Source organism: Mustela nivalis (genome assembly GCF_964662115.1).
Source record: "Mustela nivalis genome assembly, chromosome: 8".
In the NCBI taxonomy this organism is placed as follows: domain Eukaryota; kingdom Metazoa; phylum Chordata; class Mammalia; order Carnivora; family Mustelidae; genus Mustela; species Mustela nivalis.
This window is the reverse complement of record NC_139027.1, coordinates 85121908-85266086: the sequence shown is the minus strand read 5'-3', so window position 1 is coordinate 85266086 and position 144179 is coordinate 85121908. Positions and strand designations below refer to the sequence as shown.

Here is a 144179-nt window from a genome sequence, read left to right as displayed (position 1 = left end):
TTGCCTTTCTCTGACTGAAGTCAGCCATATTTTTTAATTTCTTTTGACCATTTGTGTTCCTGTGAATGCCCGTTTTCAGCCTTTTCTCATTTTTCTAGAACAAAGTTTGAAAAAGTGTGCTTTGCTGATTTTACACACCATTTTGTAGTTCTTGTCAAGTTAGTTGGCAACGTTTAGAAATTGGAATACTTAACATTTTTTAAATCCATATTTCTAGCCTCTCCTTAATATTTGAAGGCTCTACAACATTGTGCCCCCAATGGCAATAAATGGGCTGGAACAGAAGAAAGGCTCCTTCCTCTAATGGAAGGTGTTTCATGCACCTTGTGTCCCCTTGCAAGAAGTCACTGATCTCTTCCAATGACCTGTCTAATCCCTGTAGGTACTTGGTTTTGTAAACCCTGTTTTGTTTGGTCTTTTACCTTTCTTTTTCTTAGTGATTTGTATGAGCTCTTTACATATGTAGATATATCCATGTGTCTCTTTTATACAATATTTTCTGTTTTATACAATATTTATACAGTTTTATACATATTTTCTGTTATTAATTCCCTTTTCAGAGAGCTTTGTTTATGCTATTTCTTTTTTATTAAATAAATCTTTTTTTAAGATTTTATTTATTTATTTGACAGACAGAGATCACAAGTAGGCAGAGAGGCAGGTAGAGAGGCAGACAGAGAGAGAAGAAGGGAATCAGGGTCCCTGCTGAGCAGAGAGCCCAATGCAGGGCTCTGTCCCAGGAATCTGAGATCATGACCTGATCCAAAGGCAGAGGCTTTAACCCACTGAGCCACCCATGTGCCCCTGTTTATGCTGCTTCTTGATATTCAGAAGTTTTTAGTGAAATCTATCAGTTTATTTCACTTTAGGACCATTGGCTTTTGTAGTTGCTTAGGAAAGTCTTCCTCAATCCAAGTTTATAAAAAATATTACTGTTTATGTTTTCTTAAAATGCTTATAAGTATACCTGCCCAATTTTATTTTTAGAGTATTTCATCATTTCCTCACTTATTTGAAATGCCGCAAAGAGTAGTACACTACTCTTTGCATCTTTTAAAACTAAATAGTGTATCTGGAGGATTGCCTCATGTTGGTCAACATAAATCTACTTGATATTTAATAAATATACAATAATTCCACTATCAACTTATTTTATAATCTATTTAACCAGCCCCTACTTAATAAAAATTGAGATTTGTCTAGTGTTAGTTTACTACAAACAGTGGCACAATAAATATTTGTTTCATTATGCACCTATTTCCTAACTGTCAATAGAATCAATTCCTAGGAGTTGAATTATCAAATTTAAAAGTATGTGTACTTTTGAAAGGTAATGCCTACTTACCATCTAAAGAAAGCGAGGCTTATACTCCCACTAGCAATGTATAGGACTGACTTTTTCCATCCTGTGTCTATTATCTAATTTACTGATCTTGCAAGACCTTCTGATATATCTAATAGATGAATAATAGCGTTTGTTATTTTAACTTCTATTTACTTTATTTTCAATGAAGTCAAGCATTCTTGTTTTTTGTTTGTTTGTTTTTTAATAAATTTCTTATCTAGGTCCTTGGTATGTTTTCTAAGATCCTTTTCTTACTAGTCAGCTGATGATTCATACTGAATGATGAGATCCTTCTTTTGTGCATTACGAGTATTTCTTTCTCCAAGTTGTGGTTTCTAATTTTCCTTTTTAGGCTTTCTGTCATGTAGAAATGTTTTTAACATAGTCTCATGTATTAATGTTTTCTTTTTATGGCTTCCAATTCTAAGTATTATTTAGAAGGGCCTTCCACCTCTCTCTCCCTCTCTCTCTCTCCCTCTCTCTTTAATATGGAACACATCATAAATTTGCCCGTTATCCTTGCTCAGGGGCCATGTTAATCTTCTTTGTATCTTTCTAATTTTAGTATATGTGCTACCCTAGTGAATACCATTCTACCTCTTAATATTTGAGCTAAAAAATCTCCCATGTTAGCAGTCATTTTTACATTTAAATTTCTAAGTCATTGAATAGATTTGGTGTCAGTTATAACTTTTTTTTTAAGTTGTCCCACCCATTTATTAAATAATCTATCTCTTCCCAGCTGCTTTGGAATGATCCTATATTAATTCCCTTTAGTATTTGGGGCTACCTCAGGACCCTTTATAACATTCCAATAATTTGTCTATTGGTTTGCCAAAATCAAACCTTTTTAAGGATTGTGGCTTCATGATACAGTGTTACAAATTAGAGTCTTAGACCCATAATCAATATTTATTGAACAAATACTGTCTTGGTTCTCAAAGAAACACAAAGAAAGTTCAGACTCCATCCCTGCCCTCTTGAAGACAAAAAGAAGATGGCTGCCATGGTAAACTTGTGAGTTTCCTCTACTCTCCAGTTCAGTGACTGGCTCCAAGCTCGCTGTTGGTGGCACTTGGAGGACACAAGATGAAAAGATAAAGTTGTTGCTGGAAGTAGGGAACAAGACCCCATTACTGACCTCAGGGAAATTTCAGGCCATCCCCAGATCCTTTTTTCCTCAGCCTAGAAGACTCTATATAGAATTTTGATACATATATTCATATGCTCTAGGCAAAAGCATTTTGGGACATTCTGAATTCAAGGCCACTATTTGACATGTCTTGCTTTGGATCTGACAAAAGGCATGCTCTAACCTGCTTATTTCATCTCCAAAACCTGTGCAAAGTATCCTAAGCAGCTTAGTCACCACAACACCAGGCTCACATCATTTATACAAATACGAGAAAAAGCTAAACATTTTGCTCACTCTTCTCAAAATAGCAGTGGAGTAACGATCCACTCCCCCAGATAATTGGCTTTAAAATGCCTCAAAGAGACAGCAAGATTAAACATTTAGCTGCTCCCTTGCGGGGGACTCTGGAAAAAAGCCACACACTGAGCAAGATTTAATTTTCTCCCATTTCCCCCCCAAGGTCTGACTTCTATCACACTCCAAACAAGGTGAAAGATCTAAGATAGACGAATAGTTTCTGGGCCATTGTGGGGTGGGAGTGCTGAGCAAGGCCAAAACAAAGGCACTCAAGTTGAGCTCTTTCAAGAAGATCAGCAAGTGACAAATAACATAAAAGATAACAGCCAGCGACTTACCTCCGGCAACCCAGAAAAGATCACACGGATGTCTGGCAGCTTCTCCGTCCCAGTACAGAACTCAAGAAACTTCATGGAGCTGAAAAACCCAGTATAACCAATGCTGAGCATTTCCAGAAGTTTATTGGAATTTTGCTTCCCCATCCTTCCTTTTTGGGAGATCTTTTCCCAAATTCAAAGTGTAAAACATGTTAAAGATTTTATTTATTAATTTATTTGAGAGAGAGAGAGCACAAGCAGGGGGAGCGGCAGGCAGAGGGAGGGGAGAAGTAGGCTCCCTGCTGAGTAGGGAGCCGAACACAGCCTCGAAGGCAGATGCTTGACTGACTAAGCCACCCAGATGCCCCAAAGTGTAAAGCATTTTAGAACTAGTTCTGTCAACTAAAGGGATTTAAGTCAAACTAAAAGTCAACAGAGTAATTCTCATTTCTCATGTTAAAAACAAGACAGCTATTACCAAGCGGAGTCACTTATGCTAAGCCCCATACCATCAAACAGAGACTTAATTACATACCAATGGAATCTTAAACCAGTCGTCAGGAATCACCTGACCAGCACTAACTAGGTAATCTGCCTGATGGACCCCTGCTATCTCCTACAGGAAAGTGACCTTGCCTTAACCAACCCGCATCTTCTCCCCATGTAACCTCCTTATTTCTGCTCCCTTCCATCTATAAAAGTCTTCCATTTTATACAACTCCTCAGGGCTCCTTTCTCTCTGCTGGATGGAATGCTGCCCAGATCATGAATTGCTGAATAAAACCAGTAAGATCTTTAAAATTTACTCATTGGATGTTGTTTTTTAACATTTGATATAAATATACATCTAGGTAGACAGATGATGGATGGATGGAGAGTGAAAGACAGGTAGAGAGATAAAAATAGATAGATAAAAAATAGGATGCAATTTTTTTAGCCACATCATTGGAAGTATGGAAGAGTCATGAAAAGAATTAGAAAGAAGGAGGAAGGAAATAAGAAAATAGCTATAGGTAAATAGCAGGTTCTATGAACTGCTGAACTGCTGTGTGTGTTAAAAAAATAATGAGATGGATTTTAGTCATCAGAGGTTCAATTTTACTCAATATCATGTTTTCCTTTTTACTGTTAAATATTTCCATCCTACAAGATGCATAAACTTTAAAGATAAATAGAATAAATATTCATCAGTGAGCTTAAGACACAAAATGAGGCAAATACAGTGGAAGCCCCCTTTCACCTCTCTTCATTTCCGCTGCCTTTCCCCTGCACTCTCCCTCCAGCCCCTCCCCCACGCTCCCACTCCTAGGGCTCTAGAACTTGGCAGTTATAAGTGCACATATTTACTCCATAAGTACAGTTCTGTGTATCCATATAAATGTATAGTAGTCTTTTGCATGCTTTTAAGCTTTGACATAAATGATATACTTCATGTATTCTTCTGCAAATTTCTCTTGCCAGTTCAACATAAAATTGAAATTGATCATTATTTTCTCTGTCTAGCTCTGGCTGGTTATTCTGGTTGATTTGTAATACGACATTATGTGAATGAACCACATTTAGGTTGTTCCCACATTTCAAGCTTTTCTAAACAATGTTGAAACAGTCTTTGATACAGTTCTTTAAGCCTGAGTGTGAATGGTATTCTAGGATACAAAGATAGGATTGGAATTTCTGGGTCCAATAACATAATTTTTCAATCTTCTTACTATTCACTTGATTTATCTATATATTGACGAAAAAATCATCGCTAGAGAACACATATATAAAATGTTTAACTCAATGGTTTATTGAATTCCTTGTGGAGACTCTCCACCTTGTTTTCATATGAAGAACTATGAAATTAGAAATATTTTGAATTATAAAGGGTACCGGCATGTGAGTGAAATATATTGCTTTTTTTGTGATACAGTGAAAAACATGAAATCCTGCTATCCTTTCTGATGTCTGACACGTGTTACCTAGTCATTCTTCTAGGCCATACTGTCATTCAACTATGAAGATAGCATTCAGGCATTTTGAAATGTGTCGTGGACCATAGCACCCACAAGCCATCCCCAAAAAATCTCTCAGGAACTAAAACCAGCAGCTAAGAGAAGACTAGAGATAGAATGGACAGAAGAAAGACATGCGGTGAGCACTGAACCCACTTAGAAAGATCCAAAATTACAAGGCAGCATGAGCACTGGGTGTTATGTGTAACTAATGAATCATTGAACACTGCATCAAAAACTAATGCTGTTCAGTGGCTTACTGAACATAGTAAAAAAATTACAAAACAGCAGTCATTATGGTTCAAAATGTAATTCTATAATAACGCTGTTCAAGTAATATGAATGCAAAAACCTAAATGTGGAGGAACTCACAGATGTGAATTGCTTTGCTCCTTAGATTCATAGGACTGTATAGACATAAGTAGTGACTCATAAGTAGTGTCTTTCTTCATTCCACATATATTCTTTGAGTATTTACCATGAGTCAGGTGTGGTGCTAAGTACCAAGAATACGTAATAAAATGACAGAGTAAGTATAGCCGTAGGGGAAACAAGCATTGAATGACTTACAAAAAGGGGCACCTGTTGTGCTCAGTTGGTTAAGCATCTGACTCTTGATTTCAGCTCAGGTCACGATCTCAGGGTTATGAGGTGAAGCTCCATGCTGGGAGTGGAGCTTAAGATTCTCTCTCTCCCGGGCGCCTGGGTGGCTCAGTGGGTTAAAGCCTCTGCTTTCGGCTCAGGTCATGGTCTCAGGGTCCTGGGATTGAGCCCCGCATGGGGCTTTCTGCTCAGCAGGGAGCCTGCTTCCTCCCCTCTCTCTCTCTGCCTGCCTCTCTGCCTACTTGTGATCTGTCTGTCAAATAAATAAATAAAATCTTTAAAAAAAAAAAAAAAGATTCTCTCTCTCCCCCCTCCCTTGGCCCCTCTTGTGTAAGAATGACTTACACAAATAAACAAAAAAGTAGGATGATAATCTGATAAACAATATAGAATGAAGGTCCATGGATACACACCAGGGGGAATGTGCATCTAGTCAAGGAAGCCCACTAAGGCTTCTCTGTGTATGCACTCCTTGAGCAGAGACCTACAAGATGAAGTCACAGGGGATAAGACAGAGACAGGGGAGCAGCGGGCACAGCAGGATAGAACCTGTGATGTTCCAACACCAGATCAAAGAAAGCACCAAACCAAGAGAAGCATCAGGGATTGAGAGATAGACAATAAGCAGTAAGACAAGAAGTCATCAAATACACAGAGTTCAGAAAATTATTTGAAGTCATGGATGTATCCACATTTTATCTGTCATCATCCAGTGATTTCTACCAAAAATGACACACTTGACCCAGTTTCTTCAACAAATGACCAGGAAAAATTAAGAACTATATCCACCAAAGATAAGGTGTGGATTTCCTTTGGATCTTGGTTCAAGAAATCTACTTGTAAAATGACACTTATGGGACAATTGGGGAAATCTGGACTGTGAATGGACATTAGAAGACAGGAATCCATTGTTTTTCCATGTGATCGTGGCATTGGGGTTACACCAAAATAAAATAAATGAGTCCTCGTGTGTTAGAGGGACATTCAGAAGCATTTGGAAATGAAATGATAAGATGCCCAGATAGGATTTCCATTGGAATGGTCTAGCGTGAGCGTGGGAAATGGAGCAAAGAGGTCATGATCGCTGAAAAGAGAAGAGCATGACATGCGTGCGAGGGTTAGGAACTACCCGTGCTGCTTTTTACAACAGATCCTTAACTTCCTTTACTCTCTTTTTTGGCTTTTAAGACACTTATAAGGGCCTGGTTAGCCAGAGAGAGCCATTTGGTTGTGAACTTAGATTGATCCTGCCCCTCCCAGAGGAACTTACTTGCAAAGCCCAGATACAAGGGCAGACCAGGCGAGGTGGAGATAGCCCATCAGCAGGGCGCACATATATTTACTATGATAAATAGAAACTCAACTGGCCACCCGTATTGCCGACCTAGCATGTGCATTTTTCCTGTGTATTACAATTTCATTGGCCACCTGTGTGTAAGCCAGGCTCAACCACCTCAGTTAGTCTGTGAGACTGGGAAGGGTCATCGCCTCTTGGAAGAGAGACAGCCCTGACAGGTCAGTTTGATTCTCCATGCTTGGTGCGAAATAAAGCTTTGCTTGACCTTCACTTTGCATCAGTCTCGCTCCTTTGATCATGGACCCATTATTGGGGGGACCCTAACAACACTAGGTTGTGTTTTATTTTGTTTTGTTTTTCTGGGTTGGACTGCAGCTGCTTATTGCAAGTCGATAAGCTTTGTTTTCTTTACTTTTCAAAATTCCATCAGGTGCAGGTATCCAAGGAGGAGGAGCCCCTGATTCCACTACCCCCCCCCCCCGCTCCCACCTCCACCTGGAAGTCATCTCTGCAATAGCTCCGAAATGCCCACACCCAGATGGAATCTAAGCAGGCCAAAGGTGATGAATAGGTGGCAGGGGTCTGGGCCCCCACGTTGCAGACCTGGCGCACACCTACTTCTTTCCACGGTGTGAAACTGAAAAGAGACTTACGGGATTGACCCCATGGAAGTAATAGCAGCCTTGCTGGGTTGTAGGCTAGGGAACTGTCTAGACTGAGACAATAATATCAATTCTCCTGGGTGAGAAAAGCAATCAGGCAAAGTGAGGCACTTGCTGATACTCGCAAAGCTCTTTATCTGCCTGAATTATTAATAACCTAAGGAATCCTTTCCAGGAGGGCCCAGTCTCACCACTGCCCTCTCTGTATCCCAAAGAATTTCCCTCCAACCTCTATACCGTACAACAGTGACATCGGAGTCATCTGAGCATTGGAAAAGGAAATGAGATTGTAAATATGAGATACTGTGGAGAAGAAGTAGGCCTCTGCTCTTGGTGCTTCTTTTTGCACATGAGTTGGAGAATCTGATGTTCATGATCGGTACCATTCACCATGCTTATAATGCCGCCCCTGAGTCCTTATGGCTCTGGCATTCTCTTTACCTCCTCTAAATAAGCATTCAGTTTCAGTTCAGCCAACTTGGAAGTGCCCCTGAGCTTGGCAGTCAAGGTTCTCAACATTCTGCAGTGCATCCTTGTAACTTTCCTTCCATCTGGAGTCCCAGATGGGTCTGACACTTAAGAAAGTGTTCAATCAAAAATAAATAAATAAATAAAGTGTTCGATTCTTTCAAGCTAATAGATGATTGTTCTATTCCAATGTAATGAGAGCTAGCACCTTCTAGATTCCTATATAGGCCAGGCCCCTTCTTGGTCTTGTTAAAACCCACGTCCTCTACTCCTAACAATATTGCAAGGGAGATGAGCCATTAGGAAGACTTGGGAATGTTAAGCAATTTGCCCAGGAACATACAGTGACTCGGCCACAAATTCAGAATTCAAGGCTGGCCATCTTGCCCTAGAGGCCTGAGTTTGGGTCCTGCAGCTCACTGCTGATGACCTTGGAGGTCAACATATGCTAACTTTCAAGTCACTTTGTATGTAAAAGTAAGAAATAATTAAATGCTTAATTCAGCTGACCTGGCAATAAGGTCATGAAAGAGAAGGAAGGCTTGAAGAGGAGAGAAAAAAAAAAGAGGAAAGAATGATATCAAATGATGACTTACTCCTCTAAGTATCTAACCTTCTAGTTTTGAAGGAAACTTCACCCTGACTCTGCCTAAGATCACAGTACTCTCTGCTGATGGAGTGGTAAATTTGTCCATGCCCCTTTCCTGACCAGGTTATGAATATCCATGGTTTCCTGAGGAAGATGATGCTTTCCTCTGACTTTCTTGGCTCATGTAGCTTGTGCTAAGCTTTGCTCCCTTAAGCAGCACTGCAGAGGCCCCTCCAGGACCCGAGGCCCCAGAGCAAGCATCATCTGCCCTAGCCTGACTACAGGGCCCGGGTCTAGGCCTGTGACCTGGCCCTTACTTGTATGAGGCTACAAGGTATTTACTTTGCTGCTATTGTGACCTTCCTAGTTTTGATCAATGCCCCCTTATTCTTTGGAGGCAATCTGCACAGTATCTTTTCTGTCCATATTGAAATCTTTGTAATCGGTGCAGAATCCCACCAAGACAATTGGTGCTTCCCAGACAAAGATATCACTTGCTATAAAATTCCTCCATATGGTAAGTACCTCTCTATTTTCTCCTATCTCCAATCTACATGAACTTTTCTTGTCTTTGTTAAGTTTAACGTGTATTTTGCACCTTATAGTCTGTTTTCATCTCTTCCATTGAACGGAGAGTTTTTAATAAATTCTTAATAACTAATATGCTACAATGAGATTTTGAAGGAGATGTGGCAAGTTCTACTATTCCAAGTATTTTTTTTTAAGATTTTATTTATTTAACCTGCTCCCCACCCCACCCCCGCTGCCCACCTCTCTACCTACTTGTGATCTCTGTCAAATAAATAAATAAAATCTTTTTTAAAAAATCCTGAAAATTGAGTGAAGTGTATATCAAATTGAAAATGTGCTAGGCCTTTCTTGAGGATTAGGCTGTGCTTTTTAAAAATTTGTTTGTCTGTCTTTTCTGCTAGAGCTTCAAAAAGAGGGACCCAGGCAAAACCATCAGGCTGATAATATGAGCTATGTGACAAGCTATCCATATGGAGCTCTATTAGTTACTAATAGCTATTAGCTCAGAAAAAGATGAGGTCATCACAAAGCACTCTGCTCAGCGGGTTCCTCTCTGTTTTATGACAGCACCACGTCTAATGTGAATAATGATATGGCTTCCAGCTCTAAGACCCTTCCTCCAAGGAGCACAAAGTGTTTTGCAAATGTTTTCTTATTGATTTTCATGGCTCTGGTGCGGTGTTCTGAAGGCACCAGAGGAACCCGTATGAACCAGGGTGTTGCAAGTCCTCGGAGAAATCCAGCTCAGTTCCCACCAGGGAGTCCAGATTGGCTGCTCCCTGCAACCCCAGGGCTGGAGACCGCCCTTCACCACTTCCTCCTCCCAAACAAAAGGAGCCTTTGAGAATGAGAAACACAATTTTTTTTTTTAATATGCCTTCAATGTGTTCAGTTCTCAAAAACATTTCCAAATGACTGTTATGCCTGTGGAGGGTTATCATAGGATGAGGATTTCCCTATTTGGAAAAAAAATATATTCCCACCATTCAGCCTGCTTTCTTTGTATCCATGACACAATGGACAATGGCAGACACTGAAGGTCAATGAGCAGTTTGGAGGGGTGGGGGCAGAGGACGAAAAGAAGGAAAGGAAAATTTTTAGAAACCCAAAGGAAATATTTCCTTGACTTCAGTCAACTTAAAATATATATATATTGACCTTTCAGAACAAACAGCAACAAGTTAAAAGAAGAAAAGTCTAAAGCAAGCAGCTTCCTGACCTGATAAACCACTGAGTTTTCCTGAGACTGGAATACAGATCAGTGAGGGACTCCGGGTGTGGCAAGCTCCAGCAGAGAGGCCAAGAGACCAGTGACAGCTTTGTGCAGTGACAGTCTGGCTCCAGACATGTCCTCAGAAGGCTGCCACAGAGCTGATTGGAGAGGACCATGTGGGCCTCACGGAAAACAGAGCGCCATTCGTGGTTTCTCCGTTGCTTGTATCAGGACCAGAAAACTCTCTAGTGGGGGAGCTATTCTGTGCTCTGTAGAATACTCAGCTGCATCTCAGGTGTCTGGTCACATCCTTGCTGCATCCTTGCTGAGTCATGTTTATCGAGAAAAAAAAAAAAAAAAAAGACTCTAGACATTGCCAAATATCTCCCGAGGGTTGAGGGGCTCAGTCAGTTAAAGTCTGCCTTCGGCTCAGGTCATGATCCCAGGGTCCTGGGAGTGAGCCCCGCATTGGCCTTCCTGCTCAGTAGGTAACCTGCCGTTCCCCTGCTTGTGCTCTCTCACTCTCTCTCTGACAAATAAATAAATAAAATCTTTATCACACACACCCCCCCCCCCGCAGTCATCCTTGGTTGAGAACCACTGTGCTTTATCAACCACTCTTGAAGTTTTTAAAAACTAAACTTTCCCCACAAGTTGGAAATTATCAACCATTACCTAGAAGGCTACTGTTCCATGGGGAATAAACCAGAATATCAAAAGAAACTCAAGATACCACCAGATCCAAAGGACTCATACATCCCTTAGCAGAACACCGCACTCCCACTCCAAGAGGCAGCTGCTTGACCATCTTTTCCAAGGAAAACTGGAAAAGGCCTTTCAAACCTAAGTGTTTGAAGATCGCATGGGTCTGGAGTAAGCAAGGCTTTCAGTGCTCTGGAGCTTAGTGACGGAGGGCAGGACCCTGGCAGAGCTGCAGGTTGGCCCTGGATTCCTTTGTGCCACCTCACAGATTGTATAGGACATAGTCTGTGAAATGAGATTGGGTAAAGAAAGAGCAAAACAATTCCCCGCAGGGCAGGGCTGGCCCCGCCCCCTCTACGATGCCCCGCGCCCGCCTTGGAATTTTGCTGTTCTCATCCTATCCACCGTAACAACTGTACTGGTCCAGGTCCCGCTGGAAATGGTTGGGACAGCCAAGGGATTTAACGAAGGAGGGATATTTGCAGAGGTGGGGAGAACTAGGAGAGAGAGTGGGTGGGGGGAATTAGGAAGAGACAGTGGAGCCTCCCCCCCCCCACCCTCCACCCCCCAACCCCCATCTCCCCTGGGGGATAGGAACAATAAGAAGGGGCCAGGGGCCGCTGCCCTTGAGCCTGAAAGGGGCTGTTACTGCAAGGTGAGGAGAGAGAGCTCCCTGTAGGAGTGTCGGGGAACTATGAGGAGGAGCAGCCAGCACCACGGTGAGGCCGGAGGGAGCGGGAGAAACACCCTGTGGTCCTGGGCACCCGCTCAAAGTCAGAGGACCAGGGAGGCCAGAGAGAGCAGTGCGTGGAGACACCGTCCCAGTGGGCAATTCGGGGCAGAGGATCCAGGTATGCAACGGAGAACGGGATCACCAGCGAAAAGGGCTCCGCAGGTAGACAGAAGGCTCTCAGACACCACCTCTGCTGCCCCTGGAGCCCAGAAAAGGCGTTTTTCCAACTTTTCTCCTGTCTTCCCCAATGGGTTTGCTCCTCACCTTGACAAGCCATTCATTAGCTCCAATCAGCCCCAGGTCCCAGGGCTGTGTAATTTTACGGGGACGTGACCTGAACTTGGCATCCCGCGCAAGGAGACGTTCCATTCTCACCTCTGTCTCTAACCCTTGTACTGAATCAGATTTGTTATTGGGATGACGATCCCTTAAAGAAGCCCCTTCGTGAGAATCTTTACCACGCGCCCCTTGGAAATCACCACCAAGGTCAGACTGCTCTATTCCAAAATAGTTCCGGTCTGTAGCATGGCCTTAAATGGCGATATTCTGAAAAGCAGATCAAGACAGGATTGAATGGGCAAGGATTTGGTAGGGAAAGCGCCTGTATGAAAAAGAAATCGGGAGGGGGCGGGAAAGACTGGGAGAGCCATCAGAGAACCTCACAGGGCGGCCCTCGCCTAAAGCAGCGGGAGAGGACATGGAGCCGAAGCGTCCTACACCCCCCCGCAGGACACCTGCAGAAGATCGTCGGGCCATCCTTGAGCAAACGTCACTCAACAAAGGAGCCCCATGTTTCTCAAGACTAGATCTGCTTCAGCATCCTCAAGGCACTCAGTCACCGCGATGAGCCACGGGAGGAGGCGTGGCCTCAAAGGAGACACTGGGGGACGTCAGCCTGGCCTGTGGCCACTTGAGTTCGCTGTAGTCTGGTGTCCACGACAGGCCTTCTCAGGGATGCCACGATTACACAGTAAAACCTTCACTTTGAACAATCATAAATATGTGCATTGAGAGATGGCATTTGTGGGTTAATACTCTAATCAGACTGCGCACTCTGAGGCGGGATGATTCCTGAACGCTTCAAGATTCTAAACAAAGCCCTCCCCCAGAAACTACCGCAAACTGTCAATCTTCTTAATCTTTAACAGGCAGAGTTTACCACATATGTGCTAAATGGGCCACACAGATCCACTCCAAGACCAGATTTTAGTGTGTTTTTACACCTCCTTGACAAATCACTGTTACATCGCCTATTAGTTTTACAGGCATTGTGGGTTGTTCCTACAGTCTTAATCACCTTTTAATGCCCACGCCAACGTGCCCTGTTGCATTGCTGATGTTGGAAATGTGTTTTGTCTGTGCCTCCGCATGGAGGTGAGTCATTTCAAAGCTTATGGCTTCTGCTGTTCTCTCCGTTTTTCTGCTTTGATTCTCATTTTTAGTCTATATCTTTACCAAGTTCTTATTTCTGCTTGTTTGTGGGTTTAACATGCTTTCCCTTTTCTGGGTTCTTGTTGGGGAAGCTTTGATGACCAATTTGTGAGACCTTTCTTCCTCTCGAAGCTAAGCCTTTCCAGCTGTAAATGGCCCATTAGTGCTGTAGCCGCAACATGAAAATGATATATTGACCTTCAATTCAAAACTTTAAAATTTCCTTGGAGACTTCTTGGACTCTCAAGTCCTGTATGAATATGTTATTTAATTTCTAAATGTTTGGGAATTTTAAATGTATTAAGGTTGATTTTAAGGCCCAAAATGTGGCCAATCTTGGTAAACATTCTGTGTGCACTTGAAAAAAATATGTATTCTGCTGTTAGGTTCTATAAATATGAGTGTTTCATAAATGTCAACTAGGTTGAGTTAATTTATAGTATTTGTGTCCTTATTTCTACTGATTATTTTCCTACCAGCTCTCTCAATTACAGAGAGGAGTGTTGCCATCTCCAACCATAATGGTGGATTTGCCTACTTTTCCTTTCCGTTCTGTCAGTTTCTGTTCTATGTATTTGGAAGCTCTCTGGTTCAGTGCCTACACCTTTAAGATCTGTACATATTCTTGGAGACTCAACCCCTTCATCAGGTCTTGCCCCTCCTTACCCCTGACAATATGTCTTATTCCAAAGTCTACTTTGATGTTAACATAGCTGCTCCAGCTTTCTTTAATGTTTGCACCACAAAATCTATCATGTTTCTACTTGTTTGCTATTTGTTCCATTTGTTCTGTTTCTTTTTCCCTTTTTTCTAGGTGTCACAGAGGTTAATTGAAACTTTTAATTATCCATTTTAATTCCACAATTGAGTTATTATTTATACTTGTTTTGGTGTTTTTTTAAGCATCTTCTGGCTTTTAGTGAACCTCCTCCCACGTGCTTTCAAACCACCAGGACAGAGATAATTCCCCCACCCCCCAGCGCGTGCGCGCACGCACACACACACCCCCCCCCCCACACACACACACACCCTTCATCTTCTCTTCAGTTCTTTGGCTGGAGACTTTGACCTTCACCGTGACAGGCTGCCTTGGGAGCTTTCCTTCCCCAGAACTTTGTAGCAGCTTCGGACACACCACATCAGTGATGGGAGCACCACAGTCTTGCTCTTGGCAATGTTCACCCACGTCTGCTCCCTGACCAATGTCGGCAGTTTATCAAGGTTGACAGTCGGGCAGAAGCTCGGATTCTTCTTTAAGTGGTAACAGCTCATACCAGCCGCCCCTTGGGTGATATTTGTCAAAGCCCTGTGGTGGTGCTCTGCCTCCAGCATTACCCAGCCTCCCACATCTGTGGCTGTGGCTCCCATGGCTCAGAAGTTTCCCGGTCTTCCCCTGTCTGCTCAGCATATTGGTACTGCTGTGGCCGTGTATTTTGTTTTTATATATTCTATCAAAACATCATGTATTGCTACTATTTTTGCTCTGCACAGCTAGTTTTCTTTTAGAGCAATTAGAAAGAAGGAAAACATTATTCTTTCCTTTATGTATTTCATTTCCAGTGGTCTTTATTTCTTCGTGTAAATCCACATTTCAGTCTGGTGCCCTATTCCTTCCTGCATGAAGAACTTTCCTTAGCATTTCTTGTAGTGCATTCTCAGTTTCTGTTGACCTGAAAATGGCTTTATTCTCCTTCATTTTCAAACACATTTTCAATATATGTAAAATTTGGGGTTGATAGTTATTTTCTTTGAGCTTGTTAAAGATGTCTCTGGCCCACCTAATTTCTGACAAGATGTCCACTGTAATTCTTTTATTTGTTCTTCTTCTGTAATGTGGTCTTTCCCCCCCCTCTCTGCCTTCAGAATCTTCTCTGCCTCTGTTTGTGTGTGTGTGAAATGTAAATGATATGCTTAGGTGTATAAGCTATTTATTTTGTGTTTGGTTGGTTTTCTGTCTTGCTTTGTATTTACCTTGTTTGGTATTCTTGGAGCCCTTTGGCCACATGATTTGGGATTTTTCATTAACTTTGGAAAATTCACAGCAATTGCTACTTCCAATATTTCTTCTGCCTCCTTCTCTCTGTATACTCTTTTTGGGATTCCAGGAACAGGTACATTAGACCTACCGAATCCATTCCACAGCTCTTGGATTCTCTGTCCTTTTAATTTTTCTTGTTTTTGTGATTCAATTTATATCATTTCTATTTATTTACCTTCGACTCGTCTGATTTTCTTCAAAGGTGTCCTGCTAAGTAGGTCAAGGGGACCAGAGTCTGACTCCTATGTAAGTGTTAGCTCCCTTGGAGAAGGGAAACTGGCCTGCTGGTTGTGGGCTTCATGAGCAGGTGTTGAACCCCTGGCCTTGCCCAGCTCAGGCCCTTGTAGCCCACTGCCCGGGCTGTGTCAGCAAGAGCCCCCCTTAGGGGACCTGGGGCGATGGGAACTTGTGCAAACACGTCTGTGTTTCTGCCATTCACTGGATTGTGGGGAATAAATTGCCTTGTTCTGACCCAACACGTCTGTTGTCTACTTTTGGCACTTACAGGGTAAATTACACGTATGATGAGGAAGGGCTCTTCCTGACAAGTATGTGTTACTTTGTTTACTTGTATACTGTCTGTCTCCTGTCAAAATAGAGGCCCCAAAGCCTTTTTGTAACAGTTCTTCATCGTACTGGGTGGGACAAAAGAAAGGACTGATTAAATGTCTGTCCAAGTGTTGTGATCCTGGGAAAAAGAGGAACTGAGATCTCAAATCACAAAGACCCAAGAAAATGTCCTTCACTCTCATTATTGTGAATTCCTTAAGCTTAATATTATCCTTTCATTGTCCTTAATATTATCTTTGACTTCTACAGAGTGCCTTGTACATAGTACCATATGTGGCAACATACGATGAGGCCGTCCGTAAATGTGTGCGTTTCCTGGACTTCAGTACTAAGATGAATCACACACCACGATTGACATTGGACCATTATAATTCTCAAAAATAGTAGCTAGATAAGGTTCAGCTTAATGCTAAGCTTCTAATAATTATCTTTAAATCCCTTCTTGAAAGCTTCCCAGGCTGAGAGTCAAAATGCGGAATTAAAAAGATGGATTGAGGGGCACCTGGGTGGCTCAGTGGGTTAAAGCCTCTGCCTTTGGCTCAGGGCATGATCCCAGGGCCCTGGGTGGAGCCCCACATCGGGCTCTCTGCTCCGTGGAGAGCCTGCTTCCTCCTCTCTCTCTGCCTGCCTCTCTGCCTACTTGTGATCTCTCTCTGTCAAATAAATAAATAAAATGTTTAAAAAAAAAAAAAGATGGATTCAGTACTAAAGATTGCAAATGATGAGAGCTGGATCTGCATTCTAGATCTAGTTCTCAGCAACTTCTTTGTCACCGCCTCTTTGCACTTCACTGCACATCGGCCCTGAACACTGAAGGGACAGAGTGATACAAAATATGAATCTGAAAAGATTCTAGGAGTCAACAGAAGCAAGGCCGCATCCCCTTATCTTGGCTTTTTACACAAGAGATTAAGGCATTAGTAATCATGATACATTAAAGGGGATAAAAATTGCCACTTTTTGGAGGGCATTTTGCAATAAATGTCCAATCAAATATTAAATGGGAATGTGTTCTGCGGAAGCTGTTTGCACCTCCAGAGGCCATCCTACAGAAATGTGTGCCCCCATGCACACTGAGGGCCTTACAAGAATGTTCACTGCAGTCCTATTACTAGTGGCAAAATACCGGAAACAGCCTCTACATTCATCAATACGGGAATGGTTAGGAAACAAACTGCATTGCAGCCATGTAACAGAATACTCTGGAACTCTTAAAAATACCAAAGGTAATGTCGTTTCATAAAAACACATCCAAGACCTAGTAAAGGAAAAGAGAATATTGCTAAATACATGAAGAGCATTCTAAACACACCTTACTTGTATTAATGTTTTAAAATGTTATATACGTGAGATATTTGTGAAGTCAAACTAACAGAGCCCTTAAGTATGTGTGTGTGTGTGTGTCTGTGTGTGTCTGTGTGTGTTGAGGGGTGGATTTGGAAAGGGAAAGGCAAAGGGATCCGATCTGTTAGGATTTGATGAGGGAAACAGTAGCCATGCCAAGCACAAAGCATTCAAGACAGAATTCGGGCTTCATGGCCATTGGAAGACCTGGAGGAGTGGATCACAGGGAAGCAGCCACCAAAGGTCAGAGTCCACCGTTGATCTCAGCCTAACCCCCCAGCAGGCGAGGGTGGAGAGCTGGTGCCCATCACAAGCACAAGGCAGGGGTCCCAGGAAAGGGCTGCAAAGCTGCTGTGTCCATTGAAGTTGGAGCTTGTGGAAAGGTCTGAGCCTGTCTCGTCTGCCCGTAAGGACTCACCAAGCGATGTCCCTACTGTGTTCCACTTTCCAGATCTCATGAGTCTTTCTCCTGGACCAGTTCTAACTCAGAGCCAAACAAGGCGAGGAAATGCCTCTCAGCCTCAGGCAGGATGGCAGGGCTCATGCTGAGGTGAGGATCAGCCATCCAGCTATGGACCTGTACTTTTTTCATATGGTTAGACTCTCTGAACATTGCACCTTCTGCTGAATCACAACTCCCAGAGTTCATACAGCCTCCCATGTTGAAAATCCACTTGGGAGAAATTTGGTTCTAGCGCAATTACTGAAAATGTGACCACAGCTCCTGTTAATTACCATCTTTTTTATTTTCATTTGAATGGAAATAGATCCCAGAAAATTTATGGGCGTCTATTCAAATGAATCACTAAAAGCCTGCTGACAGCTGCATGCAGAGAATTGTAAATGCCTATCATAGTGATTGATGAGACATCGAAAAGCACAATACCTTGTTTGTTACTTTCAGTCCAAGTGAGAAATCCACATGGGGCTTACCCTCAGGACCGTTTACCTTATGCAGCGACTTGCGATCCATCTCTTGTGGCCAGTCTACATTTCCTGCCATTGAAGCAGATACTCTTATTACCTAGATGGCCACTTCCCTCCTCCATGTTGGCAAAAGCCCCAGTTTTGCCCCGAGACTCAGGTAAATCATGACAGATCCAAAGCAAACCGGGCAGTCCCATATCAGGAACTGGCTCAGCAGTGGCCAAATGAAGCCTGAAGGGAAATCTGCTGGGTGTGGTTTCTTGGAAAGGTTTTCCTCACACGAAGGGCTACAAGGAAGACAGCTCCTCTCTTCACACCAGACCTTATCATGTCTAGACATGATGTTTGGGACAGCTGGGATCATCCTGAAGCCATGCTGGTACAGTCGTGGGACAAAGCCCAAGGTGAGGGCAGCACAGAGAGATGATGGAAACTGGCATCTGATAAGATTTTGGAGTTACTGATGTGTCATGCCCCTTCTTTGGTTTTCCGGGGACTTTTAATTCTCGATGTCTTTTGCTTTAAGTCAACTGATTTGAGATTATTTGCATCCCCAAATTGTCTTACCTATTTTTTTTAGAATTCCTTAATTATGACTATGGGTCATCTTTGTATTTTTTTAATATAAAGATTTTTAATCTATTCATTTGTCGGGGAGAGAAGGAAAGCACAAGCAGGGGGAGTGGCAGGCAGAGACAGAAGCAAGTTCCTCACTGCGCAGGGAGCACGATACTGGACTCACCCCAGGACCCGCGGATCATGACCTGAGCAGAAGGCAGATGCTTAAATAATTGAGCCACTGAGGTGTCCCAATGGGTCATCTTTGTAATAAAATTTAATGATGGTAGGAGTGTTAGGTTTTAAGAAAGACTGGATTTGGCATTACTCCAGCCTCTTAGCTTCCATATTCTATTAGTTGTTCCTTTATTAGATAATGTGACCGCTAATATTTCCACTCTGTCATGTTATTAGTTGCTGACTTCAATCCATTTTCAATGGCTGTGAATGAAACTGGTAACAAAATCAGGTTCAACTCCAAAAGGAGTCACTGGTGGAGAACGAAGGTGGTCTATAAGAAATTGCATTTGTGCTGGTCTAATGCTGCCCCATGGTCACTAGGATCTTACCAAACCAAGCTGAAAAAAATCACTGCTCTTTGAATAATAGAACATGTTTTATGGTTTTTTTACTGGTTTTATTCATTGTTTTTGCTTGTATACTTCCTATTAACAGTCTACTTCAGTAATAAATGAGAACTTTTATTTGGAAAACCAAATAAAAGTTCTCATTTATTACTGAAGTAGACTCAAGGCTCAAGGTAACATCTTTTGGGACATTCCTCTTCTTATCCCTCAGAATACATTTCATAATGATTCGTGGACAGTATGGGCTTAATCAATGTGAGAATGAACAAAGCAAGCACTGAACTGTCTTGGTAATAAGACACAAGGCTATGCTTCTCTACCTCTGTCCCCTGTCAGTGGAGTGAGGGCCCAATCTGGGCTTGTAACCTGGCTTTGATACTTACCAACTGTGAGATTCGGGAACATTACCCAACATCTTCGAGCAACACGAGTGCTCTCATTTACATGATGAGAATGCTTGCAAATATTCTTGCCGAGGGCTGTTGTGGTGACTAAAGAAGCTGATGTCTCCTCCCTGCTCCTGGTACTCACACACACACACACACACGCACACACACACACACACACACACGCATACACACAGAGTAGAAATAATAATATCATTATCTCATGTTCAAGACATCCTGTGTTCCAGGGCACCTGGGTGGCTCAGTGAGTTAAGCGTCTGCCTTCAGCTTAGGTCATGACCTTGGGGTCCTGGGAATAGGCCCCACTTCAGGCTCCCTGCTCAGTGAGAAGCTGCTTCTCCCTCTCGATCTGTGCTCTCTCTTGCTCTCTTTCAAGTAAATAAATAAAATCTTTAAAAAAGAGAGAGGAAAAAAAAAGAAATCCTGTGTTCCAAGAGGCAGACATGCTCAGCCTTTCGGGGTTGCTGTATCTATCCCCGAGAGAGCACAGCGAGAAGGAGAGGGTTCTTTGTAGACGGCAGCACCGGGCATCCCATCTCTCCTGGCTCGTGATCCAACTCCCCTCCTAATCTGCCTCTGTGATTGATGAGGGAATCAGTTACTCCCTGCAAGAAGGACAGAAGGACCATCAGTGGCCAAGCCAGGGACATATTCCAGCAGGGAACACACACTTATGTTTTGGTAGGTTGGCCAACATGAGGCATGGAGGCTAATGAGATACAGTAAGCTGTAACCTGCGAATTCCCACGTCAGCACTTGTCTAATGTAACATTGAAATATTTCCACTCAAGATGCCAACCTGAATAATTTAAAGATTTTAGAGACTGGGGAGTTAATAACCTGCAAATTATTAGCATAATTATTCGGTCAAGTCTAGACATCAAAGGGTCATCCATTTTCTGCTAATCTTTCTTCTATATGAAGTTATAATGCATGTGCTCCAGAGAACCCTACCCTAAATAATCTATAAATGGGACCCTTGATTTGGGAGCGGAGTCCTCACAGGGCAGTGGTTCTCAAAGGAGGGTCCTTGGACCAGGCCATCAGCATCACCAGGGAACCTGTTAGAAATGCAAATTCTCATCCTCACCCCAGACTTACCCAAACAGAAATTCTGCAGAAACCGAGCCATCTGTGCCTTAACAAGCCCTCCAGGGGATCCTGTTGCTCATTCATGTTTCAGAACCTAAGTGAGAGTGGATAGGAGGAAGTTAGCAGGACAAGAAATTGCTAAGACAGATCCTGAAAAAAAACAAATCCATAATTATAACAGCTTAAAAGCGATCTATAAACATCCAAACCCCAGCAAGGTAAAAAGAATAAAAATACCCTTTCTGTCTGTACAAACTCCCTTGAGGGTACATACTTTGGACAGTATTCGGTGATGCCCAAAGCATTCAGGTTAATGTGGAACAAGAGCTGACGTAGAGCACTGACTTTGTGTCAGGCTCTCCACTCAAGCCTCTGTTCTCACAACAGGCTATGCCACAAGTGCTATTATTCCCCCCTCTCAGATGTGTAATATTAAAACTGGGGAGGGGTTTGGCTGTGGCCAAGTAAATCCACACACCCTGGGGACAGAATCGAGCCAGTTTCTGGTCCTCTGTCGTGTGCCGTCAGGATCCAGTTCTCTGAACCACAGCACTCAATTCTGCCAACAGGCACTGAAGTGGCAAAACAGCACTCGGTGAGTGGAGGAGTGAAACCGGAAAGAAGTGCTGCCCCTCCAAACAAAGAATGAACCACCCAGGGAGGAAGGAGATCAGAACGTGCATCTCTGATTTCAGGGGGAAGGAAACCAATACACTAAGGAGCACAAGCGTGGGCCTGTGGAGGCGAGGGCGAGGACAGTTAAATCCAGCTGAGGATTCAGGGAGGGTTTCAATGGGCAACGAGAAGGGAAAGCCAGTCCACAGAGAGAAGAGAGGGTGAGCGAAAGCGTGACGTGATGGTAGATGGCAAGGCACCCAGCCCAGAGGACGCAGCCAGAGTGTGGAGCAGAAAATACAGATGGACAGGAGAAAAGTCCCACCCTAGAGGGCCGGAGGGCCTTGACTCCCACGGTGAACAGCCTGGATCCCTATTAATAGGTCACCATGAGTCATTTAAGAATTCTCGAGCCTGGGTACATGATTTGCCCAGAAGACCTGGAGAGAAAAGAAAAGAAAGGATAGGAGAAAGAGAAGAAAATAAAGCTTAAGAGCTCAGCAAAAGAGAAACCACTGAGATAAAAAAGATAATGTGTTTGAAGGAAACAAGGACTTTCAACTGAAGGAGCCCGTAAGAACGAATGACTTGAATGAATGAAAGCAATTAACAGACAGCATCAAAGGTTACAGAAAGGTCAAGAGCATCTACTTGAAAAGTAGGTTTTTGAATCGTGGGGTGGGAGAGGCCCCACACGCTCGCTAGAACAGGCCTGCATTTCAGTATTTTGGAAACACTAATTACAATTGCTTATGAAATGCAGAAGGATGTTTAGGAAAACAAAATGTATTCCTTTGACATTTCAAACTCAGGAAGGAAATTTCTGAGAAAATATATTGTGACAATCTTTCAGTCCTTTAGGGTAACTTCCCAAAGAAAAAAGCAATTGTCTCATAAACTAGTCTCATATTACTTCTCTGAAATTCATCACTCTTTCAGAAAAACTGGCTCAATTAGAAGAGAGAACAGGTGTGTCTATCATAATAGGTTGCCTTAATTGAGTCTTTTTTAGTTTAAAAAAAAAAAAAGAAAGAAAGTCACCCAAAATAGCTTAGGTAACATGATGTAACATCTAGAAGAAGAGCAAGTGCTAGAATCAGATGGCAGGACAAACAGCCAGGTCTCCTGAAAGAAGAACCAGAAAGTATCCACCGAACCGGGGATGTTATTTCTATCTTCAGAGATAGGTGTGGTCCTATCCTGGCTGTTAGAAGTCGGTTCCATTCCGGATCCCACACAGCTGCTGTCTCTACTTCAGTGTAGACTCGTCCACAGATGAGTCAAGGTTTACGGTTCTTTCCACTCTGGGGACCTCACAGAGAGTAACAAGCATGTCGAGAACTCAATCCTACATCTGGGGGAGGAAACCTGAGTAGGCCAGCTCGAGTCAGAGGATCAGGAAGCATGCCTAGAAAGAGCTGGCTCACATGCTGATTCTGCAAACCCCAGGGTGGCAGGTGGGGCTCTTCTCAGGATCCAAGCTAGGCAGATTCCGCGGAAATCACCCAGGACAGGTTATGTTTCTGAAAAGCCACACGCATAGCACAGTGGGGTAAACTGAGTCCTACTCAAAATGCGCCACAAATAACTAACATTTATATAGCAATGCTGAAGTTAGAAAACTGTTTTCACATTGTTTCCGCCATGCCCACAGCAACACCCTTGAGGGAGCTGGTATATTCCACAGTGCCAAGGAGAAACCCAAGGTCTAGGAGGACAGGCGATCCACGTGTGGTGGCAAGAGTGATTATCTCACCAGCAGCAAGCATCGATGGAGCCCATGGAGGATTTCGAGCACAGAGTGCCCATTGTTCAAGGCACGTGACGCCAACATCAGGGGCTAGCGCCAGCCACACAGAAAAATGAATGGCTAAACCAGATCACACGTGATGGAAACAACGTGAATCGGAAAGGAAATGAGAGCTGCAGCGCTCAGAGGAGGGAGCGCATGCCAGGCGGGGCGGGGCAGTGGAGAGGCTGCCCCGAGGGAGGTGGGACTCCAGTGGAAGGACAAGTGAGACATGGATAAACCGTGAGGCAGAACAGCGTGAGCATTTGAAATTGCATGGAGACTGGCTCAGAAGCAGAATTAGCCTCAGGTGTCTTCTTCGCTGCTACCAACACAGAGAGGGCACAGAAGCCATCAAGATTCGGGTCCTCCTTACCAAATGAGTTTTTCCATGCCAGAGAATTTTTCAGCCAACTGCAGCTTAAAACACCAAAACATTTTCCCGAAAAAAAAATTTTTTTTTGAGAGAGAGAAACAGAGCATGAGCAGAGAGGAAGAAGGAGAGGGAGAAGCACACAACCCGCTGAGTCCAATCGCAGCACACAACCCGCTGAGTCCAATCGCAGGACCCTGAAAGCATGACCTGGACAGAAGACAGACACTTAACCCACTGAGCCCCTCCACCAGGTGCCCCCATACCAAACCACTTTTTTTTTTTTAAGATTTTATTTATTTAGTTGTCATAGACAGAGAAGCGAGAGCAAGCACAGGCAGACAGAGTGGCAGGCAGAGGCAGAGGGAGAAGCAGGCTCCCCGCCAAGCAAGGAGCCCGATGTGGGACTCGATCCCAGGACGCTGGGATCATGACCTGAGCCGAAGGCAGCCGCTTAACCAACTGAGCCACCCAGGCGTCCCCCAAACCACTTTTAATTGAAACCATTTTGGATGGCAGTATTTCTCAAATGAGAAGATCCCTATAAAGCATTTAGCACAGACCCTGGCACATTGTGTTCCATAAATGTTCATTATTATCACTGTTGTTATTCATAAAATGTATTACTTAAGTCCCTGCCTTAGGATCAGAGTAAACAGAGTATTATTGAAAATTTTCTGGATGGCCAAAGATCATCATGAACATTCATGATTTAACTGAGCTGTGAGTATGGGGATGTCTTGAGAGTTAGAGTGGACCATGGGTTTGTTCATCCCATAGCTAATGCTGGATCTGGTGGTCAGGTTGGCTTTCCTTCTTTTGCTGTCATGCTGTCTCTTCTCATAGCTGTCGCTGTGCCTACCCCAGCCAACCCCACCTTTGCCTTTAATTTCCCACAATTAACTATCTGAGAGCTGAGACATTGAACCCTTAGAAGAATATTCTGCCATTGAGGAATGCACTCATGTTTCTGTTTGTCCAGATAATCTTGATGTTTCCAGCTCTAAAAATCTATGAGTCTATTAAATGTTTCATTCAAAGTGAGAGTCAGAGGTCTCCCAACAGTCTTGTGCTTGGGGTTCCATTTTGTGTAGTTCTGAGAGTATTCGGGGGAACTGAACACTTGCCAACTTCTTGAAAATCCAAAAATTAAAATCTCCTTGGATTTTCAAAGCAAAGAGAAACCACAGCAAAGAAAAAGAGATTAATATACCATAGTGATAGCATTGCCTTCAATAGGCTTGCTTAAAATCAAATACTACTTAGGAAGGTTGTTCCTCTCCCATGGGCCTGGACCTTCCCCTTGGGAAGACAGAATGGGAGAGCCCAGAGGAGCTTTCACCTCATGGAGGAGCCAGATCTGATGCTGAAGGAAGGGCCCTGGATCTGGAGCCGGAAGACACAAGTTCTAGTCATCTGCGTGATGGGAAGCTGCTTAGATAACCTGTCTTCACCTTAGTTTCCCAATTTGTAAATCTGGGATCATGTAGCTTGACTCATTGGAGTGTTGTGAGAATATCTGTATTAGTCTGCTAGGGTGGCCATGACAAAGGGCCAGCCTGGGAAGTAACTTTCTCATGGTCCTGAAAACTAAACACTGGTGATCAGAGTGTTGGCAAGTTGGGCTTGCAGGTGGCTGCCTGCTGCCTTCTTGTTATGGCCTCACAGGGTCTTCCCTCTGGTCAGGTCCAGCCCTAGGCTCTGCCTGTCCACACTTCCTCCTCTTCTTTTTTTTTTTTAATTAACATATAATGTATTATTAGCTCCAGGGGTACAGGTCTGTGAATCGTCAGGCTTACACACTTTACAGCACTCATCATAGCATATACCCTCCCCAGTGTCCATAAGCCAGTCACCCTCTCCCTACCTCCCCACCCCCCAGCATCCCTCAGTTTGTTTCCTGAGATTAAGAGTCTCTAATGGTTTGTCTCCCTCCTGATCCAATCTTGTTTCATTTTTTTATTCCCTACCCCCCAAACCTCCCACTTTGCTTCTCAAATTCCTCATATCAGGGAGATCATATGATAATTATCTTTCTCTGATTGACTTATTTTGCTCAGCGTTATACCCTCTAGATCCTTCCACATTGTTGCAAATGGCAAAATTTCGTTTCTTTTGATGGCTGCATAGTATTCCATTGTGTATATATACCACTTCTTTATCCATTCATCTGTTGATGGACATCTAGGTTCCTTCCATAGTTTGGCTATTGTGGACATTGCTGCTATAAACATTCAAGTGCATCTGCCCCTTTGGATCCTACATTTGTACCTTTAGGGTAAATACTCAGTAGTGTGATTGCTGGGTCATAGGGTAGTTCTATTTTCATCTCTTTGAGGAACCTTCATGCTGTTTCCCAGAGTGGCTGCACCAGCTTGCATTCCCACCAACAGTGTAGGCTCCCCCTTTCACCACATCCTTGCTAACAGCTGTTGTTTCCTGACTTGTTAATTTTAGCCATTCTGACTGGTGTGAGGTGGTATCTTATTGTGGTTTTGATTTGTATTTCCCTGATGCCGAGTGATGTGGAGCACTTTTTCATGTGTCTGTTGGCCATCTGGATGTCTTCTTTGCAGAAATGTCTGTTCATGTCCTTTGCCCATTTCTTGAATGGATTATTTGTTCTTTGGGTGTTGAGTTTGCTAAGTTCTTTATAGATTTTGGATACTAGCCCTTTATATGATGGGTCATTTGCAAAAATCTTCTCCCATTCTGTCAGTTGCCTTTTGGTTTTGTTAACTGTTTCCTTTGCTGTGCAAAAGCTTTTGATCTTGATGAAGTCCCAATAGTTCATTTTTGCCCTTGCTTCCCTTGCCTTTGGCAACGTTTCTAAGAAGAAGTTGCTGAGGTTGAGGTCAAAAAGGTTGCTGGCTGTGTTCTTCTCAAGGATTCTGATGGATTCCTGTCTCACATTGAGGTCCTACATTCATTTTGAATCTATTTTTGTGTGTGGTATAAGGAAATGGTCCAGTTTCATTTTTCTGTATGTGGCTGTCCAGTTTTCCCAACACCATTTATTGAAGCATATTTCCTTTTCTTATAGGGACACCAGTCAGGTTGGAGTTGCCTAAAGGCCTCACTTTTTTTTTTTTTTTTTTAGCTTTATTGAGATCTAATTGACATATAATATTGGGCAAATTTAAGGTGGACCATGTGATGATTTGATAAACTTATATGTTGTGAAATTACCATAGTAGGGGTAGCTATCCCCCCATCACCTCACATAATTACCTCCTTGTATGTGTGGTGAGAACATTTAAGAACATTTAATTTTCAAATACAACATACAGTATCATTATCTAGAGTCACGAAAGGCCTCATTTCATCTGATCACCTCTTTAAAGGCCCTGTTTCCAAACACAACCACATTCTGAGGTGCTAAGGGTCAGGGCTTGGACATCTGACTCGGATGGGAACATAATTCAATCCATACAGTTCTGCACTAATGTGTTTTGTGAACTCCTTACAGAGGGGTGGTGTCTCCCGTCCCCAAGAGCAGAGTGAGGTGCTGACGAATGAGGCCGGCTGGGTGTACCATGGCTGGCACAGGATAACCAGAGTGATCTGACCTCCAAAACTGGTAACAGTTCAAGGTGGTCATTTTGCATCCAACAGCTGGTTTTACAGCTGTGTTGTTCAGCACTCATTGCTTGGGTACCTGCCTTGTACGTCAGCACTGTGCTAGGCAGTCTGAAGGTTGGGGCTATGGTGTCTGGTGTGTCTGCTCCACCAGAACTAAGTGGGTCAAAACATGGAATGAAGGGGTGCCTGGATGGCTCAGTGGGTTAAACCCTCTGCCTTGGGCTCAGGTCATGATCTCAGGATCCTGGGATCGAGCCCCACATCAGGCTCTCTGCTCAGTGGGCAGCCTGCTTCCCCCTCTCTCTGCCTACGTCTCTGCCTACTTGTGATCTCTGTCTGTCAAATAAATAAATAAAATCTTTAAAAAAAAAAAAAAACCATGGAATGAAGAGGGGCACTTGGATGGCTCAGTAGGTTAAGTGTCTGAATCTTGGTGTCAGCTCAGGTCATGATCTTGCAGTTGGGGGAGTAAGCCCCATGTCGGACTCTGACTCAGTGTGCAGTCTGCTTCAGATTCTCTCTCCCTCTTCTACTCTGCCCCCTCCCCTAACTCTCTCTGTGTCTAAAACAAATAAATAAAATCTTTAAAATAAAAAATAAATAAATAAATAAATAAATAAAGACCTCTTGATGCTTTTCCCTGTCCGGAGAGCCTCCTGCATTCCATGACCAGGGCACTGGGTGCTTCCGGTTACAAAAGCCTCTTACTCTTCTCAGTAATCCTTTGCAGAGCTGGATACTGAAGCTTGAGAACATGTAAAAAAAGTGCCCAAGGCCGGACCACTCTAAACAGCAAGGCCGGGATTTGAACCCAGGTCTGCTGTGTCAAAATCTAATACTTTTCTCTCTAGAGGCATGGCATTATCAGAGAGAGAGAGTCCCAGCGACAGAACCAAATGTAGCTATGATTCATTTCTCTTGAGAGTTTGGATTGAGGGCATTTGGCCAACCTCACTGAGAGTGAGGGGCCAAGAGGTTGAACCAGCCCACCCAAAGGATCTGTTTCTTTCTTCCTTCCTTGGCCTATGTCCTTTGCTGACCTCCTCTTCCTTACTTAGCAGACCCTGGTTCTCTGGGAGTTCACCCTGGAGTGGGGGCAGGGAGGAGTGACCTACCCACTGTTTTTCTTGGTCCTTGGCAGCTTTGCCTAAGTGGGAAGATCATAGGATGGACTGATTGGAAGTCTGAACTGCTCTGATTTCTCTCCCGTTGGTTGCTAACACAAGTGCAATGCCAAATATACCACAATAAAGCTGAGAACAAGAAAAGAACGGAGGACCACCTTTTCTCTCCAAAACTGTTCATGGATTAATGGTGATTTGCATTTTTTTTTTTTTTTTTTACATAGACTTTCACACTATAAGGCCAATGTAAGTCTGGGCAGTCCCAATAAATTGGGAAAATAAACATGAACAACAACAACAAAAAAAAAGGTAGAAACTTAAAGGGAGCACAGAATCGCTAAATCTTTTCTTATTCTCCAAGTCCCAAGGGATTCAGAATAAGAGATTCTTGAAGAAAAATGTGGATCTCTCCCTAAGGAAAGCATAGTACCTTTCTTTCCTACTGTTAACTATTACCCCTCGCTTCAGATTGAAATTGTCTTTTTGATGTTTCTATATAAAAGAAAGATAACACTCCAAATTTGGAATACCTATAGGAAGGCTGGAATCAATTTATCTTCTTATACTTAGATATATTTGTATCTAAGAAATTTTCACAGCATTAGTTAAAATTGGAGATTTGCAGGAACACATCTTAGTGGAGAGTTTATTGATTTGCAATGTAATCTTGTCCTGACAACGCACACACACCTTAGACACAAGAGGGGACACAGGAAGCCATGGTTGATGTTAATATTCTGTCTAGACATAATTTGATTGTGTCTAATGCAGGAACCAGGCACAATATGGAGGATATGGAAATTTACAAACAAGCTTTTAATATCCAATTGTGACTCATTGTCCAAACAAAGACAAGTTACTACTGAAACTTCAGAAGGCCTTAGCAAATAGTAAGGGTCTAATTTCAATCTATAGGAACTAAACCAATATGTAACTATATTTTCTCCTGAGCTAAATTATCTTATGAGACAATTTAGGTAAGAAATATATTTCTTTTTTTTTTTTTTTTTAGATTTTATTTTTATTTTATTTATTTATTTATTTGACACACACAGAGAGAGAGAGAGCACAAGTAGGCAGAGAGGCAGGCAGAGAGGGAGGGGGGAAGCAGGCTCTCTGCCGAGCAGAGAGTCCCATGTGGACCTTGATCCCAGGACCCTGAGATCATGACCAGAGCTGAAGGCAGAGGCTTAACCCACTGAGCCACCCAGGCGCCCCAAGAAATATATTTATTTAATTCAAAATCACTTAAATTAATACCCCTCGATAAACAGTCTGATGGATTTCCTATATATTTTGGGCAGTTTATCTAATGGAATTCCTAACACAAAATGTGTCAAGTTGAAACAGATGTTGCCTTATGGAATTGCTTTCCTTTATTCTGTATTACGAAGAGGTTGGTTAATTGGTTGGTTGGTTAATTCTAAGCAAATCTTCAGAAGTCAGTGAAAACACTGTGAAGCATCATGCTTTCCTGCAACAGACATTTAATTACAACAATGAATATATACAGTATCTTTCCTTAAGTAGGTTTCAGTTAATTGTGTGAGTGAACCAGAAAAATGCATGTACACAAAGATGAACATGGTGAGTATTCAGAGGGAGGGAGACAGAAGAAGTAGTACTGCTTGGATATATGATGCTAGCAAGAGATTAATGTTAATATTTTAGGTGTACTGGTAATAATGTAGTGATTTCTAAAGATCTTTACCTTTTAGAGATATTCTGAAATGTTCATAAATGAAATGATACCATATCTGAATTTGCTTTTAAGTGTCTCAGGATGGATAGAGTGGGTGGGATACAAGTGAAAAAAAAATCAGCCATGGGATGATAATTGCTGAAGGTGTTGAGGAACATTTTGCATATGTTTGAAATTTCAACAGTAAAGAGCATTTTTTTTTTTTTTTAATTAGGCTCCACACCCAGAGTGTGTGGCACTCTGTGATGGCACACCACTCTGGGTGTGGAGCCCAGCTTGGGGTTTAAACTCACCATCCTGAGATCAACCCTGAGCTGAGATCGAGAGTCAGATGCTTAACCCACTGAGCCACCCTAACAATAAAAAGTTGTTTTGTTTTGTTTTTTAAGTCAAAATGGGTGTCTGGGTGGCTCAGTGGGTTAAGCACCTGCCTTCAGCCCTCATGATCCTAGGGTCCTGGGATTGAGCCCCAGATGGAGCTTCCCGCTCAGTGGGGAGTCTGCTTCTCCCTCTCCCTCTGCCTCTGTCCCTCTCACGCTCTCATTCTCTCTCCCTCTCTTGCTATCTCTTTCAAAAAAAATACGTAAAATCTTCAAAAAACTATTTTTAAAAAGCTTAGGAAAATTCAAAATGAAATTAAGAATACAATTCCATTTATAATAACATAAAAAAGAATAACAACCTTAGCAATAAATTTTTTAAAAGAAGTGCCAAACTTACAGCACCGTGAAAACTAAAACCAATTAAGGAAGATCTGAACAGTTGGGAAACCATTCCCTGTTCATGGATCGAAAGACTTGTTGTTAAGATGGCAATATTCCCCAAACTGATAAGCAGATACATGCAAGGCTCATAAAAATCCCAGCTGACTTGTTTGCAGAAATCAATAAGCTGATTCCAAAATTCCCATGGCATGGCCAGGGATACAGAATAGTCAAAATAATCTTCAAAAAGGAGAATGAAAGGGGAAGATTCACACTCCTCAATTTTAAAACCTACTGCAAAGCAACAGGACTTGAACTAGTATGGTTCTGGTACAAGGAGAGACACATAGATCGATGGAGTAGAATTGAGAGTCCAGGAATCTGTGGTCCATTCATTTTTGACTAGGTACCAAGACCATCATCCAATGGTGGGAAAGAACAGTATTTCAACAAAAGGTGCTGGGACACCTGGATAGCTACATGAGAAAGAATGAACCATATACCAACATTATGTCAAAATGGATCAAAGACCTAAATGTAAGAGCTAACACTACAAAACTCTTTCTAGAGAAAATATGGGCATAAACATTCATTATCATGGATTTAGCGAAAGATTCTTAGATATGACACCCAGAACACAAGAACAAAAGGAAAAAAAGAGATAAATTAGATTTCATCAAAATTTAAACTTTTATGTCTCAAAGGATATCATTAAAAAAGCAAAACATAACTAATGGAATGGAAGAAAAATATTTGAAAATCATGTGTCTGATAAGGAACATATATCCAGAATATATACATTAAAAAACCCTTACAACCCAATAATTTTTAAAAACTCAATTAATAAATGGGCAAAGGATCTGAATTGATATTTTTTCAAGGAAGATGTAGAAATGGCCAATAAGTACATAAAAAAATGCACAACATCATTGGTCATCAGAGAACTGCGCATCTAAACGACAATGAGATACCACTTTGCACCCACTTGGATGGCTAGAATCAAAAAGGGAGTTGATAAATGTTGGCAAGGATGTGAGGAAATTGGAACCCTCATACACTGCTGGTGGACATAAAATGGTATAGCAACTCTGGAAAAGTTTGACATCTCCTCAAAGGATTAAAACATCAAGTTACCATTTGACTCAAAATTCCATTTGTAGGTATATATTCTTAGGTCTGTTCCTTTAAGAAATGCTTGCAGCAGTGTTACAGTAGCCAAAAGGTAGAAACTGCCAAACAGCCATCAACTGACAAATGGATACATAAAACCTGGTATGGCCACATAGTAGAATATTCTCCAACATAACTACAACATGGACAAACCTTGAGAAACATTATGCTAGTCTCAAAAGACTACATAGTGTATTATTTCATTCATATAAAATGTCCGTAACAGGGAAATCTACAGAGACGGAAAGTAGATTAGCGCTTGCCTAGGGCTGGGGGGAGGGAAATTGGGGGATGATAGCAAAAGGGTATGTATGAGGCTTCTTTGGGGGGTGATGAAATGTTCTAAAAATTGACTATGGTGACAGTTGCACGTGTCTATGAATATACTAAAGTCATTGAATGATACACTTTAAGTATATCAATTTATAGTGTACAAATTATAGCTCAATAAAGTTGTTTTTTAAAAGATCATCTGAGGGACGTCTGGGTGGCTCAGTTGGTTAAGCAGCTGCCTTCGGCTCAGGTCATGATCCCAGCCTCCTGGGATCGAGTCCCATATCGGGCTCCTTGCTCCACAGAGCCTGCTTCTCCCTCTGACTCTGCCTGCCACTCTGTCTGCCTGTGCTCGCTCTTGCTCTCTCTCTCTCTGACAAATAAATAAATAAAATCTTTTAAAAAAAATAAAAGATCATCAGAACACACACACACACACACACACACACACATTTGGGACAGAGCTGAGAACAGGGCAATGGCATAGTGGAATAATTTTCAGATCTTCCCAAATTGAAAAATTGAAACAAGAAATCTATAGAAAACAACTGCAACAGAACTATGGGACAAGGTATTTTTATGAGCCCCCAAAATGCAAAGGGGTAGGAACAAACCATCGACAGCCAGAAAACATGCTTGGGAGTGTCAGCCTGTGTGCAGAAGAAAGCAGAGAGAAACCCACTGAGCATGCACTTCAGATTCCTCCAGGGAGGTGATGACTTCCTGACTCCAACTGTTTCAAAGTTTTTGATTAAAAGTCTAAAATTATTTGCCTTTGTCCTTACCCTTTAGAATTGCAGGGTATTTTTTAAACAATGATCCTAGGAAAAATAAAACCAACATAGCCCCCACCTCTGCACAACTTTGTGTCACATTCTAATGGTGACTCCACTTTCTTCCATTTATTCTTTTAGCCAGATCATGTCCTGTCATTTTTAAAATTCCAAATCAAACCTCATCTCCTGAAGAAAGATTTTTAAGATTGATCCTTCCAGAATAACCGCTTTTCCAGGATGACTCAGGATGACCCCCTCCCGTTCTCAAACACCTCATTTCCACTGGATTAATTTCCTCTCATTGAGGTTTTGTGCCTTTTCCAATTGAGCCTGTCCAATAAGATGAGGCATTCCTGTAGAGGAGGCTGTTTTGTCTACATCCCCCACTGTGTCTTGGATATTAAGTAGCAAACAACTGCAAGGCAGTTCTAATACCAGTTCCTGAATGATTGTGGGCAACTGGGGACCCTTCATGCAGCACTTTGAACAGCTCACCAACAAATGCATGATTTCTGCTTGCTCATCAAAGTGCTATACTTTGCTTTAAAATGATGAGCTATCTTAAAGAAAATGGCAGTGACCTTCCTAAATAATCCTGAGGAAAATGTTGAAAATATTGCACTATGCACAGTAAAGCTCCCAACAGCTTTTCTGTTTTCTAAAACAGAGCTTTAACTGTTTTTAATTTAAAAAACAAAGTTGTTTCTAGGTGAACCTCAGTTAAGTGCTGAAACACATTTTTGGTAGCCCAGTCTGAACATAATTTGCATTTGGCTAAAGGAAAGAAGAGAGGGGGGTATTATGCAAAGCCACTCGATGCAGCATATTTTAGAAGGCTGTCCTCCCACATGAAGGGTGATAGATAATACTGATTTGTAATTTATACGCCGATTAAAGCAGCTATGTAAGAGACCATCTTTTCCAAACAGTTATAAAGCCTTCCTTTCCATCTCAAACAGGTTTTGCCTCCCTCCTGGGAAAGGAAGAACCAAAGATGGGCTATTAACACTGTTTTTGCAACCTTTTGCATCTGCATTCTTAAAACGGTCTGGTATCACCATGTAACTGTGTAATTAAAGTGCTTAAAATTAATTGGACTTTTAATAATGGACAGATTCATAGTTGATGAAGGTGACCATTTAAAAGGCAAGGAGTCTGCCATTAAACTTGGTAGCAACCATTTTCAAAAAGCAGATTTTGTGAATCGTGTTATTGTGTATCTGACCGCCGCTTTTTTTTTCTCCACTGATGGGAAGTTAATTACTCAACACACTCCAGAGAAATCATGTTCTTTAATGGCTAATGCAAACTTCACAAAATAACAAACTGAAAACGTAATTTGCCTGTCTAATGCTCTTCCCATGAGTAGGCTGGTCAATAAGCATTCACTGAGCATTCAGGACCACGGGTGGCCACGCCCTTGAACCACCAGAATCTATTGCAGGCTCATCAGAAACCTCACCCTAGCAGAGACACAATGTTACCAGTCAGATATACAAATGACAGTTCAGCCTTCCCCCATGTAAAATGACAAAGGAGGGAAAGCCTGAAGGAATTAGTGGAGGAAGCTGCTTCTTTCTTTCTACTCCATTCCTCACAAAGAGTTCAGCACCTGAGTCTTTGTATTTTCTTGTAGATCTTCCAAGTTCTACAGAAGCTTGGAATTAAGTACTTCAAAAATTACCAGCCATATCAGAATGATCTCCTTCTGAACTTGGACTTAGCCAACTGCCAGTGAAATCCTCTGTTCTGATGCTCCGTGGCATGCCAGTGAGGGGGGACGAAGGAGGTGAAAAGCTCTTGGTTGCCTTGGAGCCTTGAAGGTCCTTGGCTCCTTCCTGGGTCCCACTCTGTCCACATCCTCCAATGACTTTGCTTGCCTCATAGAAGCAAACCTCAAACACTAGCAGAGAATAGATGCAAGCACCCCAGAACTGGACCCTGGACCCTGTAACACACATACTTAAGGGGCTGGCCGTCTTGGATGTGTTACCAGCTTCCCACTTACTCCCTGTGGTTGTGACCATCCCTGGATTCCTTGTGCAGCCTCTGGGTGCCTCAGCTATGCCCGCTCTCTGCCCCACTCAGTCCCTCAGATATTTTGTACGGCCTCATTGCCTTGAGGGAAAGAGACGGCATCACAGCCAACACTGACTCCTGGAAGCTTCATCCCAGCGCCCAGCATGCCCCTTCAGTAAGGGACATGTAGGCATCAGAGGAGAAGTGGAGTGTGACTGTACCCCTTGAATTGTCACCTCTGTTCTCCAAAGATAATGTACTGATTGTTCACTCCTCCAAAGGAGTTATTCTTGAAACCACACTCTCATGCAGTCCTCCTGTTCTTAAAGACCCCATGAGATTTTTTTTTTTCCCTCCAAAATGATCACTTGGTTCAGTCAGGATCTGACTAGAAAAACAACTACTCAAGATATTTTAAAGCCTGTGTTAGACAGGGAATTTATCACGTTGGTGACAGCTGGGATGGTAAAGCACTGCGGCATTCGGCAAGGGGCAAAAAAAAACTCTATCGGTACAGACTTCATGCTTTGAATCCAACCTCTTCTGATGCTTCTTGTCTGACTTAGGTACCAGCCCACGTTGCAGACCACAGTTTCTGCCTTTCTACTCACTTTTCTCTGGGTTTCTGCAATTCTGTTCCCTGCTCTCTCTACTCCTTTCTGTCACTAGCCTTCCTTTTTTTCCCCTGTAGTGTGTCTCCCAGAACAAATTACTGTGGGTCGTTGGTTTTGACATCACTCAGTTAAGTTCTTCTGAGCCCTAGGTATAAATGTTGATCATTTTCCTGGACATCTAGCTGGTACACATCTCAACGTGTTCAAAATAAAATCTGTTCTTTCTTCCCAGCCAAACTGTTTATCCCTCTTTTTCAACTAGTCTTGGTTGTCCATCTATAACCAGAAAACTCTGTATTTGCATGTTAGAAATGTCTTCATTTCACCTCCCCTCTTGAATGAGAGTTTAAATGTGTACAGACATCACAGTTGACATTACTTTTCCCTTTGTACTTTGAACGTGTCCCATTGTCCTTTAGGTTTTATTTTTGGTAGTTGAGATGTTTACTCATAATGTAATTATTATTCTTTTAAAGTTGATACATCTATTCCCTTTGGTAACTTCTAGAAGTTTCTCTCTGCATTTAATGTTTTGTAGTTTCTCTGGTGGGAGTGCCTTGGTATGGATTTGTTCATTTGTTAATACATGAGGGCTCATTATTTCTTTCCATTCAGAAAAGTTTTAAGGCACGATTTCTTCAAGTACTGCTTCTATCCCTTTCTCTCTATTCCCTTGTTTTGGACTCTTAGTCCTATGTTGGATCTCTTATTCATGATTCCATGTGTTTTATCTCCTATCTGGTATTTTCCACACCTCCATGTTATATTCTTCCTGGTGTCAAACTCTAGCTCTCAACAGATCAAAATTCAATGAGCTTTTTAAAAAATTGCAATGTTTAAAATTTTCTTATTTCTAAAATATATGTGTTGGGAAGTGGGCTGTCATGACATCGACACCACTTTCAATGTGGTCCTAGTCTGCTTTTCCATGCCTTTTGAACTTATATACTCCTTTTCAGATCACCCAGTGACAATTTTCCCCAAAGTTTTCTCCTCCTTTTTCATGCCACCCTGTAGTTATACTCAGGTGCTGTGCCCCATCCCTCTGGCTTCAGGGACTGGCCTGTGGTCCAGGCCAATCCACTCATTGATTCTAATCCTGTTGGCCACAGTCATTGGTTCCGGCATAGGATCATGAAGAGAGCTTGGCTAATTCTTCACTTTTCTCAGGGGAATGAGTATTATAAATTACCTATCTTCTTGGGCAAGTGTTGGCAGGCTTCTTTAAAGTACCAGCTAGCAAATATTTTAGACTTTGCAGAACAAGAGGCAAAATAAGGATATGGTGTAGGTACCTCGATGGCAAGAGAGAAAACACATTTCTACAAGAATTTGGTGGACAAAAATTCAAAAAATGATAACTGAGCACTATTTTTCATAATATAAGTCTATTAATAAGAATAAAGAAACTCCTTCTTGTGAGATACCATCTTGCTAATGTGGTGTTCGATGTAGAATTCTTATTAAAATCAATTGCAAATGGGCGCCTAGGTGGCTCAGTGGGTTAAGCCTCTGTTTTCAGCTCAGGTCATGATCTCAGGGTCCTGAGATCAAGCCCCCCCACATCATCTGCTCAGCAGGGAGCCTGCTTTCCCCTCTCTCTCTTCCTGCCTCTCTGCCTACTTATGATCTCTCTTTCTCTGTCAAATAAATAAATAAAATCTCTAAAAAAATAAAATCAATTGCAAATGTTCACATGCTAATGCTGAGACAGCATGTATTTCATTACTGAAAATGTCTTTCCATGCAGAAAAGTGCTGTCAAATACTGATATAAATCTGTGATTTTATTGAGAATATTCATGCCTTGGAAAGCAGTGCTACAATTCTATGATTCTTGTGATACTTGCATTTAGCATGCCATTGCATTTAAAATGAACCCCATTCCAGTGGAAGGTTGGGGAAGCTCAATTGCATAGTTCAATAGATTCTGCAATATGGAAATTTGGTTTTCGCTTGCAACAAGATTTGACAAACACTGCTAGAACTGCGGGTTGAGCTAAATCTATTTCTATATCTATATCTATCTATCATCTATCTATATCTTCTGCAAATTTGTGTGGGAATGGAGATAACATTTCTTAACTTTTGACAGCATGAGAAGTATATAAAGCTGCTTGACACTATGTGTGATTTAAACCTTAGTTGTTGCTGAAATGGTTTTACCACAGTTTAAGTTTTGGCATGTAAGTGTTGTTTTGCCTTCTAGTTTTTGGATGAATTCATTAAGAAACATTATCAAGTCTGTAGCAGAAGTGAAATTCTAAAGCTATTTGGTGTGTGTGAAGGGGGTAAATGCCGTACTTTTTGCTCAGAAATTCCACCTAAGCCCTGGGCTGAAACAAGTGCAGCACAACTTGGCTACTGCCAAGCCCTTGAATGCCGCGTGGCCAGACCATATTCAGCTTCCACCTGACATAACATTCATGAAACTGACACTGGCGAAGCCCATTATCGTGAATAGAGTCCACTGTTGATGCTCTTTATTCAATAGCATATGAGATCTTTAAATATTTTCCACCAAGTACCTACTGATGAATTCTACAAGTAGCTATAGGCTTTAAATTTGTACATTTATAAATTTGTCCAACTACACCCTTCTTCTACTTCACACGTTTTGATTACCATCAGAGTAATACTTCTTAGTAGATTTCACTTCAAGTTGTACTGAAGTAGTGTTTTCTCAGTCTCTTTGGAAATATTCTTACCTACAGCTCTTACCTATGGTCTTTCTACAGGCTATAGGAATCAATTTTTTGGTTACTTCCAGCCATTCATTTCTTAAATAAACAACAGCTGAGCAATATTTGGTCAAGAGCAAAGGAAAGCCACTTGAAATCACTTTTATTTTTTGAGAGAGAGAGAGTGGAGGGAGAAGGAAAGAATCTTAAGCAGGTTCCATGCTCAGTCGACTTGGGGCTCAATCCCATGACCCTGAGATCATGACCTGAGTCAAAAATCAAGAGTCAGACGCTTAACCAACTGAGCCACCGAGGTACCCCCAAATTACTTATCTTTTTTTTTAAAAAGTCTTCAACTCAGCAAGGACCTGTTTCTCACCAAATGGCAATAGATTTAGATAGGTTTATGTTCTCTGAACTCATTTCCTGGCTAGTGCTGTAAAATATGGTTTAATTAAATCACCACTGGGGGCTCCTGTGTGGCTTAGTCATTAAGCATCTGCCTTGGGCTCAGGTCATGATCTCAGGGTCCTGGGTGGGATCTAGCCCCGCATCAGACTGTCTACTTAACAGTGAGTCTGCTTCTCCCTCTCTGTATTTTTTCTCTCTCAAACAAATAAATAAAACCTTAAAAAAAATTAATTCACCATTGGTAAACAGTTGTCCTTGCTTAGTAAATAATGTCCTTGTCCATTAGGAAATTTACTTTGCAGCTTTACTTTCATGTTTCACTTTTGTGCAGGAATTCTGCTTGATGAGACTTTCTTTTTCAAATGTTCTAATTTTTCTGACTGCCACTTTCCTGTGAATTGGGTGCTAAGTCTGGTAATGCCAACCTAGGTCATATTCACTTAGCACACTGCAGTGTTATCACGTGATAAAAAAAAAAATGCTTTGCCATTTAATCTAGTAAAGTCATCTGCATTCTCCCATGCCTTAAAAGGAGACATTCAAAGCCCATTTTTTCTCTTCCTTTTTGTATTTTGGCATCATGAGTATGCACTGGTAATAAAACTTAAGATGCTGGGATCTACTGGGATCCATGGCAATTGAATGCTATCTATTCGCAACCAAGTCACAGTTGTATGTGGCATGTTGGGCAATGTTTTAAGTGACAGGTGTCACAGAAGGTCTCTGTCCTGACTATTCCACTCTGTCCTGGCAGTGCTGGTGCAATCAGTGAGTGTGTTTATGCTCCCACAGAACTTGATAGACAGGGAAATGTACATTTCCTATCATTTTTCAGAAAATAGTATTCTCTTTCTGATCGCTTTTAACCATTTGACTTATAAAACCATTCTTGACCTGTAGGCTATACAGAAGCAGGTCAGCAGGCTGTAGCTCATTGACCCTGTATAGTAATCTTAGGACTCCCTGGGACCATGTTTCCTTTCTTTAGGGGCAATGCTATCCAGTACAAGAGAATCTGAGGGTGTGTGCCTACGTGTGGGTGCCCGTGTGAGTGTGGTAGATAACTATCTACCACATAGCTCCATAACTATCAAGCTCCTAATTCGAGGCCCAAAGGCCCTAGTTTTTCTTGTCCTCCCCTTAATTTTGTAATTATTCCAGGCTTCCTCTTTTGAGGACATACAAGGTTAAATTTTGTCATTTGCAACTGTAACTATTCTAACAGTACTACTCAGTTTATCAATTGCCAGCAACCTTGGACTGGGTGAATACATTTGCTTTTCAAATACTAAGAGAGACACTGCTGTAAGAGTAATAACACCATGCCTGCAGGCTCCCCTATCCTAAGCAGATGAAAAACTGCTTCTGGGATGAGGAGGGTTAGTGGGACCCTTCTCTTGGTGACCGACTCCCTTGTGGCACCTACTGTTAAGTCACGACCTGCATTCTTGCAACATCTGCTATGTGCAATCATCTTTATAAGGTGATATAACACATGTAAAAATAGATATTTCCTTTTTCCTCCCTTAGTGAAGGCAATTGTCAGCATGCCCTCAGGCCACATTTTCCGCATGCCATTTCTGTTCCTGAGAATGTGAAACATAGGAGGAAATGATCAGAAAAGTTGAAAGCGTTAACAAGACCAGATGTGAAGGATTTTATTGAAATCAACCAATAATTCTACTGTTAATTAGTGATGCTCTCCATCTGGCATTAGTATGAAATTCTGGGGAAGCACACTTCTTGCCAATGCATATTTAGTGTTGTAAGGGACAGCTCTTCTCAGCAAACACTCTAAAACAGACAGCACTGAGAGAAGCGAGACTGACTGGTGTTAATGGAGTGTCTTCTCCATGACAGGCACTGTGTGGTCTTACCCATAATATCTCCAACCCTCCCAGCAACCCTGAAATATACATACCGGTCAACACATTTTATAGATGGAAGTGAAGTACCGTGTCCAGAGCCACATCAGCTGTGGGGTCAGAACTGGAATCTTTCATATTTAAAGTCAAATCCTTTTGGATTTGGATTTTGGAATCCTTTTGGAAAAAGGATTTGGATTTGGATCCTTTTGGAAAAATCCTTTTGGATTTTTAAAGTCAAAAGGATTTGACTTTAAATATGAAATACCATACCCTCTTGTATGGGTGTAGAGTGGTGGCTGCCAGAAACTGAGGCAGAGGAGAACGGGGAGTCCTATTTAATGGGTCATTAGGACAGATGAACTGTCCTAAAGTCAAATCAATTTGACTTTATATATGAAATACCATACCCTCTTGTCCTCACCCACGGTGTGTTTGCTAGCCATCCTTTGGGAGGGTTACAGGAAACGTTAGTCGAAATTGTTAAAGAAGACTTACCGCGCATTCTCATGCATTCTCTCTTCTCAGCAGAAGGGGACATAAGAGTATGGGCATCGGAAAAATCCTTCAGGGCTCCAAGCTGTCACCAATGTCTATGACTCATTTTATTTTGGGACAATATGCACAAGTCATATAATAATACAATAATACGACACAATAATACAATAATACATCCTATCCATCTCTCCCCCACCCGTCTCCCCCAAGAAAGGATGTTGCCATGAGGATAAAGAAGGGTCCGATGCTAACTGGTTCACAACAGCACCCACAATGTAATCAGACACACATACTTTAAGTTCTATAAAGCTTCAGGAAGCTTCTCAAGCCAACGAAATGGAACTTCTAAGAAAAAGCTCACACCAATTGTGTATGGAATGTTATAGGCCACTCTACAAGGCCTATGCTTCTCTGGGGTTATGACATGGCTTTAATTTCAGCAAATCACAAAGTAAATAACCACCTCTATTTGACAGAATAATTCAGAAGGATTTCCTTAAGGAGATTTTTATAGACATTTTTGAGAAGGCTCTGATGGGTATTTTAGTGGGTTGTTTTTTTTATTTAATAGTAAGAATACATTTATTGTACCAGGCAAAAATAACCAAACCAGAAAAGCCACATTTTTGTTACATAATCACAAGGTCATGACATCCAGATTCTTATCACCAGTGAGGATAGAAAGTGGAGTGTTCCTTGGGGTGCCTGGGTGGCTCAGTGGGTCAAGCCTCTGTCTTTGGCTCGGATCATGATCTCAGGGTCCTGGGATGGAGTCCCTGCATCGGGCTTTCTGCTCAGTGGGGAGCCTGCTTCCTTCTCTCTCTCTGCTTCCTGGTGATCTCTCTCTCTGTCAAATAAGTTAAAAAAAAAAATAAAGTAGGAGTGATCCTCTTTTTTTGTTGTTATGGTAAAATATACATAACATGAAATTTACCCTTTTAGCCATTTTTAAGCATATAGTTTGGAGTCATTAAGGGGTTTCCTATTGTGTGACCACTGTCAACATCCGTTCTCGGAACTTTTCATCTGTCCTAATGACCCATTAAATAGGACTCCCCATTCTTCTCTGCCTCAGTTTCTGGCAGCCACCACTCTACTTTCTGTCTCTATGACTATGTTGCCTCTAGGTTCCTCGTTCTATTGGAATCACACAGTGTTTGTCCTCCTGTGACTGGCGTATTTCACTTAGCACAATGTCCTCAAACTTCCTCTAAGTTGTAGCCCGTGTCAGGATTTCCTCCCTGGTCAGGGCTGAATAATGTTCCACAGCATGCATACCTTATTTTGTTTATCCATTCATTCACTATGAATATCTGGGTAGTGTCACTTAATTTTTCTTTTATTTAGCAATTCACCTAGGGATATCTCTTTTGAAGTTCTTTTCCAGGGAACATCTCCCTTAACATCTCCCTTAAGCATTTGGGATCGTATATGAAGACAGGAAGGCCTCTTGGCAAGTTCTTGAGCTGCTATGTTATCCCTGCTTAATGCTTCACCTTGAACCGGTATATGAAACAAGGCTTACCTACCTTTTAAACAAAATACATGGACACCTACTTGTACTGAATCTTCTGCCTGCCCTCCCTCCTTGCTCTGGGTTTTATTCTGCCAAAACACTTTCGTTCCATTAACACTGAAAAATTCCCCGTCTCACCCTGGAGCTCTGACACTACCCTATGATGGAGATCTGCTACCCCCACGAGGTCTCTGCCTTTCCTTGCTGTTGGTAACTGAAAAGCAATCCGAAAGCTGCACATGAAGTACGACATAAGGTTAACCGATCTTTTTTTAAACATGTCTCAATGTGTTGTCTTTCAAAATTATCACTTCTTCGAAATGTCTGTAGAACCATCCTCACACCTATGTTATGAGTTCTATTACTTTACCATCACTGGGTGTTATCATGGCCATTTACCTTGTCCCCTACATGACTTAATTCTGTCCCATCCCAACTTCCCGCGCTGCTGTCATTGACTAGGGGGCTAGTCAGTGAAGTACAAGTGGAGAATGTGAAATGCAGACTATTTCATGTACGTTTGTTCATGCATTAGATGATTGCCTGCTTGGAGAGCTTTACTAAGTGATAATTAGTTGTGCACCAGAAAACCCAATCAGAGCAGTCTAACTCCATGGCTTCATATGCTTACAAGGAAGCCATTCTCTTTTTTAAGATTTTATTTATTTATTTGTTTGGGGAGGGGAAGAAGGGAGAGGAGCAGAGGGAGACAAGTGGACTCTGCGCTGAGCATAGAGCCCAACACAGGGCTCAATCCCATGACCTTGACATCATGAGTTGGTCATTCAACCAGCTGAGCCACCCAGGCACCCTGGGAAGTCACCATTTTCTTACTGTCTTCTCCCCTTCTTTCTTGTTGTGTCAGTATATCTCACCCCACTCCTGGCCATATATATCACATACAGTTGTGCAGGTGGTGCACTGATTAAGCTCACAATGTCACAGACAACCCAGATTTATATATTTACTGTGACAACTTCCTGCCAGATAGAAGTCAGGTATTTTGGGAAAGAAAAGCCTTTTCCTGCTCCCTATGAGAATGCCATATTTTGCATTCTCTGCTTCTGAAGATCTCATGCCGGTGCTTCCTTACACACATGCACACATATGTACATACACAAACACAATTTTCTTTCCTGACCATTATTTGTGCCTCAAATTCTCATTTTAATCTTTCTTCCCTAATATATAAAGTATCATAAAGTCTGAAAAGCATGGTTTAGTAGCTGATACCCAATCCACTGAAGTAACTGATTAGTTCATGCTGCCTTATAGGACAGTGCTCTAACCAAAGTCCCAGGTCAGTTTTCAGGAATTCTTTATTACTATGCTATCTTCCAGCTCAGTTATCTGAGTCTGGAATAGAAGACTGCTTTACACCAGACAAGGAAGGATGCTGCCTGCAGAACACTATACGAAGCCTTGGCTCAAAATGATCTCCTCCAGTGGTAGTTTTTATTACTTATAATTTGCAAAAAGTCCCTGAACTAGAAGGAAACTTGCAGATAGAACCAGGACAACCCAAAGAACCCTGCCCCACTCTTCCCCAGCCACACAGGCAGCACTAACATCACAGCACATCTCCCGCAGGAGGGAGGGACGCAGGAGCCCTTCCTACCTCCTGCTTCAGGCAACCCCTACATTGCTCCTGCAGTTGGCATGCATTTGAAACCTTGCAAATTCTGAATTCTAGACCAGCAGTCTCATTAAAATGCAAACACCTACCAGGAAAAATACTTTCAGGCTTCACCCTAGCATATGACATGAGAATCTTATGTGATTAATTTTTCTCCCCCTTGACCTCTACAATCAACTAGAACTTCTACTCTTCTACTTCTGAGACACCTTCCACTTTATCGCCATGCCCTTTCTACCACGAGTCCTAGCGGGTTCTGGCTCCTGTCCACCCGGGCTGTCATGCCCCTCCCGTGACTGTTCCCACTCTGGCCTCTGCTGCCAGGAGACCTGGAGGCCAATGGATGCTGCTGCCCCAGGGTGCGTGTGTATGTGTGTTCACACCCAGTGTCTACTGACTAAAGACCAGCCCCTGAGCCTGATCAGGCTTGGGAAGATATTTTAAGGGTTACACCAGAGTATTTTGTAGAAAGCGAACTTGTATTTGTTTAGAAAGATAGGAAGGGAAAGTCGCTGGGGTATGGGCAAACCAGGGGAAACAAAGTGCACTGCGAAGAGATAAACAGGAATTCCAGGGTTGGGGTGGGATGGGGCAGTCTGGGCATGAGGGGAGGGGAGACAGTATGTGTCTGTGTGTGCGTGTGTAGCAGGGAAGGGACAGAAGACAGCAGAGATGGCCATCCCCAGTGGTGCAGCGGTCAAAGAACTCTTAGTGACCCAGCCATAGTTGAGTGCTATAATCAGATGATGAAGCAAACGGATGTTGGATGGCAGGGGTCAGGTTTCTCGCTGGGAGTAGCAAGGGAAGGAGCTAGAGGGACCCATGTGGCAATGGACCGGAGTTGGAGACATCAGGAGGAATGCATTCTGAAACTGGGGCGGGAAATATACAAGATGAACCTGGAACACTTGCAGCGGCAGAAAGTAAGGATGATGGATTGGATAATTAAATAATTGGATATTTATGAATGGGTTTTGATAAGACAAAACTCCCTTAATGAAGAATTCCTAATAATTTATATAGATACGATCCTTCAGGGAGTTGGTGTGTAACTGTAGGCTGTGCACAATGGCCTTCCTGTAAAGAGGACAGAATGGGAAGGGGACAAAGAGTAGCTGCGCAGTGGAAGAACCTGACAAACACACCTCAGCCAGGCCATCGAGGCCAACATCAGGCAGTCACAAATCACGATGACTGCATGAAGCCCTGACGTGAAGGGACATAAATCCTAGGTGAGTGCAAGATGTCAATGACAGGGGAAAATGCGGGCCTGGGAATGATCTGTGCCATCTTCTCAATTTCTTCTGGAAGTCTAAAGCTGTTATTTTTTTGAAGTGTAAAGCTGTTAAAAAAAAAAAAGTGTATTTTTTTTTTTTTTAAATGGTAAGTCGGATGAGCTCCCATTACAGTATTAAGGCATTTTTTAAAAAGATTTTATTTATGTATTTGACAGACAGAAATCACATGTAGGCAGAGAGGCAGGCAGAGAGAGAGAGAGGGGAGCAGGTTCCCCGTTGAGCAGAAAGCCCGACGCGGGACTCGATCCCAGGACCCTGGGATCATGACCTGAGCCGAAGGCAGAGGCTCAACCCACTGAGCCACCCAGGCGCCCCTATTTTTTTTTTTTTAAAAACTTCAAGGAATGGGAATGTTAGATATGTAATTTCAAATTGTTCATGCATCTGGCATATTAAACCTTCTTGCATCCCCAAGCCTGATGGAAGGTCTAGAGTATACTCACGCTGGTGCGACAGTGGGGTAGAAAACAAAAACCTACCTCTCATCTGTCCCTCTCCTGAGACCTATGGCAGTAGTGTCCTCTACAAAAGGACTCTAGGGCAGGCATCAGGGTCAGCACCCAGGAGGAAACAAGCAGTGACCTGTGGCATAGCTGGTGTGGCATGAAGGAGAGAATCACAACAGGCAGCTTCAGAGTAAAGCTGAGACCCACTCTTCTTTCTCAAATACCTTAGCGGAAGATGTGTTGGCCAAGTCTAGTCTGGAAAATCAGTCTAAGTATTTCAAACAGAAGGAATGTAATACAGGAGACAGGTGACAAAGCTGTTGTAAGAGTTAAAAAAGCAAAGAAGAGGGATTTTGGAGGCATAAGAAAGAATGGAGCGATACCCAGAGATGAGAAGCACGGAATGGCCATGTGCCCCGCCCTGGAATCGCCCTGATTCTCTGATGAAATCCTCTAGACTGCTGGGGTCTGGCATCACCCACCTTTGCTAGCAAATGGCTAATGCTAGCAACTTCCAGCAACCACTAGCAATGGCCACTCTCTGGAGCCAGAAGCAGAAAATATCTCTTCCTGCCAGTCTTCTACCAGGACCTCAGAGGGGTAGATCCTGCCAGAGGTTGGACAATGCAGTGCACACATTCCCAATCCCTGCGGAACAGAGCCAAGACCCCAAGTACAGAGGGAGGCTGAGGCGACCAGTAAGTGGCCCCTGACCAGTGCCTGGCGGATTCTTGGTTTGTACTAACTCTCAAGGCCTTCTAGAACCTTTCCTCTCCAACATTTGTACCTTCTCTTCTCAATCCCTGCCCAGACAACCAAACATCTCCACTGTTCCCTCTGGGATCCCTTCCCTCCCCAGTGCCCCTGCCCTTGCTTCCCCTACCACCCCCCACCCCCCGCCCCAAACTGGTCCACCCAAGGAGACCCGTGCTCAACGTGCACAAGTAAAAATCTTACCTGCACTTTCAAATCCTCACGCTGCTCCTATTCTGCCAAACCTTCCTCTCACTGTTTTCAGTGTTCTCAGTGCAGAGGTGTGCTGGCTAAAAGGGAAAAAAAAAGAAGCCCTGATTTACAGCAACTGCTCATTTCCATGGTTTAAATAAACACTCTAGCTGGAGCTGCTGACACTCAACTTTGGTAAGCATGTACGCACGGACCTGACCCCCCATACTTTCTAAGAGCAGTGTCTCTGGTGAAATTCCTAAGCCATCCGCGGAGCCTGTCCCATAGGACCTGCCACTAGCTACCAGGAATTGTGGTTGTTTCTGCGCATGTCTTCACTCTACTGCCAAAGAGCATCCTGGCGTGGGGGAAAGTCATGGGCTACACCCCATTCCCAGGCTCCCAGCTAGTGCCTAAACTCTCAGGGCTTCTGTTGCTCCTCTATTAAACACTGCAGCAGCAACAGCGCCCCTAACACACGGGGCTGTTAAAAAAATTACAAGAGCCCACGTGTCAAAGCATCTGGGGTTAACAAGTCTCTGGCCTGTGATAGAGGTGGAAGCAGTGTTTTGTGGGCAGCCTGACTGCAGGATGGCGATTCCCATGGCAAAACAGCTCAGCGTGTTGCCTCCCATTCAGGGATTCTCAATGAATTACAGGGGGAGCCAAGGGATAGGGGGGCTTTAGCACTCTAGGACAGGAGCCATATTATGATTGCTTTTAATTACCCCTTGTAACTAGTAACTGCTCAAAAATATTCTTGTTAACATATCCATAGAAAGAATGACGTTGTTGATTGCAAGGGCAAGGTGAGGGTGGGCACAGAAGCCCAGACCTATTCTGGGGAGTGGAGGTGGGCCAACTGGGAAAAGACAAGAGAAAACAGAGAAGAGGGGCAGAAGGAATGACAGAACCAAGCCCACAGTTTCCCTGATGAGTCTGCAAGGCCTCTTTAGCACCTCTTTTCCCTGGTGCCTTCGCATCTCTACTGGACACAATGCATACTGCTGCCTTCTCCGGAATTCTGGCTTTGGTTGAGTGGGTAATCAGGATTCCAGGCCACCAACAGCATTCTTGGTGATGACGGCAGCAGCAGCATTTTACCTACAGACACTGATGACATTTCCAAGTACTTAATCCAGTGGGGCAGGAGAATGTGGCAATAGCACATGGTGGCAGAAAAAAAATGCTCCACAAGAAATGCAGTACAGTTAGGTACAGAAATAGCATATATTTCACAATGTGGCCCTGTTTGAATTGGTAGATACCTATCAACTAAATCCTACCTACTAACCAAATAGGCTTGAAATCTGCTTGCAGCTTCAATCTGATTTTCCCAATAGGTCAAGTGTCAACAAAATCTTTTCTCACATCTCTGCTCCTCAGCTTTAATCTAAAACTCACAGGATCATAGAATCAGAGGACAGCCCAGAGTACTGCTTGCTCTAGACGTTTCAGAGCAACAGTTACAGATCAAACCCAAAATGTTAATGATAGGTAAACTAAGATTCACAGGGAAAAAAGCAAGTTATTCCAGGCTCACAAGTAGGCTCTGGAAACCCTGCCTCTGTGGGAACCTAGGCTTCTGGCTCCCACGGGACGGCTCTCTCTGTCTCCAAAGGAAGTAAAGGAAGTGTCACTCAGGAGCTTCTTTTGATACTTCAGACTGGGATCTGGGCTTCTTGAAAGTAGGCCACTCCATGTGTGGGCAGCCTGACAGCAGGATATTCCCTACCATTCCGTGATTCTCAACCAGTTCCGGGGGAGGGGGGGGAGGACCGGGACACCAGGGATGGGGGGAAGGTTACATTTAAATAATGCAATCCCAGCATTTGCTCTGTGTAGTTTCAAGGTTGTAACATATGACCTCTTTGATTTATTGCTAATTGTTTACTATTCTTGGAGGTTTCTAATAAAGCTAACACAAAGTGTTTGATTTTGGCAAAATGGCCTGGCCTTCCAGGGACACTGCTAGCTCCTCTGATTTCTCCCTGGGGCTGAGGACCAGCACTTCTAGCCAGTAGCTCCCCAACATTTTCTGGGTCTCACTTGACTTGGCATCACAGGTCTGTGCGTATCATCTTTTGTTCTCCGTCGGGACCAGCTTTCTGTGGCTCGGATGACAAGCGTCTGGTAGCTGTGGGCCCTCTGACACACGCTTGTTTGCAGCTGGCATTCAATAAATGCTTATGGAATAAATATATTGAGCCACCACACACGCAATCTGTACACCATCGCAGTTCACCTAACTACTTGAGTACATATACACGCAACAAAAAGCTTGGAACGAAACATGGGCTGACAAGTTCACTGTATTTGTCGAGGCGGAGACAAAGCGCGGTTTCATCTCTTCCTTTTCCTGGTTTGTCCTAATTCTATACCACCAGCACTACGTTTTCATAGCAATAACGAACTATTTTTAGAAGGAAGACATCCCAGTCCAATCATAGTAGAGAGAGAAAAACAACGCATCGGGTTTTGACTTTAGCAGTGTTTGGAAGATTAGTAATTTTCGCGGCCGCTATTCTAACTGAAGCCAACAGAACAGCCCACGGAACTAGACAACTTTCTGAAAGAGGCGTTCAAAGAACTTCAAAGACATGGATAAATTTAGCATAAATATTTTTCATCGCCACATATGACTGCCCACAGCCTGCCACCCTCTGGGCCAGATTCGGAAACCTGGAGACCGCGGTCCCGCCCTCGGGTAGCGGACGTACCTCTTAGGTACCGAACCCGAGCCGCACCTTCGGGGAAAACAGGCCAGCTCGCGCATGCGCCAACCCCGCCCCTCCCCCGGCTCGCAGCCTCATTCTTCGAAAACTGAGGCGCTAGCCATGGCAATTGCGCCTGCGGGGAGAGGGAGCGGGGGGGGGGGGCGGGCGGGGCGTTGGGAGCGCGAAGGAGGAGGCGGGGAGAGGGCGGAGTCGCGCGTGCGCGATGCCGCCGCCAGCAGGAAACCCGGCGCGCGGGGGCGGGACAGCGCGGGCGGGAGGCAGGGGGCGGGGCTCTCCCGGGCCGCCGCCGCCGCTGCCGCTGCCGCTGCCGCCGCCGCCGCTGCCGCCGTCCCCGCCGCCGCGCATTGTGCAGCAGGCGGCCCCCGCGCGGCAGGGCCCTGGACCCGCGCGCCTCCTGGGGATGGTGAGCAAGGCGCTCCTGCGCCTCGTGTCTGCCGTCAACCGAAGGAGGATGAAGCTGCTGCTGGGCATCGCGCTGCTCGCCTACGTAGCCTGTGAGTTCGCTCCCGGGGCCGGCGGGGAGCCCCATTCATTCCCGGGCGCCGTGGCCACGAGCCGGGGGTCGGCGGGCTGCGTGCGGGCCCTCGGCGGCCCCGCTGCCCGATCTCCCGTCCCGCACCGGGCGGGACCTGCTCTCCCTGCTCTCACTCTTCTTCGGAGGCTGCGGACCAGTCTCCCCCTTTCCGCTCCTGTGGCAAAGCAGCTGGCCAACTTGGGCGCAGACCCTCCAGCGCTTAGGCCCCGGCGCGGAGACCGGGCGGCCGGGAGGAGAGGTCCTTGCCCCGGGGCTCTGGGGCAGCCGGGCCCCGCGCGGCGAGACGCCTCCGGCCTCGGCCGGCCTCGCGCGCTCGGCCCCAGCCTGCTGCCTCAGTCCTCCCCGCCCCGACGCGTGGGACTCCTGTCCACGTCGCCCCGGCAGCCGGCGAGGGTCCAACCGGCGATTCCCGAGCGTGCGGCGCGAGGATAGCCTGGGGACAGCCGTGGCCGTGCCGCCGTGTCGGTTAAGTAGGATAAAAATACTGTTGCCGTTGGCAGAGCCCCCGCTTCGACTGTTTGCTCCGCAGGAAAATTACTCAGCATTTAACTATTGGGGAGCCAAGTGTTGCTGGCTCCCGCCGGCCCGTGAGGCTGACCAGCCTCATCACGGTACCTTGTTTTCGTGTCAGTGGGGCTAGATGTCCCCGGGCGCGGGATCCCCGGGATGCAGCGGGTCGGCCCAGAGAGGAGGCGCAGCGCAGGGAGACCCAGGGCGGCGCTTTGCTGTGTACCGTGTGTATGGTTCCCCTGTCAGTCATGACTTCCAGCCTCTGCCTGAGACAGGGCAGGAGGGAGGACACTCCGCAGGCAGGTGGTGGTAGACCCTTGTCTTCTCAGAGGCGGAAACTCTTTCCTTGTGTGCTTGCTTGCTTTTTTAAGAAAGATCTATTCGATGGGAGTATATTTTAATTGTGGCTATTAATACTTTACCAACTACCACGGTGGGACTAGAAATAGCTGCCAGTGTGAGCTCCGTTTGGATCCTAGCCACCAGACAGATCTTGAAACAACCTGCTAACTGGTTGGGTTACCAAGATCTGATTCCAGAGGTGACAGGGGACTTGAGAAAGTGACTTCACTTGAGCTCTAGGAGGACATGTGTTATTCAGACCTAGACTGTCCAGCATAACCCAGCTCTTCCAAGAGGTGGAGTAGAGAAGGCTCAAGCAGGGCTCTCGGATCCTAGACAGTTTCGAGCTGGGGATGGGTGTTAGATGTGAGTGAGTAGATTGAAAAGGAGAAAGCTACCCTTAAGTGTTTGTGGTCAATCTTGAGTAAGCTGAAGCCCACGGGAAAGATCCCTTGAAATTGAGAATTATTGTTATGAAATAATAATACCTAAATTTGTTTGAGTGTTTGTGTGTATGTGCAGGCATGAGTCTCATTGGCTTATTTAATTATCTCAACAATCTTGGGAAATACTTTGGTTATTCCCACTTTAAAGGTGAGGAAATTAAGACCAAGAGAAATTAGGAACATTTGTGGATGATTACACATATGACAAACGATAGAGAACCAAGTTTTGAACCCAAAAAAGGCCAAAGAGCTTGGTGTAGAACCCAGATCTGCAGCAGGCTTAGTGTTGATTTTAGGACTTCTAAAGTTAGACAGAGGTGTTTAGAATTAATAAAAGGGGATCTAGAGAGCCATGGGACGTTTTTCACCATCCATTCCACCGGGAAGTCCTTCCAAGTCCTTACCGTTCGTTGTCTGTGACTGCTTGGTGCCAGGGGAAACTGAGAAGTGCCATCTTGGCACCTAGAGGAGTGGTTCTCAAACTGGAGTGTGCATCGGAATTGCCCCGAGGGTTTTCAGAACACAGATTTTTGCCTCCCACCTCAGGTTTTTGGTTGAGTAGTCTGGGATGTGCATTTCTCATAGCTTCACCTGGGGAGCTGTTGCTATGGTCTGGGGACCACTGATTTAGAAGGTAAAGTGGCCAAGAATGAGATAATCACCCCAATGAGGGTTAATTTACAAACTGGTATGAAGGGGAGCATGTATGAGAGCTTATGATAGGGACTCCTGAATTAGAGTGACCAGGGGCATTTGTTTCCATGAGGAGCTGAGGCTCGAGCTGAGAATTGGAGAATGTATAGCATCAGGAGGGCGAGGAGGGAATGTGTTCCGGAAGGAACAGCATGTGCAGAGGTCCTGTGGCAGCCAAGTACAGGGAGTGCTATAGGAATGCAAAGCAGGATAGTGTTTGTAGGGCACGAAAACAAGGTATCCTAATGAGGCTGGTCAGCAGACAGAGGCCAGTGTGGGCCAGCTTGGGAGAGGCCTTGGGCCAGCTTATAAAATCTGTGATTTTAGTTTTGAGGGGCTTAAGAATAGGGTGGACCAGTGTTACTAATGAGCAGGGAAGGCATATCTGAGACAGTATGGGGGAGGCAAGGGGGAAAGTTATTGGGCTCCCGATTGGTAGTGTTCAAGGACACTGAAAATATAAGTCAACAGGGCGCCCATTGACAATCTTGCCCTCCCTATTAGGAATGGCAAGAGGAGAAATCTCTTTGAAAAAACTGTCCACAGGGGCGCCTGGGTGGCTCAGTGGGTTGAGCCGCTGCCTTCGGCTTGGGTCATGATCTCAGGGTCCTGGGATCGAGTCCCGCATCGGGCTCTCTGCTCAGCAGGGAGCCTGCTTCCTCCTCTCTCTCTGCCTGCCTCTCTGCCTACTTGTGATCTCTCTCTGTCAAATAAATAAATAAAATCTTTAAAAAAAAAAAAAAGAAAAGAAAAAACTGTCCACACTCTCACTTAACACACACACACACACACACACCCTCACAGCTAGCCAGTCCCTGTTCTGGAAGTGCATTGTCTGTTCCTCTCTCAAGTTCTGCTAGTCTTTCTCCTTCTCCTTGGATCTTTCTGAAAGGTGTGGGTTTTTTGTTTTGTTTTGTTTTGTTTTTGTTGTTGTTGTTTGTTTTGCCTACTTGGGCCAGAGTCTCCCTTCCTGCTCTCAGCGAACATTCTGGACCATGCCTAGGGGAGTGAGCTCGTGCCCCCTTGCACTGCACATGCCTGTGTTTTCTTCTCAGTAAAATTCCCAATCTGTGAGGACAGGGATTGTCTCTTAAGTGTTTCAGCCTGTGTAGTACTCAGATCAGTGCTATTAGCTATTTGAAAGAGCTCAGAGGTCTGACTGAAAATCATGCCAATCTTCTAGGCCGAGGCTCCCCAGGTGGACTTATCTTTCCCCATTTTTTTTCCTTTCCCCATTTTTTAACATACGAGTATTTTGAAAAGTTAGTAGCCTCTGCAGGCTTTGTTTGACAAAACAGGGTCCCTGCCTCTCTTTGCCCCCCACCAGAGGCAAGCACTTAACTTCCTTTTGTTGATTTTGCTGTTGTCTTTGTGCCATAGGATGATACACTTCTTGATTTGTCATTTGTAGGTATTACCTAGTGACGTTCTTCTTTGGAAGATAGTTGTTTATTCTCTTAACCTGCCCTCCTCTCCTGTGTTCACCATCACCTGTGTAGACGTGGTATAATTTTTTTTTTTAAAGATTTTATTTCTTTATTTGACAGGCAGAGATCACAAGTAGGGAGAGAGGCTGGCAGAGAGGAGGAAGCAGGCTCCCCGCGGAGCAGAGAGCCCAATGCAGGGCTCAATCCCAAGACTCTGGGATCATGACCTGAGCCGAAGGCCGAGGCTTTAACCCACTGAGCCGCCCGAATGTGGTGTAATTTTGAGATCAACACTTGGTATATATGTGTATGACGAAATGTTGTTCTGATTGTTAGTGAGCCATGCTGTCAGTGACTTTTTGTTTTCCCTGGAGCTAATCAGTGACTTTTCTTTTCTTTTCTTTTTTTGTTCTCTATGGACTATTTCTGATTCAACACCAAAGACTTTTGTTGGTTGTTTGCTGTGTCTTACCCCCAAGATGTTCAGGAGCAGCGGACCTCTTGATGGGGTGCCTTCCTGAAGAAGGGCCCCCAGAGCCTTTGGACCTGCCCTGCCCATCATAGACGTCCTGTCTCCCTACTTACCCTTACGTATTTCACACTTCTTTCACTTGGACATGCATTGTGGAGGTGAATCTTGAGACCGTCATAAGTGCCTTTCCTCGCCTTTACCCCATAGATTGTTGATGTCGAATTCTAGAAAAAGATTCCCTTCAGAACTTTTCAGGAATTGTTTCATTACTTTCTGGCTTCTAGACAAGTTGTTTCAGGTACATCCCTTTCCACGGGACTCGTGTTTTCCTTTGGGAAGATTGCGGGATCTTCTTTTGGCCCATGATAGTCATCATTGACCACCCATTTCCAGCTTTCAGCCCCTGGCCTTTTCCTCATTTCCAGGGCCACTGCAGTCCCCATGCCCAGGAGCAGAGCTGCAGAACCCTGATGCACTTCTGGGCCCAGTGAGTAGTCAAGAACGTGTTTCCAACCCCTCTGGTTTGATAGCTGGCATCATTCAAGGTGATGGTACTCAGTGCGCAGCCCTCCCTCCACCCACCCTTGGAGTGACTTAAACTTGAAGAATGCATCTTTGTTTTTAAGCCTCTTAGGGTTTGGGCCTACTTCCTCTTTTGCTGCAGCTCAGCAGAGCCTGCCCTGACCAACCTGTCTTGTGTGGTACTAGGTGTGCCTGGCCCACCTTGCCTGCCTCCATGCCCCACATACTGGGTACTGCAGAATCCCCTGGCAACCCAGAAATTCTTGTGGTTTAGTTCCTGGGATTTTCTTAAATTATTCCTTGTTTGTTTCCTCTCCTCCATTCTGTGTTTTCTCTTTCTGGAATATTATTACACTGATGGAGTATTGCCTGCTCTAGTCCTTTTATTTCCTTTATTATTTAAAAGGTCTGCTCTATTTTTTGGAAACTTACGCTTTGTATTTTAAGGCAAATTTAATTTTGCTATCATTTTCCATTTATAAGAGCTCTTTTCCCTCTGGATTAAAAAAAAAAAAAGAAACTAAAAAAATGTGTCTTCATTTCATGGTTGTATTCTCTTCTTGGAAGTTTTGTTTGTGCTTTGTCACACTGAAGAGTCTCTTCCCTCCGGGTCCCTTCCCATTTTTCTTGTTTGAGGATTTCCTTGGCTTTCTGGTGGCCCTAGGTTGTCTGCTCCTGTTTGGGAGGAATATGGTAGGTCTGTCCTCCGGGCTCTGAGCTCTGATGACAAGGCTCTGCCGGGCTTCTGCTGGATGGGGAGGCCCAGCTGCCTGCATCCTGGGGGCCAGGTGGGGACCGGGCTTCGGGTGTGAGCCGTACTTTGATCATTGTCCTAGGTGGACCTGGGGCTCCCCAGTTGGAGAACCCCTTCCCGGAGGTGGGGCTGCTCATCTGCCAGGGCAGGGAGTGGAGCTGCCCCTCGTCCTGTTGTTCAGGCAGATTTGAAATCAGACCTTCTGTCTCAGTGGCCTGTCACTCCACTTCCAGATGCACCAAGCATAAGCATTCCTGACCCCCCTGGGGTGTGGCCTGGCTTTTCCCGCTGACTGCCTCATCTTTCTTTCACCTTCTAGACTTGTTCTAATCCCCTTTACCTGTCCACCTAGGCTCAGACCTTTAGAAAGAATGGAAAAGAAGTCTACCTGCTGATGTAATGAGTTTAGGAGCCATTGTTTTCACCTTCAGCTATTGGAAACTAGAGTTGTGAAGTCCGGTAACATTCACTTAATTTTTGGTGTATAGTGGATCTTGTGGTTAGGACACTGCATTCCTGGCACCTTTCTATCCTGTTGCTCTTACTCCACTGCAGAGGAAAGCCACCAGATGAAACGCTGAAAACCATATAAAGGCATGGTATTTGCATTTATTGGAACAGACTTCCACCTTGTCCGAGTTGGGCTTCCCTTAGAATACTTTTGCCCTTAAGCTAATCAGCCCCACGTGGCTAAGGGACTGTTCTGGTGAATTCCCTCAGTAAAATATCCACTGGCCTGCTGCCAGGGAGACACAGGGAGCTGGCATTGTGATGCCAGTAGACTCTAGGGAGTAAAGGTAGGGGAGACACAAGCAAACAGTCCAGGAGCTGGTTCCAGACACACCCGAGCATGAAGATCAGCTTTTTCTTGTTAAATGCAGGTTCTCAGGATCCTCTGAGACCCACCAAGCAGGGGCCTGGGACTCTTCCTCCTGTCCCTCCTTGGAGGTTGGAGAGGGGCGCCTTGAAATTGCTTTGAGTCCTCAACATTTTATTTTAAAATTTCCACACATGTTCTATTCAGCAAACACCCAAGTACAACTCTGCCCAGATTTACCAGCTGTTCTTTTTGTTCCACATTTGTTCTTTCTGTTTTAATGTATACATTTTTTTGTTGTTGAAATAGTTGGAAGTTGCAGACATAATATTGCTTCATCTTCAAATACTTTAATGTAGATCTCCTAAGACTAAAAGCATCCCCTGTGTAATCTCATACCATAAAAATTAACATAAATAATATTGTCTAACATATAGTCCATGTTTGAATTTCCCCACCATCCACATCTGTTTCTTTTGTTTTGTTTTGTTTTGTTTTGTTTTTTTGTTTTTTAATTCTAGGATCAGTCAAGGTTTATGCTGCATTTGGCTGTTAGGTCTCTAACTTTCTTTTTTTTTCCATAACACTTACCTTTTTTTTTTTTTTTTAAGATTTTATTTATTTATTTGACAGACGGAGATCACAAGTAGGCAGAGAAGCAGGCAGAGGAGGAAGCAGCCTCCCTGCTGAGCAGAGAGCCGATGTGGGGCTCGATCCCAGGACCCTGGGATCATGACCTGAGCCGAAGGGAGAGGCTTTAACCCACTGAGCCACCCAGGCGCCCCTCATAACACTTACTTAAAAAAAAGCCCTGGCCAGTTGTCCTGTAAACCGTCTCGCATTCTGGATTTATCCGATTTTTCCTTACAGTTAAATTCAGCTGGAAATTTTTTATAATAGTGCTTGTTAATTTGCATTCCATCAGGCTCATAGCACCGTTGCTCATACATTGGACACCTGGAAGGGCTGGCCGTTACCACATTTCATTTTAAAGGTGCCTTTTCCCTGTGCACAGTCCTGGGGGTGATTCTTGGAGACTCTGAGTATCTTCTTGTCCAGCCACTGCATTCAGCGTCCGTTGGTGGTCCTCTCCTGGATCAGTTTTACACTGGGGAATCCCAAGTGGTGCTTTTTTGATTCTGTAAGCCCTTCTGTGTTTATAAACTTGTGTTCTTCTGGAAAGAACTTGCCTCCCTCGTTCATCTCTCACTTTCTGTGGTAGTTTCCTGTGCCTGCTGTAAAAAATCACCACAAACTAGGTGGCTTTCACACGGGAGAGGTTTATCATTTCACAGGAGGCCAGAAGTCTGAAATCAAGGTCCTTAAGGCTGCTCTCCTTCCGAAGGCTCCTTCAAGGCTGTAGATGCTTTGGGCTCTGGCTGCATCCTGCCATCTGCCTCCGTGGGTGGCTACATTGCCTCCTGTCTGTCACATCTCCTCTGTATCCCCTTTGAAGACACTTGGCACTGGATTTAGGGCCCAACTGGATAATCTAGAGTGATCTTTTGGTCTCAAGATCCTTAATGATACCTGCAAGGGCTCCCTTTTCCAAGTAAGATCACATTCGAGGTTCTGGGGATTAGGATGTGGACATATTTTGGGGGGAGGTCACCAATCAATTCACCCCTCCCCACCTTTTAAAAAACTCTGTGTGAACTTCTAGATTCTTTGAGTCTTGGAGCACTTCCTTGATCTCCAGATGTTTCAGGCTCATCTTGTTCTTTCCCTGCCCCAGTCCTGGAATTAGCTATTTCTTGAAGGAGTCCTGCTTCCTTTCATTGGGGAACATTCAGGATTCAGAGCTTGGACCCTAGTTGTATGCATTGTCATCAAGGTGACATTGCTCCCTTTTCTTTCAGGGGACAGAACCAGGAAACATACACACTTTTTCCAATCCTGAGTTTATGCCCATATGCCCAATTTAAATCTTACCAGGTTTCTTCCTTACGTTCCGCAATTCCATATTACAGTGTCCTTTTTTCCTCCACTGTGAAAATCTCATTTCTAACATCAATAAAAAGTTATTGCCCCTCTGCTATCATACAGACAGAATGGTTTCAGAATTACTACGTTGATATCGTACCAACAACAAACTTACTGTACCAACAACAAACTTAACCAAAAAGCAGGATTTCTGTGAAGTTCTTTTGGTCCTCACAATGTGTCCCACTGAGGATGTGCAGTTAGAGTATTGTGTTCCAAAGCTACTTGCGATAAATTTTTTGATACCTGATGCAAATCAGTTTCATTTCTTGGTTTGTGTTCAGTTTTCTTCTTTCTGATAAAGTATTCATGTATATGGTCCAGAAGTCAAAGTGACTAAAAAATTGGCTGCCTCTTGGGGAAATCGCAAACCTTCAGCACCGTCTCTCTTTTAATCCATCTTACGGCACATGTCGGCATGAGTCTGTGTGGATGCGTGCCCCTGCTCTGGGCGTCTACCCAGCAGGTAGCATTCTGTGCAGACTCTCTGCCTCCCTTTCCTGGAGAGCGAGCGCTCCATGTAGATGCCTGTGGTTTGCCTCCACCCCCCACCCCGTACTGTTCTACAGCTGTGTAATACTCTGGCATGCGTGTGCACCTGTCCCCTGTGGAAGGCATTTCAGTGATGTCAGATGCGTTGGTGTCAAAGACTGCTGCCGCAAAGGAACCTGCGCACACGCTCCCACCAAGGCTGCCAGCAGCTGCTTCTCTCAGCCTCCCCAGCAGAGGCTGTCAGCAGATGTTTGCATTTTCACTGGTCTGAAAAATGGTATTTCGTTTTAATTTGCTTTTCTCTTATTGTGAGTGTCATGAAGCATCTCTTTGGAGATGTTTAAGGGCTATTAATATATCTGCCTCTGAGAACTTGTTTTTGGGTTTGCTCATTTCTCTGTTGAGATGTTGGTTCTTTTTTCCACTCATTTCTTTTTTAAGGAGGCTCCACACCCAACTTGGGGCTTGAACTCACAACCCCGAGATCAAGAGTCACATCTTCCTCCCACTGAGCCAGCTAGGTGCCCCTCTTTTCCACTGACTTTTAAGGATTCTTTATATATGTGTTAACTGTTGTCTTTGAAGTGGATGGCGATTATTTTCTCATGCCTGGTGTGGTGTGGAGAAAAATATATTTGGTCTTTGTGCCCTGTTGGCATAAAGGTCCTAACTGAGTGATAGGAGTGTCTTTTGTTGCTTATGAGAACCCCGCCCTCTCCCCCCCCCTTTTTTTTTCTTGCTTTATGTTCAGGAATGTTTGGATCTTAGGGGCTCCTGCAGGATACATGTGGGAGGAATGATTCCGGGTTGACCCTTTTTGGAGAAGGGCAGTTTCAGTTGCCCCCGTTCAGCTCCTTCTGTGGCTTAGGGGCAGTCATCTAACTGTGCTGTTTCATTTTGATGCATTTACAACATGGAGGTACTGTGTTCTCTTGTACCTTGCAGGTAATAGTACTTTTTAGAAAACACCATGAGGAATTGACAGAATTTCTTTACAGAGATGACAGCTTCGCCTGATGAGCCACTTGGGAGAAAAGAGGTTTCCAGGTGCAGGTGTGAGAAAATTGCACGTGGGGAGGGCCTGTCCTCATGTAGGTAGGGCAGTAACAGTGGGCAAGTAGGTGCTCCCCAAAGGGTGGGCCAAGGTGGTCTTCCTCTCCCTTTTATTCAGAAGGGCAGGAAGTGAAATTCAAGTTAATCCATGAGCTTCTTTGAGTTTTTGGTTAAACTTTCCGTTTTTCTAACCAAAATAACTAAGTGCCATAAAGCAGCAGCAACAAACACTTGAATTCCCCTTCTTGTTGTCTTTTTCAGAAAGAGTCTGAACATCTTGGAAAATGAAAACAATTTTTTTAGGGAGGTGAGACCTTGGAATTTTATTCTTAGTATCTTTGAACATTTTTATCCTCTTTCTGAAAACAAGCTGTTTCTAAGTTAGAATTCAGTTGACATATGTAATGCAAGTAATCTGAGTTTAGTTTATTTATCTATTTTTAAAGAGTTTATTTATTTCGCTTAGAGGGGGAGTGACTGCCCCACAGAGGGGCAGAGGGAGAGGGGGAGAGAGAGAATCCTGAGTAGACTCCCCACTGAGTGGGGAGCCTGACATGGGTCTAAGATCATGACCTGAGGCAAAACCAAGAGTCAGATGCTTAACCAGCTGAGCCACCCAGGCACTGCTATTTATTTATTTATTTTTAAAGGTGTGAGCAGACAGCTGTGTTATACCAGCAACAGAAGACTGAAGGGTTAGGATGGCTGTGTTGGAATCAAGGGAAAGAATCACATTAATCTGACGCTTTCAGTGGCTAATGACAGTCCTTGTGGAAATCCGTCACTAGTGAATGGTAAGGGGCCATAAATGGTGGTTCTCCTTGAAACTTGCATATAGCCAAATCAGAATCTTAGTTCTGTTCTTTCTTTTAGTTGTTTTTTTCTTTTATTTTTACAGAATTTCATTCTGATTCATTGCTCTCCTTATTCCCAATGCATCTTATTTAAAAGACAAAATTTCTATCTTTGGCTCTCAAAGCAATGAAGGCTCCCCCAACCTCCGGCTTCTGCCACTGATGCAGGTGTGGAACTCTAGCATGAGGAGTGACTTACTTTGATAATGCTACTATCTTGAGGCATGGGGGAGGATAATCTCCCCTATTTTATAGATGGGGAAACTGAGGCAGAGGGCAGTTACATGACCTGCTCCAGCTTTTAGTCTGGTACTCCATGCTAATGTGGAGGGACCTGGAGGAACTCCAAGGCTGCACCTACCCCATTTCTTAGCTTCAGTGTAGATTCTAGTGACACTTCTCCTGAAAGAATGTTTCACTTTGAAGCAGCCTTGTTGGGGTGCCTACAAGGTGGAGGGGGCAGGAGGCATTTTAGAGGATCCCTGAGCATTACCTTTGTCTTGTTGGTAGGTGGTCAGCTGGCTTCTGGTTCTCTTGTTTGGCCCTGCCATAGGAGTCCCCCTCTTCTTTCTGACTCTGGCTGATGAGCGTGCTTGGCCCAGGTGGCTGCTGGGTAGCTTGTCTCCAGTGAAGCACCTACAGCCCCCATGCCCCAGCTTGGGTGACTGGACAGCCTGTCCCTCTGTTCCAACAGCAGTGTCCTGTCTAGGCTGGGGTGCTGAGTTTGCAAGGCCCGAAGCCCTGCTGAGCCAGAGGAGCCAGCCTTGTACTTGCATCAGTGTGGCTCACCCACCTGGTCCCCCACCACTGAGCACCTGGGACCTTCCAGAGGTCTCCAAGGCACCTGCCACCCACTCTTACCCTTCCTCCTTCCACATTCCAAGCTCCACCTTCTCATACACCCACCTCACCTAGTCCCTGGTACTCCCCCAACTGTCCGCTCACTTCCCCCTTCCTCTCTCCCTCTCCCCCTCAATCTCACCCTTTCCTCTAAGGAACACCTTACTCCCTACCTGTCCCCTTATCCTGCTGTCCTCCCCACACCGTCACTGAGTCTATACTTGCATCCCTTTCCCTCCCTCCCTACTCCCTGCTCTCACCGCACCCCCCAGCCACCAAACTCGCCTCCTCATCTGGCTTCTCCCATATGCTGCTTTCCTCATATTCTGATGAACCGTGCCATCCCTGACAGGGGCTATAGGCAGAAGGCTGGCATTTTCCAGATCTTTCAGGAGGACCTACAGACCCAGCCATTCCATGTAATTCTGACGCTGTGGATGGCCATGCCCCTAGTGGGAAATCAACGCACTGGTCCCAAAGGCACACTGGTCCCAGAGGCGTGGTGTCTTTGGACTCGGTCTAGGTGACACCAGTGCGTATCGTGGTTTGGGATGTCCCTCCTCAGTCCCTCCCGCACCTTTGTTCCCTCTCCACCTTCAAATACAAAATGAAAAGGCTGACTTAAAAGCCTTATCAAGATTTTTTAAGTTCCCATTTAAAAGTAAATAATTTGTCAACAGAAAATAGTGTACTCTATGTAGAAAAACTAGAGAATGAAGTACAAAGATAAAATCTCAATCCTCACAATTTTAGCATATTAAAATGTCTTTCCATACAGATATAGTGATGTCTCTTTGCTTTTAATGAAGTCTTTCTTTTTGACCCTCAGTAAAGTTCTATAATTTTTCATGTAGATTTTATACATTTTTCTGTGGAGTTTATCAAGTTTCTCTTTAGCGTTCTCAGTAAAGATCCAATAACAAATATGTTATTAATACAAAGCAACTTTTAACATCAGACTGCAAAATTACCCCCCCAGTTGTATTCGATTTTTAAAATATTTCTCTTTTGTGCTTTGTACTAATCCTCATATACACATACTCTCTTTGTTTCTTGTTCTTAATCATAGTGTTGTTCTTTCTAAAAAAGGTCACTGCTCGTAGACATGTTACATCATACCTTCACATTCTGGGTTTGGTCACATGATGGCTCCTTTCACTGTTTAGAAATTGAGGTGGAGGTGTAAATGTTCCTTTTCTTCTTACCTACTGTAAAAAAATTTTTTTTTCTGATGTTCTTTGCCTTCAGTATTCTAAAAATAGATTCATCAGGATTTACGATCAGACTTATTCTGTGGTGTTCATTAGAGGCTAGTTGAAAAGGAAGTGTTTGTGCGGAGAGCTCTAGCTTCGTCACTCTTCAGCAGATTCACCATCCACTTGGCAGCAAATGTTGATTGAGTGGCGGGCTCTCTGCTGGGATCTGGAAGTGCATGCCTTCTCTTGACTTCTGTTTCCACCAGGAAGTGGGAAGTGATTGGTCCGGAGGGAAGAGCACTGGGTCAGTTTCAGAGTGAATCCTTGGGAAGGGAGGTCTGTGATTGTGACTTAAGCTTTATGGGCTGTACCAGGGATGGTAGGGGCCATGCCTTCATCTCTCCCGTTTGCAGCCCCAAGGCTGGGCTGGGGAGGATTCGCCCTTTGTTGCTCTCCTTTTATTTCAGTGAATCTGCTTCTTTTTGTCAGAGAACGAATGGGATGCCTTTATTTGCTAGCCTCAGGGGACGTCTATTTCGTTTTCTGTTGTTGAAGAGAAGGTATTGCCACACTTCCTTAGGCTAAGCCTACCATCTGTTTAAGTGGAATAAAGCAAAAGAAATGATGTGGCAAGTTTGTATCATGAGATCTGTTGGTATCTGTGAAGCTATAGGAGAGAAGGGAGAGTCCACTTCTTGTTATTTTATATCTGTCCCCTTGATTTGAAGAATCAAAGTGCTTGTTTGCTTTCTGAGGTGGTCTGGCATTTTTCTATCTTTTTTGTGCCCGTTTCTCTAAACTTGATATTACTGTCTGCTAGTTTAGATTAAACATTCAAGCAGCTTTTGAATGTTTAATTAAATAGTACTCTGGGGGCACCTGGGTAACTCAGGCAGTTAACCTTCTGTCTTTGGTTCAAGTCATGATTCCAGGGTCCTGGGATCAAGCCCCATGCCAGGCTCTCTGCTCAGTGGAGAGGCTGCTTCTGTCTCTTCCTCTGTAGCTCCCCCTTCTTGTGTGCGCGCGCTCTCTCTCTCAAATAAATAAAATCTTAAAAGAAATAGTAGCACTGTGTAGAACCTTGAGAATACGAGTGGAATGTGTTTACAAATTTATTAGTGTCCTGTTGTGAAGAGGTAGAAGTGATCTTCTCAGGTGAAGATTTGGGGACAGAATGCATCTTAATTCCAGCTGCAAGAAATAGACACATAGTTGTGATAACATAGGGTAAACATGGTAGCTTTCTGATGATAGACTGTTGCCTAAATAATGACTTGAAGAACCTGGAAGAAACCAAGATATTTTATGGTGCTTAAGAGTAAGTTACAGTTTGGATAGTAAGGTGCAAAGGGCATTGGTATCATATATGTCTTTGGGGCTCAGTTTTAATTCACAGTTTTAACATTCTAACAATGTGGAAACATTTGGAAGATCCCCTTCCCTCTTCTTCCCCCTTCCAGCTAACTCTGTCAACCTTCCTGTCAGTTCCTGGGTGACATTTAGTATGTATGTATGAATCATCTAGATAGTTTCCTCTGCATTATGTGTTCCTAAAATATATTTAGGTACTTTAAAAAAGTGAATGGTTTTATACCATGGATTTTTCTGTGATTTGCTTTTGTACTTAACATATGGAGAAAATCTTTTGATGCAGAGATCTCATTTGCTAAATGGTTGCTTGTGCTTTGTAAACCATGATGCTGCCCTGCTTGGAGTGGACAGAAGCAACATAGTGTCTTCTCTAGACGTAAAAAATGTATTTCACACTTTATTCCTGCAAGCTGTAGAAATTAAAACAATACAGAAGTATATAAAAAGGTCTTACCCCATGTCTCTCAGACTTCTATGAAGACACCTGAATGTAGTTTTAAACATCACTTAATATTGATCTTTTTACATGTAATAAAGACTTTTAAGAGGACCATATGCCCTTTGCAAAGCCTATGGTTTCTTGCCTTTTTAACCATTTTGGGGGGGGGGAGGAACATCTTGGGGCAAAATGCTTTCCCATGGGAATGTCTGTACAATTTTATTAGATAAGCCTATGAGACTGTATGAGTCACTTAAAATGTTTTATAGTCTAAGGTCAGGACCTGCCAGTTGGGACTTAAGGGATCGCCATTCAGGGAGTGCAGGGCAGGGCCTAAGAAGGTGCTGCTGTTCTGTCTGCTTCTAGCACTTGCCTACTCCTGCAGCCTGGGCCCAGCAGGGGAAGCCTGAGGGAGGCCCCAGGGCGGGGTTGGTGTCACAGGGAGGACACAGAAGCAAGTGCCTTCCCTGAGACTTATGAAGCTCACCAGTTACTGGAGGCCGCTCAGCTACCCCAAGTGGCCTTTTTCTTTGGGATAGTTTTCCTCCTGTCTTAACTGCTCAGGACAGTCAGAGGCCTTGCTGATTGCGCGGGGTTCTGGGTTTGGGGCTTGGCTCCCTCAGGGTAGGCAGGAGGTAAAGATCGCCATTCAGTGACTGCCACTTTTTGAGGTATGATGCTGCCTGACCCTGAACCTCTAATTCTGTTAGTGGGAACTAAAGATAGTGAATTTCCCCCCTTCTGCACAACTGACTCATGGTTTCGGCTCAGGTTGTGATCTTGGTGGTTAAGGGATCGAGCCCCGCATTAGTCTTGGGATTCTCTCTCCCTCTCCTTCTGCCTCTCCTGCTCCTACTCTTGTGTTCTGTCTCTCTCAAATAAATAAATAAGTCTTAAAGAAAAAAAAAGTAGGGGCGCCTGGGTGGCTCAGTCAGTTGAGCGTCTGCCTTCAGCCCAGGTTATGATCTCAGAGTCCTGGGGTTGAGCTCTGCATTGGGCTCTCTGCTCAGCGGCGAGCCTGCTTCCCCCTCTCTCTCTGCCTGCCTCTCTGCCTACTTGTGATCTCTCTTTCTCTCTGTCAAATTAAAAAAAAAAAAAGTAATGTATATTCTTACCTTCTTTGAAAAACATTTCAATTGTGCTCCTTCAGCATTTACCTGAGGGGAGTCCAATATTTGTTGTGTTCTGGTAGGAGAATTGTTGAGGTTCATCAGTGGTGGACAAGGGCGCAGCTTTCCTTGGCCTGTGCTGGTTCTGTTCAGGTGGAGGCAGGCAGCCTGGGTGGCTGGGGAGGGAGGGTTTCCCCAGGACGGCAGCAGCAACCCATGCTTTTTTACCTAGGCGATGAGTTTGTGCCAAGCTATGCTTGGGCATGGGGAAGGGTGCACATGCGCTTGGTAGGGAATGCATCAGGTGGGAAGGAATTAAGCCTCGTATCCCTGGTTGACTTCAGGGCCACCTCATCGCTAGATTAAAGGACTGTTTTGATTCTGCTTATGTTTTTGCTGTTTTTCCAACTACTTCAAAACTTAGGGGTGTAAAATAGCAACCATTTTATCAGGTCAGGAATTTGAAATGGGGATGACTCTTCTGTGTCATGATGTCGTGGACTTGAGTTGGGATGGCTCAAGACAGCAGGGGCTGGAGAACGTACTTCCTGGGGGCTTCTTCGCAGGCACGTCTGGCCTCTGAGGACAGGATCAGTGAGGACTGGCTTTTGGCACCTGCACTGCACCTGGCTGTGACCCGGCTAGCCGAGGAGTGGTCAGACCTTGTCCACAGTGGCCTAGGGACCCCAGAGACAGTGTGCCAGCCGACTCAAGGGACGAGCATTCAGTTTATGACCAGCTCCCAAAGCTGCAAAGTGTCACTTCTGGCCATTTCTCCCCTATAGGGGGAAATGGTCCCAAGTCCACCAGATTCAAGGGGTGGATACACCTACCCCACCTCCTGCAGGGAGGCTGTCAGAGATTTTTGGACCGGTTTATAGTGCCACCTGGAAGGCCCTGTGTGTAAAACACAATGACACCACACAGCTCGGCAGTGAGCGCTTGGCACAAAGTGAGTCATAGCTGAGACGAGGCGTTCTGTTGTAGTTAACACACTCGGAAAACCTGGAGAGGAACAGTAAACAGAGTCACAGCAGAACGCGTGCGGCCGGGTGCATGTGTTTGAGCAATGCTGCAACTTCCTCCGCCAGTAATACTCATTTCAGATGAGCTCAGGGTTCCCAGTGTTTGTACGGGGTTGCTGATTTGCATGCTTCTCCAAATTAAAGTGTTTTTGACCTGAGCAAACGGATCTGAATTGCTGTTTGCTCTCTCGAGATACGGGCCTGGTCAGCATGCACAAAGGCTTTGCAGTCCCTGGAAGCATTTCATGACCTCAGGGTTTCTCAGTTTTAGCTGGAGCACCTGCCGCTGGCTCGCTGGCTCGCAGGGCTCAGAGGGGAGGGGATTAGCTCCGAGGGCAAGTTTAGAAAAAAACAAACTCAAGATGACTTATCACTGGAGATGGTGACTCTGGGGCCTTGAATGAGGCCTCCTACTTGAAAGTGCTGGCAGAGTGTGAGTGGCGACCAGCCGTGTGACCTTGAATAAGTCGCACAAGGCTCCTCTTGGTTCTGGTCTGTGGCTGTGAAGTGGAGGTGACAATATGACCTCGTGACTAGAAACAGGGAGTGGGAAAGGCCAGTGTGGGGTAACTGGCAGCAGTGACATTGGCCTCATTGTGCTTGCTGTTCTCCTGCTTTGGCCTTGACGTGAGACTCCCCAGGGCTGTGGTCATCGCCTGGCTGGATGCACACTCAGGGCCACGTTCTGTTGAGCCTTTGACACGTTGTCCTCAAGCAGGTGCCTTACCTGTACCTCTAGTGGGTGCTGGCCTTCCTGGCTCCGGGCCTCTGTGTCTCCTTGCCTGGTAGACATCTTTAGCCTGGATCTACAGGATGCTTCCAGCAGGAGCGCATGCTAATCCCAGGCTGGTATCCTCTCCCCCAGCCTCCTTCCTCCACCATTGTTGTTCCTGCCTCCTGATTACAGCCATTCACCGCCCTCTTCTGTCCTTGGCATTCTCTACCCATCTGTCTCTCACACCCCTGCTTCCTGTTTGGTCAGAGCATGGCCGCACACTGTGAGTGATTGCTGGTCGCCCTCTCACCAGAGGCCTGCTGTCTTGGAATGCTGGGAAGGGGGTCCAGAGGTGTGCATATTTGTTTCATCAACAGAAGGCCCATGGGGGGTTGGCCCATCTGAGTCTTCACCTTCATCTTTCCCTCCCAGGGTACTTCTGCTAGCACTGCCCTCCCCACCCTTCACCCCCGAGGCCATCGTCTTCACAGGGCAGTAGACGTCCCCACCGTGTGCTGCCTGTACCCCCATCTCCACAGGTCAGTGACCTGTTGCTTCCTTTCTGCTCCCCAGGAGTGGGCCAGTGGCAGCCTGGACTTCCCTGATGTGGTCCCGTAGAGGTGTTCTCCCTGTAAGGAGAAGACCTCCTGCACTGGGGAAGTACTAGTCATTCTGGGATCCCTTAGAGTGGGGTTTGGTGAGCAGCTATGGCCCATGAGCCACAACCAGCCCACTACTGAGCTACGAAGGTCTTAGCAGTTTTTTCCTGGTTGAAACAAAGTAAAAAAAGGAGTGCTAATTCATAACACATGAAATACAGATTTCTGTGTCCTTGAATAAAGTTGTGCAGGAGCAAGATCATGCTTTTATGAATTGTCTTGGACTTTGTCACACTTCAATGGTGATGTTGAGTTGTGACCTCAGAGATCATAGAGCCCACAGAGCTTAAAATATTTACTCTCTGCCCCTTTACAGAAAAAGTTTTCTGACTCCTGCCTTAGAGCAGTGATTCCCAGTCCTTTGGGAGAGCTTTTCACTCATGCATTCATTCTTTCAGCAAATACTGAGTGAGCACTGAATGTTACATGGAATTATCTCGGTGTCATAGGGAACAACAGTGAATGAAAGAGTCTTGGCGGTCTTGAGGCTTCCATTTTCTTGGCTGGAAACATACAAACACAGAACTTTATAGATAGGTACATGGGTATATTACCTGGTAGTAAGTACTGTGAAGAAAAAGGAAGTGTGGGTAGGGAGGTGGAGTGTGGGTAGGGAGGATGTGAAGAAGGGGTGTGGGGGTGTGAGCTGATACCTAGATGAACAGAGGGAGGCAGATAAAGAGGCATTTGCAAGAAGAGTTAGCACAAAGACTCTGAGGCAAGTTGGAGAACTTATCAGGGTCCAGAGTGGCTTGAGCCTGAACTGTCTGAGCAGATAGGTGGGCAACAGGTGAGGTGTGGCTGTGGCAGGCCACCAGATCCCTTAGCGTGCAGGCTTTCCACCTCCTATCTCCACTGCCTCTCTCTCTAGGTGACTCTGCCCACCTGGGGCATTTGAAAAAAATGCAACTCCCAGGCTCCTCTGCAGAGATCCTGATTCAGGAGGTCTGAAGTGTAGATCGTGTAGGGCTCCCAGGCTCTGGGAAGCCCAATGTTTATCTCTTGAGGCTGGAGAAGGTAGATCCTCACTCCACTCTCCCCCTGCCCCCTGCCAGTTCCTAGTCATTGTGAGGTTCTGGAGAAACTTTTTTCAGTCTGAAGGACACCATGGGTTAGGAGCTTTTTGCTGCAAGACCTCATGAAGTGCTTGGCTCCTAGCAGGGGCTCAATATCTAAAAGTTTGAGCTTTTAAAAAGAGGCTTACATTCATGTTGGTGACAGTCCTCTCCCACTACCCTGTCTTTGAAGGACTGTTTATGAGCTGGGTCAGTTCCCCATTGTCTTATGGGTGGGTGGCGCGCCCCACCTTTTCCTGCATGAGCAGGATCAAGCTGTTTCCCCTACCATGTCTTGTCAGCTGATCCTCATCTCCTCCCCTGGCGCACCTTGCTTGGGGTCCTCCCTGACCATCATGTGTATGTCGCCCACCATACAGTTGAAGTCATGCTCAGGGTCTTCGCTCTCTCCTCATCCTCAGGCCCCAGTTTTGTTGGACGGCTGGCTGGTGGCTGAGCGAAAAAAGGATTTTTTGTGAATACTGAAGACAAAGCAAATCCTGCATGGTTCTCCAAACGTGGTCACACTGTCTAATGTCACCAAGCTGAATCGGTGAGCCCCGGTGTGCTGGTTTCTAAGATGTCTGGTTGTCTGGGCTTGCCTGAGGCATGCTGGGCATATAATGTCTACTAGAGGTGTGTGCCCGTTAGCTGGGCTGGCGAGTCATTTCCCTAACTCACACTCCTTCCTCTGACTTAGGATAAAAGTCCATGTACTTTTCTAGGTGAGAATGGTCATCAGAATGCCCAACAAAAACACGCTAAAGCATATGGCAGCCACTTAAAAGGTACAGGTGTGAAGTGGAAATGGTTCTGTTTGATCCAGTGTTGTGACAGTACTTAAAATAGGGTCACAGATTCCTGGTGAAGAACCCTCGCCTTCTGTGCGGCCTGACATTCAAGGACTCAGAATCTGTCCCCATTCGAAAGCATTCTAAAACCAATGTGCCTTTAAAATTTCAAGCTTTTGTGGGGGATTTTTGAGAGCTCTGTATGCGTGGTTTTGCCTGGACTTCCAAGGATTTTCCACCTGGGCTTCCTGAAATTCATTCAGGAATGTGGTGGAGACCATAGGTTTCAGATTGAGAATGTTCTAAAAGGATTTGTCTTGAGTGCTATCTGGTTAATATTTAAGAAACCATGTTAGGCAAATAGGGACTATGAAAGCATTGAATGAGCATTTTAATTTTTTCTTTGTTGGAAAAGGATACTCCCTTTTTTTTTTTTTTTTTTTTTTTGGCCCTAAATGAAAATTTCTATGTGAAGGGTTTTCGTGAACTGGGTTTCCCTGCATAGCATGAAGTCTGGATGCAGACAGAGATTTGGGAAACCAGTGTGCCTCAGATTGCGGGCAAAGTATATTTTTAAAATAAAAATCAGAATAAATTAAAATAGCTTGAAAGCTGTGTAAGGTAATTTGGTTTTAAGCCCTTTGTCGATGATGGTGAATGACTATCTTTTTTCAAATACTTTTCTTAGTCCTTGTATGTTATGTAATTGACTTAAGTTAGTTTCATTTAGTACAGGTATCTTTAGGGTATAGCTCTTAGTAATTCCCAGCGATCCCTTTGCGACACTGTAAGGGGTCAGATTCACTTAAGCAGATTGCATAATTCTAAAAGCAGCATTAATTTTTAATACTGTGTATCTTTTAAACTCCGTGCCCTGCAAGATTCCAGGCCAGTCTCTGCAGAACACAGGGAGCAAGGCTCGGTAATTGTTGGGAATTGCTTGTGTTTTCCTCCTTGGAATGAGTCTGCGGCAATTTGGCCACTTGGCCGTTGGGAACTTTTCCTGCCTGCTGTTTGTCTTTGGTCTGTTCTGGGTGCTGAGTTCTTTTTGTTCTCTAAAACAAAGCAGGCAGAGCTTTTGAGAGTTTAGAAGGAGGCCAGCAACACTTGCCATAAAAACATCATAAAGATTAATTGTTAATAACAGTTCCAAAGAGAAAAAGTACTAAGCAGGGGATTAATGTAATAAAGTGAAGACATTTTTTCACCTCCTCCTTTCAACTAATTTTGGTGGTTGGCCTGCTTGTGTTTGCTCTTGCAAATGTGAATCAGAAACCCCTCAACTTACAGGGACAACCATCTGTAAACTGCCAGTTAAGAAGTGTGTTGTGGGTGCTGTGATACCTTAGAGGGCTCCTGATGTCCCCTGGAGCAGGCAGGGAGGTTGGGGAGGTTTTCCCAAGAACATCACGCTCAGGTGAGGTGTGTGCACTTCTGGCCAAGGAGAGCCCTGAAGATGAAGCTGCTTTAGGGAGGGTGGAGGCTACGAGTGGACAGGGGTCCTGGGGGAGAAGCCTTACATGGAGGTCTGATTAGTGAGGAGGGGAGAATGAGGTTCATGAAGCTCTTGGTGGCAGGGGGAGGTGAACTGGAAAGAACAGGGTGAGTTTCTGAGTGCAGGGAGCCAATCCAAAAAGTCTGAGCAACATGAATAGGGTTGGTCGTTAGCCACGTATGGCCATTATTACCTCTTTCATAAAGGGCAGCAAAGATGTGGCCATGAGCAGCGCTCCCTGGGGTGTATCCCAAGGCTCTTACCTGCTTCCCAGGGGAGGGATGCTTGCGCAAAACCAGGAAGAAAGGGAAGAGCGCTCAGAGCTCTGGGGTCTCTACGTCAAGGAGGGAGAAGACCGGAAGAAGGACAGCCTTACTTGGTCTTAGGTGCTGTAAGGGATGACAGAAGGATCGAGAAACATCTTTGAGATAGCCCTTTTAAACTGACTCACGAAAAGGCTAAAAAGAAAATGAGAAACTAGTAACCATGGAATGATTGGAAAAGGTTGTCAGAAGGCATAATCCACTGTAAGGCATCTTGAGGAGTGGTTAATTCCCCTCCTGAGGGTCCACAGACCGAGAGGGATCGCTTCCTGGTGTATTTTGACAAGCGACAGAATCCTAAAGCTAAAATGTGGCGATGTTTGTTTGAGGAACACAGTGAAGATCAGGGCCCGTGAGGTTGGGCAGCTGTGGGTTTGTCCACAACAGCAGCTGTCTGAGCTGACTGCTGACCTGCGGGTTCCCAGGTCTTCTGTGGGGAGGGGCATGGCACTCACAAGGGTTTGGAAATCTTTTCCCTCCTTTTTAAAAGGCAAGATAAGACACGTATAGGTACAAGGAAAGATAAACAATTACATCACCATTTAAACGGTATTTTGGCATCTTCAGACTATCTTATTCTAGGTGATTTTTAATAATGGAAATCATACTGCATATATATTTTCTCATCTGGAAAATATAACTATATTACCATTTACAGTGTATTTTCATAGCCATATTTTTTTAACCAAGATATAATTGACATGGAACATTTATATAGTATTATGTTAGTAACATATGTAATATTATATATTAGTTTATGTTATATAATAGTTATTATCTACTTATATTTTATTATATCTACTTATACATTATTATACATATTCATATACACAGTGTATATTATGTAAGTAGTTACCATCATCACCACACATAGTTACACGTGTGTGTGTGTGTGTGTGTGTGTGATGAGACCTTTTAAGATTTACTCTTAGCAACTTTCCAGTAAGCAATACAATATTAATAACTAGTCACTGTGCTGTACATTACATCCCAGGACTTAACTTCTTTTGACCACTTTCACCTGTTTCACCTACACACCCCCTGCTCACTTCTGGCAATCACTAATCTGTTCTCTGTATCTATGAACTTGGGTTATTGTTTCTTTCTGTTTTTGACATTCCACATTTAAGTGAAATCATATAGTATTTGTCTTTTCTCTGTCTGGCTTATCTCATGTAGTATAATGCCCTTGAGGTCCATCTATGTTACCTCAAGTGGCAGGATTTCCTTCTTTTTACGGCTGAATAATCCATTCATCCATGGATGGAAACTTGGGTTGTTTCTGTGTCTTGGCTGTTGTCAATAAGGCTGCAGTGAACATGGGGGTGCAGATATCTTTTCAAGTTAGTGTTTTTATTTCCTTCAGGTAAATACTCAGAAATGGAACTGCTGGATCATATGGTGTTTCTATTTTTAATTTTTGAGTAGCTTTCTACTGTTTTACATAGCGGCTGCCCCAGTGTACATTTCTGCCAGTGGTGCATGACTTTTTTCTCTTCTCTGCATCCTTGCCAATGCTTGTTATTTCTTGCCTGTTTGATAATAGTCATAGTGGTATTTAATGGCTTTCCAATTTCATTGAATGGTAGTATCATAATTTATATAGCAGTTCCCCAGTTGTAGGATTTTAGGTTTATTCCCTCCTTCTTTTTTTTTTTTAATTTTTTATTTTTTATAAACATATATTTTTAACCCCAGGGGTACAGGTCTGTGAATCACCAGGTTTACACACTTCACAGCACTCACCAAAGCACATACCCGCCCCAATGTCCATAATCACACCCCCTTCTCCCAACCCCCCTCCCCCCAGCAACCCTCAGTTTGTTTTGTGAGATTAAGAGTCACTTATGGTTTGTCTCCCTCCCAATTCCATCTTGTTTCATTGATTCTTCTTCTACCCACTTAAGCCCCCATGTTGCATCACCACTTCCTCATATGAGGGAGATCATATGATAGTTGTCTTTCTCTGCTTGACTTATTTCGCTAAGCATGATACGCTCTAGTTCCATCCATGTTGTCGCAAATGGCAAGATTTCATTTCTTTTGATGCTGCATAGTATTCCATTGTGTATATATACCACATCTTCTTGATCCATTCATCTGGTGATGGACATCTAGGTTCTTTCCATAGTTTGGCTATTGTGGACATTGCTGCTATAAACATTCGGGTGCACGTGCCCCTTTGGATCACTACGTTTGTATCTTTAGAGTAAATACCCAATAGTGCAATTGCTGGGTCATAGGGAAGTTCTGTTTTCAACATTTTGAGGAACCTCCATACTGTTTTCCAGAGTGGCTGCACCAGCTTGCATTCCCACCAACAGTGTAGGAGGGTTCCCCTTTCTCCGCATCCTTGCCAGCATCTGTCATTTCCTGACTTGTTGATTTTAGCCATTCTGGCTGGTGTGAGGTGATATCTCATTGTGGTTTTGATTTGTATTTCTCTGATGCCGAGTGATACGGAGCACTTTTTCATGTGTCTGTTGGCCATCTGAATGTCTTCTTTGCAGAAATGTCTGTTCATGTCCTCTGCCCATTTCTTGATTGGATTGTTTGTTCTTTGGGTGTTGAGTTTGCTAAGTTCTTTATAGATTTTGGACGCTAGTTCTTTTTTTTTTTTAAAGGTAAGTAAATCCATGATTTGTGAAAGTGACTTTCCTGTGTATATGTATATCCTGAGGTTAATACTCAAAAGTAAGCTCACATGGTCCAAAGGTATAAACATTATTTTTTTAATGAATAAGGAATATGGTATGGGTTTATTTTAATTTTCCCATTTCTTGCTTATTTGCCACTTTTATTTAGTTATTTATTGCTCTCTTTTGTATCTGTTCCTTACTACTCTGTTTGGAGAGGAATGTGATTGTATAGAATCAGCAACATGTGATTTTGGAAACTGAATCCTAGTTGGTAAACATTTATTAAACCCCTACTGTATACCAAGCAATGACAATAAGAGGATGGCTGGGAATAGATCCGAACCTGAAGGCATTCCTGAGCTCACAGAATCACTGTCTTCAAGGGCTGGGGGGGGGGGGGGGATGTTTGCGTTTGATCACTGTCTTTCTCTAATACCTAAGAGCATCTTGCCTTTAAGAGTTATTCAGTATTTGGGAATGACTACAGGGGGGCTAAAGAGGAATGAGTACAAATATTAGAGACATTCGTGGGAAAGGTTTCTTTATTAAATAATTCTCTGTTCAGTAATTTCACGTGGTGGCTCATAGTCTATGTTTTTAAAGTCATCCATGGCAAAACTTCACTGGGGCAGCTGGGCTGGTTTATTTACATTTATTGAGCACCAGCTGTGTACACATGAAACCCACCCTCCAGGTATCTGTAATCAAGGAAGCAGGCCAGCAGATGAGAAACTAGACTCCAAGAGAGATGTAGGAAGTGTGAGAGAAAGGATGGGCTTCCAGGTGACATTAAGCCACAGAGTCAGGCCAGGCGATTATCTAACCTGTCTTGGTTTTGGTTTCATGGACATTTAAAGGAAAAGGCTAGACTGAGCGCTAGGATCTTGTTTTCAGGCATGCAGTTCTTTGATGCTTGTGACTGGCTCTTCCTCAGACAAAGGTTGGGGGCATACTGTTTATCAAAACACAAATATCGTTGAACTTCAGACCCCAAAAGAGATATTCCAAAATTAAAGAGATGTATTAGGTCCTTTTTTCACTTATTTAGTAGGACTTAATACTTCAAAAGTGTTCATTTTGTTGTCTTCCTGAGCTATAATTTAGATTCCTTAGTGTATTTGAAAATATTGGTTAAACATTAAAATTGTTCTAGTTGGAATCCTTGAATATCACGAAGTTAAATATTGACCTATTTTATTCTTCTTTCCCTTCCAGCTGTGTGGGGCAACTTCGTTAATATGAGGTAACTTTTTAAAATAATTTGGATGTTGTGGTTTGGGTTTATAGACACATTTCAGTTATTACAGATAGACTGTAGGTGGCATGGGCTAATTGAAGAGTTTAAAAATGAAACTTCTTTTTTGCTATTCACACCTGAGCTTTGTCTTTTTTTCTTATGGATATTCTCCAGGAATACATCGGATTTTACTATTTACTCAGGGAAAGCCCGCCCCTTTTTACTGGCTGGCTCCTCTGCATTGCCCACCTCAGGGTCCCTTCCCTCCTTTTATACACCAGAAAGGGTTGACCCTAGCTTCTGCCCTGCTAAAATGTGATTGTGTTCCTGGGTGGCTTGAACAAAGCATATGGTGGGGGTGTGCCTTTTCAAAGCCTTTTGAGGAGGGGGCATCTTTAGGAAACCACGGGCTCTGGAAGCAGACCAGTGGATTCTGAGGCCACCTGTTTATCTCAGGACTCAGCCCTAAGGAGCCTTCCGGCCCCAGGGCGAGCTATTTGTGCTTTGTGATAAACAAAGGAGGGATACTTGGAAGAGTAAAATCCTGTGTTGAGATTCTTAAAAAAAAAAAAAAATTAATAAGTACTCATTGTAAAAGCAAGTCTGCTGCTGTTAGTACAGATTTACATTTAAAGAAAAATTTGTTCCACTTTGTATTCCTTGGTAGTAAAAATAAAAGAGCAGCGATCACAATTGCTGCGGTGCTGGCGGTGGGCTTGGCAGTCAGATGCCCCTGCACTGGGCTACTAAGGTAAAGCGTAGCTGTGCCCCCACCAGGCCTTTTGTATTGAGTAGATTTTGCAAAGGTCAGTGAGGTGGTGTGGATCTGATTCCTACCACCCGGGCATGAGTATCCCCTGACAAAGACTTTCTGTGTGCGGCTAGGAGGGGTGCTTAGATCTCATTTAAAGGAACTCTTGTTTTTTGACTTGGCAAAGCTCCATTTTGCCTCAAATCCCCAGAAAAGCCCAGCAGAGACTTGGACTCCTATAGACACACTTCCTGCCTCCAGTTTAAAAATCCCGTGTTGAGCATAACATGAAAGTGAGATGATGTTAGTGGATTAGAAATAACCCTTACAAGGTAGAAGTGAGCGGGTGAGATGTATTTGAGATTTCCTCTCCTCCATTGTCTTCCATTCCTCGGGTGCACCCCCTTCTGGAAGGAATCTGGAACCGGAGACTGATGTTTTTGGGAAGGGGAGTGGCAAGATGGTCTGCAGCCTTTGGTTTGTGTTGTCATTTGTTCAGAATTAAGTGTTGAGGTCATCAAGCCGCTCAGTGGATCTCAGTTTCGCAGCTTTCTACTCAACAGGTCTATCCAGGAAAATGGCGAACTCAAAATCGAGAGCAAGATCGAAGAGGTTGGTTCCCTTTCCTGTATTTTGCTCCTGTTTTTTTGTTATGTTTGTCAATTTCAGTTCCTTCTCTTGTCCTTGTACCTTTCTTGGGGAAGCCTGATGCTAACCTGTGATTTTGAAAACATCTCCTCAAGAATTACTCCCTTATTTAGAGGAACCTTTCCTCTGGGTCAGCATTTGTCCATTTGATCAAGGCGTGACATACTGTAAATTCTACCTCAGAGGCAAAATGGATTTACGAGTTTGTCTGACTTTTCAAGTGACCTTCCCAGAATTTCTTAGAGAAAGAGAAGTGAGTACCTTCACCAGGAATGGAGGCCAGTGCCAGCATCCACTCACCCCAGCAGGTCCTGTAAGGAGAACCGGCCCAACTCAGATGCTGGGACTCGGGGAGCATAGGGAGTCTCCATGTACACAGATGGGGAAGCCCACACCTGCTCACGGAAAGCTAGCTCCTCTGGTTGATTTTCTACCTTCTACTTAAAAATAATTGCTTGTGTTTTTAGTCAGTTAATTGTAGACATAGGTATGCAGCTGTAACGTGGGCTGCAGGAGGAGAAGGGGAGTCTGTCATTTTGATCTGAAGCCAAATGTCACAGTGGCGGGGACGCTCTTGGATTGCTCTTGTCCTTCTGCCCCAGCTCGCAGTGCTAACACACAGGGATGTGGGTCTGCTCACAGCCTGCCCTCCAGGCGCGTGCTGAGCAGATGACGGGGAGATAATGTACAGATACAAGAGATTAAGCTTTGAGGGCAGCATTGAGGGGATTCTTTCTCCTGAAAAGAAGAGGGCGGTGTTGAACTGCCTGAGGTGAGCCTCAACCACCTTCCTTTTTGTAAGGAGATTGAAAAGTTTATTTTCCCAGAGACTTACCTGTCGGTAGAGTAAGAGTACCAGCGTAGAGTAAGAGTACCAGCGTGCAGTGTATCACCTTGCTTCTTGACTTGTGATTCAAGTGATATAACGTCATTTCAAAGTGGAAGTGGATAGAAGAGGAAGTTAAAATCTGTTTTGCCTGATGTCGTGCCCATGTGGAACATCAGAGATGGGGGAAGTGGTGGAGAACTGTCTTTGCTTCAAAACTGATCTTGGTTATTTTTGTTTTAGATCGTTGAACCACTGAGAGAGAAAATCAGAGATTTGGAAAAAAGGTATGTGCACTTTTGGAGGTTTTTTGGAAAATATTTTTTTCTTAGTGACTTTAAGTCAGTATCTGATACAAATTCATCTCAATTGTATAATTCTTTTTTTTAATCTGTGTTATTCCATAATATGAAAGATACCAAGCACTTTCAACACAAGAACTTTTCTGTGAGAAGGTAGATGTTTATTGTAAAATTTGGATGCAATGTTTTTAAATCTATTTTTTCTTTTTTTTTTTGCTTTTGTCATTATGAACTATTTCTTATGAAAGCTGTGGAAGCTTTTTTGTCTCTAGAAAAAATTATTTATTTTAATAAAGTTATTTTTTCAGGAGTCTTCCTGAAGCCCAGCTACACAGATCCTGCATTAAAAGTCCTTCCTCTGTTACCCTCTGTCAGTTTGATTTCTACAAACTACGATGATGTTAAACTAAAGGCCACAAAAAAAATTTTTTTTTTTTTTAATTTATTTGACAGACAGGGATTACAAGTAGGCAGAGGGGCAGGCAGAGAGAGAAGGAGAAGCAGGCACCCCGCTGAGCAGAGAGCCTGATGCAGGGCTTGATCCCAGGACCCTGAGACTATGACCTGAGCTGAAGGCAGGCGCTTAACCCTCTGAGCCACCAGTTGCCCCTTGTTGGGTTTTTTAACCCTGATTTGAATGATACTCAGATAGTCCAAACATTAGAAGAAGAGAGGCTCTAAGGTGTTGTAATCTTCCTTTTCCAAATTCAGTGACTTTGTCAGTTCCTGTAAATTCTTGGCATACAAGTTGAAGCTAAGCCTTACCTTCTTTTAAGTTACACCGGACATTCGTGTGGTTTCTCTCATATATTGATTAATTTGGGAGAATTCCAGAATAAGAAAATAAAGCTGGAGAACCTAAAACCTAGTACTGGGTGTAAGTAAGTACTATAAGAAATTAGGGTCAGTTATTTGCTTGTCACCATATATTAGGAAGGTTCCAGAACTGAGTCCAGATAAAGTGGATGGAAGGGAGGAATCATATAATACAGTGGGAATATATTTGAATCAGATGCTAGAGGAAGTTATGCCTCCCTTTTTGTTGTGGTCTTCCACACCCCCCAACTCCCAACCCTCTGCCTGCCATGTGTGTCTCTGCTGCACCCACATTCTGTCTCTAAAACAATTGAGCTCCAGGTGCTAGAACTTTTTCCCTTGAGTTTATTGGGGAAACTGTGTGTCCAGAGTTGGTCTAAAAAAGAAAAGTAAAAACACTCACCCAGCATTTATGTAATGTTTTGTTTCTTTTCTTCGGATGAGTTGGGATGATCTGCATTGTAGGAACCTTTTGTCAAGGCCAGATTAAAAAGGAGGAAATGGAAAGCTAGTTTTTCTTTGGGTTCAGTATTTTCAATAAATCATCAAAGAGAACTAAGGATGGAGAAGAGTCATCAAACAAAATGTGTTCATTTGTTTTCTTCTTGTCTTCAACTGGTAGTTTATATGTGGTCAGGAAACTTAATTTCAGCTCTTAGAGGACAAAAAGTTATAACAGATCATATTAAGTAATACAAATTTGTTATTTGTCCTTTAAATTTTCTTGCCATTATTTGGGCTGAAATTAAAATGTTTTATAACATTGCATTGGGTGGGAGCCAGAAATCCTGCCTTCAGTAAGACTGGAATAATTTGAGAGATTTTAATTAGGAACTAAAAATTGTGTATGGTAAGAATAACCCACTAGGTTTTATGTTGCCCCCCCCAAAAAATCGCTCACTACTGATATCTTTTTTAGAGAGTAATATTTGTGAAAAGTGAATTAATTGGATAACTTCCCTAGGGCAATGGTTTACACACATGATCTTTTGAGAATTTTATGATTCCTTTTGATACTTACGTGATGTTCTTTGCTTTTGTCGAATTCGGGGAAGTAAAGCACAAGTATAAATACAATCTTGAAGAATATACCAGTAACTCATTCTTATCAAACTGAGAGTTACCTTTAAGATAGGTACAGAGGTTAAGTGTTTTCTACTTATTTCTGCTTTACTAGTTACTCATCCTAAAATGGTTCTGGTCTCTGGGTTGGTGAGCAAGTCAGGTGTTAGCTAGAAAGTCAAGTCATGGACATGCCTTTATGGTAGAAATCAATGGAGCTCTGTCTGGTTTTATTTTTCCTGGGTGATTTGTATGATAAGAATGATCAAACACCCACCTTGACACGAGCAAGATAAGAATGTAACTGGACTATGTTGTCTTGATGTGCTTATCATTTGGGGGCAAAGTGACCCCCAGGAAATAAGAATATTTTTGAAAGGTAGGGATTATATGTATGCAGGAAGAGAAATGGGAACAATGCCATTCTAGAAGTCTGAATAAGTGGGTTATGTGAGTTTTTTCTCTTCTGTACTCTATCCCCCATTTCTTAACAGTTTGATTGCCTGCCATTTAATTTCATCTCAATATCTTTAAGTGTTCTGTGAATTAATAGCAAGTAATGATGAGAAGTTACTTCTAAGTAAAAATGCTTCTTGTTGGCTACCTTCATAAACAGGAAGGTTAGAGTCTGGAATGGCATTAAATAATTGCTAAAAGATTAATATCGGGTGGAAAGAAGAGATCCATTATTCAATTCCTGCTTCATTTACCTCCCTTGCTTATCTCTCTCACACTCAGAAATGCAGAATGCAGGCTTCACGTGGGCAGGGCCTTGCCTCTCTGTGTTGTTTGCTTCTGTGTCCTCAGTGTATGGCACAGAATAGGAGCCTGTAAAGAAAATTCTTGAATAAATGAATGGATGGATGAGCCAGTACACCACTGCATAGGGTTTTAACCTACTTCAAGTCTTTAAAGAAGCATGTGCCTTTCCCTTGGCCATTTTGCCCAGTGCTGGTAAGTGCAGGAGGGGAAGTCTCAGTGGCGTGCTAAAGGTGTGGCCCAGCTAGCACCACAGCAGAGTCACCTCATACAGTCCCCTCACGCAGTCTCCTCAGGGTCACCTCATACAGTCCCCTCATGCTGTCACCTCAGAGTTACCTCATGCAGTCACCTCACACAGTCCCTTCACACAATCACCTCAGAGTTATCATACAGTCCCCTCACACATTCCCCCCATGCAGTCCCCTCATATAGTCACTTCACACAGTCCCCTTACCCAGTCCCCACATGCAGTCACCTGAGAGTCACTTCACACAGTCCCCTCGAGTCACCTCACTCAGTCCCCTCACGTGAGAGTCACCTCTCACAGTCCCTTCACGCAGTCCCCTTAGGCTGTCCCCTCAGAGTCACCTCACACAGCCCCCTTACAGAGTCACCTCAGAGTCACCTCACACAGTCCCCTCACACACTCTCCCAGCTCTGTCATCCGTGACTGCAGAAAGGCAAACAGTATAAGTGCAGACTGAGGAGGACCCTGGTGGAGCTTACCCCTGCTTTTATTTCTGGCTTTGTGTGCCTGACTTCTCTAAGACAGAAATGACGGTTGTAAGAGAGTTCTTCCAACAGTTTAATAACTTGATCATACGTATGAAATCTGAAACTTGGTTGCTACATGTTGAAGAAGAACAAAGCAAGGAGCCCAGCCAGTGTTTTTGTTTATTTTAAAGGTTTTTAGCACACAGTGTTTGAAGTAGGTTTATCAGTCTGTACTCCACATGTCACTGTGTGTCAGGCACTTACATATTTCCTTCAGTTTTGCTGAGCTGCATTTCCTATAAGAAAACTGTTGGCTATTTTCTCTCCGGAATAAATGGGCGACAGTGTGCAGGTGGGGAGAGGGTCGGCCTGGAAGGAGAGAGACACCGTAGGTGCACCACATGGCTGGCTGTGGAATTTGGGATTGAGGCCGGATGGTGGATGTGAAGCGCTCAGAGAAGAGAATGGATGTCGGGGCCATGTGATGGGGGCACACAGCCAGTGCTGTGGTTTTCTTGGCCACCCTCCAGCTGACTGATGGAGAAAGTATTTGGAGTGACAAGGAGTGTCACCTCACAAACAAGGCATCTGTCAGGCTCCCAGAAGGCTTCCACTGTTCGAGCAAGAAGAATGTGCCCTGCCCCACAGCCGCTGTGAGAACATTCACTTGGCCATTACCCTGCTGCCTGTGGTGAGGACAGCTCCTGCAGGGCAGCCCTCTGGGGAAGGTGCTGTGATTACCCCTTGACAGCAGGAAGCCCTGAGGTGCACAGAGTTCTTGGGGGTCTGGGTCACAGAACTAGTAAGGGGGGTGGCCAAGGTTCTCACTCACTCCTTCAGATTCGCCCACCTGCCTGCCTGGCTTTGTCGTCTGCAAGGGGAACTTGACCTTTGGAGAATCTGGAAGCTCTTAATAAGGGAATTCATCTGCATCGTAAAAGAAAGCCCTCCTGCCCCAAGCTCCAATTTAACCATGTTTCCACTCGTCCAAGAGATGAGAAACACTTGCTTCAAGGTCTTCTGTCTAATGACCTGTCATAGTCTGTTCACTTCAGCGACCATTAAGCAAATGCCTTCTGTATCCCAGCTGGGATGTAGAGGGGATGAGACAGTGCCCCTGGCACCTCTCCAATTAAAATAATGACTGTAAAGTTGGTTTCTCTGAATTTACTAAAAGCACTTTTGTGCCTAACTGAACCACTTAACCACTTTAAGAATGGATATTTCAAATCTGCATTTATCAACCCCCATTTGATCTTTAATCTGTCGCTTGTACTGCCCTGCTCCCAAAACATCAGTAGGGGTTGGGGACCCATGGGACCTTTCCTGGGGGGAAGAGGCATTATAAGGTGAGATTTAAGGTGAGTTCAGAGCAGACCATGGGAGATGGAAAGTGCCGCTTGCCCCGCCCTCTTGTCCGGGGGCACCGGTGCAGAAGGAGATCCTGCAGTTGTGAGGTTGCCCAGAATGAGGAAACAGGCCTAGTTAGTTTTTTCTTTTCTTCCCCTTGCAAGGCACGGTGTCCTGCTTTGGGTCTGTAACTTCATGCAGCTGCTTTCTTCCTTCCAGACTTCTCCATACAGCATTGTAAGGAGGCCACCACCTCCCTTATTTTGTGTTAGCTCTGGCTGTTCATAGCCTGTACCTTGGTAAATTTTCCCTTCTCAGAGATGGAATCTCTATCCTCAGCTTAATTCCACACAAGAAGCAGTTGCATATTTCTTGAATTCAAATGAGCCAATAACCATTATTCCTACAGCCCTCACTTGGAGTGGATAGAAGTAGCGGACAATAATAATGCCACAATCTGCCTTTGTTTTGATGGTCGTAGAGAAAATCCTCACAGGAGAGGTTTGACTTTTCTTTTTTTCATCTCTTCTTTTTCTACAGCTTCACCCAGAAATACCCGCCAGTAAAATTTTTATCAGAAAAGGACCGTAAAAGAATTTTGGTAAGTTTGTACACCTGATTAATATTTATAATATCAAAAATCTGGCTTTTTAAATAGAGGTATAATTCACATACCATAATTCACCCATACAGAATATACAGTTTACTGGTTTATAGTGTGTTCACAAAGTCCTCCGACAGCACTCCATTCTAATTCCAGAATATTTTCATCACTCCAGGGAGAACCCCCATCCCTGTTGTCAGCCATCCTCCTCCCAGCTCCTGGCAATCACTGAAACTACTTTCTGTCTCAATGTATTTGCCCATTTTGGACATTTCCGATGAATGGATGAATGAAAGGATATAATATGTGGTCTTTAGGATCTGATTTCTTAAACTTGTAGTAATGTTTCTAAAGTTTATCCATTCTGTAGCATAAATCAGTACTTTATTCCTATCTGTGGCTGGATAATATTCCATATTATGGAGGTACCACATTTTGTTTATCCATTTCATCATTTGATGGACACTTGGGTTGTTTCTACTTGGAGACCATCGTGCATAATGGGGCTATGAAACATAGGTGTACAAGTGTTTTGCAGACATAGTTTTTCAGTTCTCTTGGGTATGTATCTAGTGCCACCAGCTGTCGAGATGAATCATGACCCTTTGAATTGTCTTGGCACACTTGTCAAAAATCAGCTGATCATACATGAAAGTATTTTTTTTTCTATACATGTAGTTCTGTTCCATTGACCCTGTCTGTCCTTAGGCCAGTACCACTGTCTTGGTTTCTGTAACTTTATAGTAAGTTTTGAAATTGGGAAGTGTGAATCCTCCCACTTTGTCTTCCTTTTCAAGATAGTTTTGACTATTCTGGATCCCTTAGAGTTCCTGGTAAATTTTAGGGTTAGCTCATCTGTTTGTTCAAAGAAGCCACTTGAGTTTTTGATACAGACCACATTGAATCTGTGGATGAATTTGGGCGGTATTTTCATCTTAATATTGTCTTCTGATCCTTGAACACAGGGTGTCTTTCTATTTATTTAGGTTTTCATTAATTTTAACATTCCTTTTGTAGTTTTCAGAGTATAAGTTTTACACTTTTGTTAGATTTATTCTAAAGTGTTTATCCTTTCCGATGTTAGCATAACTGGAATTGTTTTTTAGTTTCATTCTTATATTTTGTATTGCAAGGAAATAGAAATACAATAGATTTTTGTATTTTCTTATACCCTGCAACTTTGCTGAAATCATTGGGTTCTAATAGTTTTGAGTAGATTCCTGAGGATTTTTTATGTACTGTTCAAGATTATGTCATCTGAGGTTATGGGAAGTTTAACTTTTAGCTTATCAGGAAGCATGCTTTCTAGTTTACTTCCTTGCCTAATTGTCCTGGCTAGAACCCTAGTGCAGTGTTGGATAAAAGTGGGAAGAGCAGACATCCTTATCCTGTTCCCCGTCTTAGGATCCAGGGTCTCATGCTCCATCACCTGAGCCAGCCAGGCTCCCCTCATGTACTCTTAAAAGGATTGTGTATTGTGCTGTTGTTGAGTGTTCTGTAGACATCTGTTAGGTCTAGCTGGATTGGATGTTTTTCAAGTCCTTCTTTTTCTTGCTAATCTTATAGTTCTGTCCATTATTAGGAGTGAGGTGTTGATGCCTCCAACTATTGTCAAAATCTCTAGTTCTTCCTTCAATTCTCAACTTTTGCTTTGTGTATATCTTGGGTCTCTTATTAGGTGCCTAAATGTTTAAAACCCTTATATCTGCTTGATGGATTGACTCTTTTATCATTATAAAATGATAACATTTTACATCTCTTAACATTTTTTTGTTTTAAAATTTATTTTGTCTGATATCATCATAGCCACTCCAGCTTTCTCACTGTTTCCAAAAAAGTGTATGTTCTACTTTTTTACATTCAGCACATTGTACCTTCCAGTCTTGTGTGTTCCCTTAAGATTTAGTATAGCTGAACCTTGTTTTGTTTTGTTATTTTCCAATTTGGGTGCCTTTTGGGTGGTTGGCTTAATCCATTCACATTTAATCCATTCACATCCACATAGTTGGATTTATAACTGCCATTTTATTTTGTGTTTTTTATGTATTTTATGTTTTTATGTATTTTGAAAATTCATTTTGTTGCTATTTATTCTAGTGCTTACCATCTATATTTTATCTCAGGACACTCTACTTTAGCTTTATACTGAGTTCTAGTGAGATAGAGAAATGCCACTCCCACATAGTTCTGTTACCCAACCCTTCTTGTGATATCAATTCTCTGCATTCTATGTATCACTTTAGTCCAAGTTACAAACGCCACAGTGCATTATTATAATTAATTTATATTTTATTATTTTTAAATTTTATATCTTGTAAATAATCTGAGAGAATAAAGGAGAGGAAAGATGTATTTACAGAACTTGTTACATCATCCTTTTCATTTCCCTGTCTAGTTTCCTTCATTGTTCCTGTGGGTTTGAGTAAACTTCTGATGTCATTGCCTTACGGCAATATAACTTTGCTCCTACCTACCCTCTTCATGCTGTTGTTGGCAAATGTATTTTTTTTTTAATTTTACAGGGCAAATAGTATAGTAATATGCACATTATTTTATACAGTTGTTTTTGCTGTTGTGGCAATGGTGGAATATACATAACACGGTTTATCATTGTGTCATTTAAGTATATGGATCTGTGGGCTTTAAGTATGTTCACATTGTGCTATACAATTTGGTCTTCAAATCGATCAAGAGTGGAAAGGAGAGTGTGCCATTATATATTGTCTTTTATAATTACCTAATTCCTTTATTTGTTCTTGCCCCTTTTGTTTCCTCTGTGGGAAATGCTGCCTGGGATCATTTGGCTGCAGCCTGAAGAGCATTGTTTAGTTTTTCTTACTTGTCAGCTATTGGCAATACATCCTCTCATTTTTTGTGTATCTGTTTTTGTTTTTCAGTTTTAGAAGTTTGAGTTCTATATAAAATTCTTGGCTGACAGTTTTCTTTCTTTTCTTTGAATGTGTTACCCCACTGCTTCCTCCGCTAGTTGAGATAGACAGTAGGCTTTTGGTCATGCTGAGGGTCCCTTGTGCGTGAGGAGTCCTTTTCCTTGTCTCCTGTCTACTTTCCGTGGGCCACTGCCACAGTCATGAGTTATAGCTTAAAACAACAGAAACTGAAATTCTCCCACTACTGGAAGCTAAAATTCTGATGTCAGGGTGTTGGCAGGGCCGTGCTCTCCCTGAAGTTTCTATAAGGAAGTCTGTTTCACGCCTTTCTCTTAGCTTCTGGTTGTTGCCACTGGTTCCTGGATTCCTTGTCTTGTTGTAGCGACACATCCATCCAGTCTTTGTGCCATCATCACATGGTGTTCTCTCCTGTGTCTCATACTGGATCCACAGTTTACCCTACTCCGGCATGACCGGATCTCAACTGATTACATCTGCGGCCACCCTATTTCCAGATAAGGTCATGTTCTGAGATTCTAAGAAGGATATAACTCTTGTAGGGCAGTATTTAACCCAGTCCAAATGCTTACAGAATTTCCTCTTTGTCTCTGATTTTCAGCATTTTTAGGATGATCTGACTCCATGCATCTGTGTTTGCATTTATCCTGCTTACACGGAGTTTGTGAAGCTTCTCGAATGTGTACATTCATATGTCTGGGGAACTCTTCAGCCATTATTTCTTTGTTTTTTCTGTTCCTCCCTTTCTTCCTTTCTGGTGCTCCCATTACATGCGTCTTGGTGTGTTTGTTGGTGTCTCGTACTGGTCTGAGGCAATCCACTTCCCTTTCTTTTTTCCCTCTGCTCTTCAGGTTGCACAAACACTCGATTTATCCTCAGCTTTGCTTTCTTCCTTCTGCCACATCCAATCAGTTGTTGACTCTCTGTCATGAGTTTTTCTATACTTACCAACCCCCAAATTCCCATTTGTTTCTATTTTGTATTTTTTTCTCTTTTTAGTCTCTGTGTACTTCTGGTTTCCTCCCATTCTCCCGAACTTGTTTATGCTGGCTGACTGGAGGACTGGTGAAGGTGAGAGCTGGGCCCTGGCATAGGCAGTTTTTGTCGCTTGGTGGTTTTCCTGGGTCCAGATCCCTGGGTACTCTTCTCCCCTTTCACCAAGCCTTGTTTTATTTTTTCTTGTTTATGTACTTGTTTAGTGACTGGGCTGTTCTCCTTCAGTGATGTCTGCTCCCCTGGAGTATGGGACTCTGATGGTCGCTGCCCAGAGGCCACAGCCTTAGTGATGGACACTCTCACCCTGGGATCCAGTGGTTCTAACAGGCTCTTGTTGACCATCTCGTAGCCTGATTGCTCTGTTAAGCTGTCTGCCTGTGTGGTATCACACACTAACCAGTAGGCCCCAGTAATTGCTAGTTGAGCAAGCTGTGCTGTAACCAATGCTTTGCATAAATTGCTTCTCAGTTTGATCCCGTTAAATTCTGGCCCCTTTGCAGCGGTAGATTTTTAGGCCAGTCTTTGAGGTTTGCCCTGACCCCAAGAGGACTCTTGGGCCTGTGTTTCCCTGGCTCTCACTACTAAACTGGCTGGCCTGGGGCTAAGCTTGTCCTCCTAGAACTTCCAGGCTCCTTTCTGTTGCTTACCACTTAAATCTCCAGGGTTTTTGAGATAACCTTTAGGCTTGAACTTCTCCACTTTCTCTTTCAAATTAAGTCTCTTTTTCTGGGGAGAACTTTGGAGCTCCTGTGTTTTTATTCACTGCCTCATCCCCCAAGGGGAAACCTCTGAGCCAAGACTTTGGAGAGGAGGGAGTGACTTTCCTGCTCACTAGCAGGGGACTGGCAGAAGCAGTACCCCTGGTCTTCTTGCCTTGCCTTTCTGGGCATGGAATCCACTCCGTGAGTGAGCCCGGGCAAGGGTGACCACGAGCCCATTACTTCAGTCACAGTGTGCCATACCTGGAATAGAGCTTCTGCCATGGAAGCAGGAGCTGGAGGAGGAAGGTCTCTCTTAATCACTTGGCTCAGGCCTCACTAATTGAGCCTGTGTGGTTCAGAGGGGTGGGGGTGGCGGATGAGAAGTGTGGGTGGCCTGCCCCTATCTGGTGAGATACCATTATCTTTTGACCAGGAGCACCATTGTTTTGGCCCTAGCTAACAGCACCCACTCTGAACTATGAGGGTGAAGGGTAGAAGGTGGGAGTGGGCCATGGCTCCAGTGTCACTGATTCTATTCTTAATGAATTTCAGTAGATTTTCTTGCGTAAATGTTTCTTCATTTGCTGTGTACCCTTAGGACAATATAAAAAATGTGTAGGCACTTAAGCGTAAATTGAGAAATACACCTGTGTCTTCAGCAGCAGAGAAAAGTTAATTTTTCCAGACTTTCTGCTGCCACATGTCAGAATGATCAGAATATTTGATGTCCCCCATTAACATACGAACCCTGCACAGCCTTGCAAGCGTTATTATTATATCCCTGTCTGATCATCTTCCCATCAATGCCGAGTATTACTGAATTTATTTCTCTTTTCACACCAGCACAATAAATGGGCTGAGCATCCTTCACTCCCCGGCCATCTCCTAGGTTAAGCCACATTTCAGAGTCATCTGGTGCCAGGCTGTTGCTAAAACCCAAAGCCTTTTCAGTGGTTGTGGGTGCCTTGGCACAAAGAAGGGGTTTGTTACAAAGGCATTCTTTTTGCTGACTTTACAGAACAGCCTGAGTTTGATTGTCGCCCTTGAACTGGACTAGGTTCTCGGCCTGTGAGCTCCCATAAGAGCGGGAAGTACAGGCAGTTGAGATGAGCTCATAACTGCAGAGCCATGCGAAGCTGCCTAGAGCCCATTCAGTTCCTCTGGAAGAGGTGTCTCCCGTCCTTTCTTCCTACTATCTTTTTGGGGGGTTAGCTCCTTGTTATTCAAAGGGTATTGCCTGGTTTTGGCAATTCGTTTTTCAAGGGGGTGCTTGTAAGTGATGAGATTCTATCAATTTCGTTTCTGTTTGAACTGCTTGCCTATTGGGCTGAAATTGATTAGTGAGAGGCATTGTATAACCACCCAGCTATGTTCCATAAATCTTTAAGTGTTTTCGATAGAAAGCACTTGCTCAAGAAAAACAGTTCAAATGCATTTCAAGCAAGGCTGAGGTGCTTCCAGCACGTTTATGTTACCACTAAAGCTAGCGAAATGTTGGAAGCAATCGTGTATAATTTAGTGTACTGCATTTCTGATGGCTGTGAGTAGTTGCTCGGTTATTTTAGGTGTGGAGATAAAGTTAGCATGCAACAGAACATCCCAGTTTAAGAAATATTTGCATATAGATATAGAGTTACATTAAAGAAGGTCAAATTTCTTTGAAAAGAGATGTAATTTTTCTGATTTATGAACTGTGGAAGGTTTGGGAAAATGCAAGGAAATGAAGGCCAAATAAAATGAATGTTCACCCCTCAAGTTAAGCAGTCATAGAGTTAGATTTGGAATTCCTGTGTTTTTCCTGAAAGTTCTGTCGTCAGGTCATCATTCAGGTATACAGGTGAGATGTAGGCAGGCTGAGGGTAAAGCATGAACCAGACAAATCTACAGGTAGTGGAGAGAATATGAGATTAGGAAGTCTCTGAGCTTATTTTGTCCTCACTAATCTGGGGATCGTGGTCAGAAACTCATCCCCTGGTGTCTCGTTTCCTATTTGCGAAGCAGAGGATCTGGGAAATGGGGCTCTCCGTAAACAATAAAAACAGCTGACGGAACTCTGGAGCATCAGGACCTTCCAGCCATCCGCATTCTCAACCGTGATACGGCTGACCCTTGAACAACTTGGGGGCTAGAGGCACTGGCCCTCCGTCCCCCACTCTCATGTGCTGTCGAGAATCCGCCTGTACCTTGAGTCTTCGCCGGCTCTTGACTGGCCTACTTACCATAACACGGATAGGCAGTTCACACGTGTTCTGTGTGTTACGTGCATTATATAGTTTGTTCTCACATGAAAATAAACTGGGGAAAGGAAAATGTTACAAAGAACATCGTAAGGAAGAGGAACTGCAGTCACAGTCGTGTCCTGTGTGTTTCAGCACACAAATCGGCCTAAGAGTGGAGCCATGCAGTCCACACCCACGATGTTCATGGCCCAGCTGTGTTTGTATTGTTGTCAGAGCATATGCAAATGTCCGATTGGTGTGGATGGGTTTTTTTGTGGCTGGCGTGACCCCTCCCTGTTCCCCAGATGGTCCTCCTTTGCCCCGGGCTGTTTTGCTCTCACCTGTGGTAAACATTTGACTTACTCAAATTTTATCTGCCCTTCATGGCAAACTAAATGTTTTAAAACCATACACCTAGGGTTTTATGTGTTTTGTTTGGTTTTTGGTTTTTGGTTTTTCTTTTTCGGTAAGAGCATTGGAAGAATTGGCTTTTTTTTTTCCCCTGGCATTCTTTCAGTTTGGAACAGGAGGGTGAGGTGAACGCAAGTTTTGATGGCAGAGAAGGTGGCACAGAGGCACAGAGTGCCACAGAGGTGGCACAGAGAACAGAACAAGACAGAGAGGTGGTTTCCCATGGCTGCTCCGCTTTCTGGCTTCGTTCTTCTCACTGCTTCCTCCCTAAAACGCAGTCTGCTTTTTCTGTCCCCCTCCAATTATACCCTGTAATTTGAATAAAACCTTTCTATTAGTTTAAACAGTATCTTTCCGTCGTGATTGCCTCTTCATGTTGGTTGTGGCTCAGGTTTGGGAAGCACAGATTGCCGGCCCCCTGCCCCCTGAAGCGGCATCCTGTCCCCATGGGGCCCGCCAGCGGACCTTAATCACTTAGAGCTCCGGCTTGCAAACAGTATTTCTTATTCATTTGTTCCCACAAACAGTTGGAAGGAAAATCATTTTTTTATGACGTTTTGTGTCCATTTTTTAAAAAACCACCTGTATGATTTGGTACTTCACCGAATCTCTGCATGTTGCTAGTCACTTTTTAAAAGAAAGTCATTCTGCAACCTTGCAGGAGTGGTGCTAGAATTAGACAAGTGATGTTCAGTGTCTCTCCGTTGTAAAATAAGAACTTTTTGATGTAAAATTCTCTGTCAGAGGAGACATTTGGAAACTTGAAACTATTTTTCTGCACTGTTGACTGGGTGGTAGCTTCAGTGTTTAGGTTGCTTAGAAGTTGGTGGTAGTATGACGACTTATTCTGGAGGAAGAGCAAAGACGCTGTCTGTAAACTCTTGGTGTCTTCCTTCCTTGCTGTCCTCCCATGTTTTAAATTGTGGCTGCTCCAAAGTCACCCTGTCCTCTTGTGCTTTCTCTGGGGACGTGGGGCATGTGCAGATAACCGGAGGAGCGGGCTTCGTGGGCTCCCACCTCACCGACAAGCTCATGATGGACGGCCACGAGGTGACTGTGGTGGACAACTTCTTCACAGGCAGGAAGAGGAACGTAGAACACTGGATCGGCCATGAGAACTTCGAGCTCATTAACCACGACGTGGTGGAGCCGCTCTACATTGAAGGTGAGAGAAAGCAGCCACTGACTGCACGTTGAGCCAGGTACGTGGGCTCCCCAGAGCTGCTGGCCCCCAGCCGGAGCTTTTTGCCCTGACCACGGTGAGTGTGAGCTGTGGCTCATTTCTGAAATGGTCTTACTGGGTATCAGGCACTATCGTAGTTTCCATGATAAAGAGCAGTGACGGCAGTGTGGGTGTTTGACTGCACTGTCCCCAGCACTCCTGGCTCTGGGCATCATGGGCTATTCCAGAAGGGCTTGTGCAGTGCACAACCCTCCCCACTGCATAACACATCTGGTGCCTGCCCCACTTGTGTGAAAATACTTACTTCGAGCTTCCTACCGGGTGCTGGCTGGCATGGAATGCTACTTACCAGTGAAATTCCACATCAGGAATTTAAAGCCTCAATAACTTTGCAACTCTCAAGGAGTCAGGGATTGGGGGCTGTAGTGGGTTGGACAGTGTTCCCCAAAAAGATATTTCCGCGTCTTAATCCCCGGAATCTGCTAATGTGAGCTTATATGGGGGGAAACGTCTTTGTGGATGTGACGAAATTAAGGATCTTAAGACGAGATCAGCCTGGATGCCCCAGGTGAGCCATATTTCCAGTTGCAAGTGTCTCTATAAGGGACAGAATGGAGAAGCCACAGATGCCTGGGGAGAAGTGCAGGTCTCACGAACACCAGGGCCGAGATTGAGGCCATGCAGTCCCAGGTCAAGGACTGCCTACAAGGCAAGGAGGGATTCTCCCCTAGAGCCTTTGAGGGAAGTTGTGGCCTTGCCAACACCTTGTTTTCTAGAACTGTGAGAAAAGAAGTTTCTGGTGTTGTAGTTCACCTAGTGTGTGGCCCTCAGCTACAACAGCCTCAGGAGGCTGGGGGGTTGTCTGAGGTCTGAGGTGTGCTGATGAGGACCTCTACCAGGTGCTTGCTCAGCAGGCCTCTTGGGGTCACCAGCCTTCTCGTTCATTCTCACTGAAATCTGACCGGAGTCCCAAGAGGTAAATGGTATCATCCTCCCTTGCGTATTTACAGAAAACTGGTATTGGGTTGTGGTCTTCCCAAAGCCGTAGGGCTCTTAAGTGGTCAGGCCAGAACTCAGCCTCAGGTTTCAGGCTCCAGAATGATCACCTGGCCCTCCCGCTCCTGCATGGATGGTGTGGTGTTCTGCTTCTCTGCGTGGCCCGGTCATGGACATTTTCCCATGTCAGTACAAGGAGGTTGTACTTGGAGGTTCCGTTTTCCCACCACCTACATCAATGCGGAAAACTTTTTTTACCCATAGATTCAGACTGACACCTTAGAGTTGCTGAGCAGTGTTTATCGTATGGGTATGCTGTGCTTTATTTACTCCTATCCTTAAATGTTCTCCAGTTTTTTATTATAACTTGTCTTCCTTTGAATTTTATTTCCTTAATAAAAGACTTTGAATGTGAATTTTGCCAAATGCCATGTCCTCATTGTTCCGTGTTGTCTGTTTCACAAACACAGGAGTAGCACTGAGCATTATCTCCAAAAACTAACAAAATAGTTTGCTAATTTGATAGAAAACACATGGTTCTTTGACTAAAAAAGTTAGATTTTTTTCCCTAACATTAAAATTCGCTAAAGAAATCTAGTTCTTTTACCTTTTTAAAAATATTTGCTTTTCGTGGGAGTTCTTAGTAAGAGGGATATTAATTACTTGGTATATATTTAACAAATGTTAAAGGCTTTAGCCTTCTAATTCTATTGACATTTTTTTATTATAGTCTCACCTGTATATTTTCCCCATTTGTCCAATTTCTTTTATGCTCTCAGTGTCCCAAGAATAGAGAAATATTGAGCCACGGTGTTTTTGTTAATGTGATTTTTTAAAAACATGTGATTAATCTATCAGGGATTTATTTCAGGGTTAGGCTATCGTTTGTGAGGTGACCCAGATGATCTTGGTAGTAGATATATTGGTTCATGTTCCCCCAGACTTGATCCTTGATTGTGGGTTTGCTGTGAGGGTAAATTGAGGTAACACACATGATAGGGCACCCACAGGCAGAATTGCATAGTGTGGGAGTCTACGTGCTGCAGTGAAAGTCCTCTCTAGTGGAATTAAGGTCATGAATCAGCCGGCAGCCATAGGATACCGAGATTACCTGGGATTATGTGGGTGGGCCCACATAATCACAAGTATTGAGAAGTGGCAGCATTGAAAAGTGGCAGCGGCAGCGGGTGGAGGAGCTACTGGGAGAGATCTGGTAGCAGGGATGCCTTCAAGGCCACAGGCGCTAGGGAGGACAGGGGGATTCAAAGTGTGAGGAGGACTTGACCCATGGCCTTTGGCTCTGAAGGTGACCTTGAGCCAGAGCCTCTGGGCAGCCTCTGGGAGCTCCCAGCCCACAGCCAGCAGCAGGGAGGTGGGGACCTCCATGCTGCAGCCTCATGGACCTCCATTTTGCCAACAGCTTGACTCACTCACCAATGGCAGGAATGCAGCCCTGCTGACACCTGATTTCAGCCTGTGAGGGCAGAGAGAGAACCAGCTGGGCCACACCGCGCTGGCTTCTGATCTGCAGACCTGCTAGATTGTAAATGGGCCCCCCCTTTTTTTTTTAGACTCTAAGTTTGTTAGGGCATCAGTAGATGAATTAGCATACAGTAAAATCCTAGCCTAGAGATATTCCTATTTATACATGTTCTTTCCCCACAGTCCAGACCAGAGCCCTGGCATAAACACTGGACAAGATGTCCCTCTGTGCCACGTGGAATGTGCAGCCCGAGTTCTTGTCAAGGACTTAACACAGGGGCTGGGACCTCCCAAGTGCTCCCCAGACCACCCTTCTGCTTTTCGTTTCAGTACAGTACTCGAAGAGTACATGGGATATTCAGCACCGTATCACAAAGTAAGCTTTGTATTAGAGAATTTTTGCACAACTGGAGGCTAATGGAATGCATTAGCCTTGTTCTAAGCACATGTAACACATGTGCACATGTAACACATGTAATACATGTTCTGAGCACATGTAACACAGGCTAGGCTAAGCTATATGTTCAGGAGGTTATTTTATTAGCACTTGACCCTATGAATATAGTATAGTTTTATACTGGGGAGTTTGCACGTATGGGCCATAATGACCCCTCCTTGAGAAAGCTGCCCCAAAATACATATCAAAGTCATTTTTGTTGTTGGCTTTGACTCATGTCCAGTCTCCTGGTGTAGACAGCCTGGGCCCCTCCCATCTGCCTTAGCAGGAATCTTGAAACCAGCATTTCTATAGAGGACAGAAAAAGACAGAGCACCCCTCACATCATGGGGAGTCCATTCCTGGAACATGCAGTACCTGTGAGTACGAGGTGTCCAGGGCAATGAAAGCAGAAAATGACAATCGTAAACAAACACTTCATGAATACTCACCGTGTTCCAGGCACAGTTCTAATCACTGCGTATAATTAAGAGTTTGAATTCTTTCAGCGTCCGTAAGGTAGGCAGTTATTATCTTCGCATCACAGGTGAGGGAACTCGTGCGTGGAGTCCTGTAGCCCACCTTTTCTCAGGCACAGGGATCCTGTGCAAGGCCAGGAGGGGTAGGCCCCAAGTCAGGGAAGACAGGAGAGCCTGGACTATCACACCCAGATGCCCCGGAGTTGACCGTGAATGGTGGCTAGTAACTGTGTTTGCCAAGAGCATTGGGTCCATGTTGATGTAGGTATTTGAGGAGTGCTATTCTGATTCAGAGGTTTTTGTTGGATTATAATTTAGAATTCTTTTCCTCCTGTTCAGTTTTTTTTTTTTTTTGCAAATGTAAACATAAAATGCAGAGGCTGCAGATCTGATGTTCCCACCCACCTCCCCATTGAACTTGGAGCCATGGGGAACCCCTGCAATGAGGCTCTGGCCCATAGGTACTTTCTCACCATGGTGTTATCATGGTGACCCCTGAGCACTTGGAGGGGGTTCGAGGCAGATGAGGGTGGCTGCCAGCTGCAGGAAATTGACCGGCAGCTGTGCTGACCAGAACTTTTGGTCCTGGGGCTGAGCCAGACCTCTGGCATGTAGTCTTCCCTTTGCATTAAGTCAGTATTATTTGATATGAAATCAAGGCAAAAATCCCACTCTTTTAGTTCTTCATACTAAGAGAAATTGGGTCTTTACACTGAGAAGTCCTCTATCTTCTTAGATATTGTTTTGCATCATAAATACCGGTATTGGGGGACAAGGGCTCGGGCTGCACATTCCATGTGGCACAGAGGGACATCTTGTCCAGTGTTTATTCCAGGGCTCTGGTCTGGACTGTGGGGAAAGAACGTGTATAAATAGGAGTATCATTAGGCTAGGATTTTACTGTATGCTAAATAATCACACATACTCACAGCAAGAACCAGCCTTTTATTTTATGTATTTTCAAAGCTTCAGGGTACACTCCTTGATGGGTATCTTATCAGTTTAGCAATGTGTGGCTCTGGCACAGGGAAGCAATCAGACCAGGCTATACTAGGAACTTATATTTAAAAAGAAGAAAGAAAGAAAAATCACAGGGAGATGCGAAGATTCAGTTGGCTTTTATGTGGATTTCCCCTTTGATAGAGATTGTACTTGATTTCTTAAAATTTTTTATTTATATCTTTTTTAAGATGTCCTTTATGGGGTGGGGTGGAGCATGAGCAGGGGGAGCGGCAGGCAAAGGGAGAAGCAGACTGCCCTCGATCCCAGGACCCCGAGATCATGACCCAAGCCAAAGGCAGACGTTTAACCCTCTGACCCATCTAGGCACCCCTACACTTGACTTTTTTGATGGAGTCTGAACAAGGATTTTGAGTGATCTCAAGTTGTCCAATTTTGACACCTTTGTCCTTCTGTATTTAGGTATCATCGGTATATTTTCCAGGCACAGTGAAATTCCTCCTGAACACCTGTGGGAATTTGGTGTGTGGTTAGTGTAGCTGCAGGATCGATGTTTTCAAGATTCACAGTGGGGCTGAGCACGCCTCAGTTGTACCCCACCCCTTGCCCATCCTCTTCCCAGCATAAAAATAACGTCCTGTGTTCTGGCAGGAAGGCTGTTTTGGACCTACTTAAGGAAATTCTGTGTAAAAGGAAAACACTAGTTTGCTTTACTGCTTCCCTTCCTTTATCATTAATTTGAGCTCTTTTAGGGCTCATTGCTTAGGTTCTGTTTTTCTGGCAATGATTACGGCATATGGGCCTTGTAAATCTTTCGGGGTCCTAGGAGGGTCACCTGGTGGACACAGCAGCAAATGAACAGCTCTGCCTTTCTTTCTCCTGTTTTCAACCTCTCCCTCCCTTCAATTTAGATTTTTGGATGTCATGCTCATTTTTGGTGTATGTTTCTTATGATGAAATTGACATCTTTTGAGGGCTTTATTCCCCCTCCACTGTGAGGGTTAGCTTTGCTGCTATATTATTATTAATATCGTTCAGTATTTTTGTAGCACTTGTCATTCTGATTATTTACACTCCTCCTAAATCTCTCTACCACCCCCCCCCACTCTCCTCTTTACAATTACTAACCCAAATAATTACTCAACAGCCTCTGTTGTTTGGTCCTTTTTAGGACAGGAACTGGAGTTAGAGGCATTAATTCTCCTGGCAAAACACATTCTTGTGGGAAAGAGGAGCTGTTCGAAATACTAATTTTCATAAGACTTCAGATTCTTCCTTTTTTGTTTTTAAGATTTTATTTGTTGGAGCGAGAGAGAGAGAGAGAGAGAGAGAGAGGGCACAACAGGGAGAGCAGCAGGCAGAGGGAGAAGCAGGCTCCCTGCTGATCACGCACTCGATTCCAGGATCCTGGGGTCGTGACCTGAGCCGAAGGTGGACACTTAACAGACTGAGCCACCCAGGCGTCCCAGACTTCAGGTTCTTCTTAAACACAATGCATCAGTGTTGCTACTTAGACCGTGTGACATAGTTTTTACGGTACACCTTAGCCTTTCCGGGTGGGATGACCAGGAAGCTGCAGTCAGGCTGAACCACAGATGGGAAAACAACAACAAACCAGATGCAATAGCCTTTTGGATGAACAAGCCCAGTCTCTGGGTCGCCTCTTCATCCAGCTCACTTTCAGTGAGCACAGTTCCAAAACCGGCCGTGGCTGCAGCGGGGTATTGGTTTTCCATCACAGACCCCCAACCCTGTCTAGCCCTTCTGATGCATGAGATCTGCCCAGGAGTCAGCATTTATGTGTGTGCATGGGTGACAAGGTGGGGGCACCCTCCTGCAGAGAGCAAAGCTATGTGGAGAGCCTAAGGAAGAAGGATCGCTTGTTCTCAGTGACTATCATCTGGTGAGGAGGGCATGCCGGCAGCTCTAGCGGGACAAGGCAGAATGTGGGAATTAGCCAGCAGTGGGGCAGCGAATGGGGAGGGTGATTATCCAGATCAGGGCATATAAGAGCCCTCCCCCCCCACAGGCCGACTTCTGAATTGAGCCTTGAGGGAGAAAGTGTGGACTCCGGTATAGGCAAAAGAGACAGTGAGGAGGTTGGAAATGTTCGTGCCTTTTGCTTGGTGTTGGACTTGTGAGGGACGAGCTCTTTGGTCCCCTTTTTCTCTAGTCTCTGAGGCACTGACTTTCTTCGCTGCAGGTCTTATCACCTCCAAAGTAAAAACAGTGCTAAGTGATTTGTGCTGTGAGATCACAACCCATACCCTGATTTAAATGGTCTTTGGGAAGGAGGGAGCCAGCTCCAGGGGCCAGGCACACCGGCCATGTGCTCTTCAGGGTGGCGCTCAGCTCTAAAGGCCTGGCCAGGTTTAGTCCGTGGTGGGTCTGGCCCCCTCCTGCTTCGGAGCAGCACTGGGGTGCAATGAGGGGTTTTCCAGAGAGAAGTTGCAACATGTGCGCATGGAGTTGGTTGGCTGCTGCCTACACCTGTTGTCCTTGAACTCAGAAGTAGGTGAGCAGGGACAGACCCATGCTCTTACCGGTCCTGTCTGTAAGCTGCACAGAGGGTAACACAGCCTAAGAAGGGTGGCTTTCTGTGACACCTGGCTTGTTAACTCACAGCTCACACAATAAATTTTTTGTTTGCTTTTTATTTTTAGCAGTGGTTCAATTCAGAATGACTTGGGCAGAGGGTGGTCAGAAAGCATTCACAGGATTTTCCTCTCATTAAGATAGAGACTCTTAATGAATTTCCATGCTAAAGACTATAAATGATGTCAAAAGGTTTGAGGTTTTCTTAGTTTTCTTGAAGAAAGATTAGCCTTTCAAAAGTATGGGTTCTGTTTTTAGATTAGTAGTTTTCAAATGTGGCTTTAAAATGTGTGTGTGTGTGTGTGTGTGTGTGTGTGTGTACATACACACAAATCTATATAGAGTCTCCCCACCGGGAGTGTCTGCATCTGGATGCCAGGGGTCCAGGTAACCCCCCTTCGGAAGCCTCGTGGTGTAACTGCTATATAACAGGGTCTGACTGAGGACCTTGAATGACTGGCTCAGGAGCCTGATGTTAGCTCTTAGATTCCCTGGGTAGAGAAAGGGAGGAGAACAGATACATAAACCCAGACCATTCATTTTGACTTCAGCCTTAGTAAAAGTCACACCCTTTTTCCACTAATACTCTTTTCATCTGCTTTTACTGCTCATGAGTATCTTATTTTGTGTTTTGCTGTCCTAACCATTTTCAGTTGTACTAGCCAGTCCTGTTAAACATGCTGTGTTAGAACCGATATCCAGAACTTTCTCACCTACAAAACTGAAACTCTGTACCCATTGAACAATAATGCTCTTCCCCCAGACCCTGGGACCAGTGATCTATCGTCTGTCTCTGAGTTTGATGACTCTAGGTAGCTCATACAAGTGGAATCCTACAGGATTTGTCTTTTTGTAACTGGCTTATTTCACTTAGTGTCATGTAATCAAAGTACATCCTTGTTGTAGTATGTGACAGAATTTTTTTCATTTTAAGGTTGAATAACATTTCACTCTGTGTGTGTGTGTACACACACATTGTATTTTGTTTATCTGTTAATCTGTCTGTCCATGGACACCTGGGTTGCTTCCACCAGGTGGCTATTGTGGATAGTGCTGCTATGAACATGGCTATGCCAATATCTCTTAGAGACCCTGCTTTCAGTTCTTGGGGATTATGTATCCACAAGTGGGATTCCTGCTCTTATGTTAATTCTATTTTTAGTATTTTGGGGAATCATTATACTGTTTTCCATAGTGACTGCACCATTTTATGTCACCACCAAAGTGCACCAAAGTTCCACTTTCTCCATTTCCTCAACAGCACCTGCTATTTTGGGTTTTCTTTTCTTTTCTTTTCTTTCTTTTTTCTTTTTTTCTTGGTAGTAGCCATCCCAGTGGGTGTGAAGTGATACCTCGTTATAGTTTTGGTTTGCCTTTCTCTGATGATTAGTGATGTTGAGCTTCTTTTCATGTGCTTGTTGGCTATTTGTATTTCATCTTTGGAGAAATTACTCCTTCGAGTGCTGTGCCATTTTTTGAGTTCTTTGATTATGTTGTTGATTTGTAGGAGCTCTTTATATATTCTGGATATTAACACCTTCTCATATATATGACTTGTAAATATTTTCTCCCATTGTGTACTTTGCCTTCTTACTGTTGATTATATCCTTTGATACTGTCAGAAAAGTTTTAAAACTTGACAGAGTTCCATTTTTCTATTTTTACTTTTGTTGTCTTTGCTCTCGGTGTCACATCCAAGAAAACTTTGCCAAATCCAATGTCCTGCAGCTTTTTCCCTGTTTCCTTCTTAGAGTTTTATTGTTTTGGGTGTTACATTTAGGTCTTTTGTTTATTTTAAGTTAATTTTTGTATGTAGTGTAAGATAAGGATGTAACTTTTTTTCTTTTGCAAATAGTCAGTTTTTCCAGCACTGTTTGTTAGACTGTTACTTTTCTTCACTGAGTGGCTTGGTATCCTTGTAGAAGATCATTGACCCGTGTACACAGAATCTATTTCTAGACTCCGTATCCTTTCCATTGGTCTTTGTGTCTGTCTTTATGCCAGTAACACTGCTTTGATTACTGTAGCTTTGTACTGTTTTGAAATCAGGAAATATAAGTCTTCCTACTTTGTTCTTTTTCAAAATTGTTTTGACTAGTCAGGGTCCCTTGAAATTCCATATAGATTTCAGGATGATTTCTTTTTTTTTCTGTTTCTGCAAAAATCACTGTTGAGGATTTGGTAGAAGAAGACTTTTTAAAACAATCACTTCAGGAGTTGGCCTGAATAGTCTTAGCCAAAAATCCTCATAAATATCTAGAAGATGAGACCTACAGTCTTTTACAGATTGTTCTTGCCTCCCTTGAGGAATGGTCACCGTATAGGAAAAACCATTACTGGGTTGTTCCATGAGCCTGTTGCACTACCTAGAATCTCTTCCCAAAGATGCTATCTGCTAGATAGAACCATCTGGCTTGCCCCTTGTCCTCATCTTTGTGACTTGTGTGTACTGAGCCTCCCAGTTGTGTTGGGCTTGAAAGACTGAAATAATTAGGATGAATTAAGTGCAGCCCAAGCTCACAGCCCAGAATATCGTGCTCCTGTGTTGAGTGACCACTTCTGTCCCTCATCTGAGGATAAGAACCTTCCATCCAGCCCTCACCCCTGGGTGGGAGAGTGTGTCCAGAAGCCACTCCACCACCCCAGAAGGTACTGCGGTGATTACCATGCCATCCTGGGCATGACAGGAGATTTTCAGTGGGGGAGATGTGGTGAGTGGATGTGGTTGGGGAGGTTAGGCATTTTTGGAAGGGAGGGGATGTTCTGAGAAAGTTCTGTTGGAGAATTCACCATGGGGACTGTTTTTCCCCGTTGGCCTATTTTGCCTGTTGTTTCTGAAACCCAACCCCTAACATGCCATTACCTAAAAGCAGTGGTGCCTGGCTGGGAAGATGGTGGGAGGCCAGGGAGATCCCTGTGGGCCCTCTTGCATGGGGGCTGAGGCCGTGTACAGGAGGGTTCATTTTGGCAGCAGCGTCTCTCTCGGATCCCCCATCCTTTGGCTCGCTGTGATGGTGATGATGTTTTTGCTCACCCAGAGCTGAAGTGGAATGTTGTGTACGGCACAGAATCATTTGTCTGCAGGGATGGCCTTCTGATAAGTGCTTCTTCATCCCTGCTATTTCAGAGGGAGACGTTGCTTCCCAGGAGCCTCTCTCATCTGTGGCCAGTGCTGTCTGACCCTGGAGAACAAGGGTTAGGGATGGCTCACAGTGAACTCCTGTGCAGGAGGAGAGACTCGAGAACCCATTCCTTTTGCCATCCACACCCTTAAAAACCACTCTCCTGATCTAGCTCTACTGATGGCAGTACCGTATAATGCTCGAAAAGCTCTGGGTTTGGATGCCTGTTGAACTGGGTTCAAATCCAGGCATCGTCATTATACAGCTACTGTACCTGCAAGCTTCTTAATCTCTTGTGTAGAACAGGAATAATGGCACTTTACCCTCAAAGTCATGATAATAATTATGATGCATTATCTGCTGCTTGGTGTTGGTTGTCAAAACCTGTGTCTTCGAAATGTCTCCTGCTTGGAACTCCGCAGTCTCATTATCGGCGCAAGTCCGTACTCTACCCTGGTACTTAAAGTCTCATACGCAATTGCCATACCAAACTTGTCACTTAGACCTTTCAGAGCCTCTGCAGAAATTCTTGTCCTTTCCCATCCCTGGTGCACAGCACCCTCATTCCCAAGTCGCTTGAGCGTGAATGAGCTCCTTGCTCATCTCTCCCCACAGCTGGGTCCACCTAAAGGCCAGACCCCTCGCCCAGGCACCTTCATCAGACCAGGATCCTCCAGAGCTGGCAGTTTGTCATTGTATCTCCGCCTGTGTCCTTCCTGAGATAGGCGTTTGGTGCCTGAAGTCTTGTTCTCAGCCTTGGTCTTCAGGGTGTCTCTTTGCTCATGAGCCACTGAGCAGATCCTCGATAAATAATGTCAGTGGAAACAAACAAAAACAACCCTCCAACTGTCATCTCAGGGTCCGGTTTTATGTGAGAACCAAGCAACTAAAGCATATTTATGTCAGATTGGCTTCACATTAAAAACCGTGTTTCCTTTAGATAGTGCTTCATTCAGTGTCTAGAAAATCGGTCTTCCTTCCTATTTTCATGCTGTGCCTGGGTCAGATCTCAGAAACAGTCAACTCTGTAATCAGATCGCCTCTGATCAGAAGAGAATAGGCCCAGACAGACTTTCTGTCTTTGTTTAAAATTCTTCTAATTACAAACGCAGATTCGTTTTTATGAAGAATGAAAGAGTAACAATGACAACTTAAGTGAAAAATATAGAAATGCCTCTGTTGTATAGCCCGATTCTTCAGAGTCAGAATGTTTTTAGTGTTTTCCTTGGAAATCACAGACTTCCGGTCTTGTCTCCTTTAGTTGACCAGATATACCACCTGGCCTCTCCAGCTTCCCCTCCAAACTACATGTATAACCCCATCAAGACCCTGAAGACCAATACCATCGGGACACTAAACATGCTAGGTAAGTTGTCCTTTCCTCATTTTGCAGCGCTTGCTAGGGATGTTCTAGACAATTCCACGCATAGGACATTGACATTCATTCTGTCAGTTTGATCTTGGTCTGTAGACCCCTTCCTCATCCCCTGTCCATGCTCTTTCAGAGTGCCTTATGAGCCAGGGGACACAGTCATCCTAGTAGCTGGTCAGCATGGCCTCAGTTAAATCCCCTGGGAGTGACCACCGGTCACTGTGACCACACATCCTTCTTCTCTTTCCCCTGTGACATGGTATGTGGGCCTCTGGGCTGGAAGAGGCACTGGCGACTCTGACCCAGGGTTGGGCCACTGTGGACTGCACACACCGGGGTGTCAGGAGCGCTCCTGGAGGAGCAGAAGACGAGGCGACGTGATGGGGCTGGCCAAGCTGAGTCCCCGCGTCTAGACTGAACTGTGGGGTTCACTTTGAAGGCGAAAGGTGACCGCATGAACACCGTAAAGGTGGCCGCCCGTGCGCACTCACAAACAACACACCTCAGATTTATAGCTGTGGTGACCCATACCTATTAATGCTTAAATCAGAGACATCTGAAGTTTGACACGGGTCTCAAAAGCTAGGGGTCTGATGAGTTGCAAAGGAGAAAAAAGGAACCACTTTTTAAAATGTCAAGTGGAGATGGATTTAATTATGGGAACATTTAAAAGAGCTTCTATAAATGGATTTTGGAAAATACAGCACTAAATTTTAAGCCTGGAGACAAGGGATTGTAAGGGCAGTCGGAGATTGGTTTTTTGATCTCTCAGACTAAACTTTCTGGGGGGTCAAGCTCTGCATGAAGTAAAATGATTCATTCCCCTAGTCTAGAAAGGGCATTTGTTCTCCTCTTTGTTGCGACCTGCCCTGGCCACCAGAGGAAACAGAGTCCCACTTCTGCTCAGAGCTAAGATGTTGGGAAAGCTGCTTGCTGCCCATTCTTGCCTCCGCCAGCTCCTGCCCTTGCCCACATTCTCTGGCTCCCCCAACTGCCTCCTTCTTACCTGAACTAGATGCCACGGGGGAGAGGCCATGAAGCCCTGGCTGTTTAAGAAGATGGTATTCATGGAACAATCCCTGTGCCTGAGGCACTGTCCTGTCTTCAGATAAGGATCATCCTCAGGCTCTTCTGCCAGGAATCTTGGCCTTGGCGTTTCCTGGAGGAGGTGGTATAGGGTCCAGGCACCAGTGGCATGGAGGAGGAAGGGACTTTCCAGGGAACGCTGTTAGAGTTCCAGGCAGAAGAGCCCCTTGAGCCATGGCCGAGATTGGACTCGGAAGTCTGGAAGGAAGGGTAAACTCCTTTCAGGAACAACAGGGACAAAAGCCGAGGTCCGCGGAGGCGGTTGCTAGGCCACAGAGACCCAAGCAGAACTTCATATCCTGAATGGGGAGAGACGCTGTCATTAATCATTTCGCACTTGAGACAAGATGTAGTGAACTCCACTCGGCACCTTCCTGGTGAGCCCCTTCCCCTTCTGCAGCTCCCTAGGCCTTCCCTGGGCCTATGCTCAGCTTCTTCAGGGTGAGACTTCTTTGGTCTCCGCATAAACATCTGGGCACTCCAGCAGCGCACATGGGCTCCCCTGACTCCCCCACCAAGGCGTCCTCGTGGTGATGGAGATGTCTCTGTCCTGAGTGTATCTGCGTCACTGTCATGCTTGTGATACCATACGCTAGTTCTGCAGGTTTTTACTGTTGGGGGAGCGGTTCACAGTAAAGGGTATGCGGTAAAGGGTCCTCGGTATTGCTTTGTATGACTGCATATGAATCTGTAGTTATCTAAGAAGTTTATTACTGAAAAAAAAAAAAAACCCAGCTCGGGCCCCTTCCTTTTGAAATTCCTGTCATCATGGTATAAATTATAAAGCCTATAAATTGCATATTGTTCTCCATTCCTCTAACATTTTTTATTCCACTGCACTGTGGCATTTGCACAGATGATCTCCAGATCCTTACTGCTCGGCAGCCCAATTCTCTTGTTCCTGTTGCTGGTCTTCTGTCTTCACAGCTCCTTACTTCCCTCACCCGGTGCTCCCACACCCACCACCCTGGGCCCTGCACCGTGGGGCCTTTCTAGGTCGCCGGCCACCCCTCGCAGTGTCTGCAGGGGGCGCGTGCATGCCCAGCTTTACACGAGCAGCTCCGTGTGCAGCGCAGCTGGCCCCTCGGTCTGGTGATGTCTGTGCACACAGGCTCCCTGGGGGAGTACATTCGAGAGGCCCCGGGTTAAACAAAGGGCAGTGAGTGGGTTTCTTTGACTCAGGGCGGCTGTGAGCCTCTGAGGAACTGCTTAACATTGGGAGTTTGTGTCTGGAGGACTTTCCATACTTACAAGACCACCATAGAGCACAATGTTCTAGCCTATTCTCCCTGCAGGGGTCTCATACAGGACACAGTTCAAAGCTGGACACGGGAACATGGAGACTTGCTTTGGAGAAGGAGCCACTGACGCTGAGCCTCGAAGGAGGCAGGAAGACAGGCTAGAGGGCCAGGGAGTGAGGAGACTGGCTCGGGCACCCTCGGGTGCCCGGTGACCTGTGGAGGAAGTGGCAGGTAGACCAACTTGCAGGGGGGCAGTAGAAGTGAGGGTGCAAAAGGCCTTGCCTTCTGCCTATCAGTGGTAACCCTGAATCCACACCTTCCCAAGCTAACAGACTGATTTTTGGCCCTGCCTCCACTTAACGCTATCCGACTAAATACTGTGCTTCTCAGGGTTCATTTGTGTTTTTCTTACTGTTTTTGTTTTTATTTTGGTGCCAACGTAGGTGCAATACGAGGGGATGGTTCACAGTGCCCAAATGATTAGATACGATTCCTACTAAAAAATTGCATAAATTGGCTACAAAAATGAGCAGGCCCGTGTCATCCCCTCGTTTCCACGAAGCTGACAGCCTCTCTGACTGTATCTTTGCTTTCTGTAGGACTGGCCAAACGAGTCGGTGCTCGTCTGCTGCTGGCCTCTACCTCGGAGGTGTATGGAGGTGAGTCGGGGGGCCCTACAGGGGCACTGGCTCTGGGTGAAGAAGGAAGCAAAAAGGAGTCCAGGCTTCCACTGTAAGAAGGCCCTGTCTGCTCTCCCTGTATGTGCACAAGGCAGTGGAGAGACTTCCGAGCTCAGCCATCCATGTCTGCTCTCAGTGGACTGAACCCCTTTTCCTCCTGCGGAAGAACACTCTCAGAGGATCCCATCCTGTCCCCCGGCCATTAAGGCCCCACCATGGATGAACCCACCGAAGTATTTTTCCCAGTCTGCTCTGAAAGGACCCCAGAGATCATTGGTCAGGGATTTCTTTTGCCAGTTGGTGTAGCTGATCCCTGTTCTTTGATGTGAGGAGTGGGTGTGGTGAGCCTGACCCACCGAGATCTTCGAGGTTGGCCTTCGCTCACTTGGCACACAGAGAGGTGCTGATTGCCTGACCTGTTGTATAGTGATTTCTGGAACAGTCTTAAGTAGGTAGTGCCAGAAAACGCCTGAGTGTGTTTTGCCAACCTGTAGCCCCTCCCCAGCCGTGAGGCCTGTGAAGGTGGCCAGCATTTGGACCGGGCGAGGGCTGCGGTGCAGTTCACGTTGATTTCTATTCGGCCCCAGACCAGCTACTGCAGCATCGTGGAGATCTGCTCAGTTGACGCAGGGAAAGCTGGACTCTGACGTGGTGTAATTCGTCTGCTACGCATCATTATTCTGAGTGGAGAAGTGAGGAAGTCGGGACAAAATAGCAAGAGATGTGTGTTGTTGTTTTTTTAAATAAGGAAATCAAGTGAAAAAAAAATTATAGAAACAGAAATTCTGCTAAGTGCAGGTCTAGTCTTTGTAATCCCCGTGAAAAGCGGCAGCATCATCCACTTTGAAATCTGGGCAGTTAAAAGCAGCCGCCGCCAACCTGTTCGCCCTGTTGCTTTTGGAACAGGCATTGAGTGGACTTGCATTCCCCCTTCCTGTCCTTCCCAGAGCCAGCCTTCCCAAGGGATTGGTGTGTTTCCCTTTATAGAGCATGGGAGGGTTCCCCTTTGCTTCCTGTGTCACAAGAGGAGTGGTGTTGATAGAGTTCAAAGGACTGAAGCTTTTTAAATGTCTGAAATATGAAGGTACTCCTCTTATTGGTCCAAGAGGACACAGTCACGTGTTTTTCCATGTCCAGCTTTCTTCCTTATTTATTATCTGCGTATTTGATGACACTTTGTGTTCCTTAAGGTTCTTAAATGACCCCAGGGTGTAACTGGCCGGCTCTGGGGTTTGATCAGTGCAGTAAACGGACGCATCGTGGAATGGGGGCTTGGTGGGTTAGCCTCACAGCATGCTGAGAAATTGGAAGTCAATTTTGACTCCAGATCTTTTATAATGACAATGTAGGGACTTTATAAAACCATCTCTTGAACTTGAGCATCTGGACACCTCAGCCCATTGAGGGGCAGAGGCAGGGGTGTGGCTGATCTTCTGTTTCTTGCCATTTGCTAAATTTAGGATGGTCTCTTTGGAGTCTAGAAGGCCCAGTTCTTGTCAGAAATCCCCAGAAAAGGTCTGCTCTCCATCATCTGTTACATCTGTGTGAAATTAAGTCACTGGTTTTCTTCTCTTGGGAAATATTCCCCATGGATCCTCCCCCTGATCCTGCAGGAAAACTATGCCTCCTTCTTAAGAGAATTCTAAACCATAGCAGCCGCTCAAGAGGTCAGAATCTGTGCCTTGATGCTGTCACACTGCAGAGGGCTGCCAGCCTCCTGAAGGGGGCCGGCTGGCTCAGGCACCTGTGTGTTCACTTCTCTGTCCTGCGTGGGTCCTGTTGTCCCCATGAGCTGTAGTCAGATTTTGGCTTTAAGATAAGTAAGAACTGAATGTATCATATAGAGTCCCTGTACATTGTCCAGATTTCTTGGCAAAGATTTATACATTTTAAGTGTGGCCGTATGTACCATATATGTTAGGTTTTAATTCACATTCCAAAAATATACTTCCGTTACAAAAGAATTTGTTACTCGGTTTCTTTAAATAGTCTGTTTTCTTGGCACATTGTAAAATGGGATTGATTTACACACCCGAAAGACAGGAATTGGGAAATATAAAATGTATGCTAAAGAAACAAGCAGCCCTTACGGCACTCTGTCCTTCTACCTACATTGACCAAGACACTAATTGTCTCACTGAGGTTCTTAGTGAGCCCCTCAAGTTTGTTCTTGGGTTGTTGGCACATGGAAAAGTTCTTGTGTTCTGCAGAGATGCTCGTAAAATCATTTCAGTAAGTACAATGCTTTACTATAATTATGTATTTTATAAATATAAAGTGGAACCATATATCCCTTCACATATATTACATTTAATTATAGTCTTGTTAAGTGTTAAGAACGATTTATGGGAGAGGAGAAGCTGGAATTTGAGAAACCTTGGTCTTTTAAATTTTTTTTTTTAATTTTATTTATTTATTTGACCAGAGGGAGATAGAGATTACAAGCAGACAGAGAGGCAGGCAGAGAGAGAGGAGGAAGCAGGCTCCCCACTGAGCAGAGAGCCCGATGCGGGGCTCGATCCCAGGACCCTGGGATCATGACCTGAGCCGAAGGCAGAGGATTAACCCACTGAGCCACCCAGGCGCCCCGAGACCTTGGTCTTTTAATTTATTTTTTTTTTCCATGTAAAACACCATCCTTAGTGAATATGAGAGGTAAGAGCAGCGTGTCACTCTGGAACTTGGGAGAATGGACTGTCCCACACTGATAGATATCTCCCCATGTGTAAATGTTTACCTTGGTCTTTCTGGAACAATCTTGAGCATCATAAGTATTCATCGTTGAGAATGCATATGAACCTGATGAACACAGACTTTTCCATACTCCTAGATCCTGAAGTCCACCCTCAGAGTGAAGATTACTGGGGCCACGTGAATCCAATAGGACCCCGAGCCTGCTACGATGAAGGGAAGCGCGTTGCTGAGACCATGTGCTATGCCTACATGAAGCAGGTATTGAACTGGGTTCTGGGGGTTTGGGGTGTAGATGCGCGGAACGCCTGTTCCATCAAACTCAGAGCGGCCATATGGCAATGAAATGCCGTGATTAAGTCCGCCTGACACTGGTGACTGGGGAAGCTTAGTTTCCCACTTTTGTAAATGAGTAGTGTTGTCAACAGCTTTTCCTGTGTATGTCCTTTTTAAAAAACAATCTCCCAGTGGAGATAAATGTTTCAGTTAGGAGTACTGTTGCATGGCTCTGAAGGTACATTTCTCTATTGCCTGCTTGCCCACCAGCAGTAAATGCTTCTGTTTTCCTGAAGCCTCCAAATCAGTGAACTTTATTATTGTTATTATTATTTTTACTTTTTTTGGACTTATTTAATAGATATAAAAATGAATTTGTGATTTCTTTAATTTGAATCTTTCTTTAATTTGAATCTTTCTAGGGATTATTTATAGTTATTTACTACTGTTTCCTGATTTCTTAATTGTATATTGCCACACCGGGGGGGCTTCTTTCATGGATGATGTCATGTTGCGGATCTGCTCACCCACATGCTGTAGCAGAAGGAGCCCACAAGACTGAGAGGTGGAGTGTCAGGCACCCTGGCTCTGCCTCCGTGTGCCTTGGACCTGTGACCCCTCTGTCACAGCACTGTGACTGCAGGCGAGGGCCCAGACTAGCCTGTCTTTTTTTTTCGGTCACCGTCCCTGAGCTTGGACCAGCTTTTGGATACCCTCATGGACGTGCCCTCTGGTTGGGGGAAGGAGGGGCATGGGGTCAAATCATTGCAGACTGGAGTCAGCTGGTGTGGCCTGTGCTCCTAGAACCTGGAGATTTGGATGTCTGTCCCTGGGAGCAGCATTCTGAGGCCGAGGGTCCCGCGTGCAGGCGAGCTCAGATTCAGACAGCCCTGTGTTTTGCATGACGGAAGAGGCATGTCAATGTGTCTGCCACTGAGAGTCCCTGAGCGTCTTTTTTTTTTTTTCTCAGAAGAGAGTTGTTGGGAGCTTTTTTCCTCATATTTTTAATGAAATACCAACATTAGAGACACAGGATACTGTGCCAGTGGAGGTGTTTATTTATTCTGTCTTCTCTCTTAGCCAGAGGAAACACTAATTGCTTTCTAAGCTACTTTGGGCCACCGGCTTGTTATTATCTATTTATTTTAAGAGGCATAAATGAGCTCTGGAAAGGACATTGCTTTATCAGTCTTGAGCCCAGAATACTTGATGCCACAGTTGGGGAAGGTCTCTGAGATGTGGAGATCAGCCTTTGGATATGTTGGTGCTTGAGAAAACTAACCTGAAGGCTTGAAGGGGGCACGTGTTGCATTTTACTACAGAATAGGTTTGAAGACTGTTGTGCTTCTCAACTGTGTACTTGTGCTTTCAGTCTTGTGGTATTTCTTAGTTTTTATATAGGGTAAAGCTGGTGGGCAAATAGGACATTTTAATTGATCTCTTAGGGGGTTTTTTTGGTTTGTTTTTTGTTTTTTTAAGATTTTATTTATTTATTTGACAGAGAGAGATCACAAGTAGACAGAGAGGCAGGCAGAGAGAGAGAAAGGGAAGCAGGCTCCCTGCTGAGCATAGAGCCCAATGCGGGACTCAATCCCAGGACTCTGAGATCAGCAGCTTAACCCACTGAGCCACCCAGGTGCCCGATCTCTTAGTTTTTATTTAAAGAGTCTAGTGAGTCTCTGGAGAACACCTCCTTCCTCAGGGTAGGTGCTCACGGTAATCATAGTATTTAGTAATAGTAGAGCCAACATTTATTGAGCACTGACTGTATGCCAAGAACTGTGCTACACACCCGGGCACTAGCCAGGGTGCTTTTTTCAAACACAGACCAGCGCTGCATCTGCACACGTCAGCTGGCTCATTAGCTCAGGAATATAGCATCTCGAAAAATCTGGATCTGTCGGCATTTACCTTTCTGCCCACAGAGGTCTTGGGAGGTTAATGGCAGAGGCAGCATTGGCCGGAAAACTATAAAGTCATGTTCCCATTAGAAGCTCCTGTGTATACAGTTGGTGTGTGCCTATGTGTCCCTGATAAGAGTGCCGACACAAGGGTGTCCCTGCATAGCAGGGGCTGTCCTTGGGAAGGACAGTCACTCCCCGGACTACTGCCTCTGCTGTGGAATGTCTGGCATGTGCTTCACATACAGGAGGCCCGAACAGACGACTGTTGCGTGGATGGGAGAGTCAGAGGGTGGTCAAGTCAGTATTGGGTTCTTCCTGGGACACTGAGGGCTCTGAATGTGGGAGAAGTGCATGGATGGTCCTAGGTCTGAGAAAGCCTTGGGGAAGCAGGGCTCTGTGCTTTTTGAGGAGCTTGGGGTCTAGGCTGATAGCACCTGGTATCTGTAGATCCATCCAGTCTCATCACACTGCTCAGCACACCTGCCCAGGGACTCGTGTCTGCCTGGGGGAGTGTTCTGGTCACTGCTGTCCGGAAATATCACCTGTCCCTCATGTTGAGTTGGTACTTCTGACCTGATGTGATGCAGTAGCACTGTTCCTGCTCCTTCGACATGGCCATTAGGTCAGGGAGGGACCAGATCATTTCTAGTTCTGGTGGTGGCCCAGCAGACAGGTGGAGGTTATGTCTCTGTGGGGACAACATGGTCAAGGGTGGTGGGCTGGGACAGAGGTCACTGGGACCTTGCCTGAATCACAGCTCTAAAGAGGTCTGTGAGGAAGGCGCAGCACGGGCTTCCCACTGTCCCTCCCCTAGTATTTGTGTTACAAATACTATGCTCCCTTATAGGGAAAGCCCTGGGTCCAAGACCAGGCCCCTTTGGGATCCTCTCTCTGTCTTAGGCTGGATCCTTGGTGAGGAGGTGGAAAGAAACATGGCTGCATTTCCTGTGGTTGAGAGGTGTTTGCGTTCCTGCTCTGTGGCAGGAACAGACAGTAAGAAAACACACATGCGTAGGAAGGAAGAGAAGTTGTTACCCATAATCCTATCTGGAGATGAAAATAAGGACAAAACAAAGGAAAATAAACACCACCCTGTGAAGATTGTGAGAATGTAAACATTTACATCATTAAAACAAATCTTTTACTCAGGATTTTGTCTTAGCTGTCAGAAAGAGTGGGTCGAGCACCTCCTGCCCACATGGGGTTGGCCCTCTGGGAGTGACCTAGCCTTAGGGTGATAAGGGTTGGCCTTCTGGGTGTGGCCTGGTCTTGGGGGGTCAGGGTTGGCCCTTTGGGTGTGGCTTGGTCTTGGGGAGTCTGTGTCGGCCCTTTGAGTGTGGCTTGGTGTTGGGGAGTCAATGTCGGCCCTTTGGGTGTGGCCTGGTTAGGGGGTGGTCAGGGTTGGCCTCTTTGGGAATGGCCTGGTCTGTGGCAAATCAGACCCTCTTTGGGGTTCCCACCGGAAAGTGCCTGATTTTCAGAACTCTAACCTTGCTTCTCTCATTTTAGTGGATGTAGCTCTTCTGGACTCTGAGCGCTCAGCAGGGTGCCCTGCAGTCTGGAGGCTGTGCCGTGCTGGGCTGCAGTGGGTGCTGCAGAGGACCCGGACCCTGTGGGCGAGGAGTGCCCATGGGGTACTGGCCTCTGTTAGGGCTCAGCCTATAGGGCAAATCTGTTGAACCTCACCTCATTCTCATGACCCCTTTAAGGTGGTGGGTGGGTCGCCCATTTTATAGATGGGAAAGTAGCTGCAAAACTTGTGTTGAGCTCCTCGGCTAGTAAGTGCAGTTTGAACCCCCACCTGGCTACCTAGCTGCCAGTGGCCCTGGTGGGGCATTGCAGGTGAGGAAGCTTGGTTCAGCTAGAGAAGATGCAGCTGCAAGTCCAAGGACATTGGTGCTCCTCTGAAGGACTGTGGGCAGTGAGGACACCCAGAGCCAGTGTCCACACAGGTTTACTCAGAAATTGCCAGCTGCTTCTTAGAACAGTGTGGGTAGCTAGCGGGGAGCGGTGTTGTGACGTGCTCTGTTCATAATTAGAATATTCAGCCTTTAGGGATAGCAGGATAGATTCAAGGCTTTGGGTGTACAATTTAGGCTGTGTGTCTGGAAACAAATGAAAAAAAAAAAAAAAAAAAAAAAAAGAATGACCAGCGAGAATGGGAAACCATCAACCTTTGCATATTTTTAATTAGTTATTTTAATAACTTTAGCTCTTTTTTATACATGACACATCTTTCGTAAGTGTAAGTTGTCACTTCATTGTGAAGACTGCATATGGTATGCGGTTTTTATCTTACTCTGAATAAATGCAGTGTATAAGGTTTGAGAATGTAGTCAAGAAAAGAGGTATGAACGATCTTTTTCTAAAGATTTTAAAGATCTGTTTCTAAAGAACTTTTCTGAAGATCTAAAGGAAGATTTTCCCTTTTCCAAAGGATTCTCGGAATTCTGAGTTCATTTTCATGTATGGAAATACCCTAATGTATTTGAAAACTGGATTTCCCAGAAAAATCTGTCCCAAATACACGTTTCCAAACACGTCCTTCACAGAAAGAGAAGGTCCCGTGAGTCTTCCAGGGAATGGAATGAGACGGAACCAAAGAGGATTGTCACCTTTACAAAAATACGTGAAAAGCGAAGCTAGTGTTCAAAGTTTGTTTTGCAGTGAGCTGTTACCAAGGTGGTGACACCCTGTGCCGCATCCCCGGGAGCCCCACTCAGCATCGTGCCCGGTGTCAGAGCTCTGATCTGCGTGTCTGTGAGCATCTGAGCATAATCTGGACTGATGCTGTTCATGTTAGCAAGATGTGTCTGTAGTATCAGAAAAGCCCTAAGAGAGGCTATTCTGGGGGTCTGGGAAAGCTCAAAATTTTTTCCATAGAAGCTGATGGTGATTGCTTCTTTATATATCATTTCTGCTTCTGAAGGGTTTCATAGGAACGTGTGACTTTCGGATACCAAGAGAAACCTGTCCTTTGAACTTGTCAGGGAGCAATTAAAGTGCACTTTCTCTGTGCCCTTGGGTGCAGCACTTGTATAAATGTGGGGACTTGTCTGCCTGCTGTGTTCGGTGGTTGGTGTGCATGTGAGCTCCTGGCCCTGCATGAGTAGGACTGTCTGGGATCTGTGGCCCACCCACGGGGATGGGTCTGCAAAACAAGCCACCCTTCATAAAACTGTAGACTAGCAGAGCAGAAAGCCAGAAAACTCAGAAATCATCTACTTTGGGGGTCTCAAGGGTTTTGTTTTATCTTCCAGCATCAGAATACTTTTTAAAAAAATTTTTATTTATTTGACAGAGTGAGAGCACAAGTGGGCAGAGAGGCAGGCAGAGAGAGAGAGGGGGAAGCAGGCTCCCTACTGAGCCCAATGCGGGGCTCGATCCCAGGACCTTGAGATCATGACCTGAGCTGAAGGCAGTAATTTAACCTACTGAGATACCCAGGTGCTCCTGGCATCAGAATACTTTGAAAAAATTAAATAATTGGTATGTTTATTTTAGTTCAAAAAATAGATATTCAACAAGCAGCTCTCCAGTCAAATGTTTGAAGGTGGTAGTCACCTGTTGGGGTGACGTTCCAGAGTCTCCTTGTTTGCCAGTTCTGCCGCTTGCTCACTGAGCACCTGCCCTCCACGCCTAGAAACTGGTAGAGTAGTACTTGACCTCTCTTGGCCCTGGTGTGAGTGTTGGCCTAGCCTGCCATGTGGCGAACACTCTGGACTGATTGTTAAGACCCAACCAGGGTTGTTGAGGGAGATTGCCAGATGGACACATAACTGCTGTCCCCTGACCTGGTATGGCCTTGTCCCTGTGCCACCACCGAGAGTGAATTACAGCTTTTTAGCACCTTGGAGAATCATGCTCAGCAAGATTGCTCTGTGTTCTGTAGTGGCCTCTGTCCTTTCCCCAGGGAGGGAGCAGATCCCATTAGGATGCATTTAGGAGAGGCCATGTGGGAATTACATGGTTCGGTGTTCACGGTCTCATTTGCGATGTGTGCCTTTGTCCCAGTGCTTGGGGAAGATTATGGAAGCATCACCAAGTTAGTCCTGTTGGACCTGGGAGTGCTTTTGGTTATTTCTCTGACCCCATCCCTGCCTTAGGTATCCCCTTCAGGGCAGGCTGCCCACACCACAGAGGGGGTGACAGTACTTGCTCCCTCCCGACGCGAGGCCCCTGCGTTCCATTTTCCTGCACCTGCCATAGTGAAGACAGGGACTGGGATCATTCTGTGTGGCCCAGTGGCTTGAGACAGTGCTGGCCAAGGAGTGAAAGCGAGCTTTTGAGGGTAGCCCATTGGATCCTTGCTGGCGACATTTCTGTCCTCTGGAGAGGTCTGTGGAGGGAGGAGTCTTTGTTCCAAACATCACTGTGTCTCTTGGGTTACTGTCGGCTGATCAGTCAGGCCTGCCTACCGAACCCCTCCCCGTTTCTGGGCACTAGAAATAGGGAAGGAGACCTTCCGATGGCAGCTCACCCAGCTTCAGTTGTATAATATTGTAGCCTATAATATTGTAGCCTCTCAGGAGCATTATAATGCAGTGCTGGGAGGCATCAGCAAAAATATAGCCGTCTGGTTTCTAGAAGTGAGCTAACTGTATGCTAGATCCATGCTTCCCGACCGTTTCAGATCTCGGTGCCCGTAAAAACTGCTCGTGTTTGTCTAGTAACTGGGGCAGAGATGAGGCTTCTGGGGGCAGAGGTGGCCAGCGGGTGCCTCCAACCACACGGAGGCCGCATGGGTCCTTGAGACACGTACCTTGTCACCTCTCACTCATTACACCGGTGGAAGAGTCTGTGCTTAGTCAGCCCTGTTCATTGAGGGTCCTTTAGACCCCAGCCTGTGCCAGACCTGAAGCGATAGAATTAGAAAACTTTCTGGATGAGTAGAGACAACAGTAGCAACCACTGCTTCTCACTACAAGGCCCGTGCCAAGGGTTAGGCAGGGACTGGCTTTTTGTGAGCCCCTGTGATGGGAGTACCACTCCTTTCCCAAGTGCAGTACGGTGGAGCTAGGGGAAGTGGGGCTGGAGAGCACACGAGCCCCTGGGCCTCACCCTGCCATCCTGCCTGCCCTCGACACCTGGAAAATGCACATCCGTAGTCTGATGGGTGAAACAGATCAGACACATGGATGCTGTGAAAGTCCACCAGTTTGGAGTGTGATAAAAACTTGAGTGTGTAAACTTTTGGTTCATAAAGAAGCAGACTGAAATTAACAATTGCATGAGAGAATTTCAAGAAGGCTTTGGGGGTTTAAAAAGCCTACTTTTTTTATTACATATTTTGAAATATACTTTTCCTGATACGAAAGTAATGCATATTTATTGTAACAAAAAAAGATATAAAAAACACGTAGAAGAAAATAGATACCTATAATCCAACCACGTAGAGACAGCTGCTCTCAATGTTGGCACCCATCTCTCCGGGCCTCGTAGCCAGTAGCCTGTAGGGGGCGCTGCATTGTCTTTAGTTTTTCACTAAAACAAGTCTGTTTCCCATTGGAACAGATTGGGGGTGTAGGGCAGTGTTCCTCTTTAAGAATGCGTGCATGTCCCTCCTTTTCCAGGACGAAGACCTTGCTTGTTTTTCATTGCCATTTAAAATCACTGTTGACTGGTAAACTTGGGCAAAATACCACATGAAGAAGATTATAAAAGAGTATGCAAGGCATGGTCCTATTTGGGAAATAGATATTTATTTACTGGGGAAAAAGTGTTCAGCAAACATTTCTTTCCCTTGTACTGTTTGCTGCCTCTCAGGTTCTCTGCTGGTGGCTGGATGGGCGTGGAATCGGGGACACATTCGAGTTTGGTATAACTCTGTGCCGTACTCAGATTTGTTAGTGAACGTGTTGTATAGACACAGCCAGAAAGCCTCTCTCATCTGGGAGTGAAAAGCAGGGCATTTTCAGACTTATTTACGGTCCAGGTGCTGGAAACACGAGGTGAAATGAATGCATCCCACACCCTCCTCTCCTGTTCCAGGAAGGCGTTGAAGTGCGCGTGGCCAGGATCTTCAACACCTTTGGGCCACGCATGCACATGAACGATGGCCGGGTCGTCAGCAACTTCATCCTGCAGGCGCTGCAGGGAGAGCCGCTTACGGTAGGTGCCAGCCTCAGAGTACGGGTAGAGGGGTGTGGGGTCGGTGGGGTAGAGAAAGAGTTGGCCGTCTGCCAGCAAGCGACAAAGGAGCAGTGCCTCTTGGTTTGGGCAGTTACTTTCCTGAGGTTGCCCATTTGCCTTGGGTCCATCCCACTTCCCTTAGTGACAAGGAGGAAGGCACAGGGCTGGAATCCAGAAGAGGAGCAACGGAGCCCTGGTGGCCTTGCTAGTGTGTGGGCTGCAGCCTGGCACATGCAGACCAGGCCTCATCGTGCGTCTGCTCACACCAGCCTGCTGGCAAAGACCTTTCCAGATGTTCCCCTGGCCCATGAGCTGCAGCCAGGGCCAGGTGTATCCTCAGTAACCCCTCAGGTTGCTGAGAAGTGAGGTGTCAGGGGCAGGGTTTGGTGGTTTTCTTGGTGATGCCCAGAAGCATGCCCTCTGCTGGTCACAGTCAACCTCGGAGCCTTCTGGAGCCCAGGTTCTGGACCTTGATAGTCTAGGGTCAGTGGTTCAGGTACATTGGGGTGGGCAGCCCATTCCACACACGTCCCCACCATCCCCTGTCCCCTCCTCGGGGAGGAGTGGCCCCCTCCTGCTCTACGAAGGGTTTGCTGATTCAGTTTGGTTGGTTTTCTGTGGTTTTGCGCATTCTGGGTGCTCTCTTCCTCTCCACCTCCAGCTCCTCTGTTCTCTCGCTTTTCTCGTTCCTCCTCCTCCCGTCTGCCTCCGCGTCCTCTTGCAGCCCTCTGGGCTCTGTGTCCTCTTGGGCTTAGTGTTGGGCTGGCATCCATATACTTGTTCCCATCTTGTTACTCTAAAAACCGCAGGAGGGTTTGCTCATCAGCTGAGGGGATTCCAAAGGCGAAAGTTAGAGCTCTGCGTCCATATGCATCCGCCTGTCTGTCTCTCTGTAGAGTAAGTTTACTCTTTTCTGTTCAGTGATGTTCACGTCCATTAATTCACTTTGATTAGTGCTCACAGCAGATGTGTGGGGCCCGGGTTCTGTTATTAGCCCATTGTTTAGATGGGGAGACTGGAGCACAGAGGCTGGAGGAGTCACCCAAGCTCATGTGGCCAGACGGTGGCCGCCGGTGGCCGCTTTTGATCACAGTTCTCCGTGGTGCTCCTTTCTTCTTGGGTGGGTTAGCTACCCCGAGGCCAATTCACAACAAAAAGCTTAGCCTGTTACAATATGGTCTGCCCCCTGCCACACCCCAAGGTTAAGACACACGCTCTAGGTGACCTTTGCCAAACACGTTGCAGGAGAGAGGTGAATCCGAACCCCACCTCACTGTGCCAGTGCCGTGCCCCTCTCTCCACTCCCCCTACCAGCTGCTAGCCTCAGGGCCTGCAGATGGCCATGCCATGATCACCCTTCTCACACCACATACTGCTGCAGTGGTATATAGCCTGGTGGTCTTGCCCTAAGAAGATCCAGGATCCGGCCCTGTCCACCTCTTCTCCCGTTTCCTCCAGGCCTCACTGCCATGAGCCCCCAGTTTATTGCCCCAGCCTCCTAGCCCCTCATTCCCCCTGTCGGGGGCTCTCCACCCAGCAGCCAGGGGAGCCTCTGAAGAAAAGTACCAGCTCTGGGGGGCTTTCCCCTTTGCTGGGAGCATGATTCACGGGCCTCCCTGTGCACCCCAGACTTGCCCCTGCTGCTCTGTAAGCTCAGCACCCTGCTCCCACTGTCCCAGGAGCATGCGTTTTCCAGGCATCCCCCTGTTCAGTCATCCTCTCATTAGGGGAGCACTGGCCATTCTGTACGTGATGATGTCCAGTCACCACTCTACTCCTCCTAACCATGCCTTCTGTTGTTTTCCACTTCTCAGCGCCTGAAATACTATTTTCCCAGCCCCCAATCCCTCTCTTTGAAATCACGAACTGGTTTCATTCATGGCTGTGTCCCCAGCTGCCAGGAGGGTCCCTGGCACCCAGGCAGCAGTGATAAATGCTGGTCAAGCTGAGGATTGGGTCTATAGTGGCCGCTGGCCTTTTTGAGGAGCACAAGTGCTCTGGGGCTTCTTCTGGAAGCAGTGGTCGTAGTGTGACTGCAAGGCGAAGCTGCCCCCCTCATCCATGTCCCCTTCTGCCTGCTGTTTGGGTCCCAAGCGTTTCTGCAGCCCAGCTGCTTGGTGGAGAATTCCTCACCCTCAGGGACGCTCCCGGAGCTTTCTTAGCCACTGCCCTCACTAACTCTCCTCAACCAGAGCTGCTTTGTTTGCAGGGCAAACTGGTAAAAGCCTTCTGAGGCTTCTTGACTGCCTGCCTCCTGGGCAGCAGCCAGGGCCCCGGGGTCAGGTGGGCCCGCCCAAGAAAGCACCCATTGTGGGCAGCAGGTGATAACTCATGTGTTGTCGCCTCGTTGCCGGGGACCAAGGAGCCGGGTGGCTGGTACTGTGCAGGGCCGCAGCTAGTCCAAAACATGCCGCATTTCATCTTCTCTAGGCGCCTCTGGTGGCAGGAGTCCTCAGGGAGGCCTTTCAGAAATGTGTGGTCCCTCTTGTCACACAGAATTCCGTGTCCCCTCAGTGTTTTGATGAAGCCGCTCACCCTTCATCCTTTGCTGTCCCATTGAGATGGCATCACTTTCTGTCAGACGGCTCTGTGGAGAAGTTCTGAAGGAGGGGGCCATGTGTCGTGACTCTCAGTCCAGCCCCACTTCGGGAACACTTGGTTTAATTTAGCAAGGGAGGAGAATAGGGAGGTCCATCCATCCTTTCCTGCTCTGTTTCCAGCATGTTCTTTCCAAGCCTAAAGACCTCTATCATGGCCCCTCAGTGTCGCACCTTTCCTTTTCCAAGGGGGGTTACTGTCATCACTTGCCTTCCAGCTGCTTTTTCCTGAAGCCCTTTGTTATTTTACCTCAGGGCAGATTTCATTCTTTGGGCCTGTCCCCGCATCTTGAGTCACAGAGGTCTGTCAGGGTCACTCCGGAAGGATTTTGCTGAGTCCTGCAAGTCACACACAGAAGCTATATACTTGAGCTTGAGCACACAGAAGCTCAGAAAATACTGTGTTCTCATTTACAAGGTCTAGAAAATAGATGGTACGGTTCAGGGCGAACTAGCTCATTAAGTATATTTTGAAGAGACGGGAGTTCACCATTCAGTCAAAGCCCTCGTGCATGGGTACCCGTGTGAGCATTATGGTTTAATTCTGTCTCATCACCTTATCGTGACTTATTCCAGTTTGCAGATGAGAGAGAACAACTTGATTGAGGTGAATTTTTCCAGATGTGATAGAATTGGGGTTTGAGTCATGGTCTGTATCTTTTAAAAAAGCCTTGCTGTATTTTCTAGAGGGAGATTTTGGAGAAACCATACTTTTTAGACCAAAGTCTACATCTTATTTACCCTTTGTATCTGCATTGTGGTATTGGAAGTGATCCCTAACTTTGGGCCGTCATTCATGGAGGCACTTGAGGCCCAGCTGTGGGGATGGGGTTGGCATAGTGCTCCCCATGCTGACCTACAGTACTCCCCATGCCTCCCCGCCCCTTCCTCCCTCCATGTTCCCTATGCTCCCGGGGAAGCTCCCTGTGATGCTCTCTGTGCTCCCCTGTGGTGCTCCCCTGCAGTTCTCCTTGTGCCGCCTCCTGTGCAGGATATCTGCAAAAGGTGCTCCTAAGGGCCTTTAGTCCCTGGACCTGAAGGGAGCAGCCTGAGCTTCCCCTGTCGACGGCTGCCTGCAGTTCAGCTCTAGGTCCCTCAAGCCTTGTGACGATGTTGTCAGGTAGTGAGGGGTGCCTGAACACAGCCTGGCCCTCTGGACATCACTCCCCACCCACCCCGCCGCCTCCCACCCAGAAGGACGCTTGGAACAAGGCAGCTGTGTGAAACCCTCCACAAACGCCAATTAATTCAGTCTTCTGGAGTTTTTTGGGGCTTCCCAGTATAAGACTAACCCTCTGGGTCTCTGACAGTTTGTGACATTCAAGCCACTGAATGTCACCAGCATGATTCTCTTGTTCCTTTCATTGAGAAGGTGATTCTTCAGAGTCCTAACCCTGGCAGCCCTCTCACTTCCCCCTGGCTGTGGGCTCAGCCAGCACACAGCACTGAGTCATGTTCCTTCTGACACATCCGATGGGACGGAGCGCTGCCCCTGCATGTTTGTGGGCTCAGCTCCCGGGCATCATAGCTTGGAGGCCTGATGGGAGCTAACACCAAGCCTTCATTGTTGCTCTGCAAGGGCAGTGGGCTCTCTGTGAATGCTGGCAGCCCACAGCCGCAGACCCCCTGGCCAGGCATGGTGGGAAGGTGCAAAGAAAGGAGACAGAGGAGTCTGTCTTAGGAGTCCTCAGGGACCCTAAGCACACCCAGGAACGGCAGGTCCATGCCAGAAGCATAGCTCTACACCCAGACACCTGTGGGTTAAGGATGATGTACACCAGGCTGCTGATGGGTATCGCCCAGATCTGATGCTTTATAATGAGACGGAAGAATGGCTCAGTGCCAGCTTGCCATGGGCCACAGTTGACAGCTGGAGCTACAGGCGGTTCTGAAGTTATTGATGCAGGGGGTGAGGAAGAGATTCCTGAACTTGGAGTCACGGTAGGTTTTCTCTCCTGGACGCTGGGTGCTGCAGTGCTCAGAGCTCTCGTGACCTTATCTGTAACAAAGTTGTACAGAAAATAACACAGGTATCCCACCTGCAGGGCTCCTCAGGTGCAGGTGGATTTCCAGGATGATGCAGTGGTGGGCAGACCTCCCCCACCCCAATCCTCCTTCCTACTTACTGGGTCTGTGGTTTCCTTTCTGACTTACCCAAAGGTATCAGAAGGGTTAGCAAGACCAGGCAGTGGGCTTCCGGCAGAACTGCCAAGGAAGGATGAGTGTGCTTCTGAGAGGCTTGTTCACCTTTCTTCAGTGTTCCTGTGCGGAGTTTGGCTGTTGCACTTGTGTCTTGCAGACAGAAGCCTCTGTAAGTCAGTTCTTCAGCCTCTTCTTGCGGGGGGGCCTCTGCCTAAGTAGGTAAAGCCGATGCCCCTATGACATTGGTGTATATGTGAACGCTTATTAAGATAACAAAAGCAGCCTGGACTCCTGGGTGGCTCAGTCGGTTGGGCATCTCTCTTTGGTTTAGGTCATGATCCCAGGGTCCTGGGATCAAGTCCGGCATTGGGCTCCTGCTCAGTGGGGAGCCTGCTTCTCCCTCTGCTTGTGCTTGCTCTCAACCCCCCAACCCCTGTGTCAAATAAATAAAATCTTAAAAAAAAAAAAAAAATAACAAAAGTAGCCTTCCAAACCTGCTTTTAAAAAAATGAAAAAGGCAGCGGGTGCCTATGAGGCATTTTTTTCTTCCCTTTCCTGTTCCTTCCCATTTGCTTCTCCGGTCTGGTGACCTGAGCTCCTAGGGAGCCTTCTTGGAGAGCAAGGCCACTGGGGGCTGGTATGTGCTTTAGAGCTGTTGGCATCTGGCTCCTCTTTGGCATCAGGTGGCCAGTGACAGGAGGCACCAGTGTTGTTCTGTTCTAGGCATGGATTTCAGGATATTCTAGAAGGCAGTCCTTCCTCCCTGCTGCTCCCTTTCCACCAGTGCAAGCCAGCAAACAAAAATCCCCTGGCTCCTTCCTTCTCTGTAAGGGTGAAGGAGCGCCTCAAAGACCCTCTGCCTCAGTCTCTCCATTCTAAGCAAGTGGCATACACTGCAGACCCCACAAAATTGTTGTTCAGTACGTGTTTGTGGAGCGTTGGTGGTATGTGGGGTGCCTGGGGTGCAGATGAATCGGACACCGTGCCTGTCCCCAGAGTTCACCGTGGGAAGCGAGTATGAGTGACAGAGTCTGGAGGAGGGGAGGATGGCTGAGCACAGAGAACAGGGCCCTTCATTCTGGCTGGCGGAATGAGCCAGAGAAGTGCCACCAGGAGAGAACATTTAGACAAGAGGTCTGTGGAGGAAAGGACCTGAGTTCAGGCGTGGAGACGTGGCAACATACAGGGGACATAAGTGGAGCACAAGGGCCTTCCTTCCTTCCCTCACCTCGTCTCCTGTCCAGTTTCCTGGTCGTCTCAGACTCGGCTGCATGTTAGACTCATCCAGGGCTGTCCAAGTACCAAGATGCCCACCGCCTCCTCCCTAGAGATTCTGGGCTAGTCTGAGAGCCCAACTGTTCTGATGGGCAGTCAGGGTATAGGACTCAGGTTCTAGGTATTGCCTCCTGCTTGCATGTGCGTCTGTCACCCTTCTGGGCTAACATGATCCCCGCCACGTCCTAAGACCGTAACAGATGCCAACTCCTTCCACTACTGACTTGGAAGACAGACCGGAACGTGGATGCACGCACTGTCCCACTCTCGGGGCATAACTCAGAAGTATCGAGTGAATTGTGGCATCACTGGCCCTTAGGCCTCAGTTCTGAGGTCAGTCTGTGCCCCTGGAGTTTTAAGGAACCTCGTTTTCCCATGACGGTGTGGCTTTCTCTGGAGGCTTAACTGTTGCTCTCCTCCTAGGTGTATGGGTCCGGGTCGCAGACGAGGGCGTTCCAGTACGTCAGGTAAGGCAGCTGGCCTCCACACGGCTTCCGGCAGGTGGCGCAGACCAGACGGCCCACATCTGTTGGATATGTGCATTATTTTCGCATCTCTACCATGGCATGGTTAAAAGTCCATTTTAATTTTCAGGTGGGAAAGCCCTTAGGGTTCTCTGTTTAAAAGGTAAAATTTTAGGGGCTCCTGCCTGACTCAGCTGCTGGAGCATGCAGTTCTGGGTTGTGAGTCCAAGCCCCAGGTTGGGTGTAGAGATTACCTAAAATCTTTAAAAAAAAAAAAAAAAAAAAAAAATAAGGTGTACATGTAAGTCTGTGCCATTTATGACTCATGTGCTGATCTTTTACTGCCCCCTAGTGTTTCTTAGGGAAACTTGCCCAGTTTCTGAGGGCGACTTGATTCCAGATCACACCAGTTGGATAGCTGTCCTTAATATAAGCCCAGCAAACCTACAGGTGCTGAAGTCAGACCCACTTTAAAAGTGGCTTTCTGGGGCGGGGGAGATTGTCCTCATTAAGGGAAAGATAATGTAGACCGTTCTCATGTCAGATTTTATGTGGATGAGATTTTACGCGGATAAAAATAGAGTTGAGAACCTCTTCTCATAGTCACGGTGATAATTATTATCCTTTTCTCATTAACCCTCCTAAATCTCGTGTGCTTGTTGGTCAGTTCAGTTGGTGACATTTAAATTTTTTTTTAAAGATTTTATTTATTTATTTGACAGAGAGAGATCACAAGTAGGCAAAAGACAGACAGAGAGAGAGAGGAGGAAGCAGGCTCCCTGCTGAGCAGAGAGCCCGATTCGGGACTCGATCCCAGGACCCTGAGATCATGACCTGAGCCGAAGGCAGCGGCTTAACCCACTGAGCCACCCAGGCGCCCCAGTTGGTGACATTTTAAAATGCAGTTTGAGTTCTGGGAAAAGAGTTTATATAAACTATATCACTATAATCACTTGCATAGAACAAAATATTTCCCCCCATGACACTGTTACTATGAATTCTGTACAGGTTTCTGATAACCTGAATCATTGTAAAATCCAGTTCTGTGTTTTCACCTTGTAACATAAATACCCAGGAATGCCTGTCAGTTGGAAAATGCTGCTCCTGCTGTGTCCTGAGGCCACCCCAGGGTCCTGTAACCGTGAAGTGGTGCAGTGGCGGTGCACCTCTGGGCCACCTCAGCCACAGCGACCACGTAGACTTCTGTCGGATTATGCGAGAATCCAGGGGAGAAGTCTCTTTGAGAAAAAGAACTGCTAGCAAATAATAATAATAATAATTAATTAATTAAAATTTAAAGCAGCCACTGTGGATTTTTCCCCCCCAAAGTGTCATTCGTCACATTTAGTCTGAAAGAAAGCTATGAATAAACATATATCACAGTCAGTGTTTTTTCCTCCCCAGCCGTGAGTGTCTTGCCAAGCAGGACGCAAAACCCCAGGGGTAAAATAAAACTGGCACACTTTGGTGTCTGAATATCTCAAGAAGAGACTTAACCAGAAAATACCAGGATCCCTCTAGGGCTGTTTTCATTTCAAGGCACTTACCCCGGGAACCATGTGCTCCAAGACAAGGCATCAAGTCACGTTTCTGTACAGCCCCGCTCAGGGGCAAACATGCCTGCAGTGCACGCCCTGCCGTCGGGTGCTTCTAGGACGGACCAGGCTCGCACAGCTTTCCCGACTTCCTGGTTTTGTTATTCAGGACTCCACTGAGATAATGTACAGTTTTGCTAGTTTTAAGAAGCTGGGGTTTTTTAAGAAACAATTAATTTTGTAGTTAAAAGTGCACAATGTCTGAGTCTCCAGTTCCCTCACTAAGTTAACTGCTTCCAGAATCCACAGTTGCCTTGAAGTGGCATTTCCCGGCTCCTGAGGTCCTGGTGACCATACCATACGCATTCACATCTCGGCATGACTGTGTCTGATGTTTTCCTGGGCAGGTTACAGCCTCATCCCCATAACAAAGGCATGCTGTCCTTTTTTTTTTTTTTTTTTAAAGTCACTTTGTCAAAATGACACTTTTAAAGAGCTTCAGGTTAAATGGGTGTGATCTATGCAATTTTGACCTTAAAAGTTGCCATTTAGATTATATAAAAGCTGTGCCCGCCCCACCCCCATTTCCATATTAAAATGGATTGTGGATGCTGGTGAATGGCAGCTTTTAATGTCTTCTGACGAATATGCAGAGACTTGTGCTATGTGAGACATGTTGTACTAATTACTAATTACTAATACTAATTACTGCCATCGTGATGAAGTGACTTTTTTTGCCGGTTTCTAGAAAAGTCCTCTGGAGTCAGCAGTTACTCGAATCTGTGCTTGACCTATGAGACTGGAACGGACTTTAGGGATGTTCACTTAAAACACCCAATCATCAGAAACAAAAATTCAGAAAACAATTTGTTTGCCAAATATCCCATCCCACCCCACCCCCAAATTTTTTTTCTCGGACAAAAAGGAAAGCAAAAACAGGTTCTGTTTTGAAGTTGACTGTAGCAACCTGCTCCTTGCTGGTAATGGAGGAGGAGGGGAAGGTTTCAGCACAGACTGCGTTTGGATCAGCAGAACAGAGCTTTCAGAGCCTTCTGAGAAGTACGGCTGACGGAAAGCAGACGTAGAGAACAAGCTCGTGAGCAGCAGTGAGGTGTCATTTTTACGAAGTAACTTTTTTTTGACAGAGCCACACTTTAAAAGCCTCTGAAAATAAGAACCAAACCTTGGTAAGCGAACGTTTGCTTACTTCTCTTCACCTCCATGGCCCCGTCGGTCACGATTCATCTGAAACACCCAGATCGCCGTCCGTCCCGTGGCGAGGAGTCTCGGGGGGCGGCAGGGGGCTCAGGGGGGAATCGAAGGTGAGGGCGTAGGGAGCAGCGGTCCGGTTGATTTCAACACTGTGTTGTTTGGCTTTATCTGTGATTTACCAGTATGAGAATTACATACTGGAGTGCACTCATTTCAGTGGGTCAGAACTGTTGTTGTTTTTTTTTTAATCATTGCTTTTTCATATGGACCAGCTACGTGGGCTCACGTTTAAACATCAGAAGCTGTATTAACACCATCTTTTGGGGGCGTTTGTCTCTTTTATTTCTATTCTTCGGTCGTTAAAGGGTTTCAGAAATAGACGGAAGTAAAGAACTTGCCCATTTCGCTTCCATTCCCGTTTCCCGTTTAGCCATCTACACCCCACACGCTGCGAGCGAATCCCAGACCTCATATCATCACCCATGAATACCTGAGCATTCCCAACCCCGCTTATTTGCAGGATTTTGTTTTGGCATCGGCTTTCCATGTGGGGTTTGGTTCTCTTCCGGGAGGTGGCGCGGGTCTGCGGCGGGCGGTGCCTGACCCAGCCTTCCGTTCTCTTCCAGCGATCTGGTGAACGGCCTCGTGGCTCTCATGAACAGCAACGTCAGCAGCCCGGTCAACCTGGTGAGTATGGCCGCGCCTCCCACCACGACCCCCCGCCGGAACAGGGCGGAGTTTCGTGCTTTTATGAAACCATGAAGAGCCGCAGCCTTTGCTTTATTTGCATGCGTGTGTTTGCTTGCTGAATGGTAGAGGGGGAGAAACCCCAGATCCGTGTGTGCCAAAGAGTAGCACGTCTGCACAGCATGCGTGAGTGTTTATCACCATCATCCTGAAGGGCCTGGGTCTAAGCATTTGTGAAAAACCTTTGATGACAGTCTATAGACGGTTTTTGTGTGCATTCCTTTCTCTGTTGTTCAGTGTCATCTGATCTCCCTGAGAATTAAGTGAGCTTTAGATCGAGGAGGTTAAGAACGTTTCCCAGGTTCTGATCATGTCTGTAGTTCAGCCGCCTGTTCGGGGCTCCTTTGTTGCTTCTTCCTTCATGGCTTCCTAGGGCCCCAGAGTCTCCCTGTTGGAGGGATCGTAAGGTTCTTTTGCTCCATGTTTCTATGCGCTTGTATTGCTTGGTGAACGTGTGTCTCTTCAAAGGACTTTATTCTATCTCTGGCCAGTTCTCACCGGCAGGAAGCATTTCCTTACATTTAGAACTAAAATCTCGTTCTCTGTGAGCTACCCACTGGCCTTACTTCTCAGGGTGGGGGCCATTCAAGCTAGTCCAGTGCAGCCACAGTTGGGTAACTTCCCAAGGATTGGGAAGGCAGGGTCATGCCCTCTGAGTCTCCTCCTCCCCAGCTCTCGGCCAGAGTTAGTGTTCTTGTCTGGAGTCCTCTTACCCTCTCACTCCCTGTCCTCTGAAGAGCTTCACTCCATCTGATTGAGAACGTGAAGTGTCCAGTGCAGACTGCCCATCATTCTAGATGTTCTGCTCCTGCCAGTGGCCCTGACATTAGCGTATCAGGAGCCATCCCCTCCCTTTGGCAAACCTGGGAGTCAGCTTCAGGTTCTCCCAAAAACCACATCTCCGGCTTCCTACAAGGTTTTAAGGTCCACAGGGGTGGCCATGCCTGCTGATTCCTCAAAACCACTTTACTCAAAAACCTCTCTCTGTAACCAGCAATTGGAAACATGTTCTGTTGCATCCGTTTTCACTGAGTTGGGAGGGAGTTCTTAAGAAATAGGAAAGTGGAGGTGTAACTCCCTTGTCGGGCTGTTGACCGCTTCTTTGTGCACTTCTCCAGAAACATGAAATTAGAAATAGAATGAGACATGTCTTGGGCTCAGTTTCTTCCGAGCATTTACCTGGCTGTCACTGTCAAGGCCATGCCACCTTCACGTGGCTGTTGCTCCAGGCCCTTTAAAATGTGGGTGTTATCAGTGATGTCCCCCACTCCCCAAGGAGCCACAGTCTTTTCTTTAGATACTGGGTTCCTTCTTTCTTTCCAAGGGGGCCTTGACACAGGGCCCTACCAGGAAGTTGGAAGTGCAGCGTATGTGGGACACCTGTTTGTCACACTTGATGGTGGTCTCTTACGAGGGGGGAGGGGGTGGCCAGTAAGAGTAGCAGGATTGGGAAGGGAAGAGGGCAAGTGGCTGCTGTCTTGTGTGATGCAAGAAAGGAGAAAAATGGCTTTTTTTGATGTCCCCTAAGGGCATGCTCACACTATAAACCACATGGAGGCTTTCTCTCTGGCTATCAGGAGCCCTCATCTGCCGAGTGCATTTCAGTTCCTTTACTGCTCCCACGTGCAAGTTTGCAAGTCTGTTACTGCTTAAGTTGTTGACACAGTGCACCTTGAGGGAATTATATTGTCTTAGGAGGGCTCATGTTGCAGACCTAAACTTGTATGCAGAGTAACAATGCAGTTACAGTAACGTTAGATCCGGAAATTGACCTGCCTCTTGGTACACACATGTACCGTACATGTACCGTGTGTCCATATTAGAAGCTCCTGACCTAGCCGAGGGGCATTCTTGTCAACAGACACTTCGTCTAGAGGGCAAAAGCAGGACCAGACACAGTTTAGCCCTTCACTGGGTGGATCAGTCATCATCCCGATCAGGAAGTGCCCAAGGAAACGAAGAGGCAGGAGCCTCCCGATTTTCCAAGATGCCGGAGTCAGCCCGTGGGTGCTTGGAATACATGCATGTGGTTTGCGTGGCGGTCTCTGCTGTTGTGATTACACTTATAACCAGCAACCATTTCTTCCTTAGGGGAACCCGGAAGAACACACAATCCTAGAGTTTGCTCAGTTAATTAAAAGCCTTGTTGGTAAGTAAGACCAAATGAATGAAATTGGCTGCACTCACCCTATCAGCTAATAACAACCTGATTAGAAAATTTGTAATTAATACGAGCTAATTGAATTGGATAAAAAGCAGAACTTTATCAGGAATACTTAATTGTCTTCTGATTCTTTAATTAAGTAATGGAAAGATAACAATGCAGGGGTTGGGTTGTGTTCACAAGCACCTCAGCAGGTGGGGGTGGAGTGGGAGTAGATTTGTTCTAGGTGTTTGAGGTGGGACTGTGTAGATCGCACCACACAGGTGACAAGTGTTTGATTTCCAAACATCGGCAGTGATGACAATGAGATTTCGAAGAGCTAAGCGGGAGTGGTACCCAGTACCAGCTTGTGTGTTTCTGATGGAATCTGTTGGCAGTTCTTGGCAGTGCCAGCCAACATGGCCGTGACATGTTGGCAGCAGTGTAGACACTGGAGTAACCCCAGGGGCGGGCTCTGAAAGTCGTAAGAAGTTTGTGTGTTTCAGACAGCCCTCGTGTTGCACATACACGCGGGGTGAGCCCTTCGTCACGTCAGCAGGCTTACTAGAGCTCTGGGAAGTCTGGCTCTTGGGGAGGGTGCTTTGTTTTCCATGGTTGATCAAGACGTTTGATATAGGACACAACCAGATTGGAGTGTGGCTCCCTAGACTAGACTGGGGTAAGCCTGATGGAGGACGTTCTGCTTGCCCACACCCCTGCTCAGCTGAGTTGATTCTTCGGGGCTGTCCTTCCTGACTCGGAGCTGTCATCTACCAGCATGTTCTTATCAGCTCTGGACACTTGGACAGGAAGGGGGCTGGTCTTCCTCAGTCATAAATTGTGTCACCCCAGCAGCCTCCCCAAGACACTCCCTTTCCCACTCTGGGTCTACCTGTCTCATCCCAGGTAAGGCAGGGATGTGCTCAGATAACAGTTTGTCCAGGAACTAGGCTATCCAAAACCTCTACCCCTAGTGGGGAGCCGGGGCTAGCATCTTTGGCGTCACCTAGACGCTTGTTAGAAATGCAGAATCACACACCCCACCTGTGTCTTCCGGATCAGAATCTGCATCTTGATAAGATCCTCAGGCATTAATAATCACTGTGCTTCTATGAAAGGCTGAGTAGCATGCCACCCTGAACTGCAGAGGCTTACAATAGCAACTGCTGTGTTTTCTGTGGTTCTGTGCTCAGGGCTGGCCTCGCTGGGGGGTTTCTCCTTCAGGTCTTTGCTGGTGGTCCCTCACGTGGCTTCCTTCTGCTGGCCAGCAGGGTCTGGGCCCCGCTAGGATGCTGGACAAGCCAGGCTCTGTGTCCTGCTGCACGTGGTCTCTGCAGCAGGGTAGCTGGACACCTTACATGTTGGCTCAGAGCTCCCACCTGCAGGTGCAGAAAGGGTTAAGTCTTCCATAAGGCATAAGCCAGGAACTGGCCCACGGTCATTTCCTCCTGCTCTCTACTTGGTTAAACAAGATGACAAGCCACTTCCAGACCAGGGGCTCCTGCAGTGCATGACTGCCTCAGGTGTGGCTCCCTCGGGCCATCGTCATCACAGGTGACTGCACATGACATTTGCCACTTTTACTGACTTGGAGTCTGGCTCTGTGCGCATGCCTGCTGTGTTAGTTGATGATGGGTGGTCCGCCCGGGAGCCGGCAGCTAGGGAGCCCTGCCCTTTTCCTCGGGAGTGACTGCCTCTTACCCAGTTCTCTTGGGGCCAGAGGTCCAGTCCCCCATGTGACTCAGTGGCTACGTGGGAAATGCATTCTGTCCCCTCCAGGCAGTGAACAAGGCAGCCTTGTTCACTGCCTGAGGGGGTTTCACTTTGAGGATTACAGTGAAAGTCCCCACCTGGAGTGGTTTGTGCTTCACTTACCTTTCTTTTCTCTTAATGCAGGTAGTGGAAGTGAGATTCAGTTTCTCTCAGAAGCCCAGGATGACCCACAGAAAAGAAAACCAGACATCAGAAAAGCGAAGATGATGCTGGCGTGGGAGCCGGTGGTGAGTGCAGGGCCCCGTGCTGTCCCATCGACAAAGGCCCACGACAGGTCCTTGCAGACACTAGCGTGCTTGGGCAGACAGGATGCAGGGCTTTCTCCAGCCTGTTCTGTGGCTTCTCATTTTGTGTGAGGAGACACACATTCACTCATTCTGTGATGGAGACATGGGAGCCCACTGTGGAGTCTGCTTTTGTAAACTTGCACACGCACATGGCTTACTCCGTGAAAGAAGTGTCCCAGGCAATGGCCGTGTGCTCTCTGGGTCACCTTGACTGACCTGCCAGTCTCCACTTGGCCCAGGATGTCCTTGGACATGCAGGGCTGGGCGAGGTTGCTGTGGGAACCGGGGCAAGCAGGGTCACCCCAGTTCCCAGGAAGGCGGAACTCCAGGTTGGAAGGGTGAGACACCATAGGCCAGGGAGCAGTGACCCTCCATACCTTTCTGTTGCTCCTAGACTAAGTTAGACTCCTTGTGGCCTGCGGGGAAATGCACCAAGAGTAGTGTGCATCCCGCAGGTAGATAACAGGAGATACCCAGGGAAGCATAAGTTACTCAAGAGGTGGCATAAGAATTAGGCTTAAATACCATCTTAATAGGGATGAGGGGTATGTAGTCCTTTTAAAGGAGAGTAGATGATTTTTAAGAATGGTGAATGGGCCCTTAGAAGAACAGATGGGAGATGAGAGAGCCAGTGACGGTGTACCTGGTGTCCGTGTCTAGTGCCCTCCCCTGCTATGAGAGTCAGTGCTCCCTGGTCGTTGACCCCTCTGGGAGGGGACTCAGGACAGCTGAGTTTCTGTTGGGATAGCCTGTCTCTGGACTTGACAGGTCAGAGGAGTGCAGAGAGAGCCTCACCCTGCACTTGTTCAAGACCCTGACCCCAGCGTGGTCCGTATACCAAAAAGCTCCCACAGTCGTGTTTTGAGATGTTCTCTTCTGCTGCCCTCCAGAGAGCTAAATGAATGGACTCCCACAGTGTTGGGTCTTAAAGGGACTCGAGAGTTCCATTCCGATCTTTTTTTAACCTGGAACTACAGCTCTGAGGGATCTGAGGGCTACAGGATCTGTCAAATGCACTAAAAATATGGTCACGCCCAGACCATACCCAAGAACTCCCGCCACACAAAGCAGCAGCAAGTGCACGTGTTCATTTTGAGAAGGCATTTGCCATGGGTCCTTTTATAAGTAGAGGCCCCGTGTTTCAAACAACATATTTTTTGAAAAGCTAAATGCACACTCGCTATGTAGTAACTGTTGCTTTTGTCTTAGTGAAGTATGTAGGTTTTTTATTGTTCTGGAGTTTCAATGTGGAACATTCTAACACATTTAGAAGATGAGGCCTCTACCACTAGTTCTCTTCCTGCTAGTTCCAGCTCATTAGTAATTTCTGAGGGATCTTGTCCAAAGAAGCACTTAGTCATATATCCATCCTGATTCTTCTATTTGTGTCTTTTTGATGGTGCTGTTGAGGCCAATTCATATAGCAAACTGCCTGTAATTAAAATGTACAACTTGGGTAAATTTTGATGTATTTCTCTACCCATGAAACCATCACCACCATCAAGGTAACAGATAGAGCCTTCTCCCCCATCAGTTTCCGGGTGGCCCTTGGCAGTGCTCCGCTCCCGACTTTTCCCCTTGTTCTCATGGGCAGCTGTTGGGATTTCCTGTGGGCTTCCATGGTGTCGTCATAGCTTCTTCTCAGACTTGGTCTGTTAGGTCCCGTGGGAGAGTGAGGTGTGTGGGTCACACAGGTGCTTCCGAAGGCACCCTCCCTCCATCATACACTTCCTTCCGAAAGAAAAGCACACACTCGCAGGCATTCTTTTCAGGCGTTCTTTGTGGTTGATTCAAACTGGATAGACCCCAAATCAGCAAGAGGTAGTTCATGGTCTTTGGGAATGAGAGCCTGTCTTCTGTCCGTCAGGGGTGTCATTTGTCAAATCGCCCAGTGCGTTCTGAAAGCAGCTTTGGCAGGACCTTCTCCTGGCGAGCCGCGATGCCGTGTGAGCCTCCCGCGTTGCTGTGAGTGCCTCTGCTGAGGGCAGAGCACTCGTCAGCACTTCTTCCTGCGAAGCCCCGGGGATGTCTGGCGTTTCCTGCATCAGTGACCTTGTCTCCCCTTCCCCCCCTTCTCTTTAAACAGGTCCCACTGGAAGAAGGTTTAAACAAAGCCATCCACTACTTCCGTAAAGAACTCGAGTACCAGGCAAATAATCAATACATCCCCAAACCAAAGCCCGCAAGGATAAAAAAAGGACGGACACGCCATAACTGAAAACCTCACTTATCGGGACGGGAGATCCCGTTTCACACTTGATGGGATGTACTTTTTTTCTTTTTTCTTTTCCTTTTTTTTTTTTTTTTTTTTTTTTTTGTTAAAGAAAGACTTAAACAGGTGTCATGAAGAACAAACTGGAATTTCATTCAGAAGCTTGCTTTAAAGAAATGGATGTGCCTAAAAACTCCCCTCAGAAAACTGCAAATTTTGCCTTGCACTTTTTAAAATCTGTCTTTTTATGTAAAATAGGGTAGATGCATCTTTGCGTATTTTCACGTTTTTTATCTTGCTATGAGAGCATATGTCGTGACTGTCATTGACAGTTTTATTTACTGGTTTCTTTGTGAAGCTGAAAAGGAACATTAAATGGGGTGAAAAATGCCAATTTTATTTATAAAAGTGGGTACTTATAAATGAGACATTATACTATGCATAAAGACAAAAACAAACAAACAAACAAAAAATTTAGCAGGATTGTCAGGTGGGTGACACACCGGCATTTATTCTTCAGGCAGATTAAAGAATTCTGTTTGAGAGCTTTATGTTTCCTTTAATTCAGAATTTTTCCAAGATCTAGGTTTTAGTTGCAAACTTGACTTTGAAATACTTCCGTTGGTTATCACAATCAAGGATATTTGAAATCACTACTGTTGTGCTGCGTATTTGGGGCGGGGGTGGGGGGACAAAGTTAACGTATTCTTGGTTAAAAGTGGTTAAATATGCTATTTTAATAAAATATTGGAACACACTGGTAGTTTTAAAGGTTGGCTCTCTGCTTTGCTCAGTGTATTGTTGGATTGCTGAAAAAAATACTGTAGAATTTAAAGGAAAACTCCGAAAACATCCAGGCTGGTATAGGTAACTTGATGAGTGGGTGTTAAAAGCACTGCTCTGCTCCTGAGGCTGAATCTGCGTATCATCTTCACTGCTGCGTGGAGAGACTTTTCCAGTCCCACCCAGGGTTTGAATCGCTGCATGTCCTTCCCTGGCAGCACAGAGCAGATGGAGAAAAAGAAGGGCCATTTGTTATAAAATCTGTAAACGAGGCACATTGAGAGAAAACTTTGAGAGCTTTTGCTTTCATTAAGAATTCTTTCAAGCTCTTGCATTAGGATTTTCATACTCATTTTGGAATAAATGGGAGAACAATGCAGGGAGTTCAAGCCACTGCATTTTCCAAGCCAGCTGGCTCTGCACGGCAGCAACAGAGCCTGACCTGGCACCAGGAGAACCTGAGCAGTTAAACAGAATGCCTGTTTGCATAACCAGCCAGGGTAAGCCAGACTCGCCTGCCCTTCGTAATCACTTGGGGATTATTTTTTTTTTTTTTAATTGGACATGTTTTTCCTGTCAGAATTGCTGAGTCCAGGCCAAGGAAGCTGTGGTTTTGTTTTATTTGTCATGCTAAATTCCCCAGAAGATTCTGGAGCTTGGGATTGTTGCTCGATCAGACATTGTGTGAAAGAGGATTCACAGAAGGTTTCTTATTTTAATTGTCATTATTGTGTCCCCAACTGTGCGATACACCATTTACTGGGCAGAGGAGAACAGAGCTGAGAAGTTTGGGAGCGTCCAGACATCGCAGAATGAGCAGAGACCTGGAGGGAACTTTTCTAATCTTAACCTGGGCGGAGCAGTTTGGGGGTACCCAAAAGCCCTGGGGTTCGGAATTCTCTTATCTTGTTATTTGCTCATGTCTAGAATGCTGGAGTCCTTTTGACTTTCGTCCCCATGATTTTCATAAAAGTTTTCAGGGAACAAGGAAGAAGGGGAAGGGGGGTGCGTAGGGTGTAATTCCCCCTAAGGAAAAGGGCAATACATCCAGGGAAATAACATGAGCTTTGGATTGAGTGCATGACTGTCCCAGGGAGAGAGGAGAGTGGTACTGAGGGAGCCTGGGGAGGGACAGGTGGCTGGTTAGATGACGGTGCCCCCTGCATTTCAGGACTGGCTCCTGACCTGAGCGTCACCGCTGGGGTACATCACCTCTTCTTTCAGTGACAGTGAGTGAGCTCAAGCAAGGTGCACATCACAGAGTCAGAACCTGCTGGATTTCACCTGCCTGCTCTTCAGCAGTGAGCCTGGCTCTAAGGCTGCTCCATGAGCCGTGGTGTGTCTTCGGTCCTGGCGCTGGCACTGGGTGGGCTGTCCCTCTGATAATTCTGAGTAGGATTGGGGGCTTGACTTTGTTCTCAGTTTTGAAGTTGTATTAAGTGAAAGGCTGGTCTGAGCGCGACAATGAGTTACAATTTGGCCTCATAAGAGACTGTGGGAAATCTGGGAAGTCTTCTGTGATTTCCTGGGACAGAGGAACTGGGAGTTTTAATGTTTCAATTTGCATATGAAAGTGATCTGTGTGTATTACCTAGACTTTCTCTGTGGTCGATTGTTATATTTGATAGGGAATTGAAGAGTTGCATTGCCTTGAGAACGATTTACTACATATGGTATCTGGAGGTGGGGATAAACACTGCTTCAAAGACTCCGGAAGGGCTTTGTCCTAATTACCAAGATGAACCCACCTGTTCTCTCTGTATTAAAAACTCTTGACTGTGTCCTTTTTGTACCCTAGGCATATTGGGGAACAAGGGTCATTGTCATCTACAGCTGTGCTGTGGGAAGGAAAAGTAGGGATTTTATTATCAAAACTCTCAAAATTTTTTTTCTTCTTTGAAGTGGGACAGCGTCTAGCAGAGCTGGCATGATTTCCCTCCTTTCCTCAGGCCAGGCTCTGATATAACCCCAGCAGGCTAGACTGAGGAACTAGGGCCTCCCAAGGGTAGGTGTTGTTAGGGAGAAAAGAGCCCTCTGCTGTCCTTCAAAACAGTTCCTTTTCGCCTCCTGAGCACGAAATTCTACTCTTTACCTGTGAACACCAGGTTGAGATCCTAGAGATAATACTCACCAAATTGCAGCGTCCCCCTATGATAGGCTCCACCTGTTTTTTTTTTTTTTTTAACTCATACTTGTCCACATCTTGCCTCCAGCATTTTGTCAGTTAAAGTTCAGATGGTTCTGCCCTCATTCACTCAGAACCTGCTCTTCCGGTAAGTCGCAATTCTTTACGTTTGCCAGTTAGTCTTCAGTTTGGGGGACAGCAAGTTGCCCTGGGACCTCACTACCCTATTGCCTCTAAGAAGGGATGTTGGGGTTTTTGCAGTTCTGGTTTTTAGCAGTTAGGGCAGAAAGATGACTTGTAAGCTCCTTCCATGTTGGTAAAAAGGTTTGTTTAAGAACTTTAATGCTTGTCAAAAGTCTTGCTATTTGGGTACATTTTGAATTTTGTGTTTCTATATTGTTTACACATTTTATTTGAAGTGAAACTAATGTGACGTGGTATAAAGACCCAGGATGCAGCGTCAGAACAGCTGACCCTACCACTTACCAACCGTGGAAGGCCAGTTCTTAAAGAAGCAAACATAAAGAAAAATGTAAGGAGGAGACTTCTGTTTCCAAGAAGATGGAGTAGGCAGACTTTGCCTTTTCTTCCTGCTAAAGTACAACTTAAAATTGTGGACACGATGTATAAGACATATAGGAGGATTTTGTTAATGCATAGAATAAAGCAGACAACTAGGTCTCAGGACCTGAGGAGGGATACGGTAGTGTCAGAATGGGTGGGCTTGTGTCCCACCTAAAATCCACATGTTGAATTCCTAATCCCCCAGACTTCAAAATGCAGGCTATATTGGGAGATAAGGTCTTTAAAGAGGTTATTAAGTTAAAGGGGGGTCTTTAGGATGGACCCAAATCCTTCCTGACTGACATCTTTATAAGGAGGAAATCCAGATAATGTATGTGCGCATGTGCACAGGAAAGACCGCGTGAGGGCAGGCAAGCAGGCAGTCCTCTGAAAACCGAGAGAGACCTCATGAGAAACCAGATCTGCTGACACTTTGAACTTGGACTTTCAGCCTCTGAGACTGAGAAAATAAGTTTTTGTTGTTTAAGCCTCCCAGTCTCCAGTATTTTGTTAGGGTAGCCGAGGAAATACAAGTGGTGAGTTCCCTAGATTTTCTTTTTGCATCCTGTATCCCAGATTTGAGAAGCCAGCAATCTAGAATGCCAGTTCACACAGTCAAACCTCCTGAAACCTGTTCACTGTAGCAAACGTGCCAGAAAAAAGGAAGCCTGGTAAGGCAGAACTTTCAAACCATAATGGTTCTACTCCAGCCAAATACTATGTGAGAAAATTGCAGCCCATCCCCTGTTCCTGCCAGCAAAGGCCAAGTGGGACCTGAAGTTCCCCTTGCCTGGCTGGAACAAGATGCCTCGAACTCCTCCCCACCCCTCTTCCCGGTAGTTTCAGGGAAGGCCTCCTGGGAAGTAGGAACTAGATGGCCAGATCCAGGACTTGCCTCTCCAATGAATGGTAATGACCCCATCTCCCTTTCCCTTCCTGAGGCAGGTGGTGTCCAAGGAGCCCTAGCAGAGAGTCAGAACTTTCAGCCCTTTGATCAGTTGTTACAAAGCAACGCCAGCGGGGGCCACTTGGGCTGCAGTAATGGGGTGCCTCTTTCCCTTACAGCCTGATTGTCACCTGTGAAGAGCCTGTACTCCTACCCCCACCAGACAATAAAGAGCAGTGCTCCCTCTCACTCATAGGAGTGGGGTCAGAGAAGGCCTGCCACGGCCCAGAGTTTTTATCTTAGAACATTCAACCAGGTTCATGTCACTTCAAGTCATGAAAAATCACATCACACCAAGAACCAAGAAGATTTCAAACAATTAAGAGACAATAACGGGTGTTAGAATTATCGGACAAATACTTAGTTATTTTTAATTTTTTGTATTGGATTGTAGTTGAAACACAGTGTTAACATTGTTTGAGGTATAGAGCACAATGATCTGGCAATTCTGTACATTACACTGTGTTCACAAGTGTAACTACCATCTGTCACCATTCATTAGATGCTACTTCAATATCATTGACTATTACTGATGCTGTACATTTCTCAATTTCTCATCCCCACCTGACAAATATTTTTAAGCATTTTATTAAAGTATTTTAAAGAAATACTTCAGTGAGCAATTATAAATGTGCTTGAAACATGAAAAATAGAACATATCAGAAAAGAAGTATAAAGACTTAAATGGAATTTTTAGAAGTGAAACATAATGAGAATAAGGAGCTCTGTGGGTGAATTCAACAGCACAGTGGGGAGGCTAAAGGGAAGACTCCATGAACTAAAAGATGGAACAGTAGAAATTCCCCAGGCTGAACAAGTAGACTAAAAAAGAGATGTGTGGAACTATAATGAAAAAATCAGTCATGCCATTGGAATACCAGGAGAGGAGAGAGAGTGGGACTGAAAAATAATATTCCAAGAAAAAGAATGGACTAATTCCTCAAGTTGCCAAAGTGACATAAACCAACAGATTCAAAATGCAAAGTGAACCCCAAATAAGATAGAGCCAAAGTAATCCATGCCAAGATCCATAATAATAAAACCAAAAACTAAAGCCAAGGTAAGCAGTCTCAAAGGCAATGAAAGGGAAATGACACATTGCATCCAGGGGCAAAACAATTAGAATGGCCATGAGTTTCTCATCAAAAACCTTGGAGTCCACAAATAAGTGGCACATTTTCCAAGTGCTGGAAGAAAAGAACTGTTAACCTAGAATTCTATACCCAGTGAAAATATTCTTCAGAAATGGAGGGGAAAACCTTCCTTCCCCTAATATGAAGGAAAACTATAAGAAGTTTTCAAAGCAGACCCATCCTAAAAGCATGACTAAAGTAAAATTAAACAAGGAAATGATAAAAGATGGAACCTGGAGATATCAGGAAGGAAGAAAGGACATGAAAAGAGCAAAAACATGGATAAATGTAATAGGTTATCTAGAACAATCACTGAAAGACTTATACAGAGAGACATATCCCAGTGAGCCAACAGGAGTGTAAAAATGAAAAGTGTGACCCATAGGAAGGTGGGCAAAGAAAACAAACACACAATAAACAGAAAACAAAAAGTAAAAAGGCAGATTCAAGTCCTAACATGATAATTACATTAAATATAAGTAGCCAATGACCTCAATTTGGAGACATCAAGAGAATATAAGGGAATAGGAGGTACAACTTTGTACATAAATTTGACAACTTACTTAGATGAAATAGACCAATTTCTGGAAAAACACAAACAACACAACTTTCCCAATATGAAATGCATAATTTGAATAGTCTTATAAGATAGAATTCCTGGTAGCCTCCTGAAAAGCCTCCAGGCCCAGAAGGATTCCTTGGAGAATTCTACCAAATATTTAAAGAGGATTGCACATCAATTCTATAATCTCTTCCAGAAACTAGAAGAGGAAAGAACACTTCCTAATTTATTTTATGAAGCAGTATTACCCTAACATCAGAACTAGGCAAACACATACAAAAAAAGAAATATAGAATAATATACCTCATGAATAATATACCTCATGAATTTTTTATTTTATTTAATTGTTAGGTGCAAAATTTTTAAAGAAAATATTAGAAAATTGAATTTAACAATATATAAAAAGAGCTCTGTACCATGACCAAGTGGAACTTATTCAGGGATACCAGTCTGATACAGTATTTGAAAACCCTGATCAATATATTCCACCATAAAAGGAAAAAAAAAATCACATGATGCTAAAAATCCAATCATGTAAGTATTATATCTATATCACGGTTGTGCTTGCTACCCTGTGCTATCTTTCTGACAAAACTTGAATTTAAAAGATTACTTTTAAATCAAGAAAAGTTTGGTAGGCATTGAAAAGGATCAAATAAGAATCAGGAGCTAAAAATTGAATTTCATTAATCAAGTACTAATGAAATAAGACTTGTTAAAGATACACAAAAAAGATACAGGTGCCTGTGATAACACCTGATTTTTCCTACTTTAAAGGTGCTAATGAGGTTGCAGTGATACAATACACAGATGTGAAGAAAAAAATAACGATAATTGTGTTTCAACGTCCGGCAACAGAACTGTGTCTGAGTCAGCTGGGCAGCTGGAAAGATCATGGGTGGACAATGAATCAAAATCACCATTCCCAGTTTCACAGATCAAATGGCAGGAGGTGAAATTCATCTGTTGTCAGTGCAATAAGGACCCTCTGTCAGCGTTCCTACCAGTATTGGGCTTCTTTGATATTGGATGCTTATTTACCATGTTCTCATTCCCATTTCCTGGTTTATTTTCACAAAATTTGTTTCTCAGCAAAAAGAGAAAAGGAACTGGAAAACAGAAAATAATAGGATGACAGAGCTCAATTAAAAACAACAAACAACCAGACGTGAATTACATCCAACGCACATACCTCCTTTGTTAATGGAGTCTAGTCCACACATTTTGCTCAGAACTACTGCATCTGCCTTTTCTGCTGCTTCTCAGAGTCCTTTTATGCTGATGGTCACAGCTGTAGCGCCTCTTGGTGTTTTTCTCTGCTCTCTTCCCAAGCTGTTTTATGTCAGGTAGACTAGGTAATTACTTATAAGCAAAGAAGTGAACTTTCAAGGAAAAGACACAACTCTTATAAATCCAGATTTTGGGGATATATTTACCTTTTCCCCCTGATTGCTCCAATATGATGTAGAAACAGGATAGATCACAAACTACTAGGAAAGTAGTAACAAGACTGCTTGAACATTTATTCAGTGGTCTGTAGCCTGAATAGGGTGTATTTCTTTTGGCTCTAACATTTCCACCATTATCTAGTCTTGCCTATGCTCCTTATGTATATATACTATTCGTTTTATGAGAGAAAAAAGTTTAACCAGAGTTTCCAGGGAATAAGGTGCTACATTTCTTCACAAGGGCTCAGCAGGAATGGAGAAAATGAGTCGCTGTTGTACAAGAATCACCACTGGGTATCTCATGATCTCAAACTTTAAGAAACTTTAATCTTCAGATGCAGAATTTTCAATAAACAGCCTTCACAAAATGTTCACTCACCCTGCTGGAAATACTTTATGAAGGAAACCATTCCATATTTGGAAGTTTGAGCTAAAATTGGGCTCTGGTTGTGCCCTTGGGGCTCTCCAAGAACAAGACAAAGACTTTTTTCTCTTAACAGCCCTTCAGATGTTTGAAAATGAGCAGTCTGGTCCCTCCAGGCATCCCATGCCAGCATAGATTCCTAGCTCCCCCCAGATGCTGTCCACTCAGTCTTTAAGAAGATGGGGCAGAGGAAGATGCCGAGAGCAATGTCTAGGCATGTCCCCTCCTTCCATTTCCATTCTTTTCATCTTTTTTGCACTTTGTTGAAGCTTTATAGGAAAATAGTTGGTCTATAAAGTCCTGGAGAGAAATTCTGATCCATTTTAAAACAAAACAAAACAAAAACAGTACTTCTTTATTTAAAAGGGACACTCAGAGAATTAGGTGGGATGATGTGAAAAGCACTTGGCCAAGGGCCTCTGACCAAGCTTGGGAAAGCTTCCCATCCAGGCTGGCCTTAAGTCCTCACCCTTGTTCATAGGAGCTCCTACTCAGAAGGCTGTCAGTGCAGTAGTTAGGTGAGGAAAAATTCAATATTTCCAGTCTGAGTGCAGGTTCAGGAAACTATAGGCCCATGAGGCACACTTTGTTGGGGGGCGGGTGGACACTGTCATGGGGGAAATAGGGATGGGGACATGAATAAGCTGAGGTAGGTGGTACTTGTCCTAGGAAGGAGAGAGGTCATCTGGTATAAGAAGGACCACCAGTTCTGGGTTATAGTTCTTGTTCTGTTCCTAACTCCCTTTGTATCTTAGGAGGTATCTGTCATCCCATGCTTCCAGTCATTTTCCTCAAAAATGACTCTAGATCTTTTCCCTTCCTGCATGCAGTCAGGCTCCCACCAACTGACACCAAAGAGTATTTACTCCGATGGGCTCTGTTCTAGGTTCTGGGTGAACTAGGTTCACTAGGTGTACTAGGTTCAGTGGTGAACAAGAGATGGTCATGCACTCTGTCCTGGACTTTACAGTGCAGGAGAGAGAAAGAGGTTTGTCAGATAATGGCCCAGGTGATAATTTTCTCTAGGGAAGTGCTGCATCCCAGAACTGTAGCAAAGCCTGTGGGAGGAAGCTGACCTGGAAAAACCAGGGAGGGAGAACACTGAATACTGGAGGAAGTCTGGGAGTTACCCAGGCAAAGAGGGAAACAGAACGTTCCAGGAGGAGGGAGTAGATAAACCCAACACACTGAAGAGGGCAACGAGAATGCTTTCTTTCAAACAGCTGGGTAGGGGTGGATGGGTGGGTATGGAGTGAGCACCCATGAGAACCTTAACTGCAAGATGTCTGTATGTGGCCTATAAACCCACAAGTGGAGAATGTAATCTACAGTGGTCCCAGTTTTGTAAGACTCCCATTCCCCCTGCCCCTGCACCCAAGGGCACTGATAAAGGGAGATACAAGTGACATCCAGAAGACTTCAGCTTAAATCAGGCATCAAATATTTCTCAACCAAATAAAGCTCTAAAGAAAATGAACAGGAGGGGTGCCTGGGTGGCTCAGTGGATTAAGCCTCTGCCTTCAGCTTGGGTCATGATCTCAGGGTCCTGGGATCAAGCCTCACATCGGGCTCTCTGCTTGGTGGGGAGCCTGCTTTCCCCTCCCTCTCTGCCTGCCTCTCTGCCTACTTGTGATCTCTGTCTGTCAAATAAATAAGTAAAATCTTTAAAAAAAGAAAATGAACAGGAATTAGACATTACATGGAATCAAGGAGACGACATCATGAGTGAAAAACAATGAATGGAAGGCAGGTGGTAACAGATCCACACAGACTTCTTCAAATACTGGAGAGGAAAAAACAAACAAACAACAACCAATTAAAAAAAAAGAAGTGCCATGCATTTAAAGAAATAAAAGAGGAAATCAAAAATCTGAGCAGATAACAGGAGATGTAAGATATATTTGGAAAAGGGAAAATATAACTGAAGTTTATATACTTGAATAACATTTTGGGAAGAGCTAATAGAATGGGGAGGAAGAAACATTCAAAGAAGCAATGAGGAAAATTTTCCAGATTTGTTGAAAGACACTGACTCTCAGATTAAAAAGCCCAACAAACCCCAAACAACACATATACCTAGCTGTAGGAGACAGCAGGCATGTAGGTTATAAAAGATAGTTGGAGGGACAGTGTCATGCACAGAGAAGTTATAGAAAAGTGATAGAAAGTGATAGAAAATTCTTAACGTCAACAGTGGAAACCATAAGCTAGAATCATATCATCAAAGTGCTGAATAAATAACTAAAATTCTGTACTAGGTTCTGGGTCAACTAGGTTCACTAGGTGTACTAGGTTCAGTGGTGAACAAGAGATGGTCATGCACTCTGTCCTGGACTTTAAAGAAATAAAAGAGGAAATCAAAAATCTGAGCAGATAACAGGAGATGTAAGATATATTTGGAAAAGGGAAAATATAGAATTATAAAGTACCAAGTGAAACAAGGGAAAGTGACAAACTTGAGAGTTTGCCACCAAATGACCCTCACAAAATGGATTCTGAGGGAAATAATTCCATTTGAAGGAAAATGAATGCAGGTGTATGATCTGAGCTGCAAGGAGAAACAGTGAACCAAGATAACTATGTGACAATCTAGACAAACTAGTGCCTATACATGAAACAAAGATAATCTGTGGGGAAAATAAAGCAGGCTAGATTTAAAATGCCAAGTTACAATCACTAAGAAGTTGGGTGAGGAG

General features: G+C 45.0%; 1 protein-coding gene and 1 long non-coding RNA gene across 3 annotated transcripts; one reads left to right on the top strand and one right to left on the bottom strand.

Moving 5' to 3' along the window:
• Positions 1–41118: 41118 nt before the first annotated feature.
• On the bottom strand, positions 41119–49749 carry LOC309871117. The gene is made up of 4 exons (XR_014315043.1): positions 49597–49749; positions 46889–46974; positions 46410–46579; positions 41119–41880 (listed from the first exon to the last, which is right to left on the bottom strand). It is a non-coding gene; the product is annotated as an uncharacterized lncRNA (long non-coding RNA).
• A 116-nt stretch (positions 49750–49865) lies between these two features.
• On the top strand, positions 49866–134255 carry UXS1 (UDP-glucuronate decarboxylase 1). Of its 2 annotated transcripts, none has more exons than XM_082743805.1 (15): positions 49866–50108; positions 75387–75414; positions 76708–76771; positions 77877–77920; positions 83180–83240; positions 91461–91641; positions 102991–103095; positions 106028–106087; positions 108939–109060; positions 116971–117090; positions 123549–123592; positions 126963–127023; positions 129175–129232; positions 131123–131226; positions 133373–134255. In XM_082743805.1, the coding sequence occupies exons 1-15, from the start codon at positions 50015–50017 to the stop codon at positions 133502–133504; spliced, it is 1278 nt and encodes a 425-aa protein (XP_082599931.1). In that variant the 5' UTR covers positions 49866–50014; the 3' UTR covers positions 133505–134255. The 2 variants fall into 2 exon arrangements, with proteins under 2 accessions (XP_082599931.1, XP_082599932.1); XM_082743806.1 differs by having other exon boundaries at positions 49872–50108; positions 76723–76771.
• Positions 134256–144179: the final 9924 nt, after the last annotated feature.

Bases quoted from the DNA above. Each gene is read 5' to 3' on its own strand.
- UXS1 (XM_082743805.1), top strand. From the start codon at position 50,015: ATGGTGAGCAAGGCGCTCCTGCGCCTCGTGTCTGCCGTCAACCGAAGG. The intron at 77,921-83,179 runs GTATGTGCACTT...CTTTTTCTACAG, and splicing joins ATCAGAGATTTGGAAAAAAG to CTTCACCCAGAAATACCCGC. The intron at 83,241-91,460 runs GTAAGTTTGTAC...GGGCATGTGCAG, and splicing joins AGGACCGTAAAAGAATTTTG to ATAACCGGAGGAGCGGGCTT.